This window comes from Coffea arabica, chromosome 7e (genome assembly GCF_036785885.1).
Source record: "Coffea arabica cultivar ET-39 chromosome 7e, Coffea Arabica ET-39 HiFi, whole genome shotgun sequence".
NCBI classification, from domain to species: domain Eukaryota; kingdom Viridiplantae; phylum Streptophyta; class Magnoliopsida; order Gentianales; family Rubiaceae; genus Coffea; species Coffea arabica.
The window spans coordinates 25,367,197-25,511,375 of record NC_092323.1 but is presented as its reverse complement, the minus strand read 5'-3'; the positions used below and the strand labels follow the sequence as shown (position 1 = coordinate 25,511,375).

The window sequence follows — 144,179 nt, the reverse complement described above, 5'->3', positions numbered from 1 at the left end:
AATATTTATACTTAAGATTACCTATTTTAGGACCCTAGTACAAGTCTCCAATATTCCAAGCTTATTGGGCTACTACGCGGATAAAATCTCCAAGTACTATTCACTATTTTTACTAAACGCGCTCTAGGAAATTAATTTTCGAAACGAATCATTTTAAAAATATAACGAGGTTATATTATCATGCGTTTAGGTCTCATAAGACTAGAAAATATTCCTTGGAAATAAAATCCAATTAAATAATTTATTAAGCCATAAATTAGGCATAAAATAATAGTTTTTGCGAGTCCTCACATCCTCTCCCCCTTAAGAAAATTTCGTCCTCGAAATTTACCTTGGTCGGTGAACAAGTCTGGATACTTCTCCCTGATTGTCTCTTCAACTTCCCATGTTGCTTCCTCTACTCCATGGTTCTTCCATAGAACTTTCACTAGTGGTATTTGCTTGTTCCTCAATTCCTTCACCTTTCGATCCAGAAGTTTTACCGGTCTCTCCTCATAGGTCAGGGTTTCATCAATCTCAATATTCTCCGGTTGTAAAACATGAGAGGGGTCTGGATGATACTTCTTAAGCATGGACACATGAAACACGTTATGAATACGAGATAAACTCGGTGGTAATTCCAGCTTATAGGCTACATTCCCAACTCGCTGAATAATCTTATATGGCCCTACAAACCTTGGTTGTAATTTCTTCCCTTTTCCGGACATCAAACTTGCTTTTAAAGGCGTAATCTTGAGAAATACCATATCTCCAACAGTGAACTCCAAATCCTTCCTCCGATTGTCGGCATAACTCTTTTGTCTACTCTGAGCGGTTTGAATTCTTTGCCGTACCAATTTCACCTTTTCATTAGCCTCCTCAATCCAAGATACAGTGGTCGTGTCTAAGATTTTCCGTTCACCTACTTCATCCCAACAAATTGGGGATCTACACTTCCGACCATAAAGTGCCTCATACGGAGCCATTTGAATAGAAGAGTGGAAACTATTGTTATAGGCAAATTCCACTAAAGTCAAGAACTTACTCCAATTCTCTCCAAAGTCCAGTACACAAGTCCTCAACATGTCCTCAAGAGTTTGAATCGTTCTTTCAGATTGTCCATCAGTCTGGGGATGATAGGTGGTACTAAAGTTCAACTTAGTCCCCAACACTTCTTGCATCTTTTGCCAAAACCTCGAAACAAATCTTGGATCCCTATCCGACACAATACTCACAGGTATACCATGTAGTCTAATGATCTCATCCAAGTATAATCTGGCCAACTTCTCCAATGGATATTTCATATTAATCGGCAGAAAATGAGCCGACTTAGTCAATCTATCTACTATCACCCAAATGGCATCATGGCCTCTCTGTGTCCTTGGTAAGCCTGATACAAAGTCCATGGTAACATTTTCCCATTTCCACTCAGGTATTTCTAGAGGTTGCAAAAGTCCAGATGGTTTCTGATGTTCGGCTTTAACCTGTTGACAAACCAAGCATGTCTGAACAAATTGGGCAATTTCCTTCTTCATATTTTTCCACCAATATAGACTCTTCAAGTCTTGGTACATTTTATTCCCTCCTGGATGTACTGTAAACTTTGATCGGTGTGCCTCTTCCAAAATTTCTTTTCTAAGCCCTTCATCCTTTGGTATAACCACCCGATTTCGAAATCTTAATATTCCATCGGATCCCAAAGTGAAATCGGTCTGGTCTCCCATCTTGACTTTCTCCACCAACTTCTGCATTTCAGGGTCCTTTTCCTGAGATTCCTTAATGCGTTCCATTAAAGTGGAGGTTATCACAATATTCCCCAAAATCACTTTACTTGGTTCTAATCGAGGATTCCAATAGCTAACTTCCTCCAACAATCGAAATTCCTTAACCATCAATCCAGCCATTTGTACCTGACGGCTCAAAGCATCGGCCACTACATTGGCCTTTCCAGGATGGTACTTAATCGTACAATCATAATCTTCCAGAAATTCCATCCATCTGCGTTGCCTTAAATTCAGATCTTTCTGAGAAAATAAGTACTTAAGCCTTTTGTGATCGGTAAAAACCTCAAATGTTACTCCGTACAAATAATGTCTCCATTTCTTCAAAGCAAAGACCACAGCCGCTAACTCCAAATCATGGGTCGGATAATTTCCTTCATGCGGTTTCAATTTTCTAGAGGCATAAGCTATCACTTTATCATTTTGCATCAAAACACATCCCAAACCTTCCTTAGATGCATCGGTGTAAACCACAAAACTATCATGTCCATTTGGTAGAGCTAGAACAGGCGCTCTAGTCAACCGTCTTTTCAACTCCTGAAAACTTCCTTCACACTTAGAATTCCAAATAAACTTTCCATTTTTCTTGGTCAACTCAGTCATAGGTCCAGCGATTTTCGAAAAATCCTGGATGAATCTCCGGTAATACCCTGCCAATCCTATAAAACTCCGAACTTCCGTTGGGTTTTCCGGTCGTTTCCATTTCGAAACAGCTTCCACTTTAGCTGGATCCACTTTAATCCCATCCTTAGAAATTATATGTCCTAGGAAAGTCACTTCCTTTAGCCAGAATTCACACTTGCTAAACTTAGCATATAACTGATGTTCCCTCAAGATTTGTAAAACAATTCTCAAATGTTTCTCATGATCTTTCACATTCTTAGAATACACCAAAATGTCATCAATGAAAATCACCACAAATTGATCCAAGTAAGGCTTAAAAACCCTATGCATTAAATCCATGAAAGCGGCAGGTGCATTGGTTAACCCAAAAGGCATTACTGCAAACTCGAAGTGCCCATACCTTGAGTTAAAAGCAGTCTTAGGTATATCCTTCTCCAAAATCCTCAATTGATAGTAACCTTGCCTTAGATCCAACTTTGAAAACACTACCGCCCCTTGCAGTTGGTCAAACAGTTCATCAATGTGGGGCAGTGGGTATTTATTCTTAATCGTAACATCATTTAAGCCTCGATAATCTATACATAACCTCAAACTCCCATCCTTCTTCTTTACAAACAAAACTGGGGCTCCCCACGGAGAATCACTCTCTCGTATAAAACCCCGTTCCAACAAATCCTGTAATTGTAACTTCAACTCCTTCAACTCAGCTGGAGCCATCCGGTATGGTGTCCTTGATATAGGTGCTGTTCCCGGAGCTAAATCAATTTTAAAAGCTATTTCCCGTTCCGGGGGTAGAGACTCCAATTCCTCAGGAAAAACATCAGAAAATTCTTTTACTACCGGTGTGTCCTCCAGATTCACCTTATCGTTAGGGGTATTAATAAGAAAAGCCAAATACCCTTGAGCTCCTTTACTTAACAATTTTCTAGCCCGAATTCCCGAAATAAGTGCAGATGAGGCTAACTTACCCCTCACATCCAATTTCAGGGTTGCCTCACCTGGAATACACAATTCTACAATTTTCGTCCTACAATTTAGTTGGGCATTATAACGGGCTAACCAATCCATCCCTAGGATCACATCATATCCTTTAATCGCTAAGCCTATCAAATCGGCCAGCAATTTTCTTTCCCTCACGCAAATTTCACTATTCTTATACACCATATTAGCAATTAGACTTTTGTCCCCAGTGGGTGTTTTAACCTCCAAGTCATATGGTAACTTAATTGGCTTCAAGTCCATTCCACTCATGAAATCAGGGTTTACAAAAGAGTGCGTTGCACCCGGATCAATTAAAACCCTAGCAAGACGGTGAAAGATTGGAATTGTACCTTCGACCACTTCGGTCGCATCTGGAGCTTGTGGATAGTCCAATGCGTAGACCCTAGCCGGTACTTTCGGTCGACTCCCTCCGGCACTGGTCTGCTTAGAGGTTGATTTTTCAGGCCTCTGCAGGCTTCCCCCTGTCTTCAACGATTTCGGACAATTCGCGATTTGATGCTCAGTGCTCCCACACAGCAAGCATTTTCCCAGCTTTCTCCAGCAGTCATTCTCAGAGTGGTTGGATTTACCACAATACCCACAAGTAACTTGAGGGGTCACAGTCGATCCAACAGATGGTGCCCCCCTAGCTTGAGCCGTCCCGCTACGACCTCCCCTAGATAGAGCTCCCCTAGAAGCTCCAGCAGTTCTCGTTCCCCCTTCCCCTCTTCCCTTTTTAGAAGGGTGTACAAACTTACTGGTCTGCCCAGTAGTGCGACTAGGGAAATTCCTTTTCCTATTGTGGAAATCCCTCACTTGAGATCTTGCATTCTCAACCCTTTGCGCTTTCTCTAAAGCCTCAGTAAACGTAGAGATTTGGGCTGCAGCCAGGCCCTCCTGAAGTTCTACATTAAGTCCCTGTATGAACCTTCTAATCCTTCTCCGTTCATCGGCTACTAACTCAGGAGCGTATTTGGAAAGTTTGGTGAACTTCCCTTCATACTCTGCTACCGTAAGGGTTCCTTGTTTCAACTTAATAAATTCGTCCTCCCTTTTCTCTTGGATCAAGGGCGGAAGAAACTTTTCATTAAACTCCCTTGTGAAATTCTCCCAAGTCCAAGGGGTTCGAGCTCTTTCCCATTTTCCTTTTATCAAATCCCACCAAGCACGGGCTACTCCCTCAAATTGAAAAGCAGCAAAGTTCATTCGCCTATCCTCAGTATAGTCTAGAGCGGCGAATATGTTGGTCATCCTTTCTAACCAATTCTCCGCTACTTCGGGGTCAGGTTCACCCATAAACTTAGGCGGGTTAAACTTTAGGAATCTTTCCAGGGCTCTATCCTCTCCCCTATCCTGGCCCCCAGGTTGGTTAAATGGTCCAGGACCCTGTCTCTCCGCTAGACGTTCTAGGATATCAGTCATCCTATTGATGGCAGTAGCCACTTGGTTACCCTCAACGTTTTCCTGTCCCTGGGTCGGTCCAGTTGCCGAACCCTGGTCATCCCCCTGAGGTTGGGCCTGTCTAGACGCTCGCCCACGGCCTCGACCACTCCTTAATCCTTCCATTAGTCTAAGCGTGCCTAGTGCAAGAAATAAATTAATTTAAGCAGAAAACAAGAATTATATCGAATTTAGAACTAACCAAGAAAGCATTGAAATTAACAATAATTTACATTCATAAGCATGTCAAGTTCGTACAATTAGCAAGTTAGGGACAATTCACAAAATATAGCACACAGGTGCTCAGAAGTATACTTCTAGTCACAGAAGACTAAAGTAAGAACAAGTGCCCAAAAGTAGGCCACACAAGCATGCAAAATACAATGGCCTCAGCACTCGCGTCACCCTAACTAGTCCTAACTGTACCAGTCAAAAGTCAAAAGAGGTCAACGACCAAGATCCTAGTCCATAGCAGGGCTATCAGGAGGAACCTCCTCCTCGGGATCCTCCTCCGGATCCTCCTCCTCCTCATCAGGAATCACCTCAGCAGCGTCCTCAACCAAACTAGTCGCATCAGCCAGAATCTCGAAAGCCCGAGTACGGACATCCCGTCCTAACCTAGTAAGTCGAGCCCTAGTATCCTGAAGCTCCTGGTTAACCACTGCAGATGTGGCTACCTCACCCTCTAGCACCTCCTCGAGCTCGGCAATCCGCTCACCCTGAGCGCCGACCATCTGCCTAAGCTCGTCTACCTCAGCCTGTAAAGCGCGGTTGGTATCCACCAACTGACGACGCTCGTCGTCCATAGCATGCACTACATGACTCGGGTAGGCGTAAGTCAACCTACACGGACATCGAGGGTATCTATCATACGGTGAGTAGCGTACTCGAGCTCCTCCTACTCGAGCTCGGTAGAAGATAGTCCTAAGAGGCTCATAATGACCATTCGCATGGCCATTCCCGTTAGCTGCAGGGGGCTCCGTTTCCGTCAGCCATCCCTGCAAAATAATAACAATAATAATATTTTTCAGGTTAGAAACTTAAATCACTACTCAGTTCCAATATCCTGCAATGCATGTCTATCTTAATAGCTGGTTCATCCCATTCGTCACTTGAGGTAGGACTAACTTAGTTGCTAGCTCGCCTCAAGCATCACTTAGGGTAGGATTAAGTTATCCCATATCGAGTCTTAAAGGTAGAGTATCTAATATGTCTCCCATATAGACCTCTAACCTAGTGCTCTGATACCAACTGTGACGCCCCACATCTCCCTAAGGCGGACCAAAGGGTATCCGCGGACGCCTGCCCAGCTCTCGCCAGGACTCAAGCAATTCCATTCAATTTAAAACCGAATTAAGCACTTCGATGAGAGCAACATGAATACAATAATGCGGAAGCGTTCAAGCTTAATAAGTCACTTAATGTATAACCAGTACATCGGTAATCATAAAACGACTTAAATTCAAAGTACACATCAGGGCCCAAACCTTTCAAGTTTTCAATTTCCAAAAGCACAACCCAAACCAGGGCCTAGTCAAAATATATAACAGGAGTCTTAACAAAATTACAACGGATGGTTTCTCCATATTTCTCCAAGAGTCGGTCCTGTTAAGGAAAACAAAACTATAGGGTGAGCTAACGCTCGTGAGGCCAAGAACACACATGCAATCACTTAGTCAAATAACAATCCCAATTTAATAAATAAAACCATGTCTTTTCAATAATCAATTATTCAAACAGGAAAAGTAATCAGAAACAATTCAAGGATATAGTAGCTCTCAGGAGCTAAATTCCACTCGATCTGTCGATGTCATTCGTATACTTTCCCGCATTGACCCTCCTGTCAACCGGGTCGGTATTTCCATTTCCGTAGATCACCACTTTCTTCCCTCCGTCCACCGTACACCCCAAGGGCCCACAATGACCATAATTGGGCGATACTCAACGAGTATGCCAAGCAAGACCTCTTATTAGGTCGAGCTTATGTGTATCTCATGGCTCGTCCAAATCCCCGACCAAGCCCATTGCTGGCTCGAGACTAAGGACGGCCTATGAGTTTGGGCGTCCCCCATTCATTTGGTAGTCGAGGAGATTCACTCCAACGACACAAGCATTCATGACATGACATTGCATTTCATTCATTCATTCAATACATTTCATTCATTCATTCATTCATTCATTTGAAATTAGAACGAGTGCGATAAAGTACGCACCCGCCCTTATTTTTAAAACTCCCAACAAGTATCACAATAAGCAAGTATCAAATTCATACACTTGACACTCACCGAGCAATTCAATAAGAATTATTTTCTGGGAGTTCAAGTGTCCGCGGTGAGATCCTCTTGAAGGTCTCCTTGCGCGCCTGGCAATTTAATAGTGGATAATCACACAATTAACCCACTTATCAAGAAAGATTGTACACTAGTACAATCTAAGAATTATTTCGAAAAAGGGAACCTCAATTACACGTAAATCGAGGTTCAACTTGCCTTTTATCATGTACAATATTATTTGAGTTTTTATCATGAAAATCGTAAACAAAACGTTTAAGAACATCAAAAGAATAAAGAGTTTTTTGAAAAACTCTATTTCTTTGAAATTGGAAAATTTTCCACTTTTACGATAATCTTTGAAAAATCATAACTCGCTCGGTATAAGTCGAGAATTGGAAAACTTTATACCGTTGGAAACCTCTTAGAGAGTACTATAAGTTCCTAGAAGACACTTTTCCATGAATCGAAGTGGAAAGTGGTCAAAAATGGGCTTGAAGACGCAGCTTCAGTTTACAAGGCAGAATGAAGTTGGTTTTTGGCCAACTTTGAAAATTCGGCACGATTCGCACGTTGCAAACCGGCCTCTGAAATTTTCAGCTCAATTAGTGTTGCAAGTGAAGTGTATGACAAAACAAGCGGATCAAGAATCGGAGTTTCGAGTACCGAGATACGGTAGCCCGAAGTTGAGCAAATTCAAGACTGGATGAGAATTTTCCAGATTTGAACCTCTAACTTTAGTAATTCAATTGGTATCGAAACGAACTTGAATCGGCACCAAAATTGGCAGTATTTCAATACTATATGGAAAGTATCTCTCTATCGATTTTCGGGGAAAAATACCTTCGGCAAGGTAGTTAATGAGCCAACCGAAGTTCAAGAAAAATCCTAAGGCAATCTGCCTTGGACTTTCATTTCCCAAATTTCCAATCGTTCAACCAAGAAGGTTATCCAACCATGGTTCATTTGTAAAAATAAGGGTCTAAGATACACCCATAATATCTTTGGTAGTGTTTAATATCAAAAACATCAACTAACAAGTTCACTACAAGATTTGGTTCCAAACCAGTCCAAACATTAGGGTTTTCCAAAACACAGCAGTCCACTTGCTTCAGTCACAAATCAGTCAATATAGCTCGAAATCGAGCATGGCTTACGCCGTTGGAAAATACATTCATAGGACTAAAATATCACAGAAGAAATCATTTCCAAATTCGGCACCCATCTGGTTCAAATTCGGGCATCAAGTTGCTGCCTGAACACTTCATTCCAGATGAACAGAGCAACAGGACAGCGAACTTAAAACATTTGGTTCGGCTTGCTCACAAAGACTCAGAACGTGCATTATATACCAAATTAAAGCTAGGGATGTCTAGTTTCAAACGCCACCAACGGCACATGATTTCGACATCCGAGGACAGAGTTATAGCCAAAATACTACTGCTGGTCAGAGCATACGCGAATCAGTTTTCCAGATTTGCTGGTTTCTAAAAAAAATTCATTTGCCCATTCAAACCTCATTATTTTTCAATGAAATTTTTCACACATCTAATACATCCTACAAACATCCAATTCAAGCAATTAAACCATTAAAAATTGGCCTGGAAATGGCCGAACATGGCAGGGGCAAAATCGGAAAGTTTAGCTTCTTACACCCAATGAAGTTTCCACTAATTACCCATCACTAATGCATCATTAAAATCACTAAACCAACAATATAATCACCATTAATCATCACATCAGCAACAACAACCCAAGTGTGGGAATTCCAAGAGCCCACAATCACATTTTTACACCATAAACAAGTAACTAAGTGCATGTATGAGCTTAATCTTGTCATATAATCTCCAAAAGATAAGAATCCAAGAGTTGATCATTACCTACTCCTTTGGTTTGCAAGGTCAGAATTTTCGGCCCTCTTGAAGCTCCAAGAAACCGTGAGAGTTCCCTTCCTCCTTAGTTAGATGTAGTCTCCAAGTGGTTTGCTAAGAGATCTCCAAGTTTGGTGTGATTTGGGTGGATTTTAGTGCATGGATTGAAGATGAAAAATGAAGACAATGGAGAGCTCTTCTCCTTCTTGTTGTTCGGCCAAGTGAGGTGAAGAGAGAGAGAGTGCTGATGCAATTGGCTTCCAAAGGAAGATTCTTTGTGTGGTGCAAAATGCACCTCAAAGTCAACTGGAAATAGTGCAATTTAGGGTGCGTTTGGACTCGATTTTTCTCGCGCGTTTGGTTCACTAGTGCACTAAACCTCCAAGGCATATATATTCTTGTAAATATTATTCACTCTTAATTGTCCCGGAATAAGGGTCTACAGTCCCTCAAATGAAGTCGCGCGTGTGAAAACGCGTACCGTCAATTTTACCGCTATAACGCGAAACTTTCGAAAAATTCTTATAACGATTGCACCACTAACTATCACTTGAATATTTATACTTAAGATTACCTATTTTAGGACCCTAGTACAAGTCTCCAATATTCCAAGTTTATTGGGCTACTACGCGGATAAAATCTCCAAGTACTATTCACTATTTTTACTAAACGCGCTCTAGGAAATTAATTTTCGAAACGAATCATTTTAAAAATATAACGAGGTTATATTATCATGCGTTTAGGTCTCATAAGACTAGAAAATATTCCTTGGAAATAAAATCCAATTAAATAATTTATTAAGCCATAAATTAGGCATAAAATAATAGTTTTTGCGAGTCCTCACAGTTTCCCTTGCTTTCTTTCCTCATTGTTTTCTACTGTTACAAAGTTTTAGTTAAAGAAATCCTTTATTCCTTTTCCTCACACGTTTGATTTGATCATGTTTCTGGCTTTCTATTGTGTTTCAGCGTATTCGAGGCTTTTGCAGTTGAGGTTTTGTTTAGTTGTGTAAATTGGTACAGTCTCAATAAACTAATATATTTTTGATGTAATCATAAGTTTTACACCAACTCAATTATAATTCACGTTCACACCAAAAAATGCATATTTAAACCAAAATTCTATTATTTAACACAATTAGAGAGAATTGGAAGTTAAGAAGTCACATCTCCGTGTTTCAACAAGTTGGAGTGTTCACAAGTTGAACATTCGACCAAGAAATCAAAATATTGACCCGAGTCATAAAAATCTGACTAGCCATTTTTGGGTTCATATTTGGATATCCGCATTATGCGAATTCAATCAATTGGACATGCAATCCGTATTCGATTTAAATGTAATGTGAAATTATAATATGAAATTTAAATGTATTAAAGTTTAAAAAATATCATGTAAGTGACTTCTTGTACTTACATTTTAGTTTTTAGTCATACAAAAAAGAGGTTTAATCAAAATTAATCTTTTTTTTTTTGGCAATGTAAACTAGCTTGCTTTTTTTCTTATTTTGATTCAAGCAAATAAGATTTAATATTTCACCTACAATTTTTTATCCACAGATTATAGAACAATATGCTTAAACACTTAACACCATATGCAAAGAAAGCCTATTTTGAAAGAGGATATAGATATTAAGATAAGAAATAAGAAATAAAACTATGATAAATTAGTGGATTAATGTATAAGAAAATTTTAAAAAATACAATGCAGATTGGATAAGATATCCACGGATCACAAAAAATGATATCCAAATTCGATCTGCATAACTTTCTTTTTGATTCGGATGCGATCCAATGCGCATGTAACCTGACGAATTGGATATCCGGATCCGCTAATTTACATAGGATTCGAATCGGATATCTGCTAATTTGGACATGATTCGAATCGGATCACCAGAATTTTGGATCACCCAATTTTTCAGTCGCCAGTCAAGATGCACGCCCCTGTCAGCAAGGACAAAAATGGAATTCAACATTGACGAATAACGGATAGGATAAGAAAACACTCGGAACAAAACCAAGAGAGGGAGAAAGAAAGCTGCCCAAAACTCTCTCCCAACTCAGAATGGCGACTCTTTCCCTTTGTGCTTCGTCTCTTGCAGCAAAATCAGCAGCAGCAGCAGCTCAGCCACTATCCTCAACAACCCCGTCAATGCCCATTTCTCAGTCCAAAACTGTTGCTTTCCTCTGTCACCCTCTATCTTCCCTCAGACTCACCACACCTTGTTCTAAAAGGGGCACCCAATCCTCTTCCTTTGTTCCCAAATACTCCGAGACTGAGGCAGCAGCACCTTCCTTAACTGAACCACCTGAAACTGAAATTGTTGAAAGCCCAGTTCAGCAACAACCCAAAAAGGAAGAAGTGTTTGCCGTTGTTATGGTGAGGTCCCACTGATATCCATTATATTCTTTTCATCATGCTTGATCAGAATTCTTTTTTTTGTTGTCTTTTCTGGAGAGATTTTATGATGATCCCAGATGAAATTTTACTTCAATTTTATGATGCATTGGGTTTCTTTGGTTGTTTTGACTGATGGGGTGGGGCGGAAATTGTAAAAGCAGAACAGGGTACTAGATATTGAGCAAAATGTACAATGTCAGTGAATAATAATGTGACTTATCCGCCTTTTTTATTTAAAGTTTTTGGTGCGATGGTATCTGTTAAATTCTTCATTTGAGGATAGAGATTGCTAGAATTGCTAAAATTGAATGCTTTTTTTTCCCATTTTCTTGTTTGCTGTTGTATTCTTGGCTTGTTTGTGTAAGCTGGTAGACTTTGGCATTTGCGTTGTTTATAATTGCTCCTGAGGCTCACACTGCGATACATATGGCATTGTCCAGTTTCACATGGTTATACAGATTTCAATGAATATCAGATCCCAAAAAATTATTTTCACATTCTCAGTACAAATTCACAAACTCATATGGTCTAGCTTGATGGATTGGCTGTAGTGCACAAATGATTATTTGAACTCTAAATATTGCTATTTGTGGCCATCCTGGTTTACACTCTCACTCTTCTCTTCGTGATGTTGATTTTTTACTTTGTCCTTGTTTAGATTGGATCACGGCAATACATTGTTATCCCTGGCCGATATATCTATACTCAAAGGCTTAAAGGTGCAAAAGAGAATGACAAAGTAAGGATTTGGCTTGTCATTTTTTACTTTATTTTATTTTTTTGTTTTTTGCAGTTGGATAACTTGTTCTTGACCCCGTTATTGTAGAGTGTCTATGTATTTGGTTTGTTGTCTATGTCTTTGTTTTGTTGAAGTAAATTGTATTACTAGTATCTACATGCTTGGTAATATCATTTTGTGGTGATTAAGAAATTTGTTCACTACTTTCTTGTTCCATCAGTCCCTTTGCTACCCCAAAGATGCAGAGATTCAGGCAACACTTAACAGAGGGGACATGGGGAAGAATTTAAGAGCTGCTTATGGGATAAATGATCCCTAGACTTAACAAATTTAAAATTTTGAGGCTAGTTGCTTATAGTTTTTGTTACACAAGATTTTGTAACAATTAATCTGGTTTACATTCAGTAAGATATACTTGGATGATCAGAATTCTCTATCATAGTTTTTGTTGTGGCATGTAAGTTTTGAGCTTTTGGCCATCCTAACATTCATGTTGAAACTTAAAGTTCTTGTATAATGTGGTTTTACATCTGGCCAATATCATTGTGGCTTGATTACTTATCTGTTTCTTGTATTTCTGCTTTAATTTTGTGCAACTTGAATTTCCAGAAAGCATATCTAGTACAGGAGATCAAAAGACGAGTTTTGTTTATCAATCCGCATACGGAAATAAGTCCACTGGACCAAAGTTTTTTAACTCTAAAGCCCAAGAACTTTTTTCAATAAGGTCAAAAACCATAATGTACAGAATAAACAGACTGATTTGTTATTTTACTCAATGATTCCTAACGAGCTCTAGGTATAATGCTTATGTTTCTTTTTATTCTGTTTTCACTATTTTATACTCTGTTTGCAATTATAATTGTCAAATTCAGTGTATGCTTCTATGTTCTAAACTCAAAGATAAATAGATGCACCACCTATAATTTTAACTTGGGTATGTGCAAGTGCATTTTTGATATTTTAGTGATTTTTCTTTCAATTGTAAATCATCTGCATTTGTTGTTGCCAAATTTGAGGAGTCCTTTAAGGCTTATACATTATCTGAGATTACAAGGAGATTTTCCTAGAATTCAAAACTGGATTATGAATTATTTCAATAATAATGCAAGAGAGACATGCACACATTTTAAGCAGACTCAGTCCACAGTGATTTTCCAATCCGTATTGTGTATACTTGGTTCATTGCTACCTCAATAGGAAATGTGCATAGCTCTAATTGGGAAGCATTTTCTTTTATTTGACTTCAAATTGCTCTAAATAGTCAATTTAAATGCATTATTAAGAAACGTGACTCAAAGTCAAAACAGATCTGGCAAATGATTATGGATTTTTTTTTCCCTTTGTTAAAGTGCAAATCAAAGAAAATCTTGTCCTACTTTCTCCATGGACTTTTACAAACTAGATGCCCTCTTGTAACATATATCTCTTTACTTATTTCCTTCTCCTAATTGGAGTCGTGTGGGATCCTGATTTTTTAGAAATTAGTTTAGAAAAGTGTAGATGCAATCAAATCTATGGGGCCATGGGTCACCTTTACTGTGTTATATATAAAGTTCTACTGTATTTGTTAATAGAAAATAGAGTTCAGAGAGTTTTAGGCATGTAACTGACATTCTGCTATCCCTTGCTCAAACCAAAGTTTCTTTTCCTTGTTATTGACATGAGAAGACTTTTGCACCAAATTATCTGCATTTTCCTTGTGCACTAACACCTAGCCTAGCACATTTATCTATGCCAAGATCTTTGGTGATGGAGTCCTCCTGCAATACACTGTTCTCTGTCAAAATTTGGTAACAATGGTTTGATGTGCTTTACCTTTTGCAACTTTAATGTGACACCACCTTACAGTTATATATTTTTAACAATAATAAGTGGAAACCTTTATGATCACCTCACCTTACTTTTGCTGGTTGCAAAAGCAGATGTATTGTTAATACTGTGGATGAATTAATGAAACTAAATTTTATTTAATATGAGGCTAGCCTAGGACTTCATTACCAGCAACTTTTAAACTGTAAGGTTGCAATGTTTTTTGTATTTTGGAACTTCAGAAATGTGCTTAATATTGGGAAACAAATTGAGCATGCTAAGACCCTTACCTAAGAAGTCCTAAATTTTTCCAATTATGTGTTGCAGATGAGAATCTATCCAGTAATTTGACTCATCAGGTTGAGAAGGGAGTCACAAGCCATTTCAGTCTTTAGAACCATTTCTAAATCAAGCATTTAAGACTCAGATTCTGAAATTGAGACATGGTGATTTGCAATTGATTTTTGTTTTAATATTCCAGACTGATTTGAATGAATACGTACAGGTTGTAAATGGAATTCACAATTCAGACTGTGGTCATGTTTTCTCTGATTCGGAAGTATTATTTGCCCAAGTGATAGTACCTGCACATATTTGTGAAGAAAATTTAAATCCATAAGCTATTGTGGTTGTGAATTGCATAAATATTTTTGAGTGCTGCCATGTTAAGCTTCACTGCCACAATTTGCTATTTTAGTTCGGATTATGTATTTTCGCATAGTGCCTTCATCAAAACTGAGATCAACTTAAGCAAGGAACTGTGAATGTCTCTCAATAATCAAAACTTGGTTTAGGCTTGATTAGTACATATTGTTTTCCTTTTTGAGTTTCATGTGCAGTTGGCTTCCAAGTAACTATTTTCCTTTCAACTTTTGCAGATCAACATTGTTTTCCTTTTTCTTCCTGTTGTTTTAGGCTTGCATTCACTAATCTCAAAGTCTCTCCTTAATAACTACTTTCTGTCACCATTATTTTTCTGTTGGTCATCCATGTGTTACACATTATACTGAACTTCATGTTGACTAAGCTACATGGATACAGCTTTATCACTTAAGCATTAAATGGTCCAGGTTGTACTAATCTGGTACTGAGAAAACATGGGGATTGCACACTGTGCATATGATCAAGACATTTTGGTCTCGCATTAAGCTTCCTTTTTCCACAATCAAGACATTTTGGCCTGTCATTAGGCTTCCTTTTTCATTTTCTATCTGTAATTTCTTCTATTTATTTATTCCAGTAATTTATTTTTTTTTTTTTTAAGTTTTGCTTTTTCTTCTTTTTATGTTAGTATATTTTCAGAGTAGCTTAATTCAGATGTCCTAGATTTTTCCGATTTTTGTTCTAATATCTAATTGTTCTTTGGTTGAACTAACTAATTTTATCCTGATTTTTTTTTTTTTTTTTTTTTTTTGCAGATAATTCTAAATAAAGTTTTGCTGGTTGGAACTAAAACAAGCACTTACATAGGAAAACCAGTGGTGCCTAATGCAGCAGTTCATGCTGTTGTGGAAGAGCAGGTACCGCATTTTGTCCACTTGTCTATCATAGCTTTACTTTGCTGCAGTTTTCAGCTAATTAATTTTCTGTTCCATGCAGCTACTGGATAAGAAGGTCATTGTCTTCAAGTACAAGAGGAAGAAGAATTACCGCAGGAATATTGGTCACCGACAGGTATGATGATTTTTATGACGGTGAATATGATAAGATGTTGATTGCAAGAAATGCAATTCATTATCTAGGACAAATGCTTTCAAGTGTTTAAAATTGAGAATAGGTATTTGGGAGGAAAACATCTTGTCACCTTATTATGAGTGACTAACTAGTATTTATAGGAATACAAACCTAACAAACTATTTACAAGAATACCCTTACTAATTTATTATCTACAAGAATACTTATATTCTCCTAACAAAAATATATGGGAGCTTATAAATTTGGTACAAGTTTCTTTTTATTTTGAAAAGGGTTGTGGGGAGCGTGGCTAATGCATAAGTAAAAATTGGAATGGTCAATTAGGTTTTTATAAGGTTAAAACTCGTCTTGAAAAATCTCTATTGACAATGCAATGTTCTAATGTGTACAGCCAATTACACGGATAAGGATAATGGGCATCACTGGTTATGAGGACTCACCAGCAGTAACACTTTCATAGATGAGTTTTGTGCAAAGTTTGAGTTTTGGGATGGATGAAATCATCAGATCTGTTTTTCTTTCAGTTCCTATTCACTCTGTAATCTATTTGAGGCAGTACAACGAGGCAGACTCTTGTGAGGCCTTCCTTTGTGGAGATCTCTCATGGTTTGGTTCTTTACCCTAGCAATGACAGTGTGAAATGTCTGATATTGTTTGGAATCTTTAACCGTGATAGTGCAAGTTGGACTCAAATTTTTCAGAGCCAACGATAGAAACTCAGTTAAAAAAAGGCACTGTCTAATTATTTCACATTCTTCGCAGTTTTGCAGAGGGCTTCAGCACACGTAGCCTTGCTGAATGACAAATGATATTGCCAGAATTCTACTTCTAATGCCAGAGCTTTTATTGCCTAAAATAAATATATTACCCTGGTCAAGTCATTTTACAATTGCAAATGGTACCAATTTGACTTGAGCAGGGTAATTTTGATATTTAGTAAAAAAAAATTGCTCTGGCGACAAGGAATTTGATCTTTGTCCATAATTGCATATTAAGATCACCGAATTTTCTTGTTTACCTTAAAACAGTGAGCTCTCCCCTTGTTTGCAATGCGTGAGAACTGAGCTGTTTCCTTGGTTGTAACCTCTGTAAATACTCTTTTAACTTCTTTTTTTTCTACTCTAGTGGTCTTCCATTGATGGCTTACCAGAGCAAGCCCATAACCCGAAATTTTCTATACGAGACTTGATGCACAATGCCAAGTCTTAAGAAAGGGAAATCTGTAAGCCAAAGCATTTAAGGGAATTTCTTCTCTTGCGTTGATGTGTACTTCTAGGAATCAAGAATGTGGTGGGACATTTGCAGGTGTATCTTTGCTTTGCAGGCCTGAATTAGCAAGTAAAAGAACATAAAGAGCAACTTTAGAATGGAAATATGTTGTCTTATGAGCTGAATATGATAAAAAAAAAAAAAAAAAACGTTGAATTAGGTGAAATAGGTCAGATTTAAGAAGTTCAAGGGTACTAAGTGGTATTGGCAAAAATATGTGGAGAAGTTTGTAATATTTATTTCTTAAAATATACCTCCAACCTCAGGCCAGGTATATGAATTTAATCCAAGATTTTTTTAACACATCCAAACTAGAATTGCAAGCCATGTAAACAAAGATAATTGAAAACTTAAATCGAACTTTCACGTCAAGCATCCAAATTAGCTAGCGTAAAAACACCAACTTTATAATGATTGTGAAAGAAGATTAATATGTAAGATGAAGGCTGCATTACACCATGTTAACTGCTAATGCATAGTTTCTCTCCATAAAAATTAAAAACAAAGAAAAAAGGACTAGCAATACGAGCAAGGATTCAAAAATGTTAGTCACCGTTTTTTGGAGGGTTTATATTGCAGCTTTTGGTATTCCTTTTCCGTCTCTCTCTTGTTTTTCCATCTTTGATCGTGCACTGGTTTCACTCTACTCCGACGGCTTCGACAGATCATATTAGATGCTTGTTTCCATTGCTTATGGTATAATTTGTAAGGTGTGCACGGTGTAAATCAGGTGCCAAGGCTGTCAAACTTCAGTTGCTGCAATTTGCTAAGCTATTGACAGTTTTTTGACAGTTGAAACCTCCTCGCAAAGTTATTTGTAAAGCTGTTTCGTGAATACCTCCGTTTCCAAGTTGGGTGAAATTGAATACAGATGCAAGTGTATCCAATGGCATGGCTACGGGGGCAAGGCAAGGTCGAATGGTTCGGTTTGGTTACATGGCTACGGAAGAGCAATGACTCTTTTGGAAGGTCTTAAAATGCGTATCTCATGGCATTAGCAATGTTTGTAGGAAGTTAATTCAAAGGTTCTAATTCATTTGTTACAGCTTCCAGCTCAAGACGCTCAAAAACTCAATTCTCACGTTCAGCCTCCTTCTCAATTGCATGCTACAGTCCTTTTCTTTATTTGCGCTAATTCATTCCTTTTTTTACCGTTTTTCTCTTGTACTAGAGATAAGGTTGATGTGCCCCTCCTAATCTTTTTACATTTTAATATTAATAAAATATAGGACTAGCATCTGTCCCCCATAAACGGGGTTTGCCACATGTTAAAAAAAAAAAAAAAAAAAAAAAAACCGAGGTTTTACCAGCTATTTTTGCTTATTTTCTCTTAAGCGTTGCGAATAACTGCTACAAATGAATCATAAATATGGCAATAACAGGTCGAGAAAGAAACAGAAGCAGCAAAACATTGTAATATATACATTTCTAGCGTCTAAGATGGCAAAACATGAAGCAGAGTTTGAAACTTGACACATTCATCTGTGACTGCCCCTTGTTGGACGGCAGACATGATTTCTCTTGCGAGCGTGCTCTTCATTGTGATGCTGCGTCCTACATGCATAGCCGTACCAGCAGTCCTCCCTTTGAGAAGCTTCTGGGGATAGAAACTACAAAAGATATACAAAAGTGGAACAGATTCATGCAATTTCAGTATTAGTGGCTACATCTAGAGGAGTGCATCTGAAATATAGATGTTCATGATTAATTATCTCAAAAGGGCAAAGAATTTGAAGTTTGAAAAAAAAAAAAAAAAAGGCTTGTACATTTGGAACTATGCCAATCTTAAAATGACTGAAAAGGCATAAAACAGGAAAAGGAAAGATACATTATAGTTTATTAGAGTGAGGTTAGATCAGGGGATTCAAAAAGCAGTGGAAACAAAATATATGAAACAAACCATCACACTGGGAGGTCAGACATGGAAACCATTTCACAAAACTGAAACAGATTCCATAAGTAAACAAATTCCACTTCCTTGGGCCAGTAAGTTTAGGGTTTTTTTTTTAAAAAAAAAAAATATGAATCCAAATGACAGCCAGTTATCAATTCTATTCAAAGAATTAAAACTGAATCATGTAGTGAAACCTTCAGGCCAAACTTTTGTAATTTGAAACTTTAGTAACTTGAAAAAAAAAACACATACGTTCCCCCAACCCCTACCTCCCCCTTTGCAGCTGCAGCCCCATTGAGAAAAGGATAAGAGAACTTGTTAAGAAGGAAAAGAAAGACTCTAATCAGATAACTTTTTCCAGTTAGAACTGGATTTTATGAATATTCAGACTTGGCTTTGTGCTACAGAAAGTCGGTGGTGTAAAATTGATCTCTTTGATTTTTTCACATTTCACATAGAATCAAAGAAGTGTACCTCTATCTCTCGTGCTTCCTCTTTTGCTCTACCTATTTGTCTCTCGGACACAGAAACCCAACTCACAAAAATTATGGACACAGGAATTTGAAAGGCATTTCAGCAGATAAAATTCTTTCATATAAAAATGTCTGAACAATTAGTTTCTGGAGTCACAAAGTTCACGTTTTAAAGTTGAGATTGGTTTATTCTCAATCTGAGTTTACTTGGGTTTGATTTTCCACTGTTCTGGTTGCCTTTCCAGGCTCTGATGCTGTTTTGAGAAGTCAACTTGGAGAGCAATCCAGGACGAATCTTGGAGAGAGAGAGAGAGGTTGTACGCCTCTGTGAAGATAAAAATTCCATTGTGTAGCTGAAGATTGCCAATGTTTCTTTCACTTTTATATACCCTCTCGACTGTGTCAGTGTGTTCCAAGAACAACTGCAGGACCACATTTTTCACTCGAAAGAAGTTTTTCCAAATTATTATTCAAAGATTAGAAAGCCAACCAGGATAAAATGCTACTTTACGTTTTCTTTAGTTTTGCTTTTCTTTTATGAACTGCAAAATTCCAGCAAGTATCAGAACTCAAGGAGTGAGCTCATCGTGAAATGGCCTCTTAAAATGTTACAATGCAAATACTCATATTCAGTCTTTCCTTTTTCCCCTTCATTCCTCTACCCCCACCCCCAATTGCCAAGCCCAGGATTTGAGCCCTGGACCTATTAGTGGGGAGGAATTTAAGAGCCCTTCCCTTGCCACCAGGACAAATATTCTGATTCAGTTATTCTGAGTCTAATCAAAGTAATTAGGCTTTGAGGGATGCAATCAAATAATACAGAGTATATCTTGATAACTATTAACTCAATGATAAGTTAGAAACCTTTCTATGCTCTTGAAAACCTCATAACACCACTAGCCACTTAAAACACTAAATGGAAAATTATTAATAAGGAACAGAGTAAATTTCCAAATAGTGATATTTTTCAAAACAAGTTGTCAAAGAGGGAGAGTTCTGAAACAACACATACATTGAATGTGTCTTTCAAACAATGCAATTAGTGAATGCAATTTTTAAGGAAAACAATTGCCTAGATAAATAAAAGAATGCATTCTGTGGATGTGTATTTTGAGGAAACAACGCATTTAAATGTGTTTTTCACCCTCTGGTTAGAGGTTTAAAAAACACCACCTTTTGAGAAGTGATTTTAGAAAATCCCACTTCTTGGGAATTTACTCGACCATAGTTTTCCACCTTTAATGCTAATGTCCAGAGGAAGGATGTTAAAAAACCATACAGCTAATTCATGCAAAATAAAAGAAAATTAACAATATTTTACTTCTGGACAACACTTCAGCAAAACAATGAATAAACAAGCAAACAGTGGAAAACTAATTAAAAAGATGAGAAGACCAATTACAAAAGCTTAGAATAAACAACTCACATGTTTTGGCATTGTGATCCGAAACCAGTACAGCAGGAATGAGACTAATTTGTCATAGCAATCACTGCATAGCAATACAGCAAGTCACGTGAGGAACATTTTACACAAAAACATAAAAAAGAAAGGGAATATTTAGTTTTGCTGGAGCACTACAGGACAGAAGTGCAATAAAAGGTAGAACATGCCAAAGTATTAAACAGGATCCTTCTTTGACAATCTGATTTCCAAAATTATGTACATTTCATAATGTAGTGAGGAATTCAGGTCAACTCCAAGTACATACTGGTTAACAGAATGATGTCAACGAACATAAAAACAGGACATCACTTTCTAAAGTTTCAAAACAAACACATTTTCTTAATAATGTAATATCAAAATAAAAAGCTTGGTAGAAAAGCAAATCAAGAGTCAATATATCCTCAAAAACTTTTCAAACTGCCTATGGTTGTGGTTTCAATTACACAAACATTGATTGTTGTGCATGTAAAATGCATTCAAGTACCTTCTAAAACGTAAAGCTAAAAAATTGACAGAGAAAGACAAAATTCCATTCCTGATTTCATAAAGATGAAGCTGAATTCCAACTGTACGCATTTACAAATATTGCAAAAGACTTCAGTGATTACTAAATCATTATAAGTGTAACCTCTGAGAGCTTCATGACTGCCAATTACCAAATTGAAAAAGTGAATCAAATACTACAGTTGTGGGAACTAATAAAATTGGTAAACATATCTTTCATGGTTCCCATTAGCTTCTTGTTAGTATCTGATTTCTTTGAAATCCAAGTTGATATCGACCGAAACAACAAAACAACTATCAACATGCAGAACAAAGCGAAAGTCCTTTAGGGATGTATGTTACTCATGCTTGGCGCTATTCAATTGTTCATCTGAGAGTAAAGAGGTGGAATGACACGGTCTATCGCGGTAAAAGTAAAGGTTATTGAGACATATATACAGATTAATTACAAATGATAACTGTCATCAGGGAAAGATCAACATTAAAATACCAAAACAAAAACACAAATTAAATCTTCAATATCTAATGCACAAAAAATAAATAAATAAGAAATTAAACAGTCAAAGCTGTGGTTTTTACTTCAAAACAATCTACAATACTTGAATTAAATCTGTTACAAGTCGTAATCTTCATTGCTTCTCAACTTTCAGACTCACAGTACATGGAAAATATTTGGTCAATGGCATCTAATAAAGAACCTTTTTTCCTCTGGCCAGCATGCAACATCTCTTGTAAAAATTTCATGATTACCATTTGGCAACATTCAAATCTTCTTCCTATATTGTTGTTTTGCACATCTAACCGAGTAAAATCCCAAACAACGGTTGTTTTCAAAAAGAGTTCCCGAATAGTGAAAATCCTAGAACAATGCATTCAGTGAATGTGTATCTTAAGTAGATACCTAGACAAATAGAAAAGCACATTTTGTGGATGTGCCTTTTCAGGAAACATTGCATTTACTACATGCGTTTTTCACCTTTGTAAAGGGTTTCAAAAACACCACCTTTTGAGAATTGTTTTAAAATTCCCACCTTTGGGGAATTTACTCCCATATTATCACGGACTCAGTAACTCAGGAATGAAAAGGACTAGCAGTTTATACAGATAGCAGGTTTAGGAATAAAGAGGATACCCAAATAAACATCAAAGAAGAAAATCTTTGTCCATTTTCCCCTTGATTTCTACATGCTTTTGGAAACTCCATTTCACTAACTACAGGATAAGTGCACATTAACCAGATTGAACCTTAAATAATGCAAGAGTAACAATATAAGGAGACAGGCCAGTAATGCTACCTTAAGAAATGCCAAATATCGATTCACACAGGTCAAAAGGTAAAGTACAGGAAAAAAGAAAAGGGTGCCTTTAAAAGCTTCACTGAAAAACAAACAATTCTCTGATACCAAGAAACACTTTTGTTCTTAACTTCTTTATACTCACCAAAGTATGCTGATGCAAGATACACACAGTTAGAATAAAATTCAACTAAACCATGGGAGAACATCAGCTATTAAGGGAGCAATGGTTGAATATTTGTGCTGAGAAAGAATTAAGACATTTAATGGCAAAAGACTACACATTAAAAACTTACAACACCATGAAATTTTATCTGAAAAGCTACCAAAAAGCTTGAATTCACATTTCTAAGTTATTAATGAACCTTTTTCGACAAAGTAAGATGACATCAACTTTTTTTTCTACCTTTAAACACCAAAAAAGTGCTTGTCTCAGACTCAGACTGCTGGGCATGATGTGATATGCACACATCAATAAAATAGCATAGCAATTACAGCATTTTCCAGAAATGGCATCTAATTGTGAAAACATGACTGTCTCTGAAATATGATAAAGACAAGTATCCAGTTGACCCAACAGAGACAAGAAAATTAAGCAGCACGGTGGCATAGTCATAGGATAATGTAGCTTGCAGAGCATTTCTCTTGAATTCACCCTCTTCATCAGGAAGAGTTCTAGAAAGATTTACAAAAAAAAATAAAAGAGAGCTCAAGGGAATCTGCAGTAAGACATGGTCATCTCATCTACAGGATATCATAGGAATTTGGCCAATGGAATGTTAATGGTAAAGCATAGCTGACAAAGATAAGATGAAAAGTAACACATGAAGAAATTAAGCAGGATTTGTCACCATTAAGTATTTGCAGATTTCTAACCAATGTCAAGAGGATGGCAGGGAGTTGATTGTTTTAGAGTATGGGATCTCATAGTCCTGTATTATTAACAACAACATATAGATATTTTCGTCTTTCAGAATCTCTAATTGCTTCAGTATGCTGACAGGGATGATGTCAAAAATTTTGACCTACTTGTTTCACACTTGGGAATTCAGAAAAGTATAAAAATTCATACAACAAAATCTGAATGTAAAGCTCATTCTCGGCAGAAAATAATCATCTTCTGGAAGAGTGCTTTGCACGTATGAGCGAAGTGACAATTTGAGAATTCCAAGAAAATGAGTTTCGACTCATATCCACTTCCTCAACATTATTTAACCTTCCCAACATTGCAGGAAGCATCACAACATAAACAGATGAAACAACCAATAATACAATAGCATTTTGTCAAGAGGCAACACATATAGCATGTTCACAACAAGCACTAAAATGAGAGGTAACTCACACGCAAGTATGCGCCTGAGCAGTAATCATCTCAGCATGATTTAGCGGCATCCTTGTTCGATCTGTTAATTAAAAAGAAAAAAAAAAGGAATCTCAAACTAGCTCAGATGTCTTCTTTGCCTTATAGAGTTTCCCAACATTTAAAATTGTCAAAATGTCTCACAAAAGAGTATACTTCAATCATAGCCTCCTTAGCATGACAATCAATTTGACTGATTTAACCACCCTCCTTAGCAAACAACCAAAGAAATCCACACACACACAAATGTTATCTACAGTCGTCATTCTTTAGTAGGGAAATCAACTTTAGACTTGAAAGTTCAAGGAAACTCTGAGAATATGTTCATCTTCTACAAGTAATAACAATGCCAGCATACTCAATAGCCTTATTTGCCTGTGCTGGATAAACTATTGTTTCAACCAAACCCAAAGCAGAGGTGGATGAAATCCTCCAACTTTATGCAAATGAGAGAGTTTTGGTTTGTTTGGAGGGTGAGGGCGCGAAGGAGGGCAGAGAGAGAGAGAGAGAGAGAGATGCAAAGAGTGAAAAGGAATGATGGAAACTGGACTTGAATAACTAAACATACAAAGCAACACTTCAAAATTGCAAACAATTGACAGTCATTGCATAATTTTGAATTGTTTCAGGAAATTTTAACTCGAGCATAATTTCTCTCAACAAACAGAAAAATATTATAGAAACTAATTTAGAATTAATTCTTTCCAATATGTCAAATAAAATATGATACATGAGAAGGATATACACAAAACAGAGATGTCAATAGCAATACAACCACCACAGCAATGCATAACCCACCATCCCACTCATCGTTCAAATAATATTCCAGGATACCTATTTCTCGGTTGTTCATCTTTGTCAGCCACTCAGAGATCACGTCCTGTAATGATCTTCCCATCTGCCTGATACAACTCTCCGTTATCTGATAGGAAATAAATAAATAAATAAATAATCACTCTACCCACACATCATAAATAAGCCCAGATATAACCTAGCAAACAAGGAAACAGAAGAAAGAAACCAAATGTCATACATCTTGCTCATGCCGGTTTTTCTCATGTACCCAAAATGGCAATCTAGTGGTTGTACGTTCAATGATCTGCAAAAAGGACACGTATCTTAATACACTTTTTGCAAATACTGGATAATAAAGATGAGAAAAAAATTAGTCAAGAAGAAGAATTTGTAATTCCTTTTTATGGGATTGAGCAAATCACAAAGACCATGCAGCTTAAAAAGTCAGAGCATTTAATTTCAAGCAATATCTGTCCAAAATGAGCAATCAAATTTAAGGAAACAAATGATCACCATTAACAAGCATGCCAGGGTATTGGACATTCGTCCAGAACTTATTTTCTGGCCACAAACTTGTCCTTCTTCCTATGATGTAATGCAAGAGTACAGAAGACAAATTGGAAACTGGAAAGAGGCCACCAGTTCTGATGTAGGAGAAGATAGACAGAATCTTGCCTAGTATCACGAATAATGAGGCAATCATAGCCTGTTTAGGGGAATTTGGAAAGAAACAATGTGAGAGGGAGAGAATTTTGGGGAGAAGATCAAATTAACTAATAAACCAAAACTCAATCTTTATTCATCAAATTCACTGTAAAGCAGTAATGTAGAAACACAAGTATTTATAGAGAAAAAAAGCTTTCTAAACTCCAACTTTCATCCTCAATACAAAACTAACTCGTAGTTGGTACGGCTAAAAGACAAACGAAGCTATTCGATACTCGAATCAAGTTCGGCTTGGTAGAAGCTCATTAGAGTTTGCCTCAATAAACAAACCAAGCTTGAACAAAATTTCAAACTCGTTAAAACAATCAAACAAATACATTCTAGCAATGACTCAAATTACTTACCTAATATATACTAAATAACTGAAAAAAGAAAATCCAAATGATGCAATTCTAGAACTTTCTAGCAACAACTAAAAGACCAATACACCCAAACACCCCTTATTGCCAAAATAAGAGAAACTATTAAAACTAAAGACACTTGACTAATTCTTGCTCCTAAATTTTCACGGCACTTGAGGCTTGAGGAAAATCACGAAAATCATTGAATGTAGATTTCCTAGAACTCTTTCTTGACTGCATCATTAATTGGAACAAAGCTAAGAAAAATGTTTTCTAATTTCTTGACTCAACAATTGACTTTGGCATTGGAGATTTTCCAGATATTCAGCCAATGAAGTCCCACCTTTTCTTGTTACTCCCACAAGTAAGTGGCAAGTAAATTTTTTGGAACTGTACTTCTCGTTTCAAGTTAGTTTAAGACCTTAGGATTCTTTATCCTACAATTCTGTAAAACTTGAGGTCAAGTATTTTTCCAACCAAGGGATAATGATGCTGTAGTCAAGAAAGAGCTCTAGGAAATCTACATTCAACAATTTTCATGATTTTTCTCAAGCCTCAACTGCCGTGAAGATTTGGAAGCAAGAATTAATTTATTGTCTTTAATTTTAATAGTTTCCACTATTTAGATCATAAGAAGTATTCTGGTCATTTAGTTGTCACCAGAAATTTTCAGAATGCATCATTTGAGTCTTTTTAGGTATTTATTATATTAGGTAAGTGATTAGAGTCATTTTAGAAGGTGAGTTCCTAAACGTTCTAGAGTCCTACAAGATGCCAGTTTCTTATTGAGAAATAAAGTAGTACAGGATGCCTTTTTTCTATAAATACATATGTTTTCTGATCTAAGCGCTAAGGCATAAATCTATAACTCTCTTGACAAACCAGCAGATCACTGCATGTCTTGAGGATGCTGTGGCTGATGTAGTACTTCATTTGTCACTGATGAGAGCATCCCTTAAGTCCTATTCCCTGTCCTCAGTTTCATACAAAAGAATATACCATCTCTCTTATATCACTGGCACCAGTTGATGAATTATTCGCTACAAGGATATTCAAGATTAAGTTCTCTCTCTAATTTTATGGTTGCATTCGATGTTTGAAGCAATTACATGGGCAGAAGAGGGTGGTCTGTAGGTTTCATACATCAACATAGAGTAGTCTCGGTCCTTGGGGAATTATTTTGTGCAAGGCATATAACTTTAATTAACCACAACTGCAATTTGTTGGCCTTTCACAATGCACTTTAAAACCATGCTAGCAGAGTATCATCGAGATCCTCATGGAAGAAATACTATAATCCATACTGATGGAGTATGCAAAGAGGATAACAAGAGCAGTTAGGGAATCAGAAACATGAATAAATTTTTGGGCACCCTTGTGTATCAGACGGTATAATATGCTTTAGGTTATCTTAATGTACTGGTAGTTATTCTATGTTCTGAAGCTTAAGATCAGAAAAGCACTTCAGAAATTCCGGTGAAGCTAATATTGACCACCTAGATGGTATCAGAAATTAGGATTTGCCACTTAGTTGTTAAGAAGTCCTTGCCCCAGAGATTTAGCCTTGCTTCCTCTCGCATAGCTCTCTCTCTCTCTCTCTCTCACACACACACACACAAGCACACAGAGCTTCATGTGGAGATGGAATAAAAGTGTTTGTCATGTTGACAAAAAGGCAGCCTTACCATGGGTGATTAATCCATAAAAAGTCTAGGATGGAATCCTATAGTTTCCTGTTCTCCTTCTTATCCTCTTCTTTTATCCCTTTCTTCTCTCAAAATTCTAACTTCTACTCATCCTGTCTTCAATAGTATGGACAATCAGAATTCTGAAATCTGATCAATCCACCAATCACTTACGCCATGCTGCATTAACATAAATGTAAAAAGATACCACTGATCTTTGAGTATCATCACATTTAACCAGCCGGAATACATGATAATTAAGACCAATATTTGTTTAATCATATGTCAAAGTTACATGACACAAGATATACAGGCCATTAAACATATATACTAAAATGAAATATCCTATCAGAAACTTGGTCCAAGTTAATTTCATAGTGCATGCCAAAAAATAGAATTATGAACTGCTTGCTACTGTACAGAACTGGGTCTTTAATCGTCAGATAAAAGAAAAATTATTCCCAAATACCGACTAGCATCAGATGGAAGCTAATTAGGTTCCTAGTACCACTTAATAATTTCAATATCTAGTTAGCGTCCATAACTTCTCTATCTCTTGGTGCATAATTAATTTTCAAGCAAATTTCAATATTCCATTGAGATAAAAGCAGTATTGAGGAACTTCATTCTAAATAGATATTAGCCATTAGAACACCAATTGCCATATGAAGGATAACAAGCATATGCAAGAAAATTCCCTCACATGTTCAACATGTTTTCGTCCGATACCTCTGCATATCTACATGCAATGTGCATCCATATGCTCACTTCATTGTTGCAAGGAGACTATTTGTGGTCCTAATATGTAAATTTTACATCCTATATACCAATAATAATCAGCAAAACAAATGTGTTTAATCCAAGAAAGGCAAGTGCTTACTGGTTTGAAAGTCTCAGAACTGCACATTGGATGAGAATCACTGCTAGTAACACCCTGAGCATTCCAGTAAGCACCACAAAATGCTCTATCACATCCCAAACCTGCAGAACAAAGCGAACTCTCTAAACATATAGAAAGAACATTATCATAGTCAAAAGACATCCTGCATAAAAAGCAACTAAGAAGCCATGCTGGAAAGCAACAGTAACACAACATCAAAAAAAAGTGAGAATAACAGAACATGAAGGTCAAGACCTGCTGACTGAACTCCACATTGAGCACATTCTTCTTAAGACTAAGGAGTCCCAGGAAGTCTTTTCCTGTGGTTTCCTAATGACTAAGGGATCAATTTTGTTAAGATGGAAGTTTCCAAAAGCCAGCAGGGCTAAGTTGAACATGGATGGATCTGCTATTGGTGATACTAGCACAGTGGGATATGAGGACTTGCTCTGCCAATGATGATTTTCCTTATAATATTGGGTACGGAGACAGTATGACAGTAGTAGTTTTGGAGACTATGGCAAGGCCTAGAAATTGCCTAGGGTATTGGCTGTCAGCATCTAGAAGTGGAGGTGGATTAACGGTTGGCCTTACACCTTGTTAAGAACTTCTCAGTGGAACACACTTAATATAATATAACACTGAAAATACCTAAGCTATTTTGAAAACATCATGAATCATTTTTGGAGAGAAGGAAATTTGTGCACTTACCCCTGACAATTGTAAGTTCAACAATTAAGGTTACCTGTCTGTAGGTAACATGTTTAGAAAACCAAAATATAGAGTTTTAGGAAAAACCATGACCTTGTATAGACAAGTCAGAAAAGGATTAAAATTTAGATCAACAAAAGCCAACAGAAGACATGCAATTAGCTTCTTTTCGCAAAGGCATAACTAGTAAAAGAACATTGCAGAATAGTCAGTTTGGCCAAAGAATATACAGTGTTGTGGGACAGCACTCGTTCTGGAAGGCATCATTCCACCACATGAATGACATTGAAGGTGAACTGTGCTTTGGTTGCACCGAAACCCAGCAAATTCAGTGCCTGAAAGATTCACTTACTAATAAATATCAAAAGAAAACAGAAAAGTTATAGGTATCATCTAAAAGGATAACAATACAAGGAAGGTTCTTGTGATTTTATTACAATAGAAAAGTGAAATAAGGACTTTTTTCTAATCAATTACGGAAATACAACCATGTTTAAAATTTCCAACTCAAGCCGCTTACTCAAAGAATATTACATGATTCAAGGAATCATCATACCACACTGAGGGCATGGAAGCTCCAAATCGCTTTCAGCTTCTCGAGGAAAATCTTCTGGTGGAGAACGCAGTCTCTTCCGACGATTTTTTTTCCCAGCGTTCAAGACCTAAAATACAGGTACTGGTTAAAAAACATAGGTCTGTTTCCAATAGACAAACATGACTATTGAACAACATGTACACTAAATGAAGTTTGAGGTGAAGTATCAGATAAGTGACGCCAGAAAGGGCATTACATTTGTGAAAGTTCACTAGACATCCAAGCCCTTCTAGCCCAAATAGTCTTACAGGATATGGTACCCTCAGTAATTGCTTAGCCAAGCATAATGAAAACTTCTTGTAATATGAAATTAAAAAAAATAATCTGCCAAGAGAAGTTTGACTAGCTCATTGTTAAGCCTCGGAACGATGAATGCTCTCAAATTATATCAATAATATCGGCACCAAGTTCAAGTTCAAACTCGCAATTTGCGTAGGAACTCCAACAAAATGTGAAGAAACGAGAAGCCCATTTTTACTTATCTAACCAGACTTCGAACCATGCACATGCTCAATCTTTTTCAATAAAACCAACATGCATTATATCAACAAAGCCCAAGGTGACCTACAAGGTTTTACGCCTTTTACTGAAATATGCATAAACATAGATTTTTAGTCGATCCTATATTTTTTTCAGAACAGCAAATTTCAACAGGTACATACATTTCAAACAATAAAGTATATCTTTCCTTCTATGAAATTTCATTTCTTTTTCAAACTTGTATCACTTTAAAATTCAAATATCACCATTTTCTGACTCTGGAATAACAGCAAGGAAGCCAGGAAAAATATAGATTATCAATCTTTTGTTTTGTAAATACTTGGCATGAAAACATGCATAAACATCCTAACAATGTAACTCCACACAATTCAACTCTTTGAGATATTATAAGCTATTAAGGCCAAACAAAAGCAAGAACTGGACAAAGTAAAAGCATAAGACATGCGCATGGGGCAATTGGAAACTTAATTCAAAGAGACTCTGAGATTAATGAAACAACTAGCACACAGAACAAAATAACTTGCCAGAGGGGACTTAATTGATGCATATGAATCTAAGACAGCAATTTCTTCAACTGACCGCTTCAGCGAATCATCTGCTTTTAATACATCCTGTGGAAGAAAGGACTTACAATCAAAACCAGAAGTTAAAAAACGAGTTGCAGATGTGTATATGCTATAACTGTCCCCAAGAAAAAGTAAACAAGGCTTGTAGTCTTGGTGCCTCTGCTGCCGCAATAGAACTCCCTAGGATTGTTGGATGGAGGAGAAGGTCCAACAGGGGGGAGGGGTAGAGAAGGAGAAAGAGACTGTGACAAAGGGGTTATAAGGCAATATCACACATATAGGATACTACATAAAATGGTTTAAAAAGTTGGCTTCTGGTGACAACTCACAGGCTGCAATTCCTTCAAAGGTACAAAGAACTATTAAGTGCTAGGGACAAATTCAACTTATCACCACCAACTAGAGATACGATTTTATTTCGGGAAAGAAAATTGAAAGTATCTTGGAATTGAAGAATGCATTCTATTAAGAAGAATAGTGGTTGAATCATCAACTTTACCTCCTCAATACTGTGTAGAAAATGATTCCTTCCGACAAATTGTACAACTGCTCTACATTGAGGACATAAAACATTTGAATGTTTCTTTTGGGACCTTCTTAGCCACTCTGAGAAACATCCATTGCTGAAAAAGACAGAATAAACAATAATAATCAAAATAAGGTACACATAGATTTGAAAGTATGAAGTCCTTTCTTCTTTACCAGAAGTTGTGAAGGCAGGGCGCAACTGTCACAACATCATGCCAAACATTAAGACAAATGCAGCACTTTGCATGCTCAGGATCCAGGAAAATCTACAAGAAGAAGATATCAAATTAAGCACAAAAGAATGGTAAACATGTATCACTGTTCACTTAAAAGCTTCATGTGTTGCTAATGTCAGTCACCTTCAGGTCTCTCTTGAATGGTTCGGAGGTAGGCATTACTTTAAATCTATAACTCAAAAGCCCTGGAAAAAAAGAAATTGGCCAGCATTAAGCAACAGCGCTCATTCATAAGATTTATCATAGCACAAAAATAATAGAAAATTTTACAAAACTAACAACGATGAACAAATTATTCCAGGTATACCAAAATCACATCTTCGACACTACTAACAATTAAGGCAAACAATAAAAGACATCAAAAAATGTTACAATTAAATAGGACAAGAATATTATAAAATGCAAACTGTATGCCATCAGAGGCATATACTGCTGGGTTTGTATCAACAATTACACGAAAGATGTGATAATGCAATATAATGAAGAAATACCAGAATAAAAAACTAACACCCTAAAATGACTACACCTGCCACAACAGATTGTAAAAAGTATTTACAGCTCATAATGCAGAATCATCAGTGGATTCAGATATTTTCCCAATCTTAACTACTGGAAGCCAGTTAGTAGAGCAACTTCAGCGCTTTTATTTTCACAGGCTGGTAGTGATGCACATGTAAGTTTGAAAGGCTGTATGTAAGACTGCATGTGAGATTTAGTCAGTGAGTGTGTTGTGTGTGTGTGTTAATGTGAGGAATAGAGCGAGGGGGAAAGTGCCTGTGTAAAGAGAACTGTATGTCTTTCTGATGGGTATATTACCAATTTTGATGCCCTCTAATCCTCTAACAGAGAATTTGATCACATTTCTTGGCTATATCAGATGCTATAATTAAACAGTAGATCCTGAAAATTTTGAAACAATTTAAGAAGTCCACCAGCAATTGTGTGAATAAATAGCTTGAAAACTTCACAAGGAGACCCAAAAAAGATTAATTTGGACAAGAAACTAGCTAAAAGAAAGCCGAAACAAGTAATTAATCTCACCTTTTCCTTCACTATCAGAACAGGGGATAATCTCACTGCCACATCTGATAACCGCAGTTTCTTCACCAGAAACAACCATCTCATCCACAATGATTTCGTTTTCACTACAATATCAGCAAAAGAAAGATGACTAAATATTCTAAATCCTTAACTGACATGAAAACCAATTCAATTGCCAAACAATCAGCTAGATGGATCATGGATAAACACAATCTGATCAGAAAATAGCACACTAAAATAAGAGAGCAGGTCAACTACAAAGAACCCCACTTTATAAGGAAAGAACCACATAAAAGTGATACAAAAAGACCCAAACAAAACACATTAAGAAAAATTCATGGATGCATAAACTGATGTATACTAATCAAATGATATTACAAGAGCCAAATTATTGAAGAAAGATGGATGTCCAATTTCAGAAACTAAACTGTCACCCCAGAAAGAACAGCTTCCGGCAAACATAACTGGTGCCAACAAAAAAAAGTAAAAAAAAAAAAAAAAAGGAACACAACAATGACTAAACCAGTGAATTATATGAATTAAAGATAATGCTAAAAGTCTCCCATAATTTCCTCGTAAGTACATGTAGACCAACCAAAGGCAGGCTAAATAACAGGCACATCATACACAAACTAACTTCTCTTATGAGAACACATCAATATTTCATAGAATATTTTGCAGAAACTCTCTTTACAGGTACAACTGCAAAGACAGCTCTTTTCTCCCTGCTGTGCACCAAGATATTAGCCGCCAAAGAAAGAAGTTTTGGTAAAAATCAACAAGTAAATTAATGCATTACAAAAACAACTCAAACATGATGTGTCAATAAATAAATAATTTACTACTCCAGTCCACAGAATTTATCAAAAATAATTATTTAGCAAAAGGGGAAAAAATTACATCCACCAGTTCACATCAATAGTTTCATCCAAAGTCACATATGTAGAATTTGACTTCTTCAATGAAAAGTATAGTTTTTTGACTCATATGCAAGTCATAAGATTAAAAAAAATGCAATACAGACACCAATTTAGTAAGATGTTCAATCTCAGATGGTATGGTAATTAGGATAAGTAGTAACTCCTTTCGTGACAATGAAACCATTTTTATACACTGTTCTCATCGAAACGAAAATCACAATTGCTCCCTTATTCATTGATATATGTAAAGCACAAGCAATACTTCCACTAACAGAATATTCTAAAGCACACTTTGCATTACAATATTGCATACCTCTTGTTCTGTATTGTGGCAGAAGCCAGATCCATATTTCTTATAATTTTACACCACTCAGACTTTGCAGACGATGAGATGTTGATCTCAGAGCATATTAGTGTCTCACTTGACGTCAATCCAATGTCCGAGCACTGCGAATTTGAAGGTACTACAAAAGAACAAAAAGACCTTTAATGACAATAGTTAAATTCTTGGCACACTTATTCATGTAAAGGGCACAGTCTATACCCTAAACCCAATAAAACAAAGAAAAATGCTATTACGTTTTCTCAGAATTACTGACAGTAAAAGTGTCAAATTGGCAAGATCTCACTGTTATTAACCAATGTCCTAGCACTATAAAGTTCAAACATGACAGAGGGCCATATTTCCCCCCTCATATTAATAGCTACATAAAAGAAAGAATTGCTCATTATAGTCAGTATCAGTATAATCATAACAAAGTCAATTAGGTCCAAATTTCATTGATTAAATTCCATAAGGACGAGAACCAAGGGCAAAAACTGTCTTTTCTGTTCTTTCCAACAAAAGAGATTCACAAAACGAAATTCAAGATATTCAATATTCAAAGAATTTACAATGCAGGCAAAAATGAACCAAATAAGGGTAGACATGAGAAAATCAACAACATTGTATGGCTTAATAAACCTCCAAAATGGAGAAAGAATCAATCTTTCTACCTTATTTAGAAACACTATTCAAAACCCTCAATTCTACAGCAAGAACATGCACCCTTGTTATACTAACAACGACAAGGAAAAAAAAAAAAGAATTGGGATCAATTACAAAGATGTAGGAGTTCAAGAATTCATCTTTCTGAACATGCAACTAAGTAGAATTCTACCAAATATAACAAAAAAAGGGAGGAAAAGGGAAAAAGAAAAATGAAGCAATTAGAGAGGGGGCTATGCTCTCAACAACAGCAATAAAAGATTGAAAGCAATCATGTACTTTAAAAGTTCAAGAATTATCTTTCTCACCGCAGAATTGGCAGAATTCCAAGAGAGAGAGAGAGAGAGAGAGAGAGAGAGAGGAACAAGGGGCTAACCAAGTTTGGCCCAGATATCATCACCATTGTCGGAGGGGTTGGACACAGGAGTAGAACATTCTCCTCTTTCCATTGGGCTGACTATATCAGTTCAAACGGTTAGAATGCAGTTGGTTTGAATTTGCATATATAGGCAGAAGAGAAAAAAGAAGAGTGTCGAATTCAGTACAAAAAAGATTGCAGAGGAAGGAAGACATGAATCACAAGTGTTGGAACAAGTTTGCCCCTGGAATTTTAAAAAATTAAATACCAAAACATATGCGCTGAAAATTACCAACAAAATACCCTAACAATTTAAAAGTCAAACTTCGTTTCAAACGATCCAAGTATTTTCTAAAATTTCACAAATTACCTTTTTTCTCTTATTAACTGAATTGGTCCTTTCCTTAATCGCTTTTCCTTCTTTTTTATCCTTTCCCTCTCCAACTCAAGATCATCATCATCTACTTCTAGTCACGTCAAAAATCCACAAGTGAAGAGAAATGTTGAATGATCATCATATTATGCTGGAGTTTAATTTGATTCAGGATATTACAAAGATATTACATGTTTCAATTAGGTTTAATTTGAATATCTTATCCATGTTTGCAAAGAAAAAATTGTTTGGTTAAAATGGTTTTAAATCTAATTAAAACAATAATTCAGCCAACGGTGCCCATGTTAATGTAGATAAAGTTAACATAATTGATGAATTTTATCATTTAAGAGGTGATATTGTTGTCCTCAAAACAAAAGAAAAAAAAAAGAGGTAATACCATTAGTTTTGGAAAAATTTGTTGTGGGGAAAAAATTTTATAAGTGACAAAAAGACCATTTCAAATAAGGGATAATTTCAGAAACCTCCCCTAAGGTTAGGCCTAATCTCAGCTAGCATCCCTGTGGTTTCAAAATGAACACCTAACTCCCTTGTCAAATCGAGGGGACAAAATGTCTCCATCAATTAGAGTTAAATGATGAAATTGCCTTGCAAATTATCATGGTAAAATGAATTGGAATAGTGGGGAAAAAAACTATGAAGCAAAGTGTGTAAATAGTTACAAGAAATTAGTGATTGGCGCCAATTTCTGGTACTGTAGTAATCATAAGCGGGAATTTTTGGAGCCATAAGAATGACACTTAAAAATGGAAGTGCAAAGGTGTTGGAGTTGAAACTTCACTTGCTGCTTCTTGCTTTCTGTTCGAACAAAGAGAACAAGGATAAGAACCAGGAACACTACAACCTTGCACATAGTGATTGAATTCCTTTATATCATACATGATCAACCCGTGAGATTGCTCAAACATTTGCTTATTGTTTAGACACATCCTCTAGCTGGAAAATCAGGTACAAAATCCATCTCTATGCTAGTGTAATTTGTGTTATCAATAGGAGTAAGCATGTTGATTGCAAACTGGTCCAAATGTCAGTCTTTTGCTTAAGATGATGTATGTTATTAGTAGTTTGGTTATTGGGATATTATTTGTCTGAAAACTCTAGAAAAATATCATACAAAGTTATGTTTGCTGCTGTATATGCAACCTCTATAATGTTATGTTTATGTGCTAAAGTCAGTGCAGTACTTGTTTATGATATGTGTGGCTTATTGTATATGCTTGCATTTCACAAAATTTGAATATTTGTATTAAATGTAGGATGGGATTTGTCGTCGCACATGATACTGTTATCCATTATATGGGGAGAAAATGCAGAATTCCTAATGTTGACCCTGATAAGTACTCTTATATTGAACTCCTTAATGATGTTGTTGAAAAGGCATTAAATCAGTTTCTTGGAAATCTAAACATACTACTACATATATGGTGCGTAATCCCTAGAGGTTTGGGGTTCTTGAATGTCATTGATGATAAGTTAGTGTTGGAAATGTTCAAACTACATGAAAATGACCTGATTATTAACCTTCACTTGTTGGACATAGACATATTTCCCCCTCCAGAAGTTAACAACATAGAAGGAAATAATCATGGGGTTGACCAAGAGAACTTAAGAATACAAAATAATGCAGTGGTACTTTTGGATGACATGGTTAGCAGTAAGGATGAATATTGGGACTATGATTCAGGTTCTGATATGATTTGAAGAATGAGTTACATGACATTCAAGGTGATGATGATGCTTCGCTTTGTTCTGAAGATAATAGTGATGCAGACTTTTCAGATTTTGAAAAAAATGAAGATGGAGGTGTTGTGGTTGATACTGAATCTGACGAAGAACCAGACTATATGAAAGCTGTAATGAAGTCCAAAATATGGACTTACAATCCCAGAGATGAAATTGAATTTCAGAAGGGGATGCTTTTTACTGATGTTGATGCCTTTAGGGTTGTTCTAAAAGATTACATCATACAAAAAGACTTTCCATTAGTGAGATTGAATAATGAAAAAATCAGAGCGACTACCAAATGTGGTGCACAAGGTTGCAATTGGAGAATACATGCATTTCCAATTGCTGACTCTATCACTTTCATGGTGAAATCTTACAATCCTGAATACACATGTGTAATGAATAAAAAGAATAATGAAACAACCTATGACTGGATTGCAGTGAAATTAGTTGATGTATTGAGAGAGCATCCTAATATCACAATTGAGGGAGTAATTGCTAAGATGCTGAAATTTGGTGTTGAACCAAGTGTGTAGAGCCAAAAAGAGAGCTTTAGAGATTGTTCAAAAATCACATGCAAAATCCTATAGCAAGCTACCAAAATATTGTGAAAATCCACTATGATAGGCCTGATTTATCAATGGAACCAAGGTTTCTTAGAATGTTCATCAGTTTCAAGGCACAAAAAGATGGTTTTTTGACTGGCTGTAGACCCTTTGTAGGTTTTGATGGTTGTCATCTGAAAGGAATGTTTGGTGGTGTTCTCTTCACAGCTGTGACATTGGATGGAAACAATAGCATCATTCCTATTGCTTATACAGTTGTTGAATGTGAGAACAAAAAGAGTTGGAGCTGATTTTTCTATTACTTTCATGAGCGTTTTGGACCTTTTGGCAATGATATCTCATTGACTTTCATGAGCGATAGGCAGAAGGTTCATTGACCATTTTTGCCATTATAATCTGTCTTTGTTTTATTGCTTACATTAATAACTAGCATATAGTAACTCATTGATGTCTTTGTTGGCAGGGATTGAACATTGTCTATGAAGAACAAGTACCATCTGCAGAAGCAAGATATTGTTGCTAGCACATATATAACAATTTCAAGATTCGGTTCCCTGGTTTACTTCTTAGAACCTATTTTTGGCAAGCAGCAAAAAGTTTTGATGTAGTAGGGCACAACGAGGCCATGGAAAGAATTAAAGACCTAAACTTTGAAGCTTGGAGGTACTTGAACTAGATTTCAAAGTCAAGTTGGGCAAGACAAGCCTTCTCTCTCCAAATCAAATGTGACCATGTCACAAACAATTTCACTCAATCATTTAATTCTTGGGTTAGAAACCTTAGAGGAGCACCTATATTGACACTTGTTGATGGGCTGAGAAGTAAGGTAATGAAGAAACTTCACAAGAGGTATGAAGGAGCATGCACATTGTCCACAAGGACTGCAACTGTTACCCCAAAGGTGCCGAAGAAGTTCAAAGACAATGTTGAAAAAGCTCGAAAATGTTAATTGATGATGGCTGGTGAATTCATCTTTGAAGTGCCTGATCTGGACAGGACATATATAGTTAAACTACAAGAGAGAACATGTGATTGTAGGGTCTTTTAAATCACTGGAATGCCATGCAAGCATGCTGCACTGGGAACAACGTATAGGAGGGACAACCTAGACAACTACTGTGATGCAGCATTTGGATCTGAGAAGTACAAGAACACATACTCATCAATGATAATGCCTATTCACCATGAGAAAAATTGGCCTCCAATGAAAGAAGTTACCCCTGCAACACTTGTGCCACCAATCATTAAAAGGGTACCAGGTAGACCAAGAAGAACTCGAAAAACGAGTCCTGATGAAGCTGCTCCTCACTCTTCAACAAGGAGATAAGCTATTCTTAAATGTTCTAAGTGTTTGCAATTTGCTCATAACAAAAGGATATGCAAAGAAGGGCATGTGACTGCAAATCCTAGCAACTCTACAGATCAGAATCAGGTATAACATATAATGTAATATGCACTTCGAAATGTATGAATGATTGTGACGACCCCACCTTCCCCTAAGGTGAACCAGAGGGTTCAGCGGGCCGCCTGCCCAACCCTCGCTAGAACTACTAGCAAGCCAAAAATAGTAAATTACAATTCAATACTAAAAGTCATAATATAAAACATCAAGTATCTCCAATATTTTCACATCAAACCAAAAGCTACACTATTACATTACACTTGTTTCACCAAAATACTACAAGCACAGTATATAGCTAGATGTATCCCAAGTACAAAATTATTAAACTTATACAAAAGGAAATCCTGTAGCCACCAACCTCCAGTTTACAACCTGTTAAGGAATCCAAATTTAAAGGAGTGAGTAAAGCCCAGTGAGTTCAAGACAAACATGCAAGCAAATAATGTCAATAAACATCCATTTCACAATTTATACGAACATCAAAAATTCCCAAGTAAATACACAAGTGCGTAAAGAAAAGTTCAAACAAGGGAGAATACGGGAGCTCTCTGGAGCTAGTCCGCTGCTTGATCCAGATTCTCATGAGTTGACACTCCGTCAACATAATCACAACAAGTCCGTAGAACAACCTTTACTACCACTCTCCAACCATCATTTCAAACCCCCAATTCGGCCCGCTCATAAAAAATGAATTATTTAGTAATACTCGAGTATACCTAGTCAGTGAACGCATTCTAACCGACGATAAATCAATAGAGACCCATGGCTCACCAATCTCTCGGCCAAGCCCTTGCCGGCTCGAAGTGAAAAGTTTACCGATGAGTTTTGGGCGTCCCCAACATGTTCAAGTAACAGGTAAGATGATGAGACAACGCTCAATCATCAGTCAAGTACAGGTGCAAGTTCAATATTCAAGTACAAGCAAGACAAATCGAGACAATTAAAGGAGGTCGGATAAGATAAAGTACACGTCCGCCTCATCAAGTGTAGTATATATATATCACATCCCATCATGTAAAATAATCAAAGCAATAAACAAATACGTCATCAAGTCATGTACTTGACACTCACCAAAAGTAAAACAAGTGATCAAGTTGGCACTACATTTCCAAAGATGGCTCGGCCTCGAGGTCGCCTTGATCACTTGGGCCAAGAATAAACATAAAAAACCATCCATACTAACTTACGCGTGAGTATCTAAACTTCGACTCTCACAAATTCAAATTTCCAGCTTTGGAACTCACCTGACATAGTTTCTAATTCAGTTCACAACTAAGGTTACACAAGTCCAAAATTAGCGTGGTTTATGGCGTTGAAAACTAGATTCAAAATACTAAAAATCACTAGAAGAAACTGTCTTCAAATTTATTTCGTAAGGGGAGTGAAATCGAGTTACAAATTGCAGCTATTCTTGTGTCGCAGTTAAAACAGGAAGAGAAAACAGCCAACTTTGTTGGTTCACTGCGACTCATAGAAAATGAACTAACTTGTGTATTTTATACCGTTAGAAAACCCTCGGAATCTAGTTTCAAATGCCACAAACGGCACTTGATTTTGACTCCTGTACGATAAATTACGTTCTGTTTAGTGAACATTGGTTGGCTGCCCTGCTCCAGAATTTCCAGATTTGTACACGAAATTTTTATCTCTTCTTGACATTCAAACCAACAGTAAACAACATTCATTTTTTCACATTTGAAGCCAAGTATCTAACAAAGTTTCTTGAGTAATTTTGTAGCCAAATCACACCAAAATTTTTGACAAAGATGGGGCCAAAACGGTCATACATTCAGCCAGTACCAGAACAGAAAATTTTTCCAGGTTTGTTCTTCTCCTGTAGCTTATAACTTTAACTCAATCAAATGAAATGATTTTTGGAAGATAATTTACACACACATAACCCAACATGTAACAAGTATTTTTGCATCAATTTAACCACAAATTTCGGAATTAAAATACGGGAAAAGCTCCAGTAAAAATTCGAACAGCAGCCTTGCTTCTTTCTTTCCAAATTTTCCTCCCAAACTCTCACACCAAAACCAAGCTAGAATTCACCATAACAACAACCAATATACAAGAAATCCTCAAATTCACTACCTAATAATCCTCCTCAAGGCATTCTACCTAAGTTGGGAGTTCCAAGAGCCCAACTTCCAAACAAACTAAGACAACCAAATTTCTAGCAAATGAAGCTATGATTCTACTAAGATAACAACTCTAAAGGAACAAGAAATGGTTAGATGATAATTACCTATCTTCCAAAGCAAGAAACTCTAAGTTAAGAGTCCAAAAGCCACCAAAACCACCATAAATCTGCCTCCTTAAGCTTGGGTTTTCTTCAAGAATCAAGGGTCTTCAATGTTGCAAGAGGATGGAGGAAGATCGAGCAAGCTTTGGCAAGGATTTTTGCCAAGAAATTGAGAGTTTTTCTTGAGAGGAAAAGGAAAAGAGAGAGTCGGCCAAGGTAGGAGAAAGGAAAGGGAATTTGTGAAAGTTTTGTGTCTTGACTTTTGAGTTTGAAAGACAATAGAAATGACATAAAGTGAAGCCACTTTATGTCGCGTCGAAGTCAACTCGAACTAGTGTCGCGTCGCGACACCATGGACTCCATTTCTCTCCTCTCACTAGTGTACCCCGAACACAATACTTATCGCTTGTAACCTCTGTCTAATGGTCGAGCCTAAACTCGTACGTGAAATTTAAATACTCATGCAATAATAATAAAAAATGAAACAATTTAAGTACATGCAACAACTATAAAGAATTTTTTGTTTCGATGCAAATGCCATAGAATACTTTAATGAACTAAAATAGAATGAAATAAAATGAAATAAGACGATATAGAAATAAATGAAATAAAATACAATAAAATTGAAAGGGTTTTTACGGGTCCTCACAATGATAACTAAGACACTAATCTTCATTGCAGACTGCTACTAGAAGAGGAAAACTAGGCAGAGGCACAGCTAACATAGGCTTACCCGGAGTTAGAGTTTGGGCAATAAATGCTACAACTGTCATTCAATATGTTTGAATCTTTGACATGCCTCATCTGAATGTTAAGTGATTTGTGTGTGACATGTTTCAACAAGTGCTTGCACAAGGAAGTGTGCCAATTGTTGTATCAAGCCAAGGAAGTAATCCCAATCTTCCTAGTCAACCAACTTCACTGAATATACATTTGAATGGTGCAACGGAAAAGGCAAGCACATCTTTGATTATAATATTTGAGTGTTTTACAATATGCCTCATATCTAAGTGGTTCGTATATTCATTTTAGAGAGAAAGACCTGTAAAGAAAAATAAAATTGTTGTGTCGAATGACAATTCACAAAGTCGTGCAAATGCACCATGCACATCAGGAAATCAAGTTGTGATAGGTTTTAGAGCTATTCCCACTGGAGTATCACAATTTGAAACTTCTGTGAGCATTAGCACTGCTACAGTTGTGGCCTCTCGGAGCATAAGTAGTAGCTTCAGTTTGAGATTCTAAGTAGTGTTGTTTCCTCTTCTTATTAATAGAGGAAAGTAGTAGTAACTATATGGTAAATTCAGGTTCTGGCTTTTAAAATATAATAGTAATGCTTTTGCCTAAGTGTTGCACTATGATATTGCTGTAAATTTCTTGCACCACTTGTATCTTTTGTACATACAAGTACACCTGACTGTGTGGCTTATGGGCATTGCAATCTTCACCATCTAAACAACTAGTTGTAGATGGTGTTATAGACTAAACTGGATTGCAATTTGGCCTAATATTGCTGTAAAGTTCAGTAAAAATCTGCAATCCTATCCATCTTTTAAGTGGTTAAAAGATGGTTATTTGCTTTTGTCATGGATTGTTGCTTATTAGACTGTGTAATATATCCTTGATACTTTGATAACAAGGCTATAATAACAAGGTTATCCTTATTAGTATTCTTCTGCTATAGTCAATTCTTATCTGATTATTTGTGGTGTTTGAACTTGCACTTTGTTTTCTATTAACTAATTGAACAATGAGATTGGCTTGTACTCCTGGATAGCAAAATTGATCTTTTTACTGCTTCTGCAATGGACATGTTGTATGTACTGCTTTTTGACTCATTATATTGATATCTGGTAGATACGTGAGGAAACATGTATGCATTACTTCATTACCAACTATAAACAAGTCTTCTTTGTCACAACCTTGCTGCTATACTAAATTTGTATTAACATAAAAGCATTGACAGGACACAGATATGCAAGTCTTCATATAATGAGTCACTTAATGTTCTCAAGCATTAGAATATAACTAATTATACCCTGCTGTTGCATTTTTGTCCTACACATAGAGTTAGGATAATTCTACATTTCATAGGCCTATCTAATCGCTTGAACAATGAGAATAAAAACATATGTAGCCAGGAGAATAAGATTTTTCATCAGTAACATGGTGAACCAGGAATTTGGTAGTTCCAGCCTTCTATTCTGCAGACGTCTTCCATTATTGATTGTAGAATTGACTTGTCGGCATTGGCATGAAACCTCATCAGTTTCATTGCCTTCATACCACTTGGAAATATTTGCATCTAAAGCAGCAAAAATATAGCTTGTTCGAATTTTTTTCATTTTTCGAAATCCTTATTGTCGCCTTCCTATTGCAACCACAATATCAATTCCTGAAGGTAAAAGATGTTGAAGAATTATATGACGGTCCTCCTTTGGTGGAACTTGCCATGAAACATGCATCAAGTTCTTTTCCCAATTTCTTATTTCAATCTTCAGGAAAGCTGATAAACCTGTGTGGTTTTTTTGCTTTTTTGCTCTTGCCTTTATAGTACAATTTGATAGAGGAAAGTAGTTGTTGCAGTAACGACTACTTCATAGTTTAACTTATGCAACCTGAAGCTAAAATTTTGCCTTATTTCACTTACACCTCCTCATTTTTTATTCTTTATGTTTTCTACTAGTTGTAGTAATTTTTTCATATAAGAGAGATCATAAGGGTACATATGGAAGTAATTCTTCTCTCTCATGTAAACTGAATTATTTATTGGTAAATTATACCTCAAGGGCTGACAAATTTACACAAAATGTCAATCAAAGGGAACTAAGTGCTAATTTTGAAACCACAAGGGTGCGACGTGAGATTAGGCCTAACCTTAAGAGAGGTTTCTGAAATTATCCCTTTCAAATAGACCAACAAATATAGAGTGAAAGTTTCATTATTTGTACTTCAACTACATCTCTTCTTTTCTTTTTCTTTTTTTTTTTGTTTACTTGCCATCTTTTTGGCAACATAATTTTAGAATCTAATAATTCATTTTCGTAAAACTAATAATAAAAGCATCGCCAACTTTGTACTATTGTTTTTCTTTTTTCTTTGTGGGTCTAAAAGATGCATAATACTGTCAAAGTTCCCAAGGTTATTTAATTTTTTACTTTTATTTTTTCTAACTACAAAGAGATAGTAGGTTTCCAAATTCTAAACAAAACCAAACATGAACATTATGGCTTATTAAAAAAGAGAGAGAGACCAGTATGAACTAGGAACTTTTTATCCCCATAAAATTGACAAATTGAAAGGAAAAATACAATTTATTTTGGAAGAATATATGGAATAATAAATTTTTATGACTTGTTAAAAAATAAAATACAAAAAATGATAAATTCAAAAAATATCGACAAAACAAGCATATCAAACATGATATTCTAAGGCCTTGTTTGATAACTCAATTCAGCACTTAAATTTAATAGATTTAGATCTTAATATGTTTAGAAACATTTGATAACGAAAAATTGAACATCTAAATTAATTAAGTAGTACTGAATTTCGTAGGCAAAAGTGCTCCAAAAAAAGTGATAATTTATTCACTTATCAATTAATGTGATATACACTTAATATATATCAGATTTAAGACTTAACAATTCAATAAATTAATGGATTCAGACTTGAGATTTTAGATTTTAGATTTCTGTTTTAAAACTTTAATTTTATCAAACGCACCTTAATTCTCTTGATTAAACAAATTGTATGTACTTGGTTTACTAGATTTTCATTTTCTTTTATTTGATAAATTAATTTAACACTATAGCACTAGTCAAAACTAAATCAATGATTTTAATGTGAAAACATGTCAAAAACTAAAATAAGTCGAACTTCCAATACAAGAACATTTTCAACTAAAATGATAATTTTTTCTTGGATTTTGCATTTGTTTTGTCTTTAATATATTTTCTCAAAGCATTGAAGATTTTAAACATGAGCCAACATTTTCATATTGTGGTTTTTCATTTAAAGCATCACATTTTGTGCCATAATGAATTCATTATCTTGGTGGTAGAAAGATAAGTGTTATTAGAAGATTTGTAATATTTATTTTTAGAAAAAAAGTTACGTATGTCATTTAGCATTTGAATTTCTTAAAAATAACTTTCCAAAATATGAAATAATTAATGCATTAATTAAGTAGGTTGTTTCTTATCCATATTAACACATGTCCAATGGGCACCTATTACAAAATTCCTTGAAACAAAACTCCATTAATTTTGGCTATTTCTTCTCCTTAATATTCTTATATTCTTTTCTTGAATTTCAAGTCCATGTAGTTTATTCTTTTGTTTGACTTGGTAGATTAGTAGTATATTGGATTCTAAAGTCCATAATTGTTCCTCTATGTGATTGATGAATACCATAATTGTTCTAATGCATACAAGATGCCTGCTACTTGTTTGAATAAATGTCTAGATAGATGATTCAATAGGTAGATAAAAAGATACAAAGAATTCGTCTATTAGTGGTATGTTAGGTCTATTATCTTCATCTTTTGTAAATTGTCTAATGATTCATTCATTCATATATTTCTTTCTTTATTGGTTTAGTGAAATCTAAAATTTCTTATTGTTGCTCACTAGATCACTATAAAATGAAGATACTAACACAGTTTACAATATTCTCCCTTAGATACGCATTGCTTGCTTTTTGTTAGTTGGTCAATTTCTCTAACTAAAATTTCATTTAATATACCATAACTTGTACAACAAAGTGATTGGGCAAATCTAGTCAGATTTTATTTATTTTTGTTTAAGTGGTTTAAAATACTTAAAGATTTAAAGTGAGCTCTTAGATCTTTGGTGTAATTTTGAATTTTGTCCCTATACACTAAGTTAGAAATGCCCACTTCCTCTCTTTTGTGTGTGTCTCACACTAGGGTTCTCGATACCCATTTCCTCTTCCTGGATCTGTATGTAATTGCACTACACAATTCTAAGAGCCTAAGTTTTATGTCTAATTGTCCTCTACTTATATCCGATTCATTTGTCCTTACACAAAAATACATTGACAACAATCAATCTATCTAGAAGAGTGGCATAGAGGTGAATGTCAATGGATGGTTAAAAATACCCAGGTCGGGTAATAATAGTACCATTTTAGTAGTTTATTCAATCCCCTGTTCCATCCTACGCAAATATATGATCACATGTCCGTATATGGGTAAAAACCTAAATTTGTTCCAATATTGATTAATATGTTAATAAGTAATATAATGTGTTTGTAGAAATGGAATATATGAAATATCTAATTAAAATATGCAACTCGATAATTCGGTTGGCGATCAAGAGTCGGGAAGTTGAACTTCAATATCCATTCTTGAATAATCTTATCAAAATTTTAATATTGTAACAGCCGGTTATCAATTTTTTTCTCAAGTAGGAACAATCTCAGACATGACACCTCCAACAATAGCTATATTCTGAATAATGTTCATTCCTGTCGAATTCTACTAACCAGTTGGTTATACGAATGTGCTTGGATTCAATCGCTTATGGTACAATTATCTTGAAATCAAGTTTCAACCATGGATCAACCCATGACCCCAAAAAATTGTGATCTATTCTTTCCATCCTTGGACTAACATCAGAGTCCTCAACACTAGGGATGTAATCGATACTCGCGTTCGACTCGACAGTAGAGATATAGCTCGAGCTCGAGCTCGAATGAGTAGAAGAAATCGAGTTCGAACTCGAACTCGAAAAATTGCTTGAAAACTTGAGATCGACTCGATTTTCTTGCGAGTATGATCGAGCTCGAGTACTTGACTCGAGCTCGAGATCCTTATCCACTTCTAGAATTGCAGAATATAATTCTTCATGCAAAGTAGATTGATGCAAGCCCAATTTCTTGATTTAGAACAGGCTATTAGCAATTAAAACAAGTTGGAGCATTTGCAATTCATCACAAGAAAGGTCCATATCCTATTATGCCAAAAAGAAATTAGGAAAACAGTTGTAGAAAGTAGAAACTAGAAAGTAGAAGTCATAAATTGAGCCTGTCTAATCAGTGATCACTGATGATTACATTAACATTTAACAGCCAAATAGCTAGCATGAAAATAATAGCCCAAAACAAGAGTAATTTACTACCACAACAGCCTACAACTTGCAAGTCTTACACAAGACAATATTTTAGTAGCAAGCCAGCACCAAAACAATTTCAAGCATGTAAGTGGCAACAAACTGTCCAAAACAAAAGTAATTTACTGCTATAGCAACCTAAAACTTGCAAGTCTACACAAGATAATATTGTAGCACCCAAACAACTTCATAGATAAAGCAGCAAATGAGCAAAAACAAAGGCAGCGGCAAAAATGTCCCTGTAAAGCAGCCATCCAATCCAGCTTTCAGCCATCTAACCATGATCAACTCCTATCACCAAGACATTTAAATATTTTTTTCAACTAAAGGCACGCATTAAAACAAAATTGAATGACTAAACAAGTAGAAATTTAGAAATGATAGATCGGAATCACCTAACTACACCCAAAGCTGGATATCAAACTTGTGGCAGCTCAATTATTTTGGTACTCTTTGGCTGCTGTATATACCAAAAAAAGAATACACATAACTTAAAAGATAAAAAAAAAATAGAAAATCAATAACAAAGTAATGAATAGTGAAATTTTAGCATATAAAACTCACTCTTGATTTCTTTTTGATCCCATGAAAATATCTACACCAATTTCCACCACACGTAAGGACTTGAACTGTTTTCGGAGCCAACACAGCTCGATAGGGATCAACGACTCTAGTGCCAACACTAAAGGTTGCCTTGGATGCTACTGTAGTTTTAGGAATGGCCAAGATATCACAGGCCGTTTGAGACAATATCGAGTACGAGATACTATTGACTTTTCACCACTCTAAGCAATCAAATGATTTTGAGCCGGTTGCAGTTGTTCGACGAGGTTTATCAACATAATCTTGCAATTCAGATTTGCGAGGCTCCAAAGTCTCTACTTTTTCGCAATATTCATCAAAGTCATCATCCCAATCAAAAGTTTGATTCCCTTGAGATGCTCCATGCTAGGACTCAATTGTAGATCCACTTGAACTAACAACCGCTGAGACATATTCTTTATACATTTCAAATAGAGTTTTTTGGACTTTGGTAATATTTTCTTAACATTCAAGAGCTGAATATATTTTTGGGAAGACAAACTCTAAAACATGCATTTTCTGCCTTGGATCCAAAATTGCAGCAATTGCCATCAATAGGTTGCATTCACCCTAATATTTGTCAAATTTATTTTTCATTCTTCGCACCATTGCTCGTATAAAGTCATCACCGTCATTCACTTTTGAATCTAGAAGTCTCTTCACCTTAACAATCTCCTGAAGAAATAAATTGCTTGTCGGATATTCACTGCCAGAGATTATATGAGTGATAGTCCAGAAAGTCTCTAATATACCATAGACTTTTCAACTTTCTCCCATTCCTCATCAGATGAACAACAATCATAGCGCGGCTCTCTATCTTGGTAGCGTGGAAAGACTTCCTTGAGCTTGATAGCACAACTGAGCATCTCATATGTCGAGTTCCACCTAGTCCTACAATCATGGATTAGAGATTTTCCAGGTATTTGTAGTTGCCGTGCAATTTTAGCAAATAGAAGAGTCCGAACATCAGACCTGCCCACAAATTCCACACTATCTCTAATATTTTCTATGATGTCTTCAATCTCACCGAGGCCATCTTGAACCATGAGGTTCAAGATATGAGTACAACAACGTACGTGAAACAATTTTCCTCGACATACTAACTTTCTCGATCTTGCCAAGTCATTCTTCAAAAGTTGCACTGCTACATCATTATTTGATGCATTATCAAATCGAATATATCTTGTTGTCAACACCCCACTCCTTAACACATTTAAAAATTGCTACAGAGATTTCAACCCCTCTTCTTGGTGGTGGAATGTGAACGAAATTAAGTACCCGTTTTTGCAACTTCCAGTTTGCATCAATCCAGTGGCTAGTGATAACCATGTACTCTATTTTCTGATTTTTTGCCTTCGACAAATCAGTTGTGAGGCTTAATTTGCTGACTTGTCTCAAAAGATTTCTAATTTTCTTCTTCTCCGCCTCATAAACTGCTGTGCAATCATTTTTTCCAGTCACTCGTGAGATTTTTGTCCATTCGGGAATCCCACATTTCATCATCATATTGAACCCTTCTTCTTCTAATATGGAAAATGGATGCTCATGCATTAAAATCCAATGAGCAGCTACCTCCCGCATTTTTTCCATGTCAAATTTACACGAATGCAAGGCTGGAACATTTGGAAAAGTCAAATCAGATGACTGGAAATTGATTTTTGTTTGTTGCGCAGCTTGTCTCATCTTTGCTTTTCTAGCCAAACATGAGTTCCGATGCCTCCACATACTTGTTGTTTGTTTACTTTTGCCTCGTGATATTTTCTTATTGCATTGTAAATTCCATCTTCGTCGAATTCCTTGTAGTCATCCCAAGCCTCGGATGTCTTGCTTCTTTTTGGAATTCGAAATTCTTCTCCCGATACAGTTTCAGCTTGTGTTTGTTGATTATTTGTCACTTCCACAGCTTCTTGAACTAGAGTGGATGATTTCACATGAGCACCTTGATCTGATGCCTGAGCATCTTGGTTTATCATCTGATTCATCTCCTCATTGCTCACAAAAATAGGGTCATCTAATTGCAATCGAGTGGTAGAATCACCAGTTGACGTATGTGGTCGTGGCAATGAAGATATCTCTGGTGGACTGATAGACAAGCCTTATAGAAAAAGAATTGTGAAAGTGATGCATCACAAATTGCTATTGTGAAATTAAAAGATGCATGATTCATAATTAATTCATTGGAGTATAGAAAGCTATCTGTTTAGGATCGCTGTTCTTTAAAGTTTTGTATAAAAAAGTATATTATTATAATGATAATTTGATGTATATGAAATAAAAAAAATTCAAAAAAGACGTAAAAACTTTTCTTTAGATAACTACAATTCAAACAAGTCTGTTATTACCAACACAAAAATAAAAAGGACAAACAAATTAAAGAAAGTTTTAGCCAGCTAGGTAAAGCCTAGATGGCTTCAGTTAATTTTGCCAAAGTGAATGGACGAGTAGAGTTGTTTGGTGAGCAACGGAGCATGTAAGGGTGCAAGGGTGACAACACGGTAAACAGGAGCTGTAATGGCATGGGGGGTTGCAGCAGAAAAATAGTTGTACAATAGTTGTATAACTAAAGTCTACTTTGGCAATGCACAATAGTTGTATAATGAGAATTTTACCATCGAACTTGTATAAAATCTAGGATTCATTATTGTCCTTTTTTTTGAAGTGGGACTGGAGCCTTTTAATGAAGAGAGAAGTCCACCTTGGTTTCAAACAAAAATCAACAAAAGTAAACATATAGGCTTTCAATAGCAATTTGTAATCCACTGGGATAAAATCTGTAGTAGCTAGAAACATATTAGTTGCAAATAATGGACAAAAACAGAAACTTCCATATGTAATTTCACTAAGCGATTGCTGAACTTTTTCTCGATTTCTGGTCTCCCAAGACTTCATACCTGTCCCATGAAATGCCAAGGTCTTAAATAGTCCATGCAAAATATTCGAAAAGCAAAAGGAAACTTCTTCTCTCGGTAATACTTTCCTACTTATACTACCATATCTCATAAGGAAAAGGAAAAAAAAAAACAAACAAACAAATAAAGAACTCTACTAAATTCTGTTGCAGACAAATGAAAAAGATCAGAAGTAACAATTAACAGTAACATATAATCAAACAGTTAGTCTGCAAGCAGTTGACGACAGAGGAATGGACGAATATGACGTAAGTCCTACTCTTGCGATGGATGCCGAATCAGTTTTCGAAGTGTCATTTGGCCCATGTTCTTTTTCCATCTTTCCCTTGAGCTATCAATCGATTCAACCCCCCAACCTTTACAAATAATGAAATAAAAGCCCCAATTTTAGAACTTAGGGTTTGAAGAAATTTAGAAAATTTTTGAAGGGATGCAAATTATAGCAAATAATTAGCTCAATACCTTTTTTCAGTGGACGACCAAAGCTGCAAAGAGAAAATGCAGCAATGGTTGATAGGCCATGGCTGATGGAAAGAAATGAAGCCAACCCTCTCAGTAAATACAACAACAGCAACGGCCGTATAGTATGGACCGTGTGGTAAGATGCAATCGTACAGATGAGTGGTAGCAACTAGCAAGCGAAAATCGAGCTTCCAATCTTGTTGAAGGCTTGGACTCTCGGAAGTTCAGACAAGGAGGAGGAGTCAGGAGAGTAACTCAGTAGTAGTCTTGGAAGAGGATCGATTAAGAAGGAAAGAGGAATTAGGAAAAGCCAATTTTGTTTTTTTACCTCTCAAGTTGTTTTTATCCTTGTGAAATGACTATATGACCTATAAATATTTTAAAGTTATAGCCAATATTTTGGTAATTTAGACAACTCCAAGTCTAAAAGAGTAAAATTGTAATAACTGAATATATATTTTTAATTAATTAATTTGTGCTCATTAAGGCTCGTCGAGCCATCGAGCTTGACAAATTAATACTCGAACTCGGCTTCATATATTAATGAGCTACTTGAGCTCGACTCGCACTCGACTTTGACCGAGTGTGAGTCAAGCTTTTGAACTCGCGAGCAGCTCGGTTCGATTACATCCCTACTCAACACCTACCTTGTGTTCCTGAATCTATATGAAGTTACACTCCACAAGTCCAAGAGCTTTTGTTTTGCGCCTAGTTGCCTTCAATTTACACATAATTCATCTACTCATACGTCAAAATATATTTGCGATGGTCATTCCATCTAGAGAAGTGGTATGGCGGTGAATGTTAACGGATGGTTGAGTGATCATAATCTTACTATTTTATTAGTTTACTCAATCCTGTGCTGCATACCACTCAAATGAAAATTTACCCCAACTAAATTGTAGATCCAGTTGGTTATACCAAATTTCCTTTAATTCGCACTGATCGTATGTACAATTACTCCAAAATTAGGATTCAGCCTGAAAATCTACAATCTATTCCTACCATCCTCGAGATTTACACTAGGGTCCTTACCACTTACTTTGTGTTCCTAAATTTGTATGCAACTACACTCTGCAAGCCCCATAGCCTATGTTTTACACCTAGCTATTCTTGACTTATACCCGATTCATCTACACTTATGCTAGAATACGTTTACGGCAATCAGTGTGTCAAGAGGAGTGGCATAGTAATGAACATTAATGGATGTTTGGAAACATCTCAGGTCGGGTGATTGTAATTCCTCCATTTGATTCATTTATTCAAAACCATGTTGTATGCCATGCAAATGTATGATTACAACAATCAGTTCAAATGGTTAAAATGGGCAATTGGTTTGAATTTGCATATATAGGCCGAAGAGTAGAAGCAAACTGTTCGAATTTAGTTCAAAAAAATTGCAGAGGAAGGAAGCCATGAATCATGAGGATGCATGAGGCCTCACAAGTGCCATTTGGAACAAGCTTACCCCTAGAATTTTAAAAAATTAAAAACCAACATATGCACTAAAAAATACTAACAGAATACCCTGACAAATTAAAAGTCAAACTCCATTCGAAATGATCTAAGTATTTTCTAAAATTTCACAAATTACATTTTTCCTCTCATTAACTGAATTGATCATTCCCTTACTGGTTTTTCCTTCTTTTTTGTCCTTTCTTTCCAAATCAAGATCATCATATACTTTTAGCTACATAAAAATCCTACAAGTGAAGATAATCCTACAAGTGAAGATAAATGCTAAATGATCATCAAATCGTGCTAGCGTTTGATTTGATTCGGGATATTCAAGGGTATTGCATGTTTCAATCAGATTTTGAATTTCTTATCCATGTTTGCAATCAAAAAGTTGTTTGGTCCAAATGCTTTTAAGTCTAATTAAAACAAATTTCCATTAGTTTTGGCTGCTTCTTCTCCTTAATATTATTATATTCTTTAATAGTTAGACAAAAATGTCTTGGTAAATGATTCAATAGCTAGACAAAAATATACAAAGAATTCATTTATTAGTGGTAGAGGTGGCAATCGTCATCCATAACCATTTAACCATCCATATTCACCTCACTTAAATGGTTTTGGATTATTAAAAAAAATCTAGGTAGCCAATAATGGATATCCAAGTAAAAGGAAATTCTACCGTCCCTTTAGTGATTTTAAGGGAACCATTCCATTAAGGCAAATCCAATATATTGATGCCACGTCTTTTAGTCATGATAGAGTTTTTCATGTAGTAAATTTCCTCCCAGGTACTTGGCAACTTGCTATAACAGGTTATGATTATCATTTTTGTATGATAGATCTATGTCTTATCCTTGAAAATATCAAATTAATAAAACAACTACTAATTTTTTTGGTTCAAAATAATAATTATATTTTGTAATGCCATAATATCCTTACAAAGATAGTCTTGTACACTAAGATTCATGCTATACTATATCATATATAAGAAGGTACTAGCAATTCCATTTTGCATTAATGAAAATAAGAACTAAAAATATACAACATTATTAAAAATTTATATTATAAGTTATTGATTATGTCAATACAAACCAAATCACGATAGATAATTAAAGACTTTTATGAAAGAAGGGATATAGTAGTTTATTAGTAATTATGAAATAGTTGTAAGAAAAAAATTTTATGAGTATATTAGTACCAAATAAATTGTTATATGTGAGAACCTGAGAAATTAAGTGTACACCCTAAAATATTTTATTTATTTACTGTGATATAAAAAAAAAAATTTAAAGAAACATATGACATGCATATCGTAAATCGTAATTAATCGCGAATATTATTAGACCCATAACATACACTAGAAATCTATGAAGTACATGTCTAATGAGGTTTTCTTAAAGTTAAATGTGTCAAAATCAATGTAAGAAAATTTTTTCCGAAAATACAAATGAAGTTAGGAATTTATACATGAAATCACAAAATTGTAGACCGTAGAGAGTAATTAAACTATAACTAAAAGACCAACCTAACCCTAAAATCCTAGAATAACTACCATGAAGCCAAAACAAACTATTAGAAATTAGAAAACAACCGAGAGAAAATGACACATTTCATTGAACCAAATGCAAAGTTGTTAGGCTAAGCGGTGGAAATGAGGTTAGCTAAGACTTGGGCGGTGAATAACACTTATTGGGACAGTTGTCAGGGAGAAAACTACCAACTTTGCTATGTAAGCAGAGACCGACCGAGTGCAGCTAAGAGAGACCAATGGTTAAGAATGCCTAGGCGGTGGAGGAGAGCAAAATGAAACTGCAGACCTTCTTCTTATCAACTAACATCGAGAGGAAAACAGAGAGTGCGGAAGTGGGAGCAAGAGCTTAGCTAGTTTATCACCAAACAACCAAAGATAAGGAAAATACAGTAAGGAAGGCAGGAGAAGCTGGAAAGGAACTGATTTCGGCTGCAATTTCTAAAGCTTAGGACTAGAGGTAAGATCGTGAATAACATTCATATGTCCTGAGTATATGTTTAACCTGTAAGTTGAGCTTCAACTGAGGGAAATTTCTGATCTAAAGCTCGAATAATTCTGGACTGATGCAGGCCGTAAGAACTTTGAACTAAATTCTGATAGGAAGATGCATGGAAGTGTTACCTCTGGTTTCTGATATTATGTCACGTTTAGCTATAGAAAACTGTAGAAGTTGGTTAGAAAACTTGCATGAGTACCATAGCAACGGACAATGCGTTTGCGACGTGCGAAATCGGTTAAACTGGAAAACAAGGCAGCTAGAATCTGAACTTTAGCTACATTTTTCTTTGTACTACGTACTGATTCAGGGTTAGCCCAAAACATGAAAGTTGTAGCTTCTTAAGTGCTTCTTGTGCCTGCAAAATTTCAGGGCAAACGAATCTATGTAGCCTGAGTAATGGCCAAAACCCTCGCTTCTATTCTAAACTCTGAATTGTGCTACGTTTCTTGATTTTGCTTCTGCCTGTGCTCAGTTCACATTGATAATGAAGGAAATAGGTGTTGAGGTTTTCATAAGACTTGTAGATCTTTGTCTCAGCTTCAAAACGGTATAAAATACGTCCAAATCCAAGTTCCGTAGCTCTAGTTACATCCAAAACAAGATCGGGTGTCAGAACTGCCTTTGAAGTTGGACAGTTCTGACAGGAAATTTGGACCCGTTTTTCCCTATGCTCTGTACTGATTCAGCTTTTGGTCAAAACACAAAAGTTATAACCTTATAAATGATCTTTCCAATGCCTCTAGAATTGCTTGATTCTGATCTCTGAGTTATGAGTTATAGTCATTCAAACAAGGCCTGCTCGGTAACCTGAATTGAAACGGCTGGGACTGTCTTGTGCATTTTTGTCCTAGTTCCATTGAGATCTGACTTGAGGTGTCTTCATGAAAGTTGTAGCCCTTCTTCTTAGCTTCGAAATGGTACCTCATACACTTCGATCGGATAACCGTAGCTTGAAATTTGATCAAAACAGTTATAGGTGCCAAATCTGCCATTTCCGTTTGCCGGCCGTTTCCGTTTTCGTTTGCCGTTTCCGCGCGTGCATGTGCCCGTTTTGTCGTTTTGCTTGATTTATGCATTTTAATAGTCGTTTGTATAGTAATGTGGTGCAATCTTTTATTTTAGACGGTGACGGGCTAGACGGTGCCAGTGGGGCCTACTAACTGTTACGTGACGTGATCTTCGCACTTTTGCTATACTTGCTCTCTGTGTCAGTATTCAGGCCATTTTTTTGTGTATAACTTGCTTATGTGCTTTGGTGTGGATGAGATGGTACTTAGGCGAGGGTGTACTTGATCACACTCGACCTAAACCCTACTTTGCACCTGTGTTTCTTTATGAGATGTGTATATATGAATTATTTTGGTGTTGAACCCTTGAACTTGTAGTTCGGGGTGACTTTTATGGGGTCCGGTCTCAAGACCTAGACAGACTATTCGAGCCGGTCGGGGTTTGGTCGAAACTAGTCCAACCTAGTTTTAAGGTCACCAAGTTTGTGATTTTGTAAATCAAGTTTGTGAACCGAGCTTGTGAGTCAAGTTCAATTTCGTTTCGTTTGCTCGAGCCATTTCGTGAGGTGACTGGCCAATGAGGGTGATAAGGTGTTAGGTGGGAGTACAAGTGGAGTTCTACGGACCCTTACCGGTGGTCGACGGAGTGTCGGCAGGAGGTCACACATAGCACATGACGTGGCTTTGGAGCCAACATGTATGTAGACACCAAATTTTGGTGTAATTTCATTTGCTGTTTATTTTTAATTTTTTCATTTTAGTTTTTATTCGATTTTTAGTTTTAGTTTCTAGTTTTATTTTTATTTTTATTTTTAAGCTGTTAGCATAGAATCTCTTGGAAAATGAATGAAAATGAGAAAGTGAAAAGAAAAGAGGAGAGAAAAGGAAAAAAAAAGAAAATTGCCCACAAAATATGTTTTATGTCTTCTAAATTCAATCTTTTGGCATTTTGTTTATTTTTGTTAAGTTATTTTGAAAAAAAAAAAAAAAAGAAAAAGAAAAAAAAGAGAAAAACGATGAAAATAGGAAATGGAAAAGAAATGGAAGTTGCACTTTATTGTTCTAGTTTATTTTTCATCAAATGTTAATTATTTTGTTTTGGTTATTTCTTTTTATTATTATCAATTTTGTTTGTTTCAAAAAAAAAAAAAAAATCAGAAAATCATAAAATCAAAAAAAATCACAATTCTATTTCGGCCGAAAACATTCTCCACTTCACGAGGCTTCAGAAAAAAAACCGCGACTCCAACCTCCTCAAGACCGGACACCATTTCCATTTACTCTCTACACCATCATTCCCCATTTACCCACCTTGTAATCATCGAACGAGAGAGAGAGAGTGAGCTGCACCTTGCAGCCGAGAGGAAAGAAAGAAAAATCGTGAGCTGAATCTTCTCTGGTCTGTCCGTGAGCTTGAGGGAAGAAAGGAGAGAGCAAGTGGAAATCGTGGGAGCTGCTGATCGTCACCACCTTCATCAGTCCCAGCCGCAACTATTGCAACCAGAACCAGCACTTCAAGCCTTGCGCGCGTGCCGAGAGGAGGAAAAAAATTCAGCTCTGCCGTGTGAATGAGTTGCACTGTGAGGTAATTTCTGGGCCATTTTAGGTTGATCAAGAGGTAGATTGAGCCATCTAGGGGCATGCATGTATTGTTTGTGAAATCGGATGATGAAACCAAAGCATTAAAGAAATCTGATTTGGAAAAGAATTAAAGCTGTCGAAAGTTTGAAGCTGGAATTGCAGCTTGTTTCTGGAAATTTGCTGGAAAATGGTTGACTTTCACTTGGGTAGGTGCTTGACTAATTAAAATCAGAAGGTTAAGCTTTGCATGAAATTATCAGACCGGCTAAGCAAGAGAAATAAAATAAAAAGAAACCGAATCTGTTACATGCATGTTTCATCTGAGACTTGTTGGAAAATTCTGGAATTGTGGATGATAGTAGTTGCTGTCCGAACTTGATTTAAACCAGAGCTGATAGTAATTCCATTAATTAGTCATGCATGTTGAGTTTGAGTATTTAAATCACTGAATGAGCCGAGGAAATATGTGATTTAAGACTAACGAGCTGCTGGAATTTTTCTTTGGTAACCCAAGAGACTTGAGCTGGAAAATTTAGATGACTATAGTTGTTGTTTGCATATGATAGTGAACTGGAAATGCTAATCCGTTAACTAAGTGTTTACAGGTCAAATTTGAGTAAGTAATACTACGTTTTAGCCAAGAAAATATTGGATTTATGAACACTTAAGTTCTGGAAAATTTTGATGGCCGTGAGTTTGAGCAGGGAATTTCAGCTTTAGTTTGTTTGATGATCTGAGCTTAGTCTTGAACCAATTTGATAAATAGCCTTTTATTTGGTTTTTGCTATGGTGAAAGGGATAGAAAATCATGGCAGAAAATGGCAGCAAATGAAACATTTCAGAAGCTGAAGTTCCTTGCCATTGCACGCATGCTTTCCAGATTTTTTTTATGATATTTGGCTGAGTTTTGCTTGTTTGGATTGGGATGTTTATGTGGTTAGTTCCTTAGCCTAAAACTGTGATGTTGGGAATGAAATGCAGCTGGTTTCTTTCTCAAATTAGTTGCGGAAGCCTGTGCATAAAAGCTGCTGCAATGAGCTCAAAGCTCTTGGCCCTGTTGCAGCAGTATGCGCAAATATCTTTTCTTTTCCTTAGATGGCCGAAGCTTTGGCTTTGTTTCAAACGTTTGATTTGATTTGTAGCTTGACTGAAATGTCCCGTGCATGATTGGTAGTTTGGTGCCGAAGGTCATCAGTAATTTCTGGTTTTGATAAATTAGTTGGCATGATGAAACGACAAGTTTGGAAACAAAAAATGCAGCAGTTTGGTTTGTTTTGTTGCAAAAGCTTTTCGCCTTCTTTTGTTATATGAGACCTGCGTAAAGTACTCCAAGAATCCCATTTGTTGTCAAGTTGTATCCATGTTTGATTGAGAATAGATCAAAAAAGTTGCATGAATCTTGCTTGCCGAGAGTCGCTTGGGGTTGTGGCAGCTTTTGTTTTGCTTTGCTTGCATGAAAGTTTTCTAAAGTTTGCATGATCTCAGCTTCAGTTTGTATGATTGGAATGATGAATGTTGCTGTTGGTTTGGTTTTAAATTAAGACTTTGATGTTTGGCCGAAAAGGATCTTGTTCAAAAATGGTTTCTGAGGCTGAAACCTGCGACTAAGAACTGAAGTTGAAGAATTGCATGCGAATGGTTGCAGAAACAAATTTCCCACGTAGCTTGCATGAACATGCATGGAAATGTTCTCCAAATTTTGCACTTTAACCCCTTAATTTGGGTTTAGTGCCACTATGGCCCAATTAGTTGAATAATTTAATCAATTTTGTCATTTTAGAATCTTAATTGCTTTTGGTACCTTGATATGATTTTGGGTAAGACGTTTAGTGAGTTTTAGGATGCATTTTGAGGTTCAATAAGTTTTGATAGATTTTTAGCTTGGATTTGTGTTCTAATCACATTTTTGATAATTTTGATGTTTAACTTGAACAAATAGATTTCCATTCACTTTTGATGAATCTATATCATTTGATTTTAATAGGTCTCATCTTAAGCCATTAATTTTAGTATTTTATTTTAGACCCTTTCATCAATTAATCTAATTAAGTCCCTGTTGCTTTAGTTTCTTGTATGTGGTTGGCTTGTCTATGTAAATACTTTAGTTGACTTAACTTAGTGTTTAACTTTCATTTTTCATATTTAATTTTTATTCCCTAATTTAAGTGGTACCTTAACCCGTTTATTATTTTGGAGGGTAAATTAGTAATTTCATTTCATTAGGGCGTCAATTCAAGGGAGGTACACTCTATCCCTCATTTGCACTTTATTTGACCCAACGTGCTCCTACGTGTTATATGAATATGCATGTTTACTTGTTTTACTAGTTTTCCTTTAATTTCTTTTATTTATTTCATTTACTTTTGTTTTTTTATTTAAGTTATTCTTTTTGCTTTTTATTTAAGTTATTCTTTATGAGGTATGTGTACACCTCTTGGCTTGTAATAGATAGGGCTTGGAGGAGCATTTGATGAAGACCTCTTGAAGACATGTGCCTAGCTAGCAAATGTAATAGTTAAGGCTTTAATTGTCTTATGTGTCTTGCATGCTTAGTTACTACGTGTTAATTTGCTTTGTTAGGGCCTTGCATTTAGTCGAGCATGCTAAATGTTATGTGCTATGTGTTTATAAGTGTTTGGCATGTCTACTCGCTTTCCATAGCCTGAATGAATGTGATGAATGAATGTACGTTTCCACTGGTCCAACGCTAGTCGGAATTCATAGAATGGGCTAGTCCAACGCTAGACCCTTAGGGATTTCCCCTCGTTAGTACATGTTTGCATGTTTACTACATTTCATGCATTTTTTAGTTTTTTATGGCATTTGGCATGTCCCTCTAACCTTTTCCCTTTCATTTTAGGCCTTTGCATTTCATGCTAGTTATAGGGTCCATTTGCCTGAGAAACCCCTTGGGTAAGGGAAACGAGCGAGTGTGGCTTCAAAATAGCCTTAGCACGCTAGTTCCGCCTTCTAATCAAAGGGAAAATCGAAGTCGAAAAGTTAGAAGTCAACCCCCGTACCCGACTTGTTGCATTCCCCTAGGGTCATACTTTCATTTTTATCACTTCCATACTCTTTTAATCACATTTTTCTTACATTTCTCAATCCATATTTTTCACTACATCTTTATCATTTATTTACTTTACTTCACAAATGAAATTCAAGTTTCACTTATATATGTACTATTCTATTTTCATTCATTTGCACACACAAACACTTTGATTTTTCATACAAATTCACACATGCACTTTCTTTACATATTCGCACACAAACACTTAGTTTTTACATGAATCTTTTCATACACTTGCACACTTGCACTTGAGTCACCATTTGCATCAATCGACCTCTATGAGGTTTCCCTTTATTGGCCGCCACAATTCATGTGGTTTGGGACCAAAAACCTCACGAGAGACATCATAGAATTTAGGATTGCATTTCTCATTTATTAGTCTTTGTCCAAATTGTAAATACATACTTTGGGTAGGAAAAATTAGGAAAAATAAGGGTTAAATCACGCAACTAGCCTTGGCTAGGTCGAAGGGGTGCCTTGGATTTTTATCCTTGCCTTCCCCTTCGTCAAATGTGACTCCCGAACCTTTTTCTTTGTTTGCGTGGACTAGGAGTCGTTCAAAAGGGTTTCCTACTTTTTTTTCCTTAAAAAATTCAATTTTTTTTTGGGTGACTTGGTACACCCTAATTCTATACCAAGTGGCGACTCCATTTTTCATATAAAAAACCCTTTTTGAACTATTTTTCTTGGGTCAAATCGTCGCATTTTCAAAAGTCCCATTTAGACCCATTTTTATTTTTATCAAAAAATTCACTTTTTCCAAACCAATAAAATCACAAAAACAAGTATTTTATTTATTTATCAAAAAATGGGGCGCGACAGTTGGCGACTCCACTGGGGACATTCGAGAGTCCGAGCAAATTTGATTTAATCAATCTTTTTCTTCTTTTAACTTTTTCATATATTACATTTGGGTGTTTTAGGGTTGCATTTTTCCTTTTCTTAGGATTTTTGCATTTCGCGTGTATCAAACTACTCCCTCACTCACGTATGTATGATTGGTTGATTGGATATATGTTTACTTATTTATCTCGCGCTTTGCATTGCATTTGGGTGGGGGACATACCCTAGAGCCTCGCGTTGGTTCTTGATCCCTCCCCTCCAAACGAGCACTAGCATACGTGCATACGCTTTAACTTTTCACCCCTCGTTTATTTTTATTTTAGTGGCTCGTCACGCCACTCCACCCTATTAGGATTTTAGGTGACTCACTTGGACATGTGATCACGACACGATGTGTGTGTAGCATGTTCCAATGGGTCACTCAATCTTCCGCTTAAAGCTATTGGTTGATAGCCTTTAGCTTTTAGTCGAAGGTTGGGGATTTTGATAGATTCACTCAAACACGTAGCCGTGACACGATGTGTGCGTAGCGGTGTTTGGGGAATCGCTCGAGCCACCGACGAAGAACCTTGGGATTGATGACCCTTGGTTTCTAAGTCTGAAGGCTCGGGGACCTATGACCTATCGAGTCTAGATGCATTAGCGAATCCCAACCTCATGCATCCATATTAAAATTGCCTAGGGTAGAAGTCGGCCTTATCCTGAGCTAGGGACACTGTTCACGAGGGGAGGGGTCCAACCCCTTTCTCCCTTTTATTGTTTTATTTCTTTGTATTGATTTCGTTGTTACAATGTGTTATGTGTATTTATTCGACTGAACTAACTTTTTCTTGGTTTTGTGTCCCCATTGCATTCACAAACCCTAGCAAATAAGAGGTCTGGCATGACCTTCTTTTAGAACCTACCCTTGTAGATAGATTATTGCACATTTAAAGATTTTTGTATATTGCATTCATAGATTAATAATTGCATAGCATTATAAGCCTACCCTGGCAGATAAAGGGTTCCTTAGGTCACGTTTCATTTCGAATTGCACATTTTACCGCTTTAATAAATGGCATCATGCATAAACCCTAGAAAGGGAATGCCACTTAGGGGATCCCGTGTTAGGAATAAGCCACCTTGTGTCTCGGATACTTAATCCAGTGAGACTTGCACGTTTACATTTTGTACCATCCAAAGGGGTAGTGCACAAGGTAAGGTAGGATCCGATCATTTTTCATAGAGTGATCTTTGGAATATGAGCATCTAATAATCACTTTTTGGCCATTTTATCAAAAATTGGTAAAAATCCCTTGCGTGAAGGACATTAATTTGAAGAAATTCACAAATGATTTCTCCTATTGAGACGATAAATAAATTGAGGCCAAAATTTGATTTTTAGAAGGTCATAGACTAATGCACTTCAATAATTTTGAAATAACCAATGGCCGGACAATTCAACCAATCCATTTTACCGATTCATTCGATAAATTATCAATTTGACCAATTTGCCCTTTTTTAGGGTCATTTGACCAATTTACCCTTTTTAGGGTCACCTGATCGATTTTGAATAAATCGTCAATTCATTTGACCAATTTACCTTTTTTAGAGTCATTTGACCAATTTACCCTTTTTAGGGTCACTTGGTCGATTTTGAATAAATCGTCAATTCATTTGACCAATTTACCTTTTTTAGAGTCATTTGACCAATTTACCCTTTTTAGGGTCACTTGGTCGATTTTGAATAAATTGTCAATTCATTTGACCAATTTACCCTTTTTAGGGTGATCTGATTAATTTTGGATAAGTTAAATTTCATTCAATTCATTTGACCCGTTTCCCTTTTTAGGGTAATCCGATCGATTTTAAATAAATGGTCAATTTCATTCAACCCATTTGACTAATCAGGGTTTCAATTTCAAATTGGGAAACCTAGTCGGTTTTAAGAAAACCGTCCACTGCATCCAGCCATTTGATCAGTTGGGGTTTTGACCCGCGCTTTACTGAGGAAATTTTGTCAAACGAATTCCGGTCTCTTCGATAGGAAGTTTGTCAAGGTCAAACCTGTGCGTTTTTACAAATTCTTGTATCGATCAAAAGTGATCAATCCATTCGGACGTTGACCTCATTTTGACAAAGTGTCTCTCGTCACTCCAATTGGCCAAAATTTTCAAATTATTTTTCACTCCATAAGCTGATTGGATCCATCAGGTATGGTATAGTGCCTACTCTAGAGGGTTGCATCCTCATTCTAGGCCTACCCTTGGCGCAAAAAGGGTTCCCCCATAGGACATGCATCCGAATTTTCTGGATATTTACTAACTCTTGCCTTTTTCTTTTCTTTTTCTTTATTTCTTTTGTAATAACTAAGCGAGGGTTAAATCTAAAAGCAATCTTTTCAAAATTCTCAGGTAATATTTAAACATAACTTCTCGTCGAAGCCCCATCATAACGCGATCCCGTAGTCAAGTCCAAAGGAATCGTGTAAACATGAGTTCACAACCAGAACAGTCAGATAGGTCTGCTACTACCGCTCAACCCGAGACTGCAAGTTTGGGGATTCAGTTGACTGAGATGCTTACCAAGTTTGGAGAGATGGCGTCTGAGATGGCCGCCCAAAGGAAGTTGAATGATGAGCTAATTAGCAGCGGAGTTCAACCCGAACCTGTACCCGCCAGACAGCCTGAGCAAGAGCCATTTGTCCTACCTTCGGCCCATGTCACTGTTACTCCATCATTTCCTATTGCACCCGAAGAAACTTTCACCTATCCCACCACAAATTTGTCATACACTTACCCTCCTCATCCTTCATCTTTTCTTACTTACATGCGAGGTCCACAACCCCAAATCACTTCAAATATACCACCTGAGCCACATACCTTTTATTACCCTGCTGCTGAGCCATTCCTGCCGGACCATACTTTTCAAACCAAGCCAGAAATGGGGGAATCTTCCGCTCCCGTTGATATGAAGTTGCTTAAGCGCCTTGATCGTTTTGATGAATTTATAAAGAAGAGTCAGGGGCTGAACAAGCAAGGAGTCCTGGATTACGATGAGATTTGCCTTTTCCCGAATGTGCAATTGCCTGAGGGGTTCAAAACTCCGAAGTTTAACAAGTATGATGGGACGGGCAATCCCAAGACACACCTCCGACTGTTCGCCAACAAGTTGGGTAGGCCAACAGATGATGAAAATCTGCCTTTGAGGCTATTCCCAGAAAGTCTGGAGGGGGATGCACTCGACTGGTATTCCAAGCTGAAACCCGAAGAAGCAAAGACCTGGCTGGACTTGTCCAACGCTTTTGTAAGGCAGTACGAGTATAATTGTGAGCTGGCTCCAACACGAACCACGTTGGAAGGGACAAAGAGGAAGCCATCTGAAGATCACAAGACTTATGCCAAGAGGTGGAGGAAAATAGCTGCAAAAGTCGAGCCACCAATGACGGAAGACGAAATCATACGTACTTTCATTAAGGCACATGATCCGCCGTACTTTGAAGAAATTTTTCGCATGACTGGATGCTCATTTGCCGCAATTGTTAATAAGCTTGAGGAATTTGATGATTTCGTGAAGACTGGAAAAATTGTTAATGTGTCTGCCCTAAAAACTCAAGTGGAAGCTTTGCAAAGCCAAGGAGGTAATGGGAAGAAGCAACAATTCAAAAGGCAAGAGGGGGAAACTACCTTCACCTGGAGTCAAAACCCTGTCCCAAGACCCAAATCTCGACAATACCCTACCTACTCAAACCCTTACCCCTACTACTCAAATCCTCGTCCTGTTTACCACACCAATATCACTCATCCTCGACCTCGCCCAAATTATGCCAACCCACCTACAACCCTTTTCCAAATATCTCAACCAAGCTTTCAACAAGCTCGTCCTCGGCCTCCTTACCACCAAAGATTTTCCCTACCAAATAGACCCACCTACAACTATCCCCGACCCACTGAAACCTACAATCAAAGCCGTACCCGAACCTTCGCCAACCTAGGCAGGCATTTGGACCAATTGTATGAGCAATTGAAGGCTGCCAACAAAATAGGCGTGATTCCCCCTCCAACTTACCTTCATGGCATGCCTGCTGGGTACAATCCACATGCTATTTGTGCCTATCATTCGGGAGTACCTGGCCACTCAACCGCCGATTGCAGGGCACTTAAGCACAAAGTCCAAGACATGATCGAGGCTGAGGAAATAGTGCTAAAGGGAAAGGGTGGACAAGGACCAAGTATAAGTACAAATCCCTTTCCTAAACACAAGGACACCTTTGAGGCATCCACTTCCAATGACGAAATTTGAAAATCCTAAAGGAGCTTTGCACAAGTTGGATGGCTGACTATCTTCCCCCTCGAAGATAATTTCGATAAATCTAGGGGTTGTCATTTGCTAAAGTTTACAAAGACTTTTTCTTGCATGTGTGAATAGCTTAATGAAAGCGCCTTTTGCAAATTGAGTTTTGTCTTGTTTTCGCTTTGATTTGGAGTTTCATGAAATGCACAATTGGTTTTATTTGTTTATTTGATCATTGTCATGAAGTTTTTTTAATTCTTTTAGATGGCCAAAGATGAAATTATTTGATCCTTTGAATATCACTGTTCTGGAATCTGATGAAGCCCTTCATTGAAAAACCTCTTCTTTGAGAGAAAACCTTCATTGAGAAAACCTTCATTGAGAAAGCCTTCATTGAGAAAACCCTTCATTGAGAAATTCTTCATTGAAAAATCCCTTTCCTGCCAGGTTGGAAGCTGATGAGTTAAAGCAGCGTCATCAACGATTGATTTGATGAGAAATAGTTGAATGCTATGTGCCATGGCCAAATGTTGCCAAGACCCATGGCCTGTGTTCATAACAAAAAGGTCCGCCACCGATCCTTTGAAGGAGGGAACAAAGTGCTAAAGTGATTTTGCTAACGAAAGATGAAGCCAAAGGCAAAAATTGCTTCAAATTAGCAAAGCTCATTGGGTGTTCAAAAGGTATTACCTGGCGGGGCATTCATGGATAGACAGATATTCTCTCAACCTATCAACTCAGACATGTGTAAGAAATTCTTTATCTTGGTTATGCAAATTTCTTTTGGAAATTATGCAAGGGGCGAAACAAAAGTCAGGCCATCTTCTTTTCCAATCAAAACATTTCATCCCTAGTCATCCCTTTGAGCCATTAGAATTGACAAATTTCGTTTGATAACCCTTGAGAATTGCAAACCCCACACTGGGGCAAATTTGTTTCGAAAAAAAAAAAAAAAAAAAGAAAAAAAGAAAACCCTACACTGGGGCAAATTTAGTTTTCAAAGAAAAATGCAAAAAGTGAGGAAAATACAATGAAAAATGCAAAGAGAGAAAATCTGATCAAACTGGGGCAAATTTTCCTCAGTTTCGGAGTTGTTTTCAAAAGGGTGCAATCTCACGTTATTGCACCCCTCGTATCAAATCTGCTTTCAAGCCTCAACCTTTCTTGAAAAATACCCCACCGGACCTCATTATAAAAGCCCAAAGTCCTGGTTTTCGTCACTTGCTGCATTTCTATTAGGAAATTTGTTAATCAACTGGCAGGTGATGTCTATAATGTCTTCGCCTAATCTCACAAGGGAAGTACATTCTACTGATGCCAGAAATCTTTAACTCATACTCCTGAGGCGATTATGGTTGAGCTCTTCCATTGCTTCCTTAGGAAAAAACCCGAAAGGGCACCTCAAAAGAAAAAAAGAGAAAAAAAAAAAAAGAAAAAAAGAAAGAAAAGAAGAAAAAAGAAAAGAGAAAAGACAAAACGAAACAAAAAAGGGGGGGCAACCTTGATGAAAACCCGAAAGGGCGCTAGGTAGGTTTCTTCAATGAGCAAACACGAGGAAGAACAGTTGATGACTTGGTTCATTTGGAATTTCTCTTCATAATACTTCTGCCAGTGTCGAATTGCAGAACAAAGATATTCAGGAACTCGAATATGACATCCGTTGGCCAAAACTGTGTCGTTTTGTAAAAATATTTCTTTAGCAAATTCATTCTTAGGAAGTTCATTTTTTTTCTCAATTGCTTGTATTCATGGCATTTTTGTAGGCTTTAAGCACAAATGGTTTGTGTTTGCATTCTTTCACATATTCATTTCTGCATGATAGGTGAAATTACTTTTTAATCATCGAATTTTGGTGAATGATAACCCCATGGTTTATTCAAAGCATACTTGGGTTCAGTCATCTTGCGAAAATGGTTGAAATTCAGCAAGGTCGGTTACGCAAGCTTCACAATATGGCAAAATGCACGCTCGGTTAGTCGGGAAAAATCAGAGACGTTTAGAAATGACAAATCCAACCAAGTCAGATGCCACGGTCAACTTTGACGAAGGCATCCAAAGACTCATGTTTACACGATTCTCAAGGACAAACGGATCAAATAATGGTGGCAATTCCTTTGTTTTTTCTCTCTTTTGCAGGAAATTGCATACACAGACGAAAGTAAGCACACCTCGCACTGGAATCGGTGTCGGAAAGAGTCCTCTGGTGAACAAAGGCAGATTGAAAATGTCGCAAGCAAATTTCATCAAAAAGTGCAACAGCATGGCGATACAGAATCAACTCTGGACTCAAATATCAAAAATTCATCATACTGGGGCAAATTAATTTTTTGAAAAGATTTTGAAAAGTCAAAAAGAAAAGTCAAAAAGAAGCAAAAATCATCAATCAAAAACCAAAATCGAATCAAATTTCATCACGGCAGGATCGGGTTTAATCCCACTGACCGACGATCAAAAGCATTTTCGGGTCAGTCCCTCGATCAAAAGCATTTCCGGGTCAGTCCCACGATCAAAAGCATTTTCGGGTCAGTCCCTAGATCAAAAGCATTTTCGGGTCAGTCCCTCGATCAAAAGCTCATTCGGGTCAGTCCCTCGATCAAAAACATTTTCGGGTCAGTCCCTCGATCAAAAGCATTTTCGGGTCAGTCCCTCGATCAAAAGCATTTTCGGGTCAGTCCCTAGATCAAAAGCATTTTCGGGTCAGTCCCTCGATCAAAAGCTCATTCGGGTCAGTCCCTCGATCAAAAACATTTTCGGGTCAGTCCCTCGATCAGAAGCATTTTCGGGTCAGTCCCATGATCAAAAGCATTTCCGGGTCAGTCCCACGATCAAAAGCATTTTCGGGTCAGTCCCTAGATCAAAAGCATTTTCGGGTCAGTCCCACGATCAGAAGCATTTTCGGGTCAGTCCCATGATCAAAAGCATTTCCGGGTCAGTCCCTCGATCAAAAACATTTTCGGGTCAGTCCCTCGATCAAAAGCATTTTCGGGTCAGTCCCTCGATCAAAAGCTCATTCGGGTCAGTCCCTCGATCAAAAACATTTTCGGGTCAGTCCCTCGATCAAAAGCATTTTCGGGTCAGTCCCTCGATCAAAAGCTCATTCGGGTCAGTCCCACGATTCAAAAGCTCATTCGGGTCAGTCCCTCGATCAAAAGCATTTTCGGGTCAGTCCCTCGATCAAAAGCTCATTCGGGTCAGTCCCACGATTCAAAAGCTCATTCGGGTCAGTCCCGCGATTAAAGCTTGTTCGGGCCAGTCCCATGATTTGAATTTCCTTCTCTAGTCAGTCCCAATTTTAAATTTCTGCTCGGGTCAGTCCTGTTTTAATTTTCTGTTTGGGTCAATTCCATTTCAAAAAAAAAAAAAAAAAAAAAAAAAAAAAAATTGTGTTAAAGAGGTTGATCCTCATTTCAGAAGCGTCCATTGCAGCCGAATAACACAGGTAAGTATTTGGTGTCTACTTCTTTGTCTCAAGTTTTTTCAAAACTCAGACAAAGAGGGGCAAACTGTAGACACCAAATTTTGGTGTAATTTCATTTGCTGTTTATTTTTAATTTTTTCATTTTAGTTTTTATTCGATTTTTAGTTTTAGTTTCTAGTTTTATTTTTATTTTTATTTTTAAGCTGTTAGCATAGAATCTCTTGGAAAATGAATGAAAATGAGAAAGTGAAAAGAAAAGAGGAGAGAAAAGGAAAAAAAAAGAAAATTGCCCACAAAATATGTTTTATGTCTTCTAAATTCAATCTTTTGGCATTTTGTTTATTTTTGTTAAGTTATTTTGAAAAAAAAAAAAAAAAGAAAAAGAAAAAAAAAGAGAAAAACGATGAAAATAGGAAATGGAAAAGAAATGGAAGTTGCACTTTATTGTTCTAGTTTATTTTTCATCAAATGTTAATTATTTTGTTTTGGTTATTTCTTTTTATTATTATCAATTTTGTTTGTTTCAAAAAAAAAAAAAAAATCAGAAAATCATAAAATCAAAAAAATCACAATTCTATTTCGGCCGAAAACATTCTCCACTTCACGAGGCTTCAGAAAAAAAACCGCGACTCCAACCTCCTCAAGACCGGACACCATTTCCATTTACTCTCTACACCATCATTCCCCATTTACCCACCTTGTAATCATCGAACGAGAGAGAGAGAGTGAGCTGCACCTTGCAGCCGAGAGGAAAGAAAGAAAAATCGTGAGCTGAATCTTCTCTGGTCTGTCCGTGAGCTTGAGGGAAGAAAGGAGAGAGCAAGTGGAAATCGTGGGAGCTGCTGATCGTCACCACCTTCATCAGTCCCAGCCGCAACTATTGCAACCAGAACCAGCACTTCAAGCCTTGCGCGCGTGCCGAGAGGAGGAAAAAAATTCAGCTCTGCCGTGTGAATGAGTTGCACTGTGAGGTAATTTCTGGGCCATTTTAGGTTGATCAAGAGGTAGATTGAGCCATCTAGGGGCATGCATGTATTGTTTGTGAAATCGGATGATGAAACCAAAGCATTAAAGAAATCTGATTTGGAAAAGAATTAAAGCTGTCGAAAGTTTGAAGCTGGAATTGCAGCTTGTTTCTGGAAATTTGCTGGAAAATGGTTGACTTTCACTTGGGTAGGTGCTTGACTAATTAAAATCAGAAGGTTAAGCTTTGCATGAAATTATCAGACCGGCTAAGCAAGAGAAATAAAATAAAAAGAAACCGAATCTGTTACATGCATGTTTCATCTGAGACTTGTTGGAAAATTCTGGAATTGTGGATGATAGTAGTTGCTGTCCGAACTTGATTTAAACCAGAGCTGATAGTAATTCCATTAATTAGTCATGCATGTTGAGTTTGAGTATTTAAATCACTGAATGAGCCGAGGAAATATGTGATTTAAGACTAACGAGCTGCTGGAATTTTTCTTTGGTAACCCAAGAGACTTGAGCTGGAAAATTTAGATGACTATAGTTGTTGTTTGCATATGATAGTGAACTGGAAATGCTAATCCGTTAACTAAGTGTTTACAGGTCAAATTTGAGTAAGTAATACTACGTTTTAGCCAAGAAAATATTGGATTTATGAACACTTAAGTTCTGGAAAATTTTGATGGCCGTGAGTTTGAGCAGGGAATTTCAGCTTTAGTTTGTTTGATGATCTGAGCTTAGTCTTGAACCAATTTGATAAATAGCCTTTTATTTGGTTTTTGCTATGGTGAAAGGGATAGAAAATCATGGCAGAAAATGGCAGCAAATGAAACATTTCAGAAGCTGAAGTTCCTTGCCATTGCACGCATGCTTTCCAGATTTTTTTTATGATATTTGGCTGAGTTTTGCTTGTTTGGATTGGGATGTTTATGTGGTTAGTTCCTTAGCCTAAAACTGTGATGTTGGGAATGAAATGCAGCTGGTTTCTTTCTCAAATTAGTTGCGGAAGCCTGTGCATAAAAGCTGCTGCAATGAGCTCAAAGCTCTTGGCCCTGTTGCAGCAGTATGCGCAAATATCTTTTCTTTTCCTTAGATGGCCGAAGCTTTGGCTTTGTTTCAAACGTTTGATTTGATTTGTAGCTTGACTGAAATGTCCCGTGCATGATTGGTAGTTTGGTGCCGAAGGTCATCAGTAATTTCTGGTTTTGATAAATTAGTTGGCATGATGAAACGACAAGTTTGGAAACAAAAAATGCAGCAGTTTGGTTTGTTTTGTTGCAAAAGCTTTTCGCCTTCTTTTGTTATATGAGACCTGCGTAAAGTACTCCAAGAATCCCATTTGTTGTCAAGTTGTATCCATGTTTGATTGAGAATAGATCAAAAAAGTTGCATGAATCTTGCTTGCCGAGAGTCGCTTGGGGTTGTGGCAGCTTTTGTTTTGCTTTGCTTGCATGAAAGTTTTCTAAAGTTTGCATGATCTCAGCTTCAGTTTGTATGATTGGAATGATGAATGTTGCTGTTGGTTTGGTTTTAAATTAAGACTTTGATGTTTGGCCGAAAAGGATCTTGTTCAAAAATGGTTTCTGAGGCTGAAACCTGCGACTAAGAACTGAAGTTGAAGAATTGCATGCGAATGGTTGCAGAAACAAATTTCCCACGTAGCTTGCATGAACATGCATGGAAATGTTCTCCAAATTTTGCACTTTAACCCCTTAATTTGGGTTTAGTGCCACTATGGCCCAATTAGTTGAATAATTTAATCAATTTTGTCATTTTAGAATCTTAATTGCTTTTGGTACCTTGATATGATTTTGGGTAAGACGTTTAGTGAGTTTTAGGATGCATTTTGAGGTTCAATAAGTTTTGATAGATTTTTAGCTTGGATTTGTGTTCTAATCACATTTTTGATAATTTTGATGTTTAACTTGAACAAATAGATTTCCATTCACTTTTGATGAATCTATATCATTTGATTTTAATAGGTCTCATCTTAAGCCATTAATTTTAGTATTTTATTTTAGACCCTTTCATCAATTAATCTAATTAAGTCCCTGTTGCTTTAGTTTCTTGTATGTGGTTGGCTTGTCTATGTAAATACTTTAGTTGACTTAACTTAGTGTTTAACTTTCATTTTTCATATTTAATTTTTATTCCCTAATTTAAGTGGTACCTTAACCCGTTTATTATTTTGGAGGGTAAATTAGTAATTTCATTTCATTAGGGCGTCAATTCAAGGGAGGTACACTCTATCCCTCATTTGCACTTTATTTGACCCAACGTGCTCCTACGTGTTATATGAATATGCATGTTTACTTGTTTTACTAGTTTTCCTTTAATTTCTTTTATTTATTTCATTTACTTTTGTTTTTTTATTTAAGTTATTCTTTTTGCTTTTTATTTAAGTTATTCTTTATGAGGTATGTGTACACCTCTTGGCTTGTAATAGATAGGGCTTGGAGGAGCATTTGATGAAGACCTCTTGAAGACATGTGCCTAGCTAGCAAATGTAATAGTTAAGGCTTTAATTGTCTTATGTGTCTTGCATGCTTAGTTACTACGTGTTAATTTGCTTTGTTAGGGCCTTGCATTTAGTCGAGCATGCTAAATGTTATGTGCTATGTGTTTATAAGTGTTTGGCATGTCTACTCGCTTTCCATAGCCTGAATGAATGTGATGAATGAATGTACGTTTCCACTGGTCCAACGCTAGTCGGAATTCATAGAATGGGCTAGTCCAACGCTAGACCCTTAGGGATTTCCCCTCGTTAGTACATGTTTGCATGTTTACTACATTTCATGCATTTTTTAGTTTTTTATGGCATTTGGCATGTCCCTCTAACCTTTTCCCTTTCATTTTAGGCCTTTGCATTTCATGCTAGTTATAGGGTCCATTTGCCTGAGAAACCCCTTGGGTAAGGGAAACGAGCGAGTGTGGCTTCAAAATAGCCTTAGCACGCTAGTTCCGCCTTCTAATCAAAGGGAAAATCGAAGTCGAAAAGTTAGAAGTCAACCCCCGTACCCGACTTGTTGCATTCCCCTAGGGTCATACTTTCATTTTTATCACTTCCATACTCTTTTAATCACATTTTTCTTACATTTCTCAATCCATATTTTTCACTACATCTTTATCATTTATTTACTTTACTTCACAAATGAAATTCAAGTTTCACTTATATATGTACTATTCTATTTTCATTCATTTGCACACACAAACACTTTGATTTTTCATACAAATTCACACATGCACTTTCTTTACATATTCGCACACAAACACTTAGTTTTTACATGAATCTTTTCATACACTTGCACACTTGCACTTGAGTCACCATTTGCATCAATCGACCTCTATGAGGTTTCCCTTTATTGGCCGCCACAATTCATGTGGTTTGGGACCAAAAACCTCACGAGAGACATCATAGAATTTAGGATTGCATTTCTCATTTATTAGTCTTTGTCCAAATTGTAAATACATACTTTGGGTAGGAAAAATTAGGAAAAATAAGGGTTAAATCACGCAACTAGCCTTGGCTAGGTCGAAGGGGTGCCTTGGATTTTTATCCTTGCCTTCCCCTTCGTCAAATGTGACTCCCGAACCTTTTTCTTTGTTTGCGTGGACTAGGAGTCGTTCAAAAGGGTTTCCTACTTTTTTTTCCTTAAAAAATTCAATTTTTTTTTGGGTGACTTGGTACACCCTAATTCTATACCAAGTGGCGACTCCATTTTTCATATAAAAAACCCTTTTTGAACTATTTTTCTTGGGTCAAATCGTCGCATTTTCAAAAGTCCCATTTAGACCCATTTTTATTTTTATCAAAAAATTCACTTTTTCCAAACCAATAAAATCACAAAAACAAGTATTTATTTTTTACCAAAAAGTGGGGCGCGACAATGTATCCTTAACTTGTGTTGTTACTTTTATATTTTCGATTGGACATCTTTGTGATGTAATTGTCCGTCTTAATGTAAAATTTATGTTTTTACCCTGTATACTTACGAAGCATATAGCTTACCCCTTTCCCTTTGTTTTTCTTAACAGGGGCCGACACGGGGAACTTTTGGCACTATCACTAGAATAGTTAGGCTTGGTTTGTAATAGCTGGACAACTAAAATGTTTATTCTTGTTTTGGTGATCTGTATAAGGACCCCTCTTTGGGTCTACTTTCTACTTTTGAATACTAGCATAGGATAATGTAGTAGTGTGGATAACTCTTTTTGAGGATATAAATAGAACTCTTTTGGGGTTGTATATCTATTGACTAGTACGCTTTTGGTTTATCTAGTTTTTATTACTTTGTGTTTTTGAGTCCTGGCGCGAGTTAGGCAGGCGTTCCGCCAATACCCTCGGGTTCATCCTTGGGAGAGGTGGGGGCGTCACAGGTGGTATCGGAGTGCCTAAGTTAGAAGACTTGGACAATTGGGACATACGTGATAGGCATTAGGTATTAGGAATATGTGATTCTAGTTAAGATGAATGGTATACTTTAAGTTGAAATGCTAAAGAAGAACTGACCAAATAAGTATTGTAGGTATGGAGGTCGGGGAACCTAGTGGATCTGGATCAGAGCCGAGACCTCCGAATGCAGGGGAACCGATGAACCAAGTGTTACGCCGGCGTGTGCTTCGATTCCAAAGGAGGCCTAGGGGGCCGTATACGTTGTATTCACCTTTTGGTATGCAGAATCGGCCATGTGAGTGCCGACACGTTTGGCTACCCAGACGAGGTCGTCCTGGCGGTGGACGACAAGCGACGTCGCCTGGGGAAGGCGGCCGATCGCTTGGCTAGACAGCTGGAGGAGGCCAGGGAGGTGGCCCACGATCAGGCTCTGCGCATTAGAGAGTTGGAGCAGGGACTCAGAGATGAGGAGGAGAGGACGGACGCTTTTCGTCGTCAGCTCCACGACACACACCAGTACCTCTTCGCTATGAAGGAACAGTTGAGGGAGAGGGCCCGGGGGATCATGCTGGACTGTGAGGTCCTGTTAGATGTGGCCGCGGAGGCACCACAACGAGCTATCGGTCCGGAGCCGATGGATGAGGTGGACACTCTAGGCTCTGTTGGGGATTGGGGCTCTAGGGGAGGCGCGTAGGGCCGCTGTTTGACTTTTCTTTTGAACATCTGACATGTTTTGTTATAACTAATATGGCTGGTTTCTTTTGTTATCTGGTGGTTGACTAGATTTTTGGAGTCGAAGTGCTCATGTATTTAATGGGTTTTGTACCGACTGGATGTCGGATAACTTGTATATCTTTTGGCCTGACCTTGTAAATATATGTATATATTTGAGTATAATCTTTTACGTATCTTTTATGCCTATGCCTTGTGTTCTTTATTTTGTTCATATTTTGAAGAATAAATACACATTATGTCTCGATTTATAGACTTTTGAACCTAAATGGACTCCGGTGGTCGAGGTAGAGGTAGAAGGTGAGGACGAGACCCCGAAGGAGAAAATGAGAATAAACCTGATCAGGTAACTACCGCCATCCAGCGAATGATCGACCTGTTGGAACGAATGGCTAACCAACAGGGTCAGGGCCAGGGGAGTAATGTGGAAACCCTGGAAATAATGCAGGTAATCGCGAGGGAGAGGACCCTTGCTTTAGACCGGTTCCAAAAGTTTGCACCCCCAAAATTTATAGGTGGACCTAACCCTGACTTAGCGGAGGGTTGGTTGGACCGCATGTTGGATATATTTGCCGCGCTTGGGTATTCAGAGGAGCGACAGATATCTTTTGCTGTTTTTCAATTTGATGGAGCTGCCTGACCTTGGTGGAATGTGATTAAAGCCAAGTGGGAGCGGGAACAGATCCCATGGACGTGAGTCAACTTTACACGAAAATTTAATGAGAAATATTTGGCACCTATTGTACAAGAGAGGCGGGAGGATGACTTTATTTGCCTGCGCCAAGGGGCATCCAGTGTGGCGGAGTACGAAACTCTCTCGCTTCACTCCGGATCTGGTGCAAACGGAGCAAAAGCGAATCCGTCGTTTCGTTTAAGACTTAAATGTGGAAATTCAGGAGACATTAGCAGCTGCTCAGTTGGATACATTTAGCCAGGCACTAGAAAAGGCACAGAGAATTGATACAGTTAGCGGACAAGTGAAAGCCTTCCATGACCGGAAAAGGAGGCAATCTAGCGCGAGCAACTTCACGGCCGGACAGAACTCGAGAAATGAGCCACCCTCTAAGATTGGTCGAGGGACGGGTGGTCCACGACCCGCAGGAACCCCAAACCGGGGTACTTTTGGAAGAGGTCAGGTAAGGCAAGGGCCCCAGAAGAGTGCCCAACGTGGAGGGTCAACTACAGGAATTAAGCAGACCTGTAGTTTCTGTGGCGGCAATCACACTGCCGATAATTGTTGGAAAAACAGTTCGGTACGAAAATGCTTTAAATGTGACAGTACGGAACATCTGATTGCTCAATACCCTAAGATGCAGAAGGAGGGATCTAAGCCACCGACAGAAGGGACCACAACTAAGCCGATAAACGCAGGGAGAAATCGGCCCAAAATACCGGTCAGAGTATTTGCAATGGGTCAACAAGAGGTGACTGACCATTCGGCAGTCATCGAAGGTACGCTCTCTCTTTTTCGGCGTACCACAAGTGATTTAATTGACCCTGGTGCCACGCACTCTTTTGTAAACCCTGCATTTATGACTCATATAGATGTTAAAGTTGAAAAACTACCGTATGATTTAGAAATAAAAATTCCTATTACCAATAAGAATTTAATTGTCAATGTGGTCTACAAGAGGTGTGAGGTATGGATAGGAGAACAGAAATTGTTGGTGGACCTTATTGAGTTAATTCTTAAGGGATACGATATCATTTTAGGGATGGATTGGTTGGCCAAATATCATGCACGGTTGAATTGCCGTACTAAAAAGGTTGACTTTCACATACCGGATGAGCCTACATTACAATTAGATGTAAGAGGAAAGTTAACTTCCTTTACTCTTATCTCTGGGGTTCGGGCTCGAAAATTACTATATAATGGTGCACGAGATTATTTGGCGATGTTAATGAATGCTCTGGTGGATCAGTTGAAGGTAGAAAATGTACCGGTGGTATGTGAATTTCCTGAAATGTTTCCTGAAAAATTGACATCATTACCCTCGGAGAGGGAAGTAGAATTTAAGATTGATTTGCATCCTGGAGCAGAGCCAATATCAAAAACTCCTTATCGTATGGCTCCTGCAGAACTTAAGAAATTGAAAACACAGTTACAAGAATTGCTGGATCGAGAATATATACAAGAAAGTGAATCGCCTTGGAGAGCTCCGGTATTGTTTGTAAAGAAAAAAGATGGAGGACTACGAATGTGCATTGACTACCGAGGGTTGAATAATCTCACCATTAAGAATAAATATCCCCTGTCACTTATTGATGAGTTGTTTGATCAACTGCAAGGCGCAGTTGTATTTTCTAAGTTGGATTTTCGACAGGGATATTACCAGTTGAGAATACGAAAGGAAGATGTACCCAATACCGCATTTAATTTACGGTATGGACATTTTGAATTTGCAGTCATGCCCTTCGAATTAACAAACGCTCTAGCCGCGTTCATGGATCTCATGCACCGCGTCTTTAAACCATATCTAGACCAATTTGTTGTGGTATTTATTGATGATATTTTGGTCTATTCTAAGACTCGTGAGGACCATGAACAATACTTGAGACTAGTACTACAGACTCTTAAGGACCACCAATTTTATGTCAAGTTTAGTAAATGTGAGTTTTAGTTGGAGAAAGTATCCTTTTTAGGCCACGTTATTTCAAAAGATGGTATAGCGGTGGACCCCGCTAAGGTAAAAATGATCACCGAATGGAAATGACCAGAAAGCCCAACGGAAGTTAGGAGTTTCTTAGGGTTGGCGGGATATTATCGCCGCTTTATCAAGAATTTTTTCAAGATAGCTGGACCTCTAACGGATTTGACCAAAATTCATAATCAATTTGTCTGGACTTCAAAGTGTGAGGCCAGTTTTCAAGAGTTGAAAGGGCGATTAACTTTCGCACCCATTTTGACATTGCCCAACGGAAAGGACAATTTTGTGGTATATACAGATGCATCTCGGATAGATTTAGGCTGTGTACTTATGCAGAATGGGCAGGTGATAGCGTACGCATCCCGAAAGTTAAAACCTCATGAGCAAAACTACCCCACCCATGACTTGGAATTAGCAGCCGTAGTTTTTGCTCTTCAAAAGTGGCGTCATTATCTGTATGGGATAATTTTTGAGATATTCACCGACCGTAAGAGTCTCAAATATTTATTTTCGCAAAAAGAATTGAATTTGAGGCAACGTCAGTGGATGGAATTCCTAGAAGATTATGATTACACCACTAAATATCATCCAGGAAAAACTAATGTAGTAGCTGATGCTCTTAGTCGTAAAGCTCAAGTGTCCAGTTTACAGGTAAAAGAGTAGGAGTTATTAGAGAAAGTTGGGGAATGAAATCCTCAACTTAAGTCATCAGCAGTGCTTTTTAGTAATATTATGATAACTTCTACTCTAATACCTCGTATAAAAGAAGCTCAGAAGGATGATTCTCAAGTGCAAAAATGGAAGGAAAAAGTTGAAAAAGAGACAATACCTGACTTTAATGTGAATTCAGATGGGATATTGAGGTATCGCAATCGGTTAGTTGTACCACAGGATAAAGACATTAAAAGGGAGATATTGGAAGAAACTCACCGATCACGATATACTGTACATCCCGGTACGACAAAGATGTACCAAGATTTAAAAAAATTATACTGGTGGGATGGTATGAAGAAGGAGGTAGCTCAGTTTGTACAAACATGTCTAACCTGTCAGCAGATTAAATCTGAGCACCAAAAACTCTCAGGGTTACTCCAGCCCTTAGAAGTGCCAGAATGGAAGTGTGAAAATATTACGATGGATTTTGTTTTAGGATTACCACGGACACAAAAAGGACATGATGCCATATGGATAATTGTGGACCGTTTAACTAAATCAGCTCATTTCCTTCCCGTGAAGATGAAGTACTCCCTAGAAAAACTAGCTCAACTGTATCTAGATGAAATTATACGACTACATGGAGTATCGGTGAGTATTGTCTCAGACAGAGATCCTCGTTTCGTGTCACGATTCTGGCAAAGGATGCAAGAAACTATGGGTTCTAAACTTTACTTAAGTACAACTTACCATCCTCAGACAGATGGACAATTGGAGAGAATTATACAAACCCTTGAGGACATGTTCCGATCATGTGTTATGGATTTTGGAGGGAATTGGAGCCAACACCTCACCTTGATCGAGTTTGCCTATAATAACAGCTATCATTCCACCATACAAATGGCACCGTATGAAACCTTATACGGGCGCAAGTGCCGCTCACCTATCTTTTGGGATGAAGTAGGTGAGAGGAAGATATTGGATTCGACCACAGTACCATGGATTGAAGAAGCAATAGAAAAGATCAAAATCATTCGCTAGAAAATACAAACAGTTCAGAACCGGCAGAAGAGTTATGCCGATCATCGAAGAAAAGATTTGAAATTTGAGGTGGGAGACATAGTGTTCCTAAAAGTTACACCACTAAGGGGAACTATTTCAGTTAGAAAAGGAAAGAAGTTGAAACCCCGATATATAGAGCCGTATAAGATTCAATGACGAGTTGGGGTGGTGGCATATCAACTGGAACTACCGGTCAGTATGTCCCGAATTCACAATGTCTTCCATGTTTCTTTACTCAAGAAATACCATCCCGATCCCACTCACATTCTACACCCTGATAACGTGGAGTTAGATGAAACCCTCACCTATGAAGAACAATCCGTACAGATTTTGGATCGAAAGGTGAAAGAACTAAAAAATAAACAGATATCTTTGGTGAAGATTTTATGGAGAAATCATGATGTGGAGGAAGCCATCTGGGAAGTGGAGAAAGACATGCAAAAGAAGTATCCTTCTCTGTTCACGAACAAAGGTATTAATTTCAAGGACGAAATTGCTCTAAGAGGGGGAGGTTGTGAGACCCTGGTTAGTCATTAATTTCGATATTATGTGATATTAAGAACATTTTGTTCTATTTTGTACGAATTTATTAGAAAACCCTACTTTGGATTATTTATAAAACCCTAGTTTTTGTATTAATTACAAGTTCGAGTTGTAGTTAAAAATTCGATATACTAGTGTGTGTTTTGGTATAGGTAAGCATAGGATTTGATTTATTTTTTTTAAGATTAAGTAGATTTTAAAAGGTTAGAAACCCTAAACTAGCAAAACCTCTAGTGTTATGATTTACTAGAAGTCTAAGTTGGGTTTAAACCCTTAATATTTTCCATGACAAAAAGTTTGGTGTTTCCTTGCATTAGTGTATGTTAAGACATGATTAAGTATAGATGATTAATATAGGAGGGTGATTAGTGAAGTAACTAAGTGTGGTTAAGTGTTTTAAATTAAATTAAGTTTGTCACCTATGGAGTTAATTGAAAGATTTTTGAATGTTTGTGGGCAAGAGTGTGAGAAAGCTAAATCGGATGACCCATATAAGTGATCTAGTAGTTACTGCTTTAAATCGGATGACCGACCTTTTCGAGTGTATAGCACCCCGACAGGATCAAGGGGTTGGGATTGTAAATCGACCTAGAGAACGGGAGATAAAATTATCCATTACAAATTGTACAAGGGTTGCATTTAAGGGATACAGGAAGCAACTTGGGAGTTAATAAAACATATATATCTATATATATACAGAAGGAATACTCGGAACTCTTTATAACGGAAGGTACGAATTTCGAGGGCGAAATTTTTTAACGGGGGAAGGATGTGCGAACCCGAGAAATTAAGTGTACACCCTAAAATATTTTATTTATTTACTGTGATATAAAAAACAAAAAAAAAATTTAAAGAAACATATGACATGCATATCGTAAAACGTAATTAATTGCGAATATTATTAGACCCATAACATACACTAGAAATCTATGAAGTACATGTCTAATGAGGTTTTCTTAAAGTTAAATGTGTCAAAATCAATGTAAGAAAATTTTTTCCGAAAATACAAATGAAGTTAGGAATTTATACATGAAATCACAAAATTTTAGACCTTAGAGAGTAATTAAACTATAACTAAAAGACCAACCTAACCCTAAAATCCTAGAATAACTACCATGAAGCCAAGACAAACTATTAGAAATTAGAAAACAACCGAGAGAAAATAACATATTTCATTGAACCAAATGCAAAGTTTTAGGCTAAGCGGTGGAAATGAGGTTAGCTAAGACTTGGGCGGTGAATAACACTTATTGGGACAGTTGTCAGGGAGAAAACTACCAACTTTGCTGTGTAAGCAGAGACTGACCGAGTGCAGCTAAGAGAGACCAATGGTTAAGAATGCCTGGGCAGTGGAGGAGAGCAAAATGAAACTGCAGACCTTCTTCTTATCAACTAACATCAAGAGGAAAACAGAGAGTGCGGAAGTGGGAGCAAGAGCTTAGCTAGTTTATCACCAAACAACCAAAGATAAGGAAAATACAGTAAGGAAGGCAGGAGAAGCTGGAAAGGAACTGATTTCGGCTGCAATTTCTAAAGCTTAGGACTAGAGGTAAGATCGTGAATAACATTCATATGTCCTGAGTATATGTTTAACCTGTAAGTTGAGCTTCAACTGAGGGAAATTTCTGATCTAAAGCTCGAATAATTCTGGACTGATGCAGGCTGTAAGAACTTTGAACTAAATTCTGATAGGAAGATGCATGGAAGTGTTACCTCTGGTTTCTGATATTATGTCACGTTTAGCTATAAAAACCTGTAGAAGTTGGTTAGAAAACTTGCATGAGAACCATAGCAACGGACAATGCGTTTGCGACGTGCAAAACCGGTTAAACTGGAAAACAAGGCAGCCAGAATCTGAATTTTGGGTACATTTTTGTTTGTGCTACATACTGATTCAGGATTTGCCCAAAACATGAAAGTTGTAGCTTCTTAAGTTCTTGTTGTACCTGCAAAATTTCAGGGCAAACGGATCTGTGTAGCCTGAGTTATGGCCAAAACCCTCGCTTCTATTCTAAACTCTGAATTGTGCTACGTTTCTTGATTTTGCTTCTGCCCGTGCTCAGTTCACATTGATAACGAAGGAACTGGGTGTTGAGATCTTCGTAGGACTTGTAGATCTTTGTCTCAGCTTCAAAACGGTATAAAATGCGTCCAAATTTGAATTCCGTAGCTCTAATTACACCGAAAACAATATCGGGTGTCAGAACTGCCTTTGAAGTTGGACAGTTCTGACAGGAAATTTGGACCCATTTTTCCCTATGCTCTATACTAATTCAGCTTTTGGTCAAAACACAAAAGTTATAGCCTTATAAATGAGCTTTCCAACGCCTCTGGAATTTCTTGATTCCGATCTCTGAGTTATGAGTGATAGTCATTCAAACAGGGCCTGCTCGGTAACCTGAATTGAAACCGCTGGGACTGTCTTGTGCATTTTTGTCCTAGTTCCATTGAGATCTGACTTGAGGTGTCGTCATAAAAGTTGTATCCCTTCTTCTTAGTTTCGTAAAGGTGCATCATGCACTTCGATCCGATAACCGTAGCCTGAAATTTGATCAAAACAGTTCTAGGTGCCAAATCTGCTGTTTCCGTTTGCCGGCCATTTCCGTTTTCGTTTGCCGTTTCCGCGCGTACATGTGCCCTTTTTGCCGTTTTGCTTAATTTATGCATTTTAGTAGTCGTTTGTGTAGTAATGTGGTGCAATCTTTTATTTCAGACAGTGACGGGTTAGACGGTGCCAGTGGGGCCTACTAGCTGTTACGTGACGTGATTTTTGAACTTTTGCTATACCTTCTCTCTGTGTCAGTATTCAGGCCCTTTTTTGTGTATAACTTGTTTATGTGCTTTGGTGTGGATGAGAGGGTACTTAGGCAAGGGTGTACTTGATCACACTCAACCTAAACCCTACTTTGCACCTGTGCTTCTTTATGAGATGTGTATATATGAATTATTTTGGTGTTGAACCCTTGAACTTGTAGTTCGGGGTGACTTTTGTGGGGCCCGATCTCAAGACCTAGACGGACTATTTGAGCCGGCCGGGGCTTGGTCGAAACCAGTCCAACCTAGTCTTAAGGTCACCAAGTTTGTGGTTTTGTAAACCAATTTTTTGAACCGAGCTTGTGTGTCAAGTTCAATTTCATTTCGTTTGCTCGAGCCATTTCGTGAGGTGACTGGCCAGTGATGGTGATATGGTGTTAGGTGAGAGTACAAGTAGAGTTCTACGGACCCTTACCGGTGGTCGACGGAGTGTCGGCAGGAGGTCACACATGGCACATGACGTGGTTTTGGAGCCAACCTGTATCCTTAACTTGTGTTATTACTTTTATATTTTCGATTGGACATCTTTGTGACGTAATTGCCCGTCTTAATGTAAAATTTATGTTTTTACCCGTATATTTACTAAGCATATAGCTTACCCCATTGCCTTTGTTTTCCTTAACAGGGGCCGATGCGGGGAACTTTTGACACTATCACTAGAATAGTTAGGCTTGGTTTGTAATAGCCGGACAACTAAGATGTTTCTTCTTGTTTTGGTGATCTGTATAAGGACCCCTCTTTCGGTCTACTTTCTACTTTTGAATACTAGCATAGGATAATGTAGTAGTCTGGATAACTTCTTTTGAGGATGTAAATAGAACTCTTTTGGGGTTGTATATCTATTGCCTAGTACGCTTTTGGTTTATCCTAGTTTTTATTGCTTTGTATTTTTGAGTCCTGGCGCGAGTTAGGCAGGCGTTCCGCCGATACCCTCGGGTTCGCTCTTGGGAGAGGTGGGGGCGTCACATTATATTTGTTTTAGCATTCAAAAGATCATTAATCTATAATATTAGTACTGTGAAATATAAAAAGAAGTATATGAAAAGTGAAAAATTGTACTATTGAATATTATAAAAGCTGCTACCTAATTGTTTGAATAGTGATACTATAGAATATGGTCAAAATTACCTCTTATCTAAATACTAATATTTTATTATTCCATCATCATGGTTTATACTACTGATCATAAAGTAATTATAAAATATTGACTTCTGACAGTATGCATATAAGTGTAAAAAGGAACTCAAATTTATAATGTTCAAAAGATCAATTGTGATGATCCTACCTCACTCTAAGGCGAATCCTGGAGTTTAGCGGATTGCCTGCCTGACTATCGTCAGGACTCACTCACTGGCATTAACTTCAGAGATAACATTTCCCATTAAACATCTGAACATTGATTCTTAAGTACATCACCAACTAGATTAAAACATAAAATTTGTCCATTAAAAGAACCAAAATGCAAGTTTTAACATCGAGATACAACATTGGACCTCCCAAAACCATCTATCTCTACTCGACGTTTCTTCCAACCTCAACTTCTGTAAGAAAAACAAAACTAAGAGGTTGAGCTTGAGTTCAATGAGGTTCAAAGGTCAAGTACCAAATAACAATATAAAACATTCACTAAACATAGTAATTCAAGATATCAGATTCAATAAAGGTAAACAATCATTTCAAAGGATATAGATTCTTCTCACTCTACCAATCATTCCCCTTATAGCCTCCAAAACAAGTTACAATTCCCGACATTCGTTAAACAGTTCATTAGTCTCCAAACTTCAAGGTAAAACTCGAAATCATTCGATTGTCAAAGGTGGCTGACCTAATCGACCAAGTCCACTACTGGCTTGGCTAGGTCAACTTGCCAAGGGTCTAGGGCCCAATTTGACCGATGTGATAAAGTACACAATGGCCTACAATCAGTCATGCACAATCCAACCAACAATCACAGTAATAACCATTTCAGTTCAATAAGGCAAGTGGCGGTAAAGTACGCCCTAACCCTTTATCAGTAATTTCAAAACCAAGCAAAATCTCATGTCATTCATTCAATTCGCATAATTTACCAATACACAAGCAAATCACCAAATAAACAAGTAAAACCAGCTTAGTTATACGAGTTGCACTTCAGTCAAATGAGTTACACTTCAGTCTCGAGATTACTTTCTTGCACATCGTTGTCTCCTAAGACAAGTTATAATTGCCCTAATCATTTAACTATTCATTTGGTAAGGTTCTAAAATAAAAATCTACATACATGCTATTTCCTACCCTCTAGTCACCATTCCAATCGAATTCTAAGTCATTGCTACGTTTAGATGAGGCGACCAGTGCATTTTCTCACATTCACTCATCACTTCCACTTTTAATTTCCAAAGAAAAGGGTTCAAGTAGAAATTCCGGCATTATCACTTCACTTCTTTTATACTTTTAGATTTAGCACACCAAAACTCGACATTAACTTTTAACAAAGCAAGTTCAAAAGTAGCTAACTTTAATGTACTTTCTTGTCCCATAATTCCATCTTTTATTGGTCAAAACCCACATGCATGACTAGATTATTACATTAAGGTGTGTGTGCAATTCATATAAAGCCAAGTAAACTCGATAATAGTTGAAGATCCACTCAAATAAGCTACAAGGTCCCCCCGATTCCTATTGTTGCTACAACAACCTTCCCCTTCAATTTTAACCATTTTAGATTTTATTTCTAGCCACAAATCACACACTAACAAACTCATAACACACAAACAAGTGCGAATCAAGCATTTTTCAGCCAATTTTATACTAAAATATCCATTCAAACTCCAAGAAATTTCTATCATCTAAGCTGGTAAATGGTATAACAGTCATGCAACTTCCAATCAAATTTCTAGCCACAAAATCAAATTTTCACCATAATCACATGCATGTCAATCTTAATGTATTATAAGGTGTATTCAACAACAATATGCAATTTTACAGCCCCAAAATCCATAGAAAAATTTGGAAAATTCCCCTTATCTTTCTCAGCTAAGGCTGGAAAATTCCAGCAAATAGATAGTTGGAAAACGAACTTTTCCCCAACAAAATTCTTTATTTTTCACTCAAACTCAACATGCGTGTGATGATTATTGTGTTATGGGGTATATTGAACCACAATATGAAATTTGCAGCCAAGATTTGAAGAGCAAAACTGGAAAATTCTCTCTTTCCCTCTCTCGGCCATCCCAATAGGTTCCAACAAGCTTTCTTCAACAATTTCAGCCAAGTTTGCCAATGATTCACTAGTTTCAAAGATAAATATCTTATAAACCATGAGATTAAACACATATCATGCATTCCTAGTGAAATTTCTTCCTAGTTTTCGAATGCACAGCTGTGAAACTTCAACTTTCCTATCATTGGCCAAAACAAAAATTCCTAGAAATGAATCAGTTTTACACAGGATTTTCTTCATTAAAACTCACTCTTCTTGATTAAAATCTATCATGCAACATGAGATATCGAGAGTACTAGAAGAATGAGGGGTTTATTACAATTTTTACCTCCCTTTTTGCAAAAAACTCAACTGGAAAAAGGTGGATGGCTTCTCCCCCCTCTCTCGGTTCCTCAAGGGATTGCACTAGGTCTCTCTCTTCTTTCTCCCCTCACTACCTCTAGTTTGTACACCAAGCAACTGCAATCTCTTCACCACTCTTGACTTTTTCTCTCTCTCAATTGGGAGTGGTAATAGGAGATGGTTCACTCTCTCTCCCTTACTCTCTCTCGGTTGCAGCAAAAAGAATACAAGGAACCAGATTAATGTTTTCTTTCTCTTTTCTCTCGGTCAGGGATTTTATTTTGCAGGTCAAGAATCAAATAGGATATTGTACACTTGGTTTAGTAGTTGGACAAATGTCAAACTTAAGCCAAGTGTCAACTGCATGATCAAATTTTGAGTAAGAATGAAATTTTAAACCTTGTACTTTCATTTCATCTCACTATTATCCCACTAGTTTCTTGTCTAATTCGTATTATATTTCCATGAATGTGAATCATGTATGAATTTAAAATATTCTAATATTCTTAAGTATAAGACAATCAATTAAACACTCCAAGTAGTTGATACTCCATCAAGATTGCATGTTCAAAATTTCTAGTGGTAGTGTATGCAATTAAGTTTAAATTTTGAGCTCTCACATCAATAGACTATAAAATTAGTAATATTAAATACTAAAAGAAGTACTATAAAAATTAAAAATAGTCTTGTCCAATTTACTGAAAATATACTATCCAATTGTTTGACTAATACTACTATCAAAATATCATAAAAAAAAACTACTTTCCTTTGTGATAGTGTTGTGAGACTTCATTCAATGATTGTAAATTACATATTTTATGAGTATATAGTGCTAAATAAACTGTTAAACTTTTCTAGCATACAAAAGATCATTAAGTAATAGTATTAGTACTATGAAATACAAAAAGAAGTATTATAAAAATTGAAAATAGTACTATTGAATATAGTAAAAGATACTACTATCTAATTGTTCCCTTTTTTTTACCAAGATAGTTATTTTATTGATATATCAAAACCTCACCAACTAATCAAACCAAAATCAACCCTAATGGTAAAAATACAAAAAAAAAAGAAGACATTCTCTACCTATTTTATGTTCTATTGTCTAATTGTTTGAGTAATGGTATTGTCAAATACAATAAAAATTATCTCTTATCTAAATAATATTTCAAAATTTTACGACCATACTCTGTACCAGTGATTATAAAGTACTTTTAAATTATAAATTTTTGAAAATATATAAGTGTCAAAAGGTACTCAAATTCTGTAATGTCCAATAGGCTATTGCATTAGTATTATCAAGTACCAAAACAAGTATTATGAAAAATGAAACCAATACTGTCTAATATACTTAAAATGTACTACAGAATTGGTTGACTATTAACACTATCAAAATATGGTAAAAATTGCCTTCTATTTTAATAGTGTTGCAAAGTCTCATTATCATTGATTGTATTAATAATAATGAAATAGTTGTAAAAGACAAATTTTATGAGTATATTGGTGCCAAATGAATCCTTAATTTTGTTTAGCATTCAAAAGATCATAAGTTATAGCAGTAGTACTTTAAAATACCAAAAAAGTACTATCAAAGTTAAATAAAGTAAAAACTATTACCTAATTGTTTGACTAAAAATAATACAAATATGATAAAAATTACCACTTGTCTAAATAATATTTAAATATCTATGGTTTGTACTAATAATCATAAATTAGTTATAAAATACAAGTTTATGGTAGTAAATAATTATTAAAAGGCACTTGGATTTCTATAATATTGAAAAAACCAATAGGTTATAATATAAGTATTATCAAATACTAAAGCAAGTACTAAGTGATAAGTGACTATTTTGTATTATATTTGGATGATATTTTATATTATTTCTAGTCACTTTTTCAACATTTATAATAAAAAAATGGTCCATTTTGGCTAGACTTAGTTCTAAATGCTACTTAGAATTTGAATGAGCTTTTTGTCCCTTTTACTCGCATGTTTTGATTGTTTTTGTAGGAGTTGGAAATTGACTTCATTTTGGACAAGAAATAAGCTTGCGTTATGTTGATTGAAATCCTAAAGTTCGCAAGGATGACGAGTTTCGAATGTGATCTGAGCTACATAAGCAAGAAAATGATGAAATTTGATGAAAAAGAAAGTCTGTTCAAATCCCTCCGAGAATCCGTAGAGGAATTGCTAGAGGGATTCAAGGCAAAAATTTTTACCGAAATAGGGGAGCAATCCCTCCCATTTCTGGAGGGATTGTCGAAGGGAATCTTGTCAAACATGGTGGTTACAACTTGTGCAACTTGATTTCAACTCCATTATTTCTCACCAGAGATTATTCTTAAAATGGATGTCTTTTAAATCTTGAAGAATGAGGGAAGAAAGGATTTTCAGTAATTTGTTGTTGGGAGAAAGCTAAAAGAAAACTTAGCAGAAATGAAGATATGAATAGAAGACGTAATCTACGTATTTCTTATGTATTCAGTTGTTCTATAAATATGGGTAGGATGACAATGAATACGAAATGTCTATTTTGATTTCAAATTATACAAAATGGAAGGTTTTCAACTTACTAGACCCCATACCAATCTTGAGTTATAAATAGTTGTTCCATATGTGGATTTGGCCCACAAGCCCATTAAACATAATGGGTCGAGCAAGGTTGGACAGATGTCAAACTCATAAATTTATCATACTCTTTAGTAACAAATTCCAAAAATAACTTAAAAAATACACACTCAAATACACTAAAAAAAGTAAAATAATAAAATAAAATAAATTTTAAATTTCTTTCTTCTTCCAGACATCACCACTAGTCGTCATCCTTCCTTATTTTTTTGCTCTTCCTCCCTCCCTCTTTCCCCCACCTCTCTCCTCCCTCCCTCCCCATTCTTCCTCCCCACTCTCGTCTTTTTTCACAAGTAAGTTCTTTATAATATATACTTGTAATTTGCACACAAATAAGTATTTTCTAACAATAAAATAAAAGTAAGAAATCCACATCTCTGTATGTCATGCTAGTTATTTAATTTTCTTTCTTTATGTGTTATTTTTAGACTTTGCTTTTATTCTAAATGCTCACAATCACATAATTCACACTCCTATTCAAAAGTTGTTTAATGCATGCTTATACATTAGAAAGTGATTTTACATAATATACTCCAAAATGACTAAGGTAATACTATGATTTAAGAGAAATTTAGATGAGAAGATTAATGGAGTTTAGGACAAGTCAAAAATAAAAATCAAAATCAAAGGTTGAAGCAAAAGTCCCACTTCTTAGAACTAATTTTAATTTATTATATTTGATTGATTTAAATCAAATACATTTCATGGTACGAGCTGTCCGTTCAATATACATATATACTTTAAAAGTAACTAATGCAAAATATCATTATAATACACATATTTCAAGAATAACTAATTCAAATTTTATTTCTTCATCTTGAAAATTAAACTACTAATGATTTCACCCATGTACCATGCACGTGCATAAAACTACTTTACAACATACAATAAAAGAAGATCTTTAGTGTGGACCTAGTGTGACCTCATTCAAGCTACAACTTGTTTAATTTATTATTATCATCACCATCATCATCATCTTGTCAGTCATTATTATTATTATTATTATTATTATTATTATTATTGTGAAGGGGGAAAAAGAACAAAAAGGAAACGCTTTCAGTTCTCATTGACATATTTCTAAACCGACTCTGGTCTTTCCAATTTTTCTCGCCCAAAAAGGTAAATAGGACTACAAACTATTAAATGCAGATTAATACTTAGGTGATCGTCAGGAATAGGATTTTTAAATGCATATTTGATAGAGCAGTTATTTGGCACATTTTGCATTGTCATCTTGTCCTAATTTTGGCTATTCATGGTGCTAAGAAATGGAATTTCACTCATATTTAATATTTGTGTGAATTGTAGGTGGTTAGCATTAAAAATGATATCTTGAGATAAATTTCCAGAAGACCTTTCATCTCAGGGCGTGGCCACGCCAGACAAGGTAGACGTTACCGAAAAGCCGGACCCCGGTCCACGTGAACTTGAAGCGTGGGATCAGCGCCCCTTAGGCAAAAGCCTCCTCCTGGGAGGAATACTACTGACGGCGGCTATAAAAAGGAGGAAAAAGCAAGATTCGGGGGGATCACTTCTTTTAGCTTTAGTTTTACTTTTTGCAATTTTTGGGTTAGACGCTTTTCTTTTTTTTTTTGTTTCTTCTTCGGCTAGCGGTCAGACATTGGAGATTTTTCGTATTGCATCTGGGCTTTGTACAATCGAGACCCTTTTCACTTTTCACTTTTGACTCTTCTAAATTTCGTGAGATTTCCTTTGTGCTGGCGGCTCCTGCGTAGACGCAAAATACGAGGAACTGTTCCTTCGTTGTTTCACCCTTCCAATTCTTCGGAAATTAATTGAATGAATTCAATTAAATCACACGGGATTGACACGATGAGGAGCGACTAATTTTCTCCTCTACCCAAAGGTCGACGCGAGACCGCGGTCCATAATATCTGTGAGATCTAATCGAATCTTCATTATTTCTTCCAATTTATTGCTATTCGTGCATTTCCTGAATTAATTGTCCATGGGTATTTTATTAATTGAATATCAACGGCCGGGTATTTGATTTAATTTAATAGCCTACTGTCACATTAACTAAATTGAATCCGTAATTGTTCGTTTAGTTGATACCTAGTGGTGACCACCATCATTGGCTTTATGTTGGGGAAACGTAAGATCTAGCTTAAATAAACCCTCTTAGCGTAGGGTTGGGTTTTTCTAGCTTTAATGCAATTGGATAATTAAATTCCTACGGTCGTACCTAGGATTGTTATCTGGTTAGGAAAACAGTCAATGGTCGTACCTTGTCTGTCGAAAAAGTAAGGAGGAACTGGTTGTCAGAGCTTATTGATAGCTATAACCAACCTAGTGAGGAATGGGTGAAATATCTTTGCATCGATGATCATTTAATTGGACCGTGCCTGAGCAGTTGATCCTTTGGGTAGACTTTCATTAATTGCTATTTTTAGTAAATTGTGCGTTGTGAGTTAGTTTTGAATTTTGTTTTATTTCATTTTTATTTGCCTCCCATTGAAAATTCTCCAATTTTGTTCTACTAATTTGGAAAGAAATAATTTCCTACCCGCTCCCTGTGGAATCGACCCTACTTGCCATTGTACGCAAAATTAATATTCTTATAGACAAATCTGGTATATCGGATCAAGCAAACTCTTCGGGAACAGGGTGAATCAAGTAACCCATTCCACACCTAGGGTCCCTGCTCCAGTACTTGGATTTGTTCTATAATTAATTGTGGTGGTAATTAGGACTTTTTAGTAATTATTATTGCATAGGTTCGGCACCTGTCAATATTGATACTAAAGTGACTGTCAGGATATTAATTGGGATCCAGAATTCAGATTTACTCCACAAAATTTTGCAATGGCCCATATTGAAAGTCCAATTTCATCTCATGAGTAGACAAAAGCATTTGCAAAAGTTAATATTAGTGAAAGAACACAAATTGCTAATTTGGAATTATCCATGGAATAAGCTAACTAGTGTCCGTCAATCTCTCTCTCTCACAAAGCAGTTTATTTACCTTTCTTTTTCTTCACATATTAAACCAATTAATGACACTAAAGACATGATTGAATAATTTATAACAGTTGATTAATTGCTCGCATGCCCCAATCCCAGAAGACCTCAATAGATCAGGCGTCTTGTTAAGCATAGATGGGTAAAAGTTCAATGGAAATTTGGAACCATAGAAACGAAGATCTCTCACTCGAGATATTTAGATTCACAACTCACAATTTCTATTTACAGCTCACAATATTGTACACCTGTTGAGCCCCACAGCACTGAAAAGTCTTTTGACTTTAGGCAACAATCCCGACATAAAACTCAGGCGAGCTGGAGTAGCAACCTGCTGAATATCCTGCTCAGTAGTAACTAAATCATGATGATGTTCATGATTGTCATTCTTAGTGCCAATTTCTTCTCTATCTCCTGTTTTATAAATAGCCAAAATAATGTTAAGTAAACGTAATAAAAATAAAGCTTGAGTCATGCTTAATAGCAATGTCCTAAGGAACTATTTCAGGAGGCTAAAATGTTTCCTCATGATTAAACAAACCTTCTTCTTGTTATAAACAAGAAGGTTCAAAACTAGCAAACGTTGCGTAAATCCAGTAGAGAGGAGAAAAGGAGAAGAAGAAGAGGAAGAGAGCTGCCAAGAAGGTTACTATTGTAAGCTCTTAGTGCACTTTCTAAAGTGAGAGTAACTGATATTTATAGGCTTCATAAAGTGTACGTTGGAGAGGATAAGAGATAACTTTCAATAACAAAAAAACATGCCTGAGTTTGTGTAACAGAAAAAATGTTAACAAAAAGAACTTTGTGCATGTTTGTGCCTGATTTTTGTAACCGAAAGAAAGGAATGTTTAAGAGATAAGATGAGATAAGATCTTATCTTGGTGAGGTGAAACACAGTCAAGCGTTATCCTTTTTTGTAAATGTAAAAATAAATTTTACTTCTTATAAAATATAAAAAAGAGTAAAATTATCTTGGGTTGTGTTTAACTCACATGCAGGGGAGGGTGCAAATTTGTCGGTTTGTACTAAATCGGCTAAACTCAACTTTCCTCTCATACGCGTGCGCCCATACTAGTTACCAACCTAACACAAACCCATTAAAAAACTAAGCATTATAAAATGATTGGAAGTATCTTTGGTTTTTTCAATGTGGAGGAACTGGGTTCTATGGCCCGCAATGTGGGCCCCACTTGTCCCCCACGTTCCGCCGTATCCTTTTGCCACGTGGCCGAAGGCCAAAAATTTTTAAAAAGTACTCTAAAAGGTACTTTAAAGAGTAGTTTAATTTTTTTTAATGTTTAAAAAATATCCCAAAATATATTTTAAAAACTCTACTACTCTTTAATATTCCAAAATATTTTCTAAAAATATCCCAAAATATACTCTAAAAACTCTACTACAGTAAGTTTTTTGAAAAACACCCCAAAAATAGCTAATCTTTTAAAATACTCATTTATTTTTAATAATCTCTTCCCTATTTCAAAAGATTTTGGACAAAAGAGTAAATAGAAAATAATCTGTTGGATTTATTTGGGGTGTAATGTAATTAGTTTAATTTGGTGTCTTTTTTAATTATGAACCAAACTTAAATTGATAAAACACGTCCTATAGAATATTGGTGAAATATGAATTTCTATAAACCAATAATTCTTGTTATATGACAAAGATCTTATCAATCATATTGCAATCCACAAATTTGCTGTTAACACGAATTTGCGCTTTTAGGTGATACGCCTACCTAGTTATTCATGAAAACTCTAAAGATTCGGCCAAAAAATCTTATAGGAGCGGTCCCACTCCACTCTCATATAGGTAAATTCATCAAGTATATACTATTTTAAATACACCTCCTTAACGGGATATGAACTCATTAAGAGTTTTAAACTCAACCTCCCAATTACTAGCAGTTAAAACACTTATCTGGACTCAAATTTGAACTGCTTTATAGTCAATATTGACTTGTTATTACTCATATGAACCTACTTCATGAGATCACCAATCACATAGGTTGGGTTACCGTCTCTATTGACAAATTGCTGGTCTCAGTCCCATTTTCCTTGTAATTTAAAGAACTAATTTTCTTCCTACGGGTTTAGTCAGAGGATCGGCCAAGTTTAACTAGAACTTCACAAAATCAATGAAAATAATTCTATCTTTAAGCAACTGTTTTACAACATCATGTCTTAATTTCATATGTCGACTTTTACAATCATATAATTTATTTTTAGCAATAGCAATTACAGCTTGACAATCATAGTGTATGGACACAGGAGGCAATAGATCCTTAGTTTGAGCAATATTGGCTAAGAAATTTCTTAACTAATTAGCCTTAAAATCAGTCAACTCTAGAACTATAAACTCTGATTCCATAGTTAATCCAAGGTTTGTAAAATCGGGATCCTACGTAGGATCGATTTTAGTTTCACAGAATCGGATCATAGGATCGTAAGATCCTACCAAAAGCTCCTAAATTTACAAAATTAATGAATTTGAAATTCATATACCATTTTGTACATCTTAAAAGATATCAAATAAATAAGTTACTCATAAATATATAGCATTTTTTACTTACTATCTGACAAGTAATAAAGAAGAGAACATAAATAGTTATCTATCATGATTTCAAGTCTTAAAACCAAATGCTTTATAGTTTATACAATCATAATTTCAAATATAAAATAATCATCAACTTCCACAAATACTAAAATGCCAAACATCCAAATCCAAGATTTTCAAGATCAAAAACTACTAAAATGTCATCTGTCAAGTTAAAACAAACATGCAAAATAAAAAATAAAATAGTAACAATTCATCATTTTCAAGTATCATAATAATTCAGAATTACATTAATTTATAACTAATCATTTTCATCAAATTCATTATCCCCATAACCCACATATCAAAATTATTATTTTCCCAATTATCTTTACCATCCCAATTCTTTTGGGATTCATCTTCGGCATTATCTTCATCACCATCCAAATTAGTATCATTCAAATCATTAGTTCCCATTTGAACATCATTTTCGAGTTTTGAATGTGTTGTAAGCCTGTAACAGCTGCTCATTAGGTGCGAAAAGAGGGTTGAGTTGTCCACCAAGTGTGTTTCGCAGTAGACATGCTTATCCATGTTGCAACCAAAAAAAAAAAAATCAAACAAGCCAAAGGAAATTTAGAAGTAAAAGGTGAACATTACCAAAGAGCAAGCCTGGAAGGGACGAGAATACTTCAAAATAATGGAGCCATGCTGCTATCCAGGTAATTAGCCCAAAAGATTGGAATTTAAAATAGTGTTTGTTTGAACCTATAGGGCATACAAGCATTCTCATGCTATAGAATCACAAAATTGAAATTAGCAACTCATTTCTACTCTTTAGGCCAACCAAAATGCTGAACACATAGTTTGGATTGGACCCAGTTGATGAACTAAAAGAAAGAAGACGAGAAAAATGGCTTAAGCTGAAAGAGGGATTGGCTTTACAGCACTTCTTATTTGCTGGAATGCCACCCTCACGTGTTCCTTGAGGCCTTCATTTTCACTTTCCACATCTCGACTTTATTTATCAAGGTATGCGATGTTGCCGTCAACACTTATCCCCAGTTTACCATTCTCCCCAAATTTCACATCTCCAAAAAGAGAAACAAGGAGTGCATGTACTATTTTTTCAGCTTTCCTTGCATCTTCTTCCTCACTCACCACAGGTTTTGATTCCACTACCACCTTAGACATTTCCCTGTTGGCATTCAAAACCAGAGCTACAATTGAGTCTGCCAAAGTCCGGCGGCAATAGAGGAGATTTCGTCTTGAAGTCACCAAAATCTAGCTTGAAGCCTTGAAGCTGCAGCTTGTTGGTACCTGGTAGAAGCAGCAGAGATTTCGTCTCGTTGGTAGGAGCTGCAGCGGTGGTGGTTTGACAGATAAACTAGGGTTTCAAACAGCGGTGGAGAAGAAGTGAAAAGTGAAGACTGAAGAAGTGACAGAGGGCTGAGGAGAGGAGAAGATGAGAAGAATAGGAGCTTTTTTGACTTTTTGAGGCAAAAATTGTTAAAAAATTGTAAATAAAGGTTGCAATTTTTTGATAAATTACAAACCTACCCCAAATATTTTCATTTACTTGCAAAGTGGAACCCATATTTCACAAATTTACAAAAATTTGTAGGATCGAGGTAGGATCATAGGGTCGTACGATCCTACCCGATCTTATGTAGATTAATGCAATTTGCGATTCCGAATACGATCCGGATGGATTTTGGTTATCTGGATCGTACGATCCTAATATCCGGATCACGATTTTGATAACACTGAGTTAACCTAACAATAATTGTCTGCCTAGCTGACTTCTGTGCTAATGTACCACCAATGGTGAACACATAACCACTTGTGAATTTTGTCTCATTTGAATCAGAGATCCAATTAGCATTACTGTACCCTTCTAATATAGTGAGAAATCTACAATACAAGATACCATAATTCATGATACCTCTCAAATATTTCATTAGTTTGACTAATGCAAACCAATGCTTACGATTGGGATTGTGAGTCACAGCATATGCTATATCAAGTCTTGTGAAATTCATTAAATGCATTAGACTCTCAATAATCTGAGCATATTTAGACTGAGCAACTAGATCATCGTTATTTTTCTTTAATTGAGTGTTAGCATCATAAGGAGTGCTAATAGGCTGATATCATAATTTTTAAACTTCCTAAGAAGTCTTTTTGTATAATGTTCTTGTGATAACATTATATCATTATCTCTCCTTATGATTTTAACACCTAATATCATTTTAGTTTCACCCAAATCTTTCATATCAAAATTAGAAGATAGAAAATATTTGGTACTTTTAACAATATCTATACTTGTACCAAATATAAACATATCATCCACATATAGGCTAATCATCACATACTAATTATTCACAACTTTAGTGTATACACATTTATCAACTTCTACAGACGAGAATCCTTCTTTTATCAATAGTTGATCAAAATTTTCATCTCACTATTTAGGATCTTGTTTTAGGCCATAAAGAGACTTAATTAATTTACACACCTTATTTTCTTGTCCAGATACAACACATTCCTTGGGTTGAAACATATAAATTTCTTCTTCTAAATCAGCATTTAAAAAAGTTGTTTTGACATCCATTTGATGAACAACAAGTTCATGGATAAAATCTAAAGCAAATAATACATGAATAGAAGAAATTCTTGTTACTGGTGCAAATGGGTCAAAATAGTCAATATTTCGTTTTTGTGAAAATTCTTTTGCTACTAAACGACTTTTGTATTTTTCTATAGAACCATCCGAATTATATTTTCTTTTAAAAATTAATTTGCAACCAATAGGTTTTGTATTAGGGGTTAAATCTATCAAAATCTAGATTTTATTTTTTATAATACAATCGATTTTAGATTTAATTACTTCTTTTCCAAACTCGCAATCAAGAGAAAAAATAGAATCAAAATAAGTTAAAAAAGATTTTTTGAACAACAATTGTTTTGACATCCATTTGATGGACAACAAGTTTACAGATAGAAACTAAAGCAAATAAAATATGAATAGAAGAAATTCTTGTTACTGGTACAACTGTATCAAAATAGCCAATATTTCATTTTTGAGAAAATTCATTTGCTACTAAATGAGTTTTGTATTTTTCTATAGAACCATCCGAATTATATTTTCTTTTAAAAATCTATTTGCAACCAATAGATTTTGCACCACAGGGTAAATCTACCAAAATTCAGGTTTTATTTTTCATAATGGAATCGATTTCAAATTTAATTACTTCTTCCCAAAACTCGTAATCAGGAGAAGAAATAACATCAGAATAAGTTAAAGAATCATTATCAACAAGAAAAGTTTGAAAATCATTTCCATAGAAAAATTCTTTTCTCGACCTTTTACTTCTTCTCAATTCCTCATTAGAGATTACTTCTCTATTTATTTCAACAGGTGCATGAGAAATTTTATTGGACAGTGGAAAAAAATGGTCAAAGAACTCAGTATTCTTTGTCTCAATAATTGTATTACAATCAACCACATCACTTCTTAAAACAAGAAACTTATATGCAGCACTATGTACAACATATCCAATAAACATACAATCACAAGTTTTAGAATCTAATTTTCTTTTCTTAGGTTCAGGTAATAATAGTTTAGCAAGACACTCCCATACCTTTAAATATTTTAAATTTGATTTATAATTTTTTCATACCTCATAAGATGTTTTGTCAGTCTTTTTATTTGAAATCCTATTTTGTAGATGACATGTAGATAATATAGCTTTTCCCCATAGATTATTAGAAGCATGAGAACTAACTAACACAGAATTCATCATTTTTTGTAGTGTTCTATTTTTTCTTTCAGCTACTCCGCTAGATTCTGGAGAAAAGGAGGTGTTATTTCATGTATTATGCCTTCATGTTCACAAAACTTATGTAAAACTAAGTATTCACCCTCTCTATCAGATCTAATTTTTTTTTATTTTCTTATTATTATGAGTATCATCTTTATTTCTAAATAAATAAAGTTTAGTATATCTAGAATAATCATTTATAAAAGTAATATAATATCTTTTTCCTCCTCTAGTCATAGTTTTTTTAAATCACCTAAATCTGTGTGAATTAAATTAAATATTTCAGTTTCTCTTTGGATAGTTATACAATTTTTCTTTGTTATTTTAGTTTCTGCTATATTTCACATTTTTCATGTCGTTATTATTAACACTAGAAAGTAACCCAAGTAATTGCATTTTCTTTATGTAGCTAACATTAACATGTCATAATCTAGCATGTCATAAAGAAATTGAATCAATAATATAAGCAAAAGAAGATGCATTTTCATTAATCACATTTGAAATGTTAAGTAAAAAGAGTCCCTGATTACAATAGCCCTTACCCACAAATACATTATTTTTTGTTATTAAAATCTTGTCAGATTCAAATGATATTTTCACCCCAACTTTTCCTAACAATGCTATAGAAATCAGATTTATCCAAATATTTGGCACATGTAACACATCATTGAGGATCAAAGTTTTTTCTGAAATGAGTTTTAAGATTACTTTGCCCTTACCAAGAACTTAGCAATTCATGAGTCTCCAAAGTAGATCACCTCTTTATCATTCTTTATTGGAGTATAGGAGGAAAATGTTTCTCGATTTGCACATATGTGCCGAGTAGCCCTAAGTCTACTATCCATTCTTTCATATTAGCTGCAATGTTGACTTGAGAGATGATTGCAGCAATTATATCATACCTTTCGGATAAATTAATCTTAGGAGGATTGGTATTTGCTTTGTCACCTTTCTTTTTGTGCCTACACTGAGCAGCATGGTGTCCTAGTTTCCCACAAATATAGCAATTGCCTTTCTTCTTCTTAAAGTTGTTGGGATTATTGGGTTTGTAATTTTGGGACTTATTGGCGTACCTCTTATTGTTGCTTTGTACCAGGTTAGTTTTGAGAGTCATCTTCTTAGATTTGATAACTCTTAACTCCTTCCTATTGGAATCTTCATTCCAAATATGTTTCGCGAGCTCATCAATGGTGCAATTTTTCTGTTTGTAGTCAGTCCACGATTCAGGTAGCTTTTCAATCAGCATGCCAGAATCAAACTTTTCGGGCAAGTTTATGTCTTCAATTTTCAAATTCTCAAGTAGCATTTGGTACTCCGTGATAATTTGTACTTTTATTTCTTTGTCGTCTGTCATCTGCCATTGATTGTACTTTTCCACAACGAATTTTTGTTTGGTGGCGTTTTCGGCAGTAAACTTTGTTATCAAAGCTTCTCAAATTGTCTTAACTTCCTTGCAGCTACAATACACGTCAAATAGTTCATTTGAAAATGTTTGTAAGATAGTATGCTGACATACCTTATTGGCATATTGTCACAATTCTTGTGTCTTGATATCCACTGTTGTAGCTGGTTGTGCTTCTATCAGTACATAGGTCACTCCATGTATGTCAAGTAGAGAGTGCACCCGTTCTTACCACCTTTTGAAGTTTTCATTGGCAAAAACTTCAATTTGAAAATGTCCGGAAAAGGCTTGGCCAATGGTAGTGCGACTGCAACTGATGCAGATGCAGGTTGTGAGGTGTTAACATTGTTGGAGGTCATAGTTTCTTAGATTGTTGTATAAATAGCCAAAACAATGTTAAGTAAACATAATAAAAATAAAGCTTGAGTCGTACTTAATAACACTATTCTAAAAAACTATTTCAGCAGGTTGAAATATTTTCCCAAAATTAAACAAGCCTTCTTTTTAGTATAAACAAGAAGGGTCAAAACTAACAAACGTTGTGTAAATCCAATAGAGAGGGGAAAATGAGAAGAAGAAGAGGAACAGAACTGGCAGGAAGCTTTCTACTGTAAACTCTGAGTGCACTTTTTAAAGTGGGAGCAGCTGATATTTATAGGGTTCAGATACGTTGAAGAGGATAAGATATAAATTTTGTTAACCAAAAAAAAAAAGTGCCTGAGTTTGTGTAATATAAAAGAAAGGAATGTTTAAGAGATGAGATGAGACAAGATCTTATCTTGGTGAGGTTACATCTTGTAAAATATAAGAAGAGTAAAACTCTATCTTGGGTCATGTTTAACCCATGCACTTGGGGGGTGCAAATCCGTCAATTTGTATTGAATCGGCCCAACTCAACTTCCCTCTCATGTGCGTGAGACCGCACTAGTTACCAATCTAACACAAATCCAATAAAAAACTAAGCATTATAAAATGATGGGAATCTCTTTTGTTTTTCAATGTGGGACAAAATCTTTCGAAATACTCATTTAGTTACATCATCTCAAACTCCAGCTTCTAAAATTTCTCTAGGATTCTTGTCAAAGAGTCCCTTAAATTGCTTGCAAGCCCTCCTATGCACTTCCTGCTTTGCGTCCAAGTATGCAATTAAAATTTTAAGAAAGCATTAACGGACAAAATTTGTAAACCAACCAACCTATTCTTCCTTTTTAAGGGTCTGTTTGTTTCAAATGAAAATAATTTCAAGAAACCATTTTTCAGATTTTCCAGTATTTGGTAACTAATTAATAAGTTTGCAAAATGTTTTCTTAGGTAGTAAAATGTTTTCTTACATTTGTGCATTGATGAAGTTATTTTCATATTTAGAAAGGACGCGTATCTTGTCTCGCATCCACCAAAACAAAATGAAATAGGAGGCAAAGTCGCCTCGCCCAAACAATAGAGATGCCGGGACTGAGCGGCAGAGAGAAGAAGAGAGGCTGAAGAGCGACTATGATTCAGGTGAGAACCATCATCTTCATTGGCTGGCAATCTCTTCGACCCCAACAAGGTGAGGTTACACGTAATCTTGACTGGGTTTTATTATTTGAAAAAAAAAATCTCTAAAATATCTCTCTAGTTTTGGAGATTTTGCAAATTTAAGATGATGATTTCAAAACCTTTTACATTTGAAAGTTTGAGAATTTAAGACGATGAATTCAAAATCTTTTACATGTTATTTTTTATATATAATTTTTTTCCAATAATACTATTGGAATTTAATGGGCTTGGTAAGCATTGATTGCTCCAAACTTTGGCATCTACAGTTCTCAGCTATGTCCAATGAATTTGTTGATATTTTTTAACTTTTGGTGATTTTGTGTGAAATTCCCTTCGGGTGGTGGCCTATAACGGAATTGGGCAATTTCTACATGAACAAAATTGCTTAAAGTAGAGAAGAAAATACCTAAATAAAAATTAGAGGAGAAAATGGTCACACATTAGCTTTCTATTTCGTTTCATTTATGGACCTTTTGTGGTTTAATTCTTTGTTTTCCCATGTTAATCCTTGACAAGTTGTTGTGTGCACGTTTATGTTTGGAACTTGAAGTATGCCTTTTAAGTTGTGGGAGCACCTATGTTAAGCATAACACTTGTACTAACGAGTGTTAATCTTAACAATGTGAAATACAAGTACATAGACATCAATAGATGAGGGATTGTTGGCTGCTTCGTACTGGAACTTAGGGCTGCAAACGAACCGAGTCGCTCGCGAGCCGTTCGAGTAGAGCTCGAATTGGCTCGAGTCAAATTCGAGCTCGAACTCGAGCTCAAAATATTAAGCTCGTTAGCTTGCGAGCTCGAGTATATATATATATATTTTAATAGTATATATATTTTTTATTTTAATAGTAAAATTACATATATATCCTTAATATTTTATTATTTATTAAGAAAAAATATTATTTTATTTATTTATTTTAAAATAAAATAATTATTTTTTATTCGAGCCGAGCTCGAGCTCGAGCTTTAAATTGTCAGCTCGTCGAGCTCGAGCTTGAGTTCGAGTTCAATAAAAATAAGTTAAGGCTCGGCTCGATTATGCCAAAATTTGATTCGACTCGGCTCGTTTGCAGCCCTACTGGAACTAATGGAATTATTTGACTATTTTGTTTCACAAGCTAAATTTCTTTTTTGGATCCGTAAGTTATATATACTTTTATAGTGATGGTTCTTGCTGCAATGCAATGCTAAGCTAATGGTCTTTCGGTAGTGATTGTTCATTAGTTAGTCTTTGATATTGTATATATGTGCTTCTCGAGTCGCAATTCTTTCGGTATGATTTTCAGTGTTCAATTGAATGTGGTATGCAGGAGCAAGACATTTAACTGCTGATTTTAGTTAATTGTGTTCGATCAGTTCATTCATTGTTGCTTTATTATTACCATAAAATGGCGATTAGAATTGTTTTTTTTTTTTGGTTACAGATGTTTCTTTCTTCACGATAAACTAGACAGCTTCTTTGAAATGAGCAAGTTAATCGATTCAGGTTCTTTTTTTAACTATTAAGTGCTGATGATGTGATCCAAGGACTTGTACATTGTGAAAAGTACTCGAGGATTATGGCTGATAACATGCATGCAATAGCATACATTTTGAACGATTGAGGCCAACCTTTTCTTCTTGAAGGCGTGATAGTCACCCTTGTAGAAGTTAAGTCAATGATTCCAGTTCATTCTTATTGCAGGACCAGCAGAAGTTCTATGTGTAGTTTACGTGGCTTCTATTTCTCAAACCACAAAGAGCTCTAGGATGTATTCCATGGCTAGCCATGTGTTTGTTGGCAAAGTTTGTATTAGTCAAGAAACATCTTACCATTCTGATGCAACAGATGAAGATTACAATCACAAAGGGAGGTTGTATAAGTTTTTAAAGGCCTTTCTTGCTATTTCACTGCTGGCTTTGGTCATTGAAATCGTTGCTTACTCCAAAAATTGGATTGGAGTTTGGTTCTTCCTTATGGTGTTGTACAATGGCCTTATATGGGCTGGTTGTCCTCAAGGGTTGATTACCCTGCTGCTCCCTTGCTGTTAGTGCTTTCCAAGTTTTGCATTGTACCTTCAAGATTGAGTCATTGGATCAATTGGTGCTTTGTCTTAAATGCTTCTGGATTAAGGTCAAGAAGCTGATGCTAATAGTACGAGAAGCATATGATATTAAGGATGACTCTAGTTTTCCAATGGATCTTGCATGGAATCCATGTGCAATGGTAAAAGGAACAACCTTAAATCGGGATTAACCAGCTGCAGTAAAGCCTTTGAAAGGTATGAGAACTGCCAAATGAATGATTGGCCAGTTCAATCTGATGTTTTCTTCTTGGCGTATGAAAATGTGCTGCCACAGAAGCTTATTTTGCATTCTTCTTTCTGCAACATGATCTTTTTTTAGTTACTAATTATTAAAACAAAACCTTGTAGTGTGTGACTAGTGAACTACCTTTGTGTAACGGGCTCTATATCCTATCTAATGCCTTTTTCTTTTATTTTTTTTTCTTTTCCTTAAGTTTACCATTTATGCATTGGAAGTTGAATCACCCACTTCTGAGTATTTATGAATGTTATGTTATGACAAGTGGGAAAATTCATACTTTTCATGATTTAGTCTTAGTGATTATTTTGCACGCATTTCTTCTTCTTTTTTTTTAAACCATTTTTAGTTATTAAACAGTTTTTTTGGCCCTTGACAATTAGCATGAGAAGTATATTGATGAAAAAAAAGAAAAGAAAAGAGGGTTACCCAAACAACACCAAAAAAAAAGACGAGAGAAAAATATACGACAAACTTTCTAGTAAGTAATATGTAGTCTAGCAAAGCTTTTTTAGAATCGCAAATACAAGATCATCCAATTTTGATGGAAATGAATGTATGGTTATAATGGGTTGAAAAATAAAAAAAAATTCAAAAATGGTTATAGTGGATAGAATGTAAAAGCGATTGATAAAGAGAGCAATGTTTGAAGGTAGGACAACATCAAAAAATTAATTTGGAAAATATTTTCACTATACTACCCAAACACCTAAAAATTATGAAGAAGGAAATGATTTTCCAGGAAAATATCTTCTGTGGGAAATATTTTCTTAAAGAAAACATTTTACATCCAACCAACGAACCCTAAAAGCACTTCTTCGAATAAAAGATATTAGATCCAATCTGCTAAAATTATACAGCCCAAAAAGCATTTATTCAACTACGATCTTATTCTAGTACATTTCAAGTAACATATCCTAACTTTACTGTTAACCGCACATTACTTAGAAACATTATTATTTGGTAGTTAAGTTTGACCAAATACAATAAATAACATAAAGATATAGATTAAAGCATATCATCCCCACTCTAATAATTGGAAACTGGTTACCCCGAGTTTTGTACAAGTAGTCTATGTCAATGGGGTTGGGCTAGCTCGAATTCAGTTCATTTGGTTCCAAAAAAACTTATTGAACCTAAGTTTTAGTTGGATTGAGCAGAAATTGGACCTAATATTAGGTACGAACTCAATGTGAGTCGAGTTTGGGTCATACTAGGTTCAAGTCCAATTAAAAACCGTTCCATATATGAGTATAATTATATATGTAACATGTATATAATAATATCTAATTTATAATTATCTAGACTATATATAAAAGGAAAGGAGAGGGTTTTGAGGAAATAAAAATCTATCACTTTATATACTTCCTAAACTACCCTTAATGATGAGGGAACTTTTGGTATAAACAAAAATCTATCTATCTTTGATAACTATCACTACCAATATGATTTTTTACCAAGTAATTATATTTTTTAACTTATTTAGTAAATCTTAATTTTAATTAGCAACTACCTATTATGGTTATGAATAACTACCAAATAACTGCTTTTTATAACTTTTATTTTGGTGATTTTTTTTACATATGTATTTTCAAAATATAAAACCAATTTTCTTGAAAATGATTTTAACAAATATACTCAAAATATTTTACAAATATTTTTTCTATTAGTTTGTGTATGCCTTGAATACTACTACATATTATGACATAAATTGTTAATAATTTATATGTAAATTTGTATTAATTCATAATTATAAAATATATATTTTATATAATTATGTAATGAATTATAAGTTTGGGTCAAGCTCGAATTGAGCCCGAAACTCATATAATAATGTGAGTTATTTAAACCTTTTTAATATGAGGTTAAAACCCAAAAGTCCATATAATTTGTGAGTCGAGTTTGGATTTGCTAAAACCTAGTTCAAAAAGCTCGATTGACACTCCTCGTGTATGCACATAACTTGATAAATATGTAAAATTTCGTAAAAAATATATACACAAACTTACTTACAAGTCATCAAAATATGTTCGAGAATATAGTAAAACAATCTATCAAAACCCTCTATTTCCAAAACCAAGTTTCATCCTTGAAAATCCTTTTTGTTTAATCAAAACATCTTCCAAACATCTATTCCTATCACAACCATTATCACGGCGGCGAGGAGATAGTGGCTGCAAGGAGACGGTCACAGGCTCACAGCCATGAAAACCGTTTAAAATCTCACCCTACATTCATTCATGTAACTTCGTGCTAAACATGCATAAAGTGTTCTTATGACAAGATCATAGAATTCTAGGGTTTTCTATCAATAATCTTCATGTAAAAAGCTTAGAACCATAGATTTTTAATCTTGTTTGGATGGTTCTTTTCCCCTCTTTTCTCCTCCTCCATCATCTGAACACCCTTCATGCCTGTCGTACCTCTCTCTTTCTAATCACCCTTCATGGCTGCCGTTCCTCTCTCTCCTTGTGTTGCACCTTGTGTTGCACTAAGTTTCAAAGACAAAACTGTTAGCATTTGGACATAGCAAAGTTTGGGCTCAATGCTTTGTTAAGCTCCTCTGTTTTTTTTGTCAAAATCATAAAATAATATTTAGGTTAAGGAAACGACTTAGGAGTGCGTTTAATAAAATTAAAATTTGAAGTCTAAATCTAATAAATTAGTGAATTGTTAAGTACTAAATCTAATACATTTGAATGTATTATCACATTAAATAATAAGTGAATAATTTATTACTTATTTTTATAATAAGTTTTGTTTAAAAAATTCAGTACCACTTAATTAATTTAAATGCTCTATTTTTTATTATCAAATGGATATCAAACAGGGCCTCAGATCAGTTCATGAATTCTGAGTAGACAAGAAACTTGAGCAAACAATTCCATCCTTTGATTCAAATTACTGCCACAAACTCCCAGTAGGAAGTAACAATTTCCTACTTCTGCCACGTACATGAAAACTTACCTTGAAATGATCTGATAGTCAACTAGATTTATAACTGATTTTTCACTCTTGAAGTATGAAAGACACGTCCACAATTTGTTTCGTTGACATTTCTTGTTTTTCTTTTTCTTTTTTCATCTTCCTGCTGGCATCAATCCAAATTGAGCATAGGATACTATCCTTTTGAAAACAACAAAATGAAGCCACAAATTTCATTTACATTTAATTATATGGAATTCATTTACATTTGATTTTATGGAAAATCGAACTTTCACAAAAGATGGAATTTGAAATTCAGCGACGCTTCATTTGAAACAGCAACATGTTAAATTCAAATTAGTCTGAAGTATATAAATAAACCACCAAACACTCATCTCAATCTCAAAGCAAGTAAAAAAACAAAAGCTGAACTACAATCTTTTCAAATTTTGCTTTTAAGTTTTAGCATGTTGAAGAATTTCCACCACCAGAAGTTCCGGAAGTCTCACCAGTATCCTTTATCCTCAAAACTTCATCTATGGTTTTCCCCCTGTCGATCGAGTTGTCTACAGCTCTACTTAATCTCTTCAGCCAAGTATCATAATCAACTGGATATGGTGTTCCACAAAGGCTGTCTACATAATCAGCAAATGCTTTCAAGAGGGCTGAAACCTCACCTAGCCGCTGCTGAATTAGACGCTTAGCCCAGCATCTTTGCCTCCATTGTAATGCTGATTCAATAGAATCTTGCTGCTGCATGTTTCCTCCACAAATAAAATAAATAAGGTAAATAATACTCTCTGCATCAGATGATGGACAAAGCTTTGCGTTCTGTAGTGCATGTGCAGATGAAAACTGTAAATTTATTGCTGGACTGTCTCTGTCCTCCAAAATTGCTCGACCCCAGGAGACTAGGACATACAGGCAACTGCCTCTTGTGCTATCACTGACACAGATTATGTTTTCGGGACAGATATCACCATGCTGGATGTTGGCCATTTTTGCACTCCTCAAGGCTGCAAGACAGTCTCGACAACAACGGGTGGCTTCTTCAGCTGAAAATGGACCATGATAAGGTAAAATAGATGAAAGCGTTTCTCCTACTGGATAAGTTACAAGTATTGGGGTTCCACACCAAGGATGATCACAGCATCCCTTAGGGCTCTGCTTCTCACAAGGACCAGAATGCAGAATTTTGCCCGAGGCAATTTTTTCAGGCAAAGACTTGCTTGTGATACCCTGTTCTTTTAGGATATTCAGAACTTTAGTTTGTCTCTGGACTTGATACCACAAACTCATGTCCTCCCATGATGGTTCCAGACGAGATGTATGAGCACCAATGTGTAACATTAGTAATTCCGTGGGATGGGCCAAAGCCACAGCAGTGTAGGAGCAGCAGTTTCCTTCAAGCAGACATTCGTGTATTTGGAAACTTCTCTGTTCGAGGAGGTGGTCTTCAACAACCAATATTTCATCCTGGTTAAACTTCAAACGAGATCCTTGCTTGCTGGGGTTTGGGTTGTTGTGGTATTCAACAATTTCCCCATGATCATGTCTAGTAGCTTGACAAGGGATCAGTGCATTTTCATTCTCAATGAGGCGGCATTCAACTCTGCGCTTCTGAAGACGAAGGCTGTGATCAGCTGCAAGTGAGGCTATTGATTTTCTCGGCGGTCCAATCCATTGAGCAATACAATTAAAGGATGCCAAAAGCAGCTGTAGAGTCCCCATGTCTCGCCAATTTACATTTCCTAGCTTGTTCCATATTTGCTCCACAGGGGAAAAGCTAACTTCAGCGTGAAACTTTATCCATTCTGCCACGGATTGGTATGGATTGTTTAAGTCAACTTCAAGATTTCCAAGGTCACCACCCAATTTTACCACACTGGCAAATTTAGAGTCCAGTACTAAAACATAAACAGAGTAACTGCTAACAGCGTTACTTCTACTCAAACTACGAGCAAGAAGTATGTGGATAGCATAGAATAGTGCTTCACAGGCAACAGTAGAAGACAAACTAAATTCATCTCCCACTCCACTGTCATGTTTGAATAAAGAAAACACGACCACCTCATCCCAGCGAACATGTACATTCCCACTAATTTTTGACATCAGAGCTGCACCAGAGAGCTCCTTTAGCCTCCCCCTTGATATTGCTTTCTCAATGGAATAGAACTTGGATCCAGGATAGCGAGGAAAAGATACAAAAAAGGGCAAGGGCTTGCTTTTGTGCCAAAAGGTATGCCATAATCCATCTGCAACTGTATGTAGAAAATCTTCAAGAGCCAGAAGTTCATCCTCTATATGATCTTCAGAAATATGTGGCGAGCAAGGCATGCGGAATAGCTGTTGAAATAGCACCCCCTCCAATGCAAAATCGAGGGTACAGAGCTCATCAATTTGAAAGGGAGTGTTAGAATACTGTTCATGGTTGTAACTATCTGTATGTAAGTTTTCCAGGACCCAGTCTTCAACACATTGTGTAAATAAGTTGAGGTCAACAAGTTTTGCTGCATAATCTTTGAGCACTTTATAAACCCTTTTTGAAGTTGGAATGAACTTGCTTGAAGAGCTGGATTTAGTAGGTAAGGATGCAGCTGCAATCATCAAATCTTTGCAATCAGCACTTGCAATAATTGTCTAAAAACTCAATAACACTATCTGCGGAAAAAGGAAAACATCAGCAGTAGATGAGAGAGAACTTCGAGCACGCCTAAGATCACTATTAGTAGTAGATGAGAGAGACCAAAATTACATGACTTTATGCTGTTTTACTCAATTATCCTTTTTTAATAACATTTGTCATGCGCCAAGGGGCACCAAGGGTTTTAAATATATGTCATATTTGGAATAGGAAAAGTAACCTTGTATACAAAATAAATTAGTTTTGATCATGATTTCCCTTTAATCAACATCCTCTGTGCTATTCTACCTGTTATAAATTCCAATTATAAAAGTTCCTGAGATCAACTAACAATATCACAAAGACAAATTATTTCAGGTATCCGAGTAAATAAAATCAAAAGAAGAAGTGACGGGAGTTATAACCAGCATTATTTTCTGCTTATCCCAAAGCATAAATGGTAGTACAATGTGTATTGGAGAATTGATGTTGATTTCATGTCTGGTATCAAGAAAAAATAAAATGAATAGTTGAACCAAGAAAAACCTTCAACTATAAGGTATCAGTGGAACAAGGACAACTTTATCAGAAGGTTATCTGCATAAGTTCAGCAAAGGTAAAATTGGAGAAGAAAATACAGGAAAGATCAGCTTCCATTTATGAAGAACTTTTCCGTTCTACACAATTTTCTGGCAAAACAGGAAACACAATAAGAAAATCATAAATGGTAGTACAATGTGTATTGGCGAATTGATGTTGATTTCATGTCTGGTATCAAGAAAAAATACAATGAATAGTTGAACCAAGAAAAACCTTCAACTATAAGGTATCAGTGGAACAAGGACAACTTTATCAGAAGGTTATCTGCATAAGTTCAGCAAAGGTAAAATTGGAGAAGAAAATAAAGGAAAGATCAGCTTCCATTTATGAAGAACTTTTACGTTCTACACAGTTTTCTGGCAAAACAGGAAACGCAATAAGAAAATACTTGCTTGTAAACACTCAGATAACAAGTAGAAGCAGGTTTAGTCTAGAATCTATCCATTTTGTATGCAGAACTAATTGTCGACTGAGCACTTTCAACCATATTGGAAGCCATCTGGAGCAAAGACAGGCCACAAAATTGTGCAGTAGTAGGAATAACATAAACACTAGTGAACACAATGGTTAGAAAAGAACAGTCATAGACATAGTGTACTGACATGAAGGGGAAAAGGTAGTCTATTATCTACATTGCAAGACATAAGGAGTGCCTAAATAATATGCTTCTGATGTAATGTTGTTTCATTTCATTCTGTTACACCAACAATACAGGATTTATGACCTTCCAAAATACGTAAAATTGGTCTCCAAACAATTTAAGTAAGCAATCACTGGGTACCTTTTTGCTCATTGATTATCTTTTTCTTTCCCTAACAAAGAGACAAGAAGTCTTTTTCATTTGTTGCATCATGAGAACCAATCAGTGCCTTTAATTTGATCAGTTAAATTTTATGTTTGACCTTTTCTTTCTCAATCAGAGAATGGTGACCACTCTGCATTTACCAGACATGTAAAATCATGAAAAAGATCTAATAGTAGATTATTATTTTTTGTTTTTTTAACTTGTTAATAAAATCATTCAACAAGCACTTCTTAACTTTCCCCTTCTTTGTCAACCTTCAGACTATCCTTCCCCTGTTTTTTTCCCCCGAAAATGTTTACTTTTTAGTTTCTAAAATATATCCCCTGCTTGATCATGTCTAGACATTTAGTTGCTGTTTCCGACTTATTTGTCAACCTTCGGAATATCCTTTCCCCAATTTTTTTTCAAAATGTCTACTTTTTAGTTTCTAAAATATATTCCCCTGCTTGATCATATCTAAACAGTTAGTTGCTGTTTTTGCCTACTTTGGGAACCAATATTGGACTAAGTTCCACATATCCAAAAGTCACATGCATTACGCAAAAATTTTTCTTGATGAGTATAGGTTAGCTGTTAGGGTATCCTAGACATGGTGTCATCAATCTCAAGACTGATCCACAGAACGAGTATACTTTCATCAATCTGCAAAAACTAATTTGGAAATTCTTGACAAGCCTATCTGAGTAATTTCCAATTCAACTTGTTGATGACCAAGAAAAGTCTTTATCCTCCTTGAAGTCCTTAGCCTTGAGGCTTAAGCCATCTGTATCGTACTAGCAAATGTACTAGCAAACAACCCTTCTTTCCAATTCAGAAAATAACAATGAGATATAATTTTTTTTAACAATAGATTGTGGCAAAGTGAAACTGGTCTTGGTGGTATTAGTTTGCTGAAAACTGCTTGAAACAAGATCACAAAGCAAACTTGCCCAAGCTCATGACGACTTTCATTAGGAGCCAAAGCTGTACAGTTTGTGAAGTTATACATACCTCTATTAACTTGTTGAGCAGAAAATTAATTGAGCATGAAATTGATATGTTTGTCATAGTTTGATTGCAAAATAAGATATCAGTAACAAAAATGCGAGTAAATCATAAGATACAACATAAATAAAAGTTACCAACTTTAACCTCTTTCAAGAAAGTAACAGAACTGGTATGGTGGAGTCCAGTAAAAGAAAGATAGAGGAACACCCTTTTAATTTCAAAAATAAAACAGAGAACAAACAGTTTTATTGAAGAACTGAGAAAAGTCAACCACAAGCCCAGGAAGGGATTCAAGAAGGATTTCTGTACCAATATGACTTAATAATCAAATAATGGAGGTATATAAATATACTAACCTTTTAAAACCAGAGCTTATAATGACTTAGTGAAACTCAAGATGTTGCATATATAAATATTCTTTTATAATTTGGATTACAATGGCCACAAACCTTTTATTCTTGCACTGGCATCAGGTGATATAACTGTTCAACTTCAAAAGGTCCAACACTTACCGAGGTGTAATAAGTTTGAACAGTTTGAACTTGCTAGGATATTGGAGGCACTTGGAATGTTTGGGGATGCAGAGAACCTTACAAATTAAGTTGGACAAGTATGTCTCATTTCAAGACATTTAAGCTACTTTAAGTGATTGTATAAGTTTCTCACAATTCAGGGGTAATAATTTCGTAGCCTTAACCAAAATCAGCTTGCAAGAGTTTACTAATATAATTCCTTTATTGTACTGATGTTTCTGTGCTTCTCCCAGTTTCCTGCATATGCACTAATGAAGTAAAGCCAAGTATATACAAATATAGCAAAGGTAAAAGTGCCAAGTGAAGGCATTTTTCATTAACCAAGCATAGCAAACTGCAAGTACCATTTAAACAATAGAATCTACCAAAGAAATATATTCCGCTCATGAATGAATCCTACTTAACATAAAAAAAGAGCCAAAAAAGCAAACCAGATCTAGGCTTCCTGAAACTTCCATCCAGACTTCGTCCCGAGGATGAATCCCGATCATTTATCTGGTTTTCTGTGAGGATAAACAGAACAATATGTGAATATTCTAAAAATGCAGCTTACATGGGCTAATAAGAAACCAAAATCCAGGGAAAAGAATAACTGCACAACAATATTCTCAGAGTTTCAGCATTTAGAGACATAAGAAAGAATGCCAAATGAAAGTTTTAGTCCAATTGTGCCTACAGGCCCTTCAGGAAAAAAATTCATAAAGAAAGAAACAAAATCTCAAGCTGGAGCAGTACAGCTGATACAGAAGGATTGATTTATGACAGAAGAATCTATATTTTATAACTCTAAACGCCATGGAAAATTGCCATCGACTAAAGGAAGAGAGCTTCTATGTGGTACACCAACTCCCAATCAATCTCCAAAGGTTGGCCCTCCTTGTTGCAGGGAGTGATTGATAAAGGTTTAAACATATTGAGTACCTTAAATATTTTCCAAAACAACAAGCCTCTGCAAGTATCTTTTTTTTTCCGAATTTTAATTCAAAGATTTGTGGCAATAAGAACTCAAGACCCGAGACAAGACCCAAAAAAAAATTTGATACAACATAAAAAGTGGGAAAGGGCACGGTTGAAGAAATATTATGTTAATCAAATTGTTAGGGAGGCATCATTAAGTTTTTCCACTTCCCCTACTTGAGATTTATACAATCTCTATTCTCCAACGTGAGAAACTTTGACAACATGAACCACAACCGGCCTTTAATCTTAGATTGCCAATGAATAGAGTCAGTCTTTCATGTTACTGATTTAACTAGTTGCAATACTTGAATTCAAAATGAAGTTTAAAATCCCTGCTCTAGTCAAGTTTGGTTCCGTATAGTATCAAAGCTTTATTTAATCAAATGATATAAGCATGATGATCTACTTGTCTTTGCTTTATTTTTGCTCCCAGATATCAATTATCAAGAAAACTGGATAGAATAATCCTACTTACAATCATGAGTTAAAGAATTTGATCCCAACTGTTCGGCAAAAAACTTGGAGATGTAGAATCCTTCTTTGACTAATTAAAATGGACGAATAAACAATGAAAACTTCCACTTTTTTCCATAGACATATAACTAAAACATCTCGTGGGATACTAGGACTTGAATCTTTCTACTACTAAATGGTCACAGTACCCTTAGAAAACAAATTTATGAAACAGTTGACTCTCCAAAGTCTGATAGAAAAGGAGTTTTTATGCATAAAGGTAATAAAATTACTACCTTCATTACTAGGCCTTTAACCCAAAAATAGAGTTAAAATCCCTTCTCTACTTGACTTTGGTTCCATATCTAGTTAATGTCATAGCTTTATTTGATCCAATGACATAAGCATGATGATTTACTTTTTTTTTCTTTATTTTTTGCTCACGGACATAAGTTATTTGAGGGTACCGAATAAGAAAATCCCATTTATAAGCATGAGTTAAAAAATTCAATCCAAATTGTAGTTAAATAAAAAAAATACTTGGAGATGTAGAAACGTTTTTGAGTAAATAACTTGGAGGAAAACAAAAATTGCAACATCCACTTTCTTTCACAAGCATACTAGTAAAGAAATTTAGGGAATAATTGACACAACAAAGATTGATAGACGAGTTTTTATGCAGAAAATAACAAAACCATTTCCTTTAATACTAGGACTTTAACTCTCCTACAATCACTAGAAAACTTTCTAACTTATGTGCTTTGCTAAAAAGCAAAATCAGAAAAACTTTTGGTGTTATTGGCAATTGCTAACAAGTGAATAGAAGATTTGACTTGCCTTTTAGTGATTATAGATAAAACAAGGCACACTAATTATGAGGTTAACTACATCATTAGTAGTCAATGTCAGCAGCAATGACAAGGACAAGAATTCTCTTTTCCTTTTTCCTTTCACCACTACAATCTGGCTTTTGCCAGACAAAAGTACAACATAAGAAGCTTCAAGCACCACTTTCAAGCACATTTTATACTAGACCCAAAAGTTAGATACTCCAATTTCTCTTGAAATTCAGACCATTTTGAATCTCCCATCTTATCTTTCCTTCCTATGACAATTCTTTTTTTTTTCCTAAGAGAACTGTTCTAACAAAAACCATTGTTTGGATACAAACTAAAAGGAATTCTCGAATCCTAGTTAAACACAGATAGGTAAACAATGTCTGCAAGAACGAAAAAAGATCCCAATAAGCAATGTGTGTGAAAGTACGTGTCTTGATTTCTTGGAGCTTTTGAGGGGGCATTGGGGAACAAGAACTGACCTAGTCTCATCTCAAGGTCCTCTGCAATGGAGATTCCAAGCAAGAAAATGCAGCAAGCTATGACGAACTCAGCTTATAACGAAAAACAAAAAATCCTTTGTTGTAATACTTGTGTGACCATGTTCTTGAAACTATCGAAACTCAAATGCTAGGATTCCAAGTATTAGCACAATGTGGCAAATATCAAGCTCATGAGAGAGAGAAAAAAGAGAGATCTCAGAAAATGAGTCAAAATGCTATTCTTAGTTGTAGCAATTTGGTCGCAAAGAAAAAGACATGGGAGAAGAGGAGTGTTTGTGAAGGTGGAAACTGAGAGTGGAGGAGTGCATTGGGAAGAATGATGATGTTGATGGTGCTTCTGCCTCCCACGGGCTCTCTTTTCTTGGGCACTGCTGTCTGTTAATTTTTTATATGTGGTGATTGTTTGTTTGCTTTTGTTTGTCATGCTTGTTCGTTCTTTGTCTCTTATTTGTTCTTGAATTCAACATTAATTTAATCGGTTTGTTTGGATTGTGTTTTATTTGGAATATTTTTACGGTAGCACCTTTTGTGATGTGATGTATGTGAGATAAAAAGGTAATTGGGAAGATAAAAAGGTGTATTGAAAATTGTAATGATGATGTAAGCAGATAAAATTGGGGAAATAAAACACAATCTAAAATGTTTTGGGCTTCTTTGATGTCTTCCATTAGAATCCAGGGGGAAAAACATGTTAAGTAAAAGAGTAAATTCTATATAAATTCATAGTTTAAAAAAAATTATATTATTATGGATGGATGCATGATATATAAACAAAATTTTATTGATATGTTTAATACAAGAAGAATAATTGTAGAATAATTGAGATTATCTTCTATAGAAATCATGTTAATAAAGAGTCTTTCAGGTTAGTCAAATAAGTAGGTATTTATTGTTTTTTTTTCCACTGTGTTACTATTTGTGTTAATTTACATCCGTGTTAATTTACTACTTCAAATATATATGGAAATTAATTTTCTCATGTCATTACCTTATTGATATTTCAAAACACGATAGAACAGGAAAAGGTGAAATGGTAGCTGTGTGACATTATTCTTATAAAACTAATAAGATAAGCTACTATAATATCAAGTGAAATATTGGAGAAAGAAGTAGAGAAAGAAGTAGGGAAATAGAGAGTGGTATTCTTTTATTCCAATAAGATACAAAAGTCATCTCAAAAGGTGTCAATGTACCTCTATATATAGGTACTACAAGATTAAAGGTACATCAATTCTATTAAACACCCACTACTACAATAATATGAAGAAACCTATGAAACGGTTTCTCCACTACATGAATAGATTTATGGATTGTAACTTCTATACATAATATAGCCATAAAACATGAATTAATTCTCTTGGGAATACAAAGGGACATCCACATTTTAGTTGTTTCATAACACTCTCCCTTGGATGTCCATTACACAAAGAATATGCCTCGTTAAAACCTTACTAGAGAAAAATCCATCGGGACAAAAACCCTAGTGAAGGAAAAAGAGTACACTATTCTTGTGTATTAATTTCTCCTCCTGATGCAAACATCATTTGAGATCTTTTAATCGTCGCATTCCAATACTCTTCACCAATTTCTCAAATGTTGCAGTTGGCAATGCCTTGGTAAATAAATCCGCCAAATTATTATTTAATCGGATTTGTTGCACATCAATTTCACCATTCTTTTGCAAATCATGAGTAAAAAAGAATTTTGGTGAAATATGCTTTGTCCTATCTCCTTTAATATATCCCCCTTTCAATTGGGCCATACAAGCTGCATTATTTTCATATAATATAGTTGGAGGATTTTCTTTTTCGGAGGATAACCCACAACTCTTTCGAATATAGTGGGTCATTAATCTTAACCAAACACATTCTCGACTGGCTTCATGAATTGCTATTATTTCAGCATGATTCGATGAAGTGATGGCTAATGATTGTTTTGTAGATCGCCAAGAAATGGCTGTACCTCCATATGTAAATAGATAGCCAGTCTGAGATCTTGCTTTATGCGGGTCAGATAAATACCCAACATCAGCATAACCAACCAATTCAGATTTGGATTTATTTGAATAAAATAAACCAAGATCAATTGTTCCTTGGAGATAACGAAAAATATGTTTAATACCATTCCAATGTCGTCTTGTGGGTGAGGAACTAAATCTTACTAATAAATTCACTGCAAATGATATATCAGGTCTTGTACAATTAGCAAGATACATTAGTGCACCAATTGCACTGAAATATGGTACTTCAGGACCAAGTATCTCTTCATTTTCCTCTCGTGGTCTAAAAGGATCTTTATTAGGATCTAATGATCTGACGATCATTGGGGTACTTAATGTATGTGCTTTATCCATATAAAATCATTTTAATACCTTTTGGGTATAAACAGTTTGGTGGACAAAAATTTCACCTTTCAAATGCTCAATTTCTAAACCAAGACAGAATTTTGTCTTTCCAAAATCTTTGATCTCAAATTCTTTCTTCAAATATTCAACACTATTTTGAATTTCTTCAGGAGTTCCAATCAAATTTAGATCATCAACATATACAGCAATTATCACAAAATTTGATCTATTTTTCTTGATAAAAACACATGGACATATTGGATCATTTGTATAACTTTCTTTAGTTAAAAATTCATTGAGGCGGTTATACCACATACGTCCAGATTGTTTAAACCCGTACAGAGACCTTTGTAATTTAATAGAATAAATATTTTTAGGATTTGATTTGCATGCTTCAGGCATTTTGAACCCTTCGGGGATTCTCATATAAATATCATTTTCAAGATTCCCATATAAATATGTAGTAACGACGTCCATTAGACGCATATCTAATTTTTCATGTACTGCAAAACACACGAGATATCTAAATGTGATAACATCCACTACAGGTGAATACGTTTCATCATAATCAAATCCAGGCCTTTGTGAAAATCATTGGGCTACAAGTCTTGTTTTATACCTCACAATTTCATTTTTCTCATTTCTTTTCCTCACAAATACCCATTTATATCCTACTGGCTTTACACCTTTAGGTGTTTGGACTACAGGTCCAAAAACTTTTCTTTTAGTTAGTGAGTCCAATTCAGATTGGATCGCATCTTTCCATTTTGGCCAATCATTTCTACCTCGACATTCATCAACCGATCTAGGCTCATGATCCTCGTCCTCTGTCATAATATCAAGTGCTACATTATATGCGAAAATACTATCAATAATTATTTCTTTTCGGTTCCAACTTTTTCTTGAAGTGACAAAATTTATTGAATTTTCTATAATTTCATTTTCTTCAAGAATTGGCTCTTTAGGAGCGACCTCTTCAGGAGGTTGAATTTTGTCACTAATTGTTTATTCATCTACTCCTCTTTTCTTTCGAGGATTTTTATCTTTGGAACCAAGAGGTCTCCCACGCTTCAAGCGTGCTTTAGACTCATTAGCACTTGTAATTTGTCCTTCAGGGATATCAATTTTAATCGGAGCATTTTCAGCAGGAATATGTGATTTAGTAACTCTTCTGGAGTCATTAAATGCATCCGGTAATGATTTGCAATTTTTTGCAAATGTATAATCCTTTGAAGTTCTAGTTCACATTCTTTAGTACGAGAATCAAGGAAATTCAACAATTTTTTCCAAGTAATTTCCTTTTTAGGTTGATTTTTATCTCCCCATAATGTCGGAAAATGTGATTCATCAAAATGGCAATCTGCAAATCTCGCAGTAAATAAATCACCTGTTAATGGTTCCATATATTTAATGATTGAAGGTGATTCATATCCGACATATATCCCCAATCTTCTTTGGAGGCCCAATTTACGACGTTGGAGCGGTGCAATTGGGACATACACCGCACAACCAAATATTCGTAAATGAGAAATATTGGGTTCATAACCAAAAGTTAATTGTAGGGGGAGAATAAATATGATAACTTGTCGACCTAATTCTCATAAGTGTTGCTGCATGTAAAATAGCATGTCCCTAAGCAAATGAAGGAAATTTAGACCTCATCAACAATGGTCTAGCAATTAATTGTAGCCGTTTAATAAGTGATTCGACTAGACCATTTTGTGTGTGAACATAAACTACAGGATGTTCAACAGTTATTCCAATGGACATACAATCATCGTCAAAAGCATGTGACGAATATTCACTAGTATTATCTAGACGAATTTTCTTTATTGGGTAATCTGGAAATTGTGCTCGCAATTTAATTATTTGAGCAAGAAATCTCGCAAACGCCAAATTACGAGTAGATAATAAACATACATGTGACCATCTAGTTGATGCATCAATTAGCACCATAAAATATCGAAATGGTCCACATGGTGGATCTACAGGCCCACATATATCACCATGAATTCGTTCTAGAAATGCAGGGGATTCAGTCTCAATTTTAACTTGTGATGGTCTAATAATTAATTTCCCTTGAGAACAAGCAACACAAGAGAATTCATTGGCTGTTAATACTTTTTTATTTTTCAATGAGTGGCCATGTGAATTCTCAATTATTCGTCTCATCATTATAGATCCGGGATGTCCGAGACGATCATGCGAAACCATAAAATCATTAGGAAGAGTAGACTTCTGGTCTACTAGGTGATGAATTTCAATTGCACTAATTTGTGCATAATATAACCCAGAAGAAAAAGAAGGTAATTTTTCTACTACGCATTTTTTTCCAGAAATGATACTTGTGATTAATAAAAATTCACCATTTGTCTCAGTCATTGTCTCGATATGATATCCATTTTCGCGGATATCTTTAAAACTCAATAAGTTTCTTCGAGACTTGGGAGAGAATAGTGCATTATTTACAATAATTTTAATCCCTTCAGGGAGAAATATATTGGCTCTTCCGGAGCCTTCAATCAATTTTGCACTACCACTAATGGTATTAACGTTTATTTCTCCCATTTTCAAACAAGAAAATTATTTTTTATTTTTCAATATGATGTGCGTAGTAGCACTATCAATGAGACAAATATTATCATCACCATTATTTAATCCCAAATATTTGACATCCATTTCTTCTTTAGGAAGAAAAATTTCAAACAAAAATAAATATTAATAAAGATGCGAAAATAAATATTCAATGGAAAGGAAATTACATGAAAGATATAAAGTATCATAAAAATATCTAAATAATCATGGGATATTTGTTGACATCTTCAGGATGCTCAAAACAATCAGCTACATCGAGGTGTGTCATATCAGCATCATCACCATCATCATAATCATTCTTTTGATCAATGAAATTTGTCTCAACACCTTTGTCTTTCTTTTTCAATGATGCTTGATAGAGTTCAACAAGATGTTCAGCCGTACGACAGGTACGGGACCAATGACCTTCCATACCACATCAGTAGCATTTTTCTTCATAAACTTTCTTTTCTCCATTTTTCTGATCGTAGTTATTTTCCCTCTTTTGGGAAACATTTTGTTGTTTGCCACGGTTAAAATTTTCACGGGGCACAAATTTACTACGATCACGGCTACGTCCACAGCCTCCTCCACGGTCACCTCTACGGCCACGTCCACGACCTCGACCAGAATTTTGAAATTGGGTCGCATTCGCTTCAGGGAATGGACTTGCACCAGTTGGTCGGGACTTATGATTTTTCAGCAATAATTCATTGTTTTGTTCAGTCAAGAGAAGACATGCGATAAATTCAGAATATTTTAAATCCCTTCTCTCGATATTGCTGCTGCAGGAGCATGTTAGAGACATGAAAAGTAGAAAATGTTTTCTCTAACATATCTTCATCAGTGACTTTTTCGCCACATAATGATAATTGAGAAGTGATTCTGAACATGGCTGAATTATATTCATTGACAGATTTAAAATCTTGCAGCCGTAAGTGAAGCCAATCATATCGAGTTTTTGAAAGAACGACCAACTTCAGGTGGTCGACTCTTTCTTTCAAATCTCGCCAAAGGACAAGAGGATCTTTAACAGTAAGATACTCTATTTTTAATCCTTCATCTAAATGATGACGAAGGAAAATCATAGCTTTGGCACGGTCTTGGCTTGAGGATTCATTTTTTTCCACAATAGTATTACCAAGACCCATTGCCTCAAGATGAATTTCAACATCTAATACCCATGATAAATAATTTTTTCCAAAAATATCAAGAGGTACGAACTCTTGTTTTGTAAGATTAGCCATAAGAAATTGAAATAAGTTTTTGAGTTAGAAATTTACCTCAGAATTTTCTTGAAGAAATATGGGCAGAATTTCAACAAAATCTTGTGCTTCACCTTTGTTCAAGGTAGAGCCTCCGTTTTCACCTTTTGCTCAAAAGTAGAGATTTCGTGCTGATAACGTCTTATAAAACTAATAAGATAAACTACTATAATATCAAGTGAAATATTGGAGAAAGAAGTAGAGAAAGAAGTAGGAAAATAGAGAGTGGTATTCTTCTATTCCAATAAGATACAAAAGTCATCTCAAAAGGTGTCAATGTACCTCTATATATAGGTACTACAAGATTAAAGGTACATCAATTCTATTAAACACCCACTACTACAATAATATGAAGAAACCTATGAAACGGTTTCTCCACTACATGAATAGATTTATGGATTGTAACTTCTATACATAATATAGCCATAAAACATGAATTAATCCTCTTGGGAATACAAAGGGACATCCACATTTTAGTTGTTTCATAACAATTATTACTTAATTGTTATTTGTTTGATAAATAAAAAAATAAACTTCTTGCAAAAAAAATTCTATTTAAAAAATAGTCCAACAATATTGTTATTTTTTTTATTTTTTTTATTTTTTCCAACTGTAAAAAATCTAGACTGGTCGAATATTATCCATTGTTTCCCTTCCATTTTTTCAGTGCATCTCTATCATGCCTAATTCTTTACTAAAAAAATAAAAACTAAAAACTGAGTTTAAAATGATTTTTGAGTTTTTCAAAATTAGAATAAGGAATATAAAGGAAAGAAAAATGAGAGATGGCCTAAAATGGGACTAAGCAGTGCAATAGGTTTGGGCCCACTAAAAATCTAGGGAATAGGATTTTTGAAAAAAAAATAGGAACCATTGTTTGATATTGAGTTTTGCTGTATCGAATCATCTATAAAGAAAAAATATATATTTTTCGATTTTTCATAATACAAAATTAAAACCCTTTAACTAGACAATTCTAGATCTTTTGAAATCAAATAAATGAATTTGGGAGGTACGTTTACGAGGAAGGAATGTTGAAATTGTATCCTTAAGCACATCTCCACGTCCTACAAAACCGATTGCAACCTCTCTATATCCTACAAAACCAATTGCAAAATGAATCTCATTCTTCCAATTTTAAGAATAATAATATGAGTTAATTCAAGCTAAATACAACTAACATGCACTTAATTAACATAGCAACATCTAAATACATAAAAACATGTATGATGCATAAAAATAATATGAAAAATGATCAATTCTCATATTTGAATTTGAAAAATCAAGAAATTACACACTCTTAACTCTCATCACATTATGGAATAGGAACATAAAATAGAAAAAGTAAATAAAAAACATTACATGAACAAAATTCTATAAGCCTATATCTTATAAGGGTTGCATAAAAGAGAAAATCAAAACTAATTGAAAATTTGGAAAATAACTGTACAAAATAATAGACATTTTTTTTTGTTGGTGTGTGAAAGAATAGATTGCATTAATAAAACTTAAGAGTTAGATGAAATACGACTCAGCTGTAGGCCCTTAGAGTCAATTTCTAATATATTACAAACAGTACAGGGTATAGAATTGAACAAAACAAAAAGGTTCTAATATACTAGAATTTTACCCGTGCCTTAGCACGGTTTTTTTTATTTATTGTGAATTTATACAAATATAAATAATTTAAAAAATAAAAATTAACAACAGTTCTACATGTTCGTTCATATTAATTTTAAAAAATTAATGTATTTTAAATGTTCAATTATTTACTAATTTTTAAAATTTTGTTTACATACTTTCACTATAATATGAGAGTATACATCAAATAATGTATCCCATATCCAAAACTTGGTAGATATTCTTTTTTATAAATATTCTTTTAGATAATTTAAATTTTTATAATGACCATAAATCTAAAATTATATATTCATACTTAATTAAGTAGAAAAAGATCCATTAATCCATTTTTCTTCATCAATAAATATTCAATTTCCAATAATATTGGTAAATCTATCGGTGTAATAGTTAATTCTCTTTTTTACATTAAGTTAATTCAAAATTAAGAAGAGATGGTGAACAATTTGAATACTAATCAATGATATAGTGAGAAAGGAAGTAATTTATGGGATGTGTAAGATTTCAATAATTGTGATTTAAAGAGGTTTTACTATACTTTTATTTAATAATTTGGTAGAAAGCAGATATCATTAAGATAAGATTAGTTATTTTTTAATGTTATTTTAAAATTAAAGATAATTTTTAAACATATAATATAATCATTGTAATAATTTGATAGAAAGCAGATATCGTTAAGATAAAATTAATTATTTTTTTAAGTTATTTTAAAATTAGAAATAATTTTTAACATATAATATAATTGAAATAGGGTTCAGTACAGGTAAAACTCAAGTGACCTATAACCTCTTAATTCTCTTCAATTAGGCATATCACATAGAAATGAGAAACACTGCGATTAAAATAGTTGCTTTTATATATATATGTATTAGAGATCAACTCCGATCTTAGTAATGCTATCTACACACTAATTGTCTTCCCTTGCGACACGTTTAATGGTAGTTTCTTGGAATGAGTCTAGCAACATCTTGCAATTATCCAATAATTGGGAATGAACATGATTGGGGTTAGTCTTCTTAGTTAGTAGATCAATAACAATTAGAGCATCAAGTTCATCATCAAACTTGGAGATATTAAGAGAGGTTGCCAGTTCTAATCCATCTCTTAAGACCCAAAAATCAACTATTAAGTTACTGGCCCAACTCAATTTTTTTGGCTAAAACCAGCTACCCAATTCCCTTGATGCTCTCTAATAACGGCCCTTACTCCAGCAAGGCTCGGGTTACCCACTAATGAACCATCAGTATTGAGTTTGAAAAAATTCAATAGGGAAGGATCCAATCCAAGACAATTTCCTTCTTGTTGTTAGGACGAGGGAGGTTAGGTCCAACAAGCATGAATTCTGCTACAGTAGCGATTATGTTTTTGACAAGACTAGGAGGAGTCGCGCGGTGGAAATTTTCACGTTTGCTCAGGCATGTATGATACATAATTGAACTTTAAGTTTGCCCAATTATTTAGGTTTTTCCAGTTATATATAATACATAATTGTTGCAAATTATACTATGCTAAATCATAAATATTGTATTCATCCATTCAAAATTAGATAAAGCTGTATTATATTTATCCATTCAAAAGTTGATAAAGCAATTTGCAAAAGTAATTTCCGATGATATTGTAACTGTGAAGTGCATCCATGTTCGCAAACTTGAGAAAATGGGACTCTTATCTAGGAATAAAACAAAAAAGCATAATTGTAAGTTACAGGACTTGCTGGATTTCTTTCTCCACCAGATTTTATCAATAGAAAGCGTACAATATTCATAATGTTCCAAAAGGTATAAATTGTAAAAATACAAAAAGGCTATGAAATGCCCTTTTCTCTCAACTACGAACACCCATGAAGACTAGACACAATACTCAACACAAGACTCGACACAATCGGGAGTGGAGAGCCGCATATACTTCCAGTCTGTGATAAGATAAACAAGTCATTATCTCAGGTTTAGAACCTTATCGACGTAGCAAATGAGATCTGATAAAACAAATGAAATAGATATACAATGGAAATATTTTGGGCGCATGATAACAACAAAGAAAGATATTAACACCTTTCAAAATGGCATTTGAGGCCAAAATATTCATCCACCGACCCAACAAATTTTATCACTATAATCTTGTTTTCCTACATCAGTTGAAACTTATTCAAAATTGTTTTTGAAGTCACCAAAAGACTAAAGACGTTCAATTTCTTTGGAATTCATAAAAGGTAGAGACATCAAGAAAAGAAAATAGGAACTTATAGAATAGAAGACTTGCAATATTATTATTTTTTGAACTAATTTTGACTATTTAAATAACATAAAGTAAGAACTGAGCAAGGAGGCTTCATACTCTTGCTTCATCAAATGTAATAAAACATCTCTACACTTAAAGTCGCCAAGCAAATGCACAACTATTTATTTGGCTGAGTTAGTCTAAGTATGAAAATTCTCATGTTTACAGCTTTGAAACTACACACTTGTCAAATGGATTTAAACCAAAGTTTGCATTCCCACTTGTACTCCCAAGAAAGGACAAGATGTAAGGCCCAAAGACAACCTAAGAGGGGGGGTGAATTAGGTTGATTAAAATCTTAATCAAATTTATGCAATTTTTCTTTAATAAAAATTTACCTTCTTTTCTAGTAATGATCAACCAAATAGATTAGAAGAAGAGAGCAATATTGATTAGAAAAACAAGTATAGATAAGCAATGAGAATTTTATTAAACAAAAGTAATAAGATAGAATATCAAACCGATTGTCTACCAAGCTTTCCTCAAACTTGAAGACCAATCACTAGGTTGAGCAACTTCTCTTTGATGAAGATGATCAACTAGATGTACAATGGAGGGAGCACTTCCTCCTTGCCCTAAGCCTCACTTAGTCAAGCTAAGAAGTTTTACAAACACTCAGATAACCCTCAACAAAGCTACACTAATGAAACTTTCAACCACAAGAGAAATGCTCACAAGAAATTCACACCACTTGGAGAACAAATCTAGCTTTGGAGACTATTTTCTAGCTAAAATATCTCTTGAGATCTTGTAAACAAAGTGTGCAAAAGTCCCTCACTGATTCAGAATCGTTTGTATTTAAAGGTAACCAAGAATGGGCTTCATTAATGCTTCCAACGGATAGAAGGCAGATGAAGAGTCAGCTAGCCGTTGGGGCTGTCGGACGTCCGAAAGATTAGTCATCGTCCGATCCCATCGTCCGATCCCATCGTCCGAAAAACAGTCAAGTTGTTGTTCGGACGTCCGATGGGATTTTATCGTCCGAGCTTCTGTGTCCGAACGTCGTCCAGAGAGTTACCAAAGCTTCGTGGAATTTTTAGGACGTCCGATGCGATCGATGTGCGTCCGAGGAGTGCGTCCGATCCATCCGGACGTCCGATGCTTCCTCACGAGCGTCCGACAGAATCTTGGCAGAGAGTCATCAACACTTTGTGGAATTTTTAGGACGTCCGACACGTTCGATGTGCGTCCGAGGAGTACGTCCGATCCATCCGGACGTCCGATGCTTCCTCACGAGCGTCCGACAGAATCTTCTTCTTAATGTTCTTCATCCTTTCGGACGTCCGACAGATTCCTTCGGACGTCCGACATGAGTGTCCTGTTTTTGCTTCTTCTTTTGGTTGATTTTCATTTCTTGACATATTCGTACCTGATTCTTTGATAGGCAAAAAACACTTGTATTTGAAGAGAGTTAGATAAACATTTCAAAGTACTTTGTGATCATCAAAACCAAGAATAACACAAGATATTAATCAGCCAATATTCTGCACCCTTTTGTCATTACTTATGAGTTGTATATAAGTTCTTACTTGAATTCGAGAAAAGAAGAGAGACAAATAAATTTTTTGTATAATATATACTGTATAAAAAAAATCAATAAAAAAGAAAATGACAACTTGTTTAGTGTTACAATTTAAATATGTTTCACCTTTCTGAAAAAGACATTTTTTTAAACCATTTCAGCCATTTAATTAGTTAAACCACTTTCTAAATTGTCAAGTCCTTGTGCTCTAATGAAACAACAAAAGTGGCACACCACTTAAGTTCCCTAATTTCTATTAAATCTGCATTGAAATTTTCTCATCCTGATTTTTGTGCTTATTTCAGCAACCAAATTTTTAAAGTCAATGATTAAGAAACTTATTTACTTAGCACGCCAAACATCTTACTAAAGTAAGCAGCAAATTGTAGGCATAATCAAACTTATTCATACAAAACTAAGAAAACAAAGCCAAAAGTGTGAAATAGTTGGTTACCTATCTCTCATAGTAGACCGTATGATAAAGGATTCTAAGTGTACTGTTAAAGATAGAGATAAAGACATGCATCACACTTCCTAAAGCAAAGGACAACTATTTTCTCGCAAAAGAAAATATAATGTCAAATTGGAACATAAGAACTTAAGAAGTCATGTGAGCGCCACCTACGAGGACAACCATTCTCTAGCAGCTCATTACCTTTCTTGCTAGTTCTCTATGTGAGGCAAAGATATGCTTCATCCATTTACTTGTGGAGTTCATTTAGAAGTCTTTCTTAGTAAGTGCTAGGAAATACACTACTCATTCAAGGAAGAAGCGATTGCAGTATAATGAACCAGGGATGCTTTCTATCTGTTTGGTTATCTAGTTAATCTTGAAGTCTGCTTCAGAGGGAGTTAGATAGTATACTAAAAATGTGAGATCGAGTTATTTAGCATGCCTCAGAGAGTGCATTGAAAACGAATGAACGAATACATGGAAAATGCTAGGACAACTTGTTTGTTCTATTAAAAATGTATTTTGTGAGATGTCAACATAAGAAAGTTTAGGCCAACCTGCAGCAGATGGCTTTGTGCTTTGAAGAGCTGATTCTTTTGGTGATTATGAGGTAATCTATAGTTGCATTCACACAAGTGATTTCCCATAAAGAACATGCCAGGAAAATTGAATTTTATCACTGCTAGAATCAGCTTCCTAACTTCTTGTACACATGGATAGGAGTTAGCTGAAGAGAAGGTTAAGATCTCTGTGTCAAAGAAGCATAAGAAGAAGAGGAAAAAGTCAGATATAAAGAAATAGGTGGTGCCTCTGAGTGCTTAAATATCCTAGTTTCTCTATCATTTGTAGTTCATTTTAACTTTGACCATTGTTATCTTAAAGAACTTAAAGGACTCTATAGATAGAAAGATGAAAAGACCTTAAAAAAAAAGGATGAAACAATGACCTTGAGTGAATTCAGCTTTTGGTGATTCCTGGAGTCTATTAGAAGGGAACAATCAAGACTAAAGAACTGAAGTACTATTGCAAAGTGAGCTAATGCTAATGCTTTCCTTTTAAAAGTCATGCGTAGATCTGGTGGCTGAGAAAGTTAACCACCAGGCAAATGTTGTGTAGTTTTAGTGGAATGAGATAGATATTTTCAGTACTTCTAGCATTTACTGTGAAAACTATGTGTATCAACTAAGCTGTATCATTAGTACAAAAACACCCAAAAAAAAAAAGAAAGGGTTAAAAAAAACTAACTACAGGACCTACAGGAAAAGTACCTAGAAATTCACCGAACCAAGAGCAGAACCTGCAGAGCAAAAAAAAAAAAGCCAATGATGATGAATATAACAGCACCATTAGTATGGGAACACAAAGACAAAACTGAAATAGGAAATCATCCATGCATGCACCAATTGCCTCATGCTAAAGTTATTCTTAATGCTTATAATTCCAGTGACTTGTGAGAAGAATAGAGCTATTAAATCAATTTAAACAAGCTTACAACTTACATGACACAGCTTTGGAAACTACAAATTCAGCAGGCACATCACTAAGTACAGAAACTAAGACCATACATGCAACATATTCAGCATTAGATGACGGGTAACACTCTACAATCCAAAGCCCAAAACCAGAATTCGAGGGGATACCTCTTGGCTACTGTGAATTTTTTTTTTTTAGAGGACAATAGCGAATTAGCAATGTGAACGAGACAAATACTTAAACAACTAAACTCCAAAAGCAGAAAAAAGGGAGAAAAATATCAAATTCTTGGAACCTTAGTAATCACTAAAACACATGGACCTTTGAGCACTATGGAGATAAACAATTATGTACGTATCAGATCCTAAATTTCTAACCACACAAAACCTCAGACATCAAAGAAAAACTCCATTAGGCAAGATATGAGAAAATGACATTTCAAAAAACCACTCTAAACAACGGTGTGAGTAGTCAAGAAAGAAACGGAAAGGAAGAAAATAAATAGAAGACACTAATTCCTCTGTATACTTACCAGTTACCATGAAGCAAGCGCTTGTACAACCAAAAAACCTGAAAAAAAAGAAAGAAAATATTCAATAACTACCAGATAAAATCAAAAGAATAAAAACTGATCTAAAAAGAAATTAACATATAAAGAAAAGCAAAATCTACCTAAAGGCTCTCTTAGCAATTATTTCCCCTTTTCATCTCGGTGGCAGCTGTCAGCACAAAAAAATAAATTTCATATATAGCTGAGAAAGGAAAAAATGGAAATTAGGCACAACATGGAAAAAAAAGAAGGAAATTTTCACCTCAGATAACTCCTTTGAACTTCATTTGCTTTTTATTGGTTTCATCCTTGCAAAGTGTATAATAGTTCAAGCATACGTTAATATGAAAGTTCCCAAAAAGATCAAGATCCATAGAATAATAGGTGGAAGCAATCTTGTTTGTTAAATCAACATTTGCACAAAAAAAAAATGAAAAAAAGGCGGGGAACGAAGATGCGGATGATCAAGAGGAAGAAAAGCCTATGAAGAAGAAGATGGGGGAGAAGTTTTTCTTGGAGATACCTGCTCTGTTCTTCTGCAGTCTGACTGGATAACTGGTGGAAAAACAACAAACCAATAACAAAAGAGCAAAAAGCGAAAAGCAATAGCAGCACAAATACCAGCAATCATAATATAGAAATCTCCAAGATCCGACGAGCAATACATGGACGTTCGTCCGCTTATTGTACGAACAAAATTTCAACAGGCTTCTCAATCAAAAACGGAGCAGAAAATTGTTCTTTGTCAGGCTTGTACAGGTACGGTGGAATCTATTTTACACTCACAGGGCATTCAAAAGAAAGATCCTTTATAATAGAATTTGTAAAATTTGGGGAGCAATAAGGGTAAAATTATAATTTCAATGGCCCAACATTGATGTTAATATTCACAATTGAATTGATATCACAAATATATATGTTAATATTCACAAAAATTACATGAATTACTGATGAGCTACCATATGAAAAAAATAAAGATGATTTTTCTGAACAGGACGGCTCACAAAAAAAGTCCAAGAGTGACTAACCGGTGATCCCAGCCAGCAAATGCATCAATTTTGCCATCTGGCCGGATTGATGTTCCTGCTATTCCAGGTCGCTCCAATGTAATTTCTTTCTTGACCAGTGCTGATCCCTATATCGCAAGCCAGTAGAAAGATGAATAACTTAGAAATTTGAAATTCAAGACATTAAAAATGACCAAAAGTCTCTTCCTCCTGCCCGCTGGCCGCTGCTCAAAGAAATATTGCATGTCAATGATGCCTATCACATGCAGCTCAAGTTCAAACTACAATTCAATCATCATTTTTAGACCAACTGCAATTTAAATCCTTCAAAGGTGCAAACCAGAAAGTTCTGAACTTGTTTTTAAGTAAGGTGCATCTAACACATTACAAACGAGCATAACATCTCGTGATCACTTGGCATTTGCCAGACGAGGAGGAGACTATTATGAGACCACTTGGAAGTCAAGAATGCAAAATTAAGGAAAACAGTAACCCTCACACTAAGAAAATTAAAGTTCAAAATAGGCACCTTCTGATGTTAAATAGTCATCAATTGCAAAAGAAAAGATTGCTGGATTGAGGTATATTAGCATCAAATTTACTTCAAGAACAAGAAATGAAAACACCATAGAGGAGCTGCCAACAAATGGCACATGATGTTTTTATCTTCTCTTATATTTCTTTTTTGCAAGGCAAAGACAGCAATGACTAACAGCAGCATGCCACATCCTGTTAGCTGAAAGTGTAAAAATGCCATGCAATAAAGTCACTTGACATGCTAGGGATAAGAATTTATCAAGCCTGAATTCACCAATTGATAATCCAAAGAGAAAAACACAAGTTTTTCATCAACAGCTCCAGAGATACCACCACTGCATGCCGCATCAATACAAAGGCTCAAAACTGCAAAAAAGGAACGAGATCTCAATTTTTTTTTTGTTAGGTTTCTTGGGGAGAGAGAAGTTGCAATCAACAAATAACATGATGTATATGGAGCCAGCACCACTATACCTGGTTCTTTATGAAACTTAACAGAATTCATTGGAACCCCTGGATTCCTTACATCCCACCAAGCCATGGAACCATCCTCATATCTAAAATATTGAAAATATAAAGGGAGTCAATAAACTTCATTTGATAGTTCAAGAATTTCAATTAGATGTAAGGTACATCTGCTCTATGCAGACTCTAAGCAACTGTTCCAGTGACATCAAGCATCTACCAATCACAGCAACACAAAAAATAATAAAGCCGTTTAATCAGATAAAATGCAGCAAACAGTCATAGAGACATGGTTTTTTAGGGGGAAAAAGGTTGTCAATTGTACCATTTTTGTGACAAGAATCATAATTCCAAGACCAAAGGATGACAAAGAAAAGGCTGGATGTTATATATCAATAAAGGGGCCGTACTTTATGTGTCTTTTTTCAAAAAAAAAAACCATGAAGCTTTGACCAAAAGTTTCTTGTTCATATGGTGACCTTGCTTCATATCTAAAAGCTAAGATTTTTGGTAAGGAGTAGTAACCTGAATGCAAAAAAAGTTTGGGTGATTTTTATCAGTTAAGATGAGCGACAGAGGTGGGAGCAGCTTCAACCAGTTAAATCATTCTTTAAGGAAACCTGAACCACACTCATCAGGAAATATCCAATGATAAAGACAGCATTCATGGGTTTCCCCAATCATTTGTTGTCATGCCATCATGAGCACAAGCCCTTCCCCCAATTCTATAAGCCTTTCCACCCTATTGCAATAGAAGCTGAGTCCCAAGACAAAAAAATGAGCAAATTAAATGAAGACAAACCCGGTCAAAACATTTAGGTAGCCCTGTGATTCAAGAGATAAAAATGCTTGAAGCGCCATGCACATTCCTGGGGTGAGATATCAAATTAGGGGCGGATAGACAGAACTTCCTGCATGGAAAATAAAGGGAGACAACCACAAGGCTAGCCTACATATTGTCACACTTTCATTAACATAGAAAAGAAGAGGGGGGAGGGGGTAAGCAAAAAAATAAATAAGATGAGCCTTCAGTATATATGAAATAAATAGAAATTACCAGCAAATTTTATTTCCATGATAGTAATCCAGAGCATTCAACAGGTCACTTTGCAAAGAAAGTGCAGGTCATCATTGAAAGAGTCAAAGTTTAAGAAAGTGAGAGACCATTTACATGGTGAGAAAGAAAATGGAGAATGCCAAACAGCTAAGACAAAACCCCTCCATGGTCCAAGTCCTCGGAACTAAAATCTTAGATCATTAATGATTGTAAGGATAAACTAAAACTAAAAGGATCCATGGTCATAAAAATATGGGGTAAAGCACTTTTGATATTTGAGATTTAAAAATCGAACCACAAAAAAATCAAAATATAACCAATAAAAAATTAAAGAAATTTCAAGAAAAGGAAAAATTATCAAAACAAATAAAAATAAAAAAGAACCTTCAGAGAAGATCTCATCACCAGGTCTAGAAGGCAGCGATGGAAAAACTGATTACCAACAGAGACCCATATATACAGAGAGAGAGAGAGAGAGAGAGAGAAGAATCTGGGCGAGCACAAAAAATTGATAGATTCAGATTGAAAACTCTGTATTTTTAGAGCCATCATAGTATAAAATTTTCTCGAATTGTGGGGAAAAAATTATTAGGCGCTTTAGGAATCCACATGCCTATCAAGTTTTGGCCGCTACAAGCCCTAGAATTTCAGGCCTTCTTCAATCTCTCTTTTTCATCCTCTTCTTCGTCAACCATATCCCTGAGCCTAGTAATTTTCGAGAAATCGCTGCAAAACTCTCCTATTCTCAGGCTGTTGGGGTCTGAAATCACCAGCAAACACAGCAAGCAAGTAGGAGCAAAAAGAAACCAGCATAGGATGAAATGATGAGAAACAAACCAAATGGAACCCAAAAGAAAAACTTCAACACAAAACCCTTATATTTCCTCTTCTTAGAGGCTGTTGAAGATTTTTTGAGTTACCCCAAAAAAAATTACAGGAAAGTCACGGCAACAAAAAGGGAAGAAACTATGCATAAAAAAAAGGGAAAATAAAGGGGAGAAAATAAAATTTGTGAGTAGCCAAACAAAAAAAGAGACCCATAAAGAGACTCGAGGGAGGGAGGAAGATGAAGAAGAACAAGAGAGAGAACCGGGAGTGGAAGGGGAAGAAGATTACCAACCATTTTCTATCTCGAGCCCATAGTCCATCAAATTCTAAGCACCCACTCCTCAGAAGAAGAAAAAAATATGGACCCTCCAATCGAGATTACAATCTCTCCCAAGTACAATCAAATGCCGGAAATTGAGGGGAGACTTCTGGGTCTCATGGAAAAAATGGAGTTTTGTCTAGAGGACAAAATGGAGTTTTGTATAGGAACCAGTCTTCAAGAGCTCTTGACATTGATTGATGCTGCTACGTTTTGAAAGACAGAAAAAAAGAAGAAGGAACAGACGACGTCCTTTGGTTTATCGGGGGAAAGAAGAAGAAAAGCCCTCAAACAAATACAAGAGGGAGGACAACCAAGTGCCATATCACCTCCAGCCAATCTCCAGTTGGCACATGGGCGGACGACCATCCTAGGTGGCAGGGGGCTTTCCCTCTTTATCTATATGGTTAATATAGAAGAAATGGTAATTAAAATTACTTGTTAGGCAATTGCATGCCTAAAAATCCAACAATTGATTGCAAAAGTTTGGTAATTAGATGTGGTTCATTTGGCAACCAAAAAAAAGTATTTTAATTGCAAAAAATGGTAATTAAATATGATTTGTTAGGCAATAAAAAAGTGAAATTATTAATTAATTAATTAATTAACAAGTAATTGCAAAAAAAAATTGATAGTTAAATGTGATTTGTTGGACAATCCAAAATAAGCGAGGACATTTTTTAATAACATTTGAAAAAAATTTGATAATTAAATGTGATTTTTTGGGCAACCACAAAAAAGAAGTCAATTTTTTGCTAATAATTGCAAAAAAATTGTTAATTAAACACGATTTGTTGAGCGACCAAAAACATGATGTTATTAATTAGTTATTAACAATTAATTACAAAAAATTGGTAATTAGACATGATTTGTTGGACAACAAAAAAAGGAGCCAAAAATTTTGTTAATATGATTTGTTGGGCAAAAAAATCAATTAATAGCAAAAAATCGATAATTAAACACGATTTGTTAGGTGAAAAAAATGACATTATTATTAATAACGATTAATTGCGAAATTTTGGTAGCTAAACAGGATTTGTTGGACAACAAAAAAAAAAGAGAGCCCAATTTGTTGTTAACATGATTTATTGTTAAAAAAAAAAGAGGCCAAATTTTAACACAATCCCACATACAATTAGAGGACTACCACCTCCCATCCAATCAAAACTCACCACATCACCATTTTCATAAACAATTGAGAGGACTACCACTAATCGACGAATCAGAGAACGACAACTCATCAAATTGGAATCAATTGGAGGACTGCCACCAATCGACCAATCGCAGCGCGTCACCTCAGCAATTGAACTCAATTGAAGAGAATGGCATTCACACATAGACTATATATATTAATGAGGGTTGCTTTGACCTTCAAATATCCTCTTGTTCTATTGTTTCATAGAAACCAACAGTCAAAGGACATAACAGATCTCCAAGAAAGTTTGAAGAAGGGTGGAAGAGACTTATTTAAACAACTAGTCTTCAGCCAAAGTTGAGAATTAAATCCCTTTACGAAGGAAGGACAATTAGGAATCATTAATTGATGCCAAGTAGAGGGTGCAGTAAGGCAAAAACACAAAATATGCTGTGTTTTTTCCCCTATTACAGGACAGACCTGACACGAGCCATCTTGAGTGATGTTTCGTCTTTGTTTTGAGTAGCTAGCTAGAGAAAGTTTTTGATTCTCTCGTTTGTGTAGACATTCCAAACCCAAGAAGAGTTGATCTCACCCTGACAAAATATGCCGGAGGGTGAAAAATGTGTGTGGACTTTACAGATCTGAATAAGGCCTGTCCAAAAGATTATTACCCACTGCCGAAAATAGACACCTTGGTGGACTCGGCAATGGGGTATGAGGTCCTCTGCTTCCTGGATGTCTTTAAAGGTTGCCACCATATAGGGATGAATGAAGAGAACCAAGAGAAGACGGCTTTCTTCGCAGATCAAGGAGTCTACTGTTACACAACCATGCCTTTCGGCCTGAAGAATGCCGGAGCAACATATCAGAAGTTGATCAACCAGGTTTTCAAATCTCAGATTGGCTGAAATGTCGAGACGTATGTTGATGATATTCTTTTAAAGAGCAAGGAGACCTCAGCTTTCCTATTCGACGTAAGAGAGGTCCTTGGAGTCCTCCGTGACACGCGAATGATGCTAAACCCTAAGAAGTGCGTATTCGGAGTAATCTCGGGAAAATTCTTGGGGTACCTCATGTCACGCCGGAGCATAGAAGTAAATCCTGACAAGATAAAGGCAATTCAGGAGATGTCTTCACCTCGGTGTACACAAGATATGCAATGACTTACGGACGATTGGCGGCCTTGAACAGATTCTTGTCCTAGTTAGCATCTAAGGCACTGCCATTTTTCAAAGTCCTGAAAAAGGCTGATAAGTTTTTCTGGACAGAAGAATGCTAGCAGGCCTTTGAACAAATGAAGCAGTTCTTACATCATCTCCTACTCTCACTTCACCTCAGCCCGGGGACAAGTTGTTCTTGTGCTTGTCCGTCACTGATGAAGCAGTGAATGCTGTACTGATACAAGAGAAGGGTGTACAGATGCCTATTTATTATGTTAGTCGGGTTCTTCGAGGATCCGAGACCAGATATGCCCAAGCCGAGAAGCTTGTGCTAGCCCTAATTCATGCGGCACGCAGGTTGAAACCTTATTTTCTAGCTCATCACGTGTGCCTGAGGACGGATTAGCCTCTTCGGCAGATTTTATCGCGCCCTAAAGCATCCGGACGACTTACCAAGTGGGCCGTTCAGTTAGGGGAGTATGACCTATCTTACGAGTCTCGGAAAGCTATCAAAGCACAGGTTCTCGCGGACTTCTTAGCCGAGTTCACTTTTGGTGAAAAAAAAGATGTGACTTCGGATTCCGTTGAGCCTCGGCAATGGATCTTACATGTAGACGGCTCATCTAATAGCGAGGGTAGTGGAGCAGGTTTGCTCCTCGAAGACCCGCAAGGGAGCTGTGTTCATATACCCTTCGGTTCGACTTTGTCACCTCCAACAATGAAACCGAGTACGAAGTAGTCATCGCCAGATTACAGCTAGCACGGAAGCTAGATGCTCGGCATATATTGGTGAACAGTGACTCCTAACTCGTTCTTTGTCAAATACTGGGTGAGTATGAAGCCAGAGAGGAGGTGATGTAATGCTACCTCTCTAAAATCCACCAACCCATTGCATATTTCGAGTCTTTTGAAATCCAAAGAATACCCCAGTCACAGAACAAACAAGCCGAGCGGTCTCGCCTGGCTTCCACTTCTTTTTCAACTTTGAATAAGACAGTCTTGGTCGAGATCTTGACTGAACCTGGCTATCTCGAAGGAATGGTGTACGCTGTTTATCCGGGAGATACCTGGATGGGTCCATTGATCCGGTTCCTAGGTCAGGGGGAGTGTGAGGACCCAGACCGTTCATAAGTTGATATTAGGGTTAGGGCTAAGAAGAAAACCCTAATTTATGAGTAAATATAGTTCTTAGATGATTTTTCTAGTATTGGTTAGTTTTTGAGAAATTAAGAACGTATATCGGATGTGGGACCCACTAGTGTGGGAAGGTATAGGATTTAATCCATTTGGTATAGGTTAATTAATTTTAAGAAGGTTAGAAACCCTAAGTGAGCAAAATTCCTAATGTTATGATTTATTAGAAGTTTTAAGTGGGTTTAAACCTAATTTTGTCCTTGACAAAAAGTTATTGTTTAACTACTTTTATGTGGGATAAAGTATGCTTAAGTGTAAGTGACTAAGATGAGAAAGTGATTAGTGAAATAATTAAGCGTGATTATATGTTTTAGATTAGATTAAGTTATGACTTATGGAGTAAATTGAAAGGTTATCAAATGTTTGAGGGAAAATGTATATGAAAGAGAAAGTTGAAGTGCAAGGGTGAAAACAACAAATAAAGCATTTATGTGATTGGCTAGCCATAAGAAATATCTTCCAAAGCTTTGACTAATATGTTGTCTTACAACTATAAGAGAGACAAGAGAAATAAAACAAAACAAAAACTAAGAGAATAAGAGAGAGTGAGAGCCGTGAGAAGAGAAAGAAAAAAGAAAAGGAAAGCTTGCTTTGGTGCATCATTTTTGCTCTTCAATCTTGAGTTTGGATCTTGGAGAAACAACTTGAGCACTTGATTGTTGTGGGTGATCATCTACAAAGCTTGAATCAAAGGTAAGAAAGTCTATTTGAAGACTTAAGTTGATTATTGTTTGATGAACTAGTGGTTATTTTGGCATAGGACCCTAGTTGTGCTTGATTGTGGTACCTCTTATGCCTATCACATGTTTTTATGGAGTACTTTGGTTAATTTTAGTGTTATTTGGTTGCTGAAAATTCGGCCAAGAAGAGGAAAGAATTTGGGTTTCTTGCTAATGCTTTCCTTACTTGTTTTAGTTGAGAAATGGACTTGTAGTGGTTATGTTTGATGAATTGCCTCACTTGATTTGGTTGGTTACTTGCAAAAAGCTGATTTGGGTTAAGAAACCCTAAACTCCATTAGGCTAATTTAGCTTAGCTTATGGTTAGTGAGATAGAGTTTGGTTAGTGAGAGGTTGGATTAAGTTCATTGGTGCAAATGAAATTTGGTTAGGGATTGTGGTTGATGATTGTTAAATTTGGTATTGACTTGGGAGGGGAATTTCGGACCATTTGTAGGCCATTTAGATGTTAGTATATGTGTGTTTATTTGGTACAAAAGTGGTTGAAAAACCTGCATAAGAACCATGAAAACGAACCGTATGTTTGCGACATTTGAAACCGGCAAAATGGGTAAACAGGGCAACCCAGAACCTGAACTTGAGCTCCATTTTTCTTAATGTTCCGTGCTGATTCAGAAGTTTCATAAAACATGAAAGTCGTAGCCCCTTGAGTCCTGAGTATACCTGCAAAATTTCAGGTCAATCGGATTAGCGTAGCCTGAGTTATCGACGAAATGCTCAAGCCTGTTTTGACCCTCTGGTTCTACGCGTTTTCTGATTTTGTTTCTGCCCATGACTTTTCGATTTTTATAGAGTTCGATCTGGGTGCCGACTCCTTCATAAGAAGTTTAGATCTTGATCTCAGCTTCGAAACGGTATAAAGTACGTCGAAAATAGAGTTCCGTAGCTCCGGTTATGATCAAAACAATATCGCTCGTCAGAACTGCCCGGTTTTTGGACAGTTCTGACGGGTACTTTGGCACTCGATTTTCGTTCTGTTCTGAATGGATTCAAGTCTTGGCCAAAACATCAAAGTTTTAGCCTTATGTCTCAGCTTTCCAACGCCTTTGGAATTTCTTAATTTCGATTTCTGAGCCGTGAGTTACGGCCTTGTAAACAGGGCCTGTTTGGTAACTCGCAATGAAACAGCTGGAACTGTTTCACGCAATTTTCACCTATACCCATTGAGATCTGGGTTGCGATGTCTTCATGAACATTGTAGCCCTTCCTCTTAGCTTCGTAACGGTACCTCATGTACCTTGATCCGATATTCCTAGCCTAATTTTGACCAAAACGGTTTGAGATGGCCGATTTGGCCATTTCCGTTTGCCGTTCTGCGCGGACGTGTGCGGCCGTTTTGCCGTTTCCGCACTTGCGCGTGCCAATTTTGCCGTTTGGCTTATTTCAAGTACGTTAGTTGCCGTTTGTGATATATTGTGACATAATCTTCGATTTCAGACAGTGGTGAGCTAGGCGGTGCCGGTGGGGCCCACTACTAGCCAACACACAAAGTGAATTCCGCCTTTATACTACTTTTGATATTTTGAGTAAGTATTCAGGCCGCTCTTATGTGTTAGTTGTTTATGTGTTTCGTTATGTGTAAAAAGGGTACCTAGGCGAGGGTGTACTTAATCGCACTCGATCTAGACCCTAATTTACGCACCAATTTGTACATGACATATGTATGTGAGAAATTTTGGAACAAAAACCCTTGAGCTTGTGGCTCGGGGTGACTTTTGAATACTTTTGTGAATTTTGTGAGTTTGTGGTTGAACTCAATACCTAGATGGACTATTCGAGCCGGTTAGGGCTTGGTCGAAGTCAGTCCAACTTGGATTGAGGTCACCAAGTTTGTGACCCGAGCTTGCGACTCAAGCTCAAGTTTGTGATTTCGTTCGCCTGGGCAAGTTTGTTAGGTGACTGGCCAGTGAGGGTGATAAGGTGTCGGTGGGTGTACAAGTGAAGTTCTACGGACCTTATTTATGGTCGACGGAGTGTCGACAGGAGATCACGCATGGCAAATGACTTGGCTTTGGAGCCACCCGTATCCTTATTATGTGATGTTACTTTTCTGCTTTTGCTTTACTCTTACTGTGTAATTGATGTTACGTGAAATTTACGCTTTTGCCCCTGTTTACTTACTAAGCTTTTAGCTTACCCTATTCCTTTTGTTTTCCTTAGCAGGGGCCGACGCGGGTACGTTTGGGCACTTACACTAGTATAGTATAGTTAGACTTGCTTGTAATAGCGGACAATTAGGATGTTTGTTTTTATTGTGGTGGTTTGTATAAGGACCCTTCTTAGGGTCTCCCTTTTGGTTTTGGTTGTACTTATACGGATGTGATAGTTTGAGCAGGTACTTTTGGGGAATGTACTTATAACTCTTTTGGGATTGCATATATATGTATAGTACTCTTTTGGATTTCGCTAGCTTTCGTTGCTTTAAGTTTTGAGTCCTGGCGCGAGCTAGGCAGGCGGCCCGCCGATACCTTTGGGTTCGCCCTTGGGAGAAGTGGGGTCGTCACAGGGAGCTCCTAGAGGACCGAGCCGAAGCCAGAAAACTTCAGCGCAAAGCACCTCGGTACGCTCTCCGCAACAATATTCTGTATAAGAGATCTTACCTCGGCCCCTGGCTACGGTGCATCACGGCCGAAGACGGAGAGAGAATTCTACGAGATATACATGAGAGACTCTGTGGTGCTCACGTCGGCTATCTGATGTTGGTCAAGAAGACTTTGCTTCTCGGATATTTTTTGCCAACTCTCCGGCGAGACGCCCAATTGTTGGTCCTTTGTTGCCCATCCTGTCAGCTCCATACCCCAGAGCACCATCAGCCAACTAATCTCATGGTCCCTATCACTTCGCCTTGGCCTTTTAAACAATGGGGGACAGACATCATCGGACCCTTCCCTCGGGCCGTGGGTAATTACACATATATGGTAGTGGCCGTTAATTATTTTACTAAGTGGGTTGAAGCCGAACCCCTGTGAAACATAACCGGTCTCGCCGTCCAGAAATTTTTTTGGAAGAGTGTAGTGTTTCGCTTCGGTTTATCTTGAGTCATCATCTCAGATAATGGGAGACAGTTCGCGGACAACCCATTCAAGGAGTGGTGTGAGAACTTGGACATCAAACAACACTTCACTTCGGTGAGACATCCTCAAGCTAATGGGTAGGCCGAGAATTTCAATCGGACGCTACTCCATGGCATCAAAACTCGATTACATCATTTCGGCTCTTCTTGGGTAGACGAACTCCCCAATATCTTGTGGTCTTACCAAACCACGCCGAGATCCGCTACACAGGAAACTCCTTTCTCTCTGACGTACGATTCCGAGGCGGTGGTCCCTGCTGAATTCCTCCAAACCCTCGAATGGCAGCCTTCACTGCCGAGGTGAACGATGAAGAGAGGAGAACAGATCTTGATCTTGCTGAAGAAAAAAGGGATGCCGTGGCAGCCCGCGTGGCTCTGTATAAAAATATCCTTGTTAGCTACTACAACGCTCGTGTAAAACATCTGCGGTTCAGTTCGGGTGACCTCGTTTTGAGGAAGAACTCGGTTAGCCGATCTGAACCTCTCGGCAAGTTAACTCCGAAGTGGGAGGGCCTATATCGTGTAGTTCAAGCTAGTCAGAACGGATATTGTAAATTGGCTTACCGAGATGGTACTCTTGTACCCCGAATTTGGCACGCCGAGAACCTTAAGTTGTATTACCCTTAAATTCATATTTTATTGTCCTTTTATAATTCGTTGTTATTTCATTATTTTCTTAAGTACCACTGAGGTGTTATTAAAGAAAAGAAGGGGACAAGATATAAGACACGAATGGAACAAAAAGACAATTCTTATAGATTGTCAGGAAAGAAATTACAAGTGTGAAAAACTGAGGTCTCGAAACTTTCCTAAAAGCTTAGCCTCGGTGGAGTAGACAAAAAATTAAGGTACAGTCTAAACTTTCTACGATCCCCTCGCCCTGGCCGAACCTTTTGCCTTGTCACCACCAGACTCGCCTCCTTCAGTGCCCCCACCAAGCCCGTCACTTGGCACCTGTTCGAAGTCCTCCATCTCACGGTTGAACTCCTCTCTAACTTCAGCAAGGTTTCTTCCAGACTGGATACCCTCGGCTATGCGAACGCATAGTTCTTTGGCATCATCATTAAAATTAGGCTTGTTTTTCAACACGTCCAAATCCTCTGGAGTAAGGAAGGAAGCGGCGTCCTGAACGGCTGACGTATAGCCGAAGATAAAGTTCGCCAGCGTTAGCTCGACGAGGTCACTTTTGAAGGTCTCGGAAGAGCGGAAGCCTCGACTGCCGAACTGCCGGCCTTTTCTATGGCTTCCTGAGAAGACCGCTCTTCCTTGGACAGCCGTTTCTTCTCTTCGTCCAGAGTAGTCTCTAGGGAGTTCATGGTGGCCTTGAAGTGCTCCACCTCAGCTACCGCGGTGTCGTGCTGCTTTTGGAGTTGTGCTTTTTCTTCTGCGGCGACTTCAAGTTCCTTCTCGAGCCGAGATACCTTGTCCATAAGCTCGGTTGGAGGCTGGTTCTTCATCCTGTTGGTATACCTTTGCATGAGTTCGGACAAAAAAGCAGAAGTAGAAGCCCACGCCACCGAAGTGCTCTGCATTAGCACTTTTGCGGTAAGTTTCTTGGCGAAGGAGCGATCTCAGGGCAGACTGGAGTGGATAAGGAGGTGATGGGCAACTCGGGGATCTCTGCATCTGTCATTGACGGAGACATCCCACTCTGGGCACCAGCGCCAACCGATATGTCTCTTGTCCTCCCCTTCAGGCACGGGCTGGACGAAGTGTCGATTCCAGAGGGAAGACCCCGTGACGGACCCCTCTGGGGCTTGGATCTGCTTCGGCCCAGAGGAGGCGGAGCGACGACGGTCACACCATGAGTGGCCACCCCCTCCGAAATGGCCGAGGTCCTGGAGGTATTCTCTGGAATGGTGTTCAATGGGGTTGGGGTCGAAGTGACAGGAGCGCTCTTTTTCTTTTGAGCCCCGGAGGTCTGAACAGGGGCCTTGCGTTTTTGTGGTCGTTTGGCCACCGAGACAGCTCCTGAGACGATCAGATCCGAGACTCTTGTCACTGCACAAGGGAGAAAGATTAATAAGAATCAAAGGAAATGAAACAGAATGAAGTGAGGTGTGACGACCCCACTTCTCCCAAGGGCGAACCCAAGGGTATCGGCGGGCCGCCTGCCTAACTCGCGCCAGGACTCAAAACTTAAAGCTAATAAAACTATATTAAACCACAAGAACACAATTCATAATATATACAACCACAAAATTTCTATTTACATCTTCAAAAGCATCAAGTCAAACCTCTCTAATATACTATAACAACAACCAGTAGAAGGTAGACCCTAAGGAGAGTCCTTATACAAACCACCAAAACTAGAACAAACATCCTAACTGTCCAACTATTACAAACGAGACCTAACTATACTAACAGCAGAGTCCCAAAGTTCCCCGCGTCGTCCCCTGCTAAGGAAAACAAAGGAAACGGGGTAAGCTAGAAGCTTAGTAAGTAAACAGGGTAAAACGTAAATTTCACGTAACCACATTTACACAGTAGGAGTAAAGCAAAAGCAGAAAAGTAACATCACATAATAAGGATACATGTGGCTCCAAAGCCAATTCATGTGCCATGTATGATCTCCTGCCGACACTCCGTCGACCTCAACTAATGGTCCGTAGAACTTCACTTGTACACCCACCGACACCTTATCACCCTCACTGGCCAGTCACCTCACAAACTTGTCCGGGCGAACGAAATCACAAACTTGAGCTTGAGTCACAAGCTCGGGTCACAAACTTGGTCCACAGTCTCGGTGAACCGGATTCACAAACTTGGTGACCTCAGACTAAGTTGGACTGACTTCGACCAAGCCCTAACCGGCTCGAATAGTCCATCTAGGTCACGAGATCGGGCCCCAAACTCACAAACGTCACAAAATTATTCAAAAGTCACCCCGAGCCACAAGCTCAAGGGGTTGAGTTCCAAAATGAGTCACATACATATGTCATGTACAAATATGTGCACAAATTCGGGTTTAGGTCGAGTGCGATAAAGTACACCCTCGCCTAGATACCCTTTTCATGTATATCGAAACACATAAGCAACTAACACGTAAGAGCGGCCTGAATACTTACTCAAAATACCAAAAGTAGTACTAAAGAAAATCGCTTCGCGTGTTCGCTAGTAGTGGGCCCCACCGGCTCCGCCTAGCTCACCACTGTCTGAAATAGAAGATTTTATCACATTATATCACTAACGGCTACAAACAGATCCAAAACAAGCAAAACGGCAAAAATCGGCACACGTAAGTGCTGAATCGGCAAAAGGGCGCACGCACTCGCGCGGAACGGCAAATGGAAACGGCCAAATCGGCCATCTCAAACCGTCTTGATCAAAAGTTAGGCTAGACATATCAGATCAAGGTGAGCGAGACACCGTTTCGAAGCTATGAGAAAGGCCTACAATTCTCATGAAGACACTTTAAACTAGATCCGACTCAAAACAAGTCGAAATCATGGAAAACGGTACCAGAAGTTCGTATTTTGAATGACAGACAAGGTCTGGTTACTAGACCATAACTTCTAGCTCACAAGTCCAAATCAGGAAATTCCAAAGGCATTAGAAATCTGAGACATAAGGCTAAAACTTTGATGTTTTGGCCAAGACCTGAATCCACTCAGAACAGAACGAAAATTGAGTGCCAAAGTACCCGTCAGAACTGTCCAGATACAAGGCAGTTCTGACGATCAATCTTGTTTTGGTCATAACGGAAGCTACGGAACTCGGATTTTAACGCACTTTATACCGTTTCGAAGCTGAGACCAAGATCTACATTTATTATGAAGGGGTTGACACCCAGATCGTACGGAATCAAAACAAAAACCCCACGGTCAGAAGCTGAAATTCCAAACGTACCCAAACTAATGTCTAAAAACAGGCCTGAGTGTTCTGTCTATAACTCATAATACACTACTCCGTTTGACCTAAAACTTTACAGAAAGATTTAGAACTTAAGGGGCTACAATGTTGAA

The 144,179-nt window shown here is 36.3% G+C and overlaps 6 protein-coding genes and 3 long non-coding RNA genes across 13 annotated transcripts; 3 read left to right on the top strand and 6 right to left on the bottom strand.

Annotated features, from left to right (window-relative positions):
- Positions 1–5,188: 5,188 nt before the first annotated feature.
- LOC140011452 (uncharacterized) lies at positions 5,189–9,152 on the bottom strand. Of its 2 annotated transcripts, none has more exons than XM_072060325.1 (2): positions 8,956–9,152; positions 5,189–5,803 (listed from the first exon to the last, which is right to left on the bottom strand). In XM_072060325.1, the coding sequence occupies exon 2, from the start codon at positions 5,609–5,611 to the stop codon at positions 5,267–5,269; it is 345 nt and encodes a 114-aa protein (XP_071916426.1). In that variant the 5' UTR covers positions 5,612–5,803; positions 8,956–9,152; the 3' UTR covers positions 5,189–5,266. The 2 variants fall into 2 exon arrangements, 1 of the variants encoding a protein (XP_071916426.1); XR_011818641.1 differs by lacking the exon at positions 5,189–5,803 and adding an exon at positions 6,183–6,410.
- A 1,801-nt stretch (positions 9,153–10,953) lies between these two features.
- LOC140011451 (large ribosomal subunit protein bL21c-like) lies at positions 10,954–16,339 on the top strand. Its single transcript, XM_072060324.1, has 5 exons — positions 10,954–11,322; positions 12,002–12,082; positions 15,313–15,414; positions 15,494–15,568; positions 15,981–16,339. The coding sequence occupies exons 1-5, from the start codon at positions 11,008–11,010 to the stop codon at positions 16,047–16,049; spliced, it is 642 nt and encodes a 213-aa protein (XP_071916425.1). The 5' UTR covers positions 10,954–11,007; the 3' UTR covers positions 16,050–16,339.
- Positions 16,340–18,159: 1,820 nt separating this feature from the next.
- Positions 18,160–34,952, bottom strand: LOC113700984 (uncharacterized). 4 transcript variants are annotated; one of them, XM_027221411.2, is made up of 15 exons: positions 34,718–34,948; positions 33,667–33,817; positions 32,434–32,537; positions 31,516–31,577; positions 31,331–31,422; positions 31,128–31,251; positions 30,587–30,673; positions 29,523–29,628; positions 29,197–29,301; positions 28,256–28,356; positions 24,862–24,927; positions 24,663–24,750; positions 23,811–23,871; positions 20,652–20,715; positions 18,160–18,468 (listed from the first exon to the last, which is right to left on the bottom strand). In XM_027221411.2, the coding sequence occupies exons 1-15, from the start codon at positions 34,788–34,790 to the stop codon at positions 18,337–18,339; spliced, it is 1,416 nt and encodes a 471-aa protein (XP_027077212.1). In that variant the 5' UTR covers positions 34,791–34,948; the 3' UTR covers positions 18,160–18,336. The 4 variants fall into 4 exon arrangements, 3 of the variants coding, with proteins under 3 accessions (XP_027077212.1, XP_071915871.1, XP_071915872.1); XM_072059770.1 differs by having other exon boundaries at positions 34,650–34,781; XR_003450773.2 differs by lacking the exons at positions 18,160–18,468; positions 20,652–20,715; positions 23,811–23,871 and adding an exon at positions 25,137–25,329 and having other exon boundaries at positions 24,683–24,750; positions 34,718–34,952.
- Positions 34,953–50,460: 15,508 nt separating this feature from the next.
- On the bottom strand, positions 50,461–51,607 carry LOC140011420 (uncharacterized). The gene is made up of 2 exons (XR_011818573.1): positions 51,119–51,607; positions 50,461–51,012 (listed from the first exon to the last, which is right to left on the bottom strand). It is a non-coding gene; the product is annotated as an uncharacterized lncRNA (long non-coding RNA).
- Positions 51,608–54,284: 2,677 nt separating this feature from the next.
- On the top strand, positions 54,285–74,041 carry LOC140011021 (uncharacterized). Its single transcript, XR_011818249.1, has 2 exons — positions 54,285–54,564; positions 73,802–74,041. It is a non-coding gene; the product is annotated as an uncharacterized lncRNA (long non-coding RNA).
- Positions 74,042–80,017: 5,976 nt separating this feature from the next.
- Positions 80,018–83,477, top strand: LOC140011470 (uncharacterized). Its single transcript, XR_011818646.1, has 2 exons — positions 80,018–81,347; positions 83,238–83,477. It is a non-coding gene; the product is annotated as an uncharacterized lncRNA (long non-coding RNA).
- A 23,041-nt stretch (positions 83,478–106,518) lies between these two features.
- LOC113701227 (uncharacterized) lies at positions 106,519–114,955 on the bottom strand. Its single transcript, XM_027221777.2, has 3 exons — positions 114,579–114,955; positions 112,279–112,350; positions 106,519–108,896 (listed from the first exon to the last, which is right to left on the bottom strand). Exons 1-3 carry the CDS (start codon positions 114,586–114,588, stop codon positions 106,762–106,764), a joined length of 2,217 nt encoding a protein of 738 aa, XP_027077578.1. The 5' UTR covers positions 114,589–114,955; the 3' UTR covers positions 106,519–106,761.
- A 5,311-nt stretch (positions 114,956–120,266) lies between these two features.
- LOC113700768 (uncharacterized) lies at positions 120,267–120,668 on the bottom strand. Its single transcript, XM_027221215.1, has one exon. It carries the CDS (start codon positions 120,666–120,668, stop codon positions 120,267–120,269), a length of 402 nt encoding a protein of 133 aa, XP_027077016.1.
- Positions 120,669–129,696: 9,028 nt separating this feature from the next.
- LOC113701239 (protein DECREASED SIZE EXCLUSION LIMIT 1-like) lies at positions 129,697–131,617 on the bottom strand. The gene is made up of 4 exons (XM_072060112.1): positions 131,508–131,617; positions 130,715–130,797; positions 130,515–130,606; positions 129,697–129,831 (listed from the first exon to the last, which is right to left on the bottom strand). Exons 1-4 carry the CDS (start codon positions 131,570–131,572, stop codon positions 129,697–129,699), a joined length of 375 nt encoding a protein of 124 aa, XP_071916213.1. The 5' UTR covers positions 131,573–131,617.
- Between the last annotated feature and the right edge of the window lie 12,562 nt (positions 131,618–144,179).

Excerpts from the sequence above, each read along its gene's own strand:
- LOC140011452 (XM_072060325.1), bottom strand. The coding sequence starts at position 5,611 with ATGGACGACGAGCGTCGTCAGTTGGTGGATACCAACCGCGCTTTACAG.
- LOC140011451 (XM_072060324.1), top strand. The coding sequence starts at position 11,008 with ATGGCGACTCTTTCCCTTTGTGCTTCGTCTCTTGCAGCAAAATCAGCA. Across the intron at positions 12,083-15,312 it reads GTGCAAAAGAGAATGACAAA|ATAATTCTAAATAAAGTTTT; the intron begins GTAAGGATTTGG and ends TTTTTTTTGCAG. Across the intron at positions 15,569-15,980 it reads GGAATATTGGTCACCGACAG|CCAATTACACGGATAAGGAT; the intron begins GTATGATGATTT and ends TAATGTGTACAG.
- LOC113700984 (XM_027221411.2), bottom strand. The coding sequence starts at position 34,790 with ATGGAAAGAGGAGAATGTTCTACTCCTGTGTCCAACCCCTCCGACAAT. Across the intron at positions 33,818-34,717 it reads TGATATCTGGGCCAAACTTG|TACCTTCAAATTCGCAGTGC; the intron begins GTTAGCCCCTTG and ends GTTCTTTTGTAG. Across the intron at positions 31,252-31,330 it reads CCCTGCCTTCACAACTTCTG|CAATGGATGTTTCTCAGAGT; the intron begins GTAAAGAAGAAA and ends TGTCTTTTTCAG.
- LOC113701227 (XM_027221777.2), bottom strand. Across the intron at positions 108,897-112,278 it reads TTTCAGGAAGCCTAGATCTG|CTGCATCCTTACCTACTAAA; the intron begins GTTTGCTTTTTT and ends TGATGATTGCAG.
- LOC113700768 (XM_027221215.1), bottom strand. The coding sequence starts at position 120,668 with ATGGGTCTTGGTAATACTATTGTGGAAAAAAATGAATCCTCAAGCCAA.
- LOC113701239 (XM_072060112.1), bottom strand. The coding sequence starts at position 131,572 with ATGTGCATGGCGCTTCAAGCATTTTTATCTCTTGAATCACAGGGCTAC. Across the intron at positions 130,798-131,507 it reads TACCTAAATGTTTTGACCGG|ATATGAGGATGGTTCCATGG; the intron begins GTTTGTCTTCAT and ends TCAATATTTTAG. Across the intron at positions 130,607-130,714 it reads TAAGTTTCATAAAGAACCAG|TTTTGAGCCTTTGTATTGAT; the intron begins GTATAGTGGTGC and ends CCTTTTTTGCAG.